Source organism: Homo sapiens, chromosome 6 (genome assembly GCF_000001405.40).
Source record: "Homo sapiens chromosome 6, GRCh38.p14 Primary Assembly".
Taxonomy (NCBI): Eukaryota; Metazoa; Chordata; class Mammalia; order Primates; family Hominidae; genus Homo; species Homo sapiens.
The window spans coordinates 123,716-245,611 of record NC_000006.12 but is presented as its reverse complement, the minus strand read 5'-3'; the positions used below and the strand labels follow the sequence as shown (position 1 = coordinate 245,611).

Below are 121,896 nucleotides of genomic sequence, written 5' to 3'. Positions count from 1 at the left end.
CTCAAGAGTAGTGATGAAATGTGTTAAAGGGTGATTGGCAGACTCTTATGCAAATATAAAATGAACACATGTCAAAGATGTTATTTCACTCATTAATTAAATGTTACAGTGGGTTCAATAGAGAATTCTGAGAACCATACATTTATATACAAGGAATAAGGAATTATAAAATGAATTTACAAATAGCCATAAAACTGCTCTTCCATAGGGCAATGGCCAATTGCATCCCAATGGGGACACAATTAATTTGCATTTATATGAACAAGAGCAATTCACATTATTATCCATTTTCTACAACTTATAGAGTTTTAAAAGAATAGTGAGGATAACGTCAGTGGGTGAGATGTACAGATATAGATGTACAGTTGATCCTCGAGTAATGCAAGGGTCAGGGTGCAGATCCCTGTGCAGTGAAAAATCTGCCTATAACTTCTGACTCCCTCAAAATATTTTGTTTGTTTTTTTAATTTTTAATTTTTGTGGGTACATAATAGGTGTATGTATTTACAGAGTACATGAGATATTTTGATGCAGGCATGCAATGTGTAACAATCACATCAGGGTAGATAGGGCATCCATCTCCTCAAGCATTTATCATATCTTTGTGTTACAAACAATCCAATTATAATCTTTTAGTTATTAACAATATATAAATTATTGCTGACTATAGTCACCCTGTTATGCTATCAAATACTAGATCTTATTTATTCTAACTATAGATTTGTACCCATTAACCATTCCTCCTACTCCCCTCACCCCCTATTACCCTTCCCAGCCTCTGGGAACCATCCTTCTACTCTCTATCTCCATGAGTTCAATTTTTTTAATTTTTGGTTCTCACAAATAAGTGAGAATATACAAACTTTGTCTTTCTGTGCCTGGCTTATTTCACTTTCCATAATGACCCCCAGTCCCACCCACATTGTTGCAAATTGCAGAATCTCATTCTTTTTTATGACTGAACAGTACTCCACTGTGTATACGTACCACATCTTCTTTATCTGTCCATCTATTGATGGACACTTTGGTTGCTTCCAAATCTTGGCTATTGTGAGTAGTGCTGAAATAAACATGGGAGTGCAGACATCTCCTCAGTATAGTGATTTCCTTTCTTTTGGATATATATTTAGCAGTGGGATTGGATTGCTGGATCCTATGGCACTCTATTATTAGTGTTTTGAGGAACCTCCAGATGGTTCTCCATAGTGGTTGTTCTAATTTACATTCCTACCAACTGTGTATGAGGGTTCCCTTTTCTCCACATCCTCACCAGCATTCGTTATTACCTGTCTTTTGGATAAAAGCTATTCTAACCGGGGTGAGAGGATATCTCATTGTAGTTTTGATTTGCATTTATCTGATGATCAGTGATGTTCAGGACCTTTTCATATACCTGTATGTCATTTAAATGTCTTTTTTTGAGAAGCATCTATTCAGATTTTTGCCCATTTTTAAAGTTAGATTATTAGATTTTTTTCCTGTAGAGTTGTTTGAGCTCCTTATGTATTCTGGTTATTAGTCCTTCTCAGATGGATAGTTTCAAATATTTTATCCCATTCTGTGGGTTGTCTCTTCACTTTGTTGATTGTTTCCTTTGCTGTGCAAAAGCTTTTTAACTTGATGTAATCTTCTTTGTCCATTTTTGCTTTGATTGCCTGTACTTGTGGGGTATTACTCGAGAAATCTTTGTCCAGACCAATGTCCTGGAGAGTTCCCCAATGTTTTCTTTTACTAGTTTCATAGTTTGAAATCTTAGATTTAAGTATTAAATTCAGTTTGAGTTTTGTATATGGCAAGAGATGGGGTATAGTTTCATTCTTCTGCATATGGATATCTAGTTTTCCCAGCACCATTTATTGAAGAGACTATCCTTTCCCCAATGTATGTTCTTGGCAACTTTGTTGAAAATGAGTTCACTTTAGATGTATGGATTTGTTTCTGGGTTCTCTATTCTATTCCATTGGTCTATGTGTCTGTTTTTATGCCAGTACCATGCTGTTTTGGTTCCTATAGCTTTGTAGCGTAATTTGAAGTCAGTTAATGTGGTTCCTCAAGTTTTGTTCTTTTTGTTTAGGATAGCTTTGGCTATTCTGGGTCTTTTGTGATTACACATAAATTTTATAATTAGTTTTTCTGTTTTTGTGAAGAATGTAATTGGTATTTTGATAGGTATTACATCAAATCTGTAGATTGCTTTAGGCAATATGGACATTTTAACAATATTAATTCTTCCAGTCCATGAACATGGAATATCTTTCCATTGTTTTGTGTCCTCTTCAGTTTATTTCATCAATGTATTATAGTTTTCATTGTAGTGGTCTTTTACCTCTTTGGTTGGGTTAATTTCTTGGTATTTTATTTTATTCATAGCTATTGTAAATGAGATTAGTATCTTGATTTCTTTTCCAAATTGTTCAATGATGGCATATAGAAATGCTGCTAATTTTTGTATGTTGATTTTGTATCCTGCAACTTTACTCAATTTGTTTATTAGTTCTAATAGTTTTATGGTGAAGGTTTTAGGTTTATCCAAATATAAGATCATATCATCTGGAAACAAGGATAATTTGACTTCTTCCTTTCCAATTTGGATGACCTTTATTTCATTCTCTTGTCTGATTGTTCTAGCTAAGACTTCCAGTACTGTGTTGAATAACAGTGGTGAAAGTGGGCATCCTTGTCATGTTCCAGATCTTAGAGGAAAGGCTTTCAGTTTTCCCCCATTTAGTATGATACTAGCTGTGGGTCTGTCATATATGGCTTTTATTGTGTTGAGGTATGTTCCTTCTATACCCAGTTTTTTGAGGATTTTTATCTGTGAAAGGATGTTGAGTTTTATCAAATGCTATTTCAGGATCAGATGAAATGATCATATGGTTTTTGTCCTTCTTTCAGTTGATAAGAGGGATCACATTGATTGATTTGTTTATGTTGAATCATCTTTGCATCCCTGGGGTAAACCCCACATGATCATGATGAATGGTCCTTTCAATGTGTTGTTGAATTCAGTTTGCTGATACTTTGTTGAGGGTTTTTGCATCAATGCTTATCAGGGATATTGGCCTGCAGTTTTCTTTTTTTGATGTCTTTGTCTGGTTTTGTTATCAGGGTAATATTGGCCTCATAGAATGATTTTGGAAGTATTCCCTCCTCCTCTGTTTTTCAAAATAGTTTGAGTAGGATTGGTATTACTTTTTCTTTAAATGTTTGGTAAAATTCAACATCCCTCAAAACTTTACTAATCCCCTACTGTTGACTGGAAGTGTTACCAACAACATAAACAGTTGATTAAAAAATATTTTTATGTTATATGTATTATGTACTGTATTCTTAGCAAAAAGTAAGCTGGAGAAAAGAAAACGTTACTAAGAAAATCATAAGGAAGAGAAAAAATACATTTACTATTCATGAAGTGGAAGTGGATCATCATGAAGGTCTTCATCCTCATCATCTTCACATTGTCTAAGGAGGAGGAGGAAAAGGTGGGGTTGCTCTTGCTGTCTCAGGAGTAGCAGAGGCAGAAGAGGTAGACGAGGTGGAAGAGAAGGCAAGAGAGTCAGGCACAGTCAGCGTAACTTTCACTGAAAAAAATTCATGTATAAGTGGAACTGCATAGTTCAAATCCATGTTGTTCAAGGGTCAACTGTAGATATATAGATTTATAGGCATCACTCACATTTTCTTTCACGTTTCAAAATCCTTCACAATTTTTCATGACAAGTGAGTAAAGCAGGTCCCAGATACTATAGGATGCATCAGTCTTGGTCGTTTTACTATTAATTGAAACATATATTCCTCCTCCATTGCTCAGGGATGAGATAGCACTTTCCTTTAGAGCATTTTTTAAAAGATGCCCAAGGTGGATTATTCTAGCTGGGCGGTAGCTTGAGTGTGTGCAACAGTGGGGGCACTGTGAGGCTATTTGGAGGGAGTGGCGGTCACCAGAGAGAAGTTTCAGTGCAGCTGTGCACATGTCGACCAGAGCAGAGGGAGTGCTGTGCAGAGAGAGAAAAGTTAGCTGAGAAGGAGGAAAACTGATCTTGCTAATGACTGTGCCCTTAACCCGTGGCTTGTCTCCAATTTCAGAAGCAACAAATCCAAGAGTTTGTGCAGACAAGAAATGCTGCAGACTAGTCTCCCATGAAAAGGTGGGAGGTGAGGGAGGGATGAGAGGATGCTCTCTTTTATATATGTGATCTCTGCCCATCCTCACAGTAGCCCTGGGCAATCCTTATTCTAGAGAGAAGGAAACAGAGGTTCTGGGAACTCAGGATGCCACGAAGAGGCAGGATGTGCCCGCAGCTCATCTGGTTCTGATGCAAGCCGACTTTGCCCTCTGGCACAGGAAGCACAGGGTGCCTGGGACCCAGGCTGCATTCGGAAGCCTCAGAAATGCTTAATCTTGGCCGGGTGCAGTGGCTCAAGCCTGTAAATCTCAGCACTTTGAGAGGCCAAGGCGGGCGGATCACCTGAGGTCGGGAGTTAGAGACCAGCCTGACCAACATGGAGAAACCCCGACTCTATTAAAAATACAAAATTAGCCGGGCGCGGTGGTACACGCTTGTAATCCCAGCTACTCAGGAGGCTGAGGCAGGAGAATCGCTTGAACCTGGGAGGCAGAGGTTGCAGTGAGCTGAGATCGCACCACTGCACTCCAGCCTGGGCAACAAGAGCGAAACTCCGTCCCAAAAAAGAAAAAAAAAAAAAAAAGCTTAATCTTTATTCCTTTTAAAATCAGAAGAAAAATATACATAATAATCATGAATATATAATAATGAATCCCATCTCAATTACATCTGTCATTTTATCAGCGCAGCAGTAAAATACTTTTAAATATTTTTTATAGAGGAAGTTGCCCACAGGAGCGATGGTACCTCGGCTGCATCTCAGAGGTTCCGCCTGCCTATTCTGGAGCGCATGCCCTGGACCTGGTACCAGCCCCAGGTTTCCAGGAGTGGGAAACTGCTCGTCTACTCTACTCAGGTCATATTGATTTTCCTTGATTCCCTGCTCTGGAAAACACAGCTCCTGGAACTTGGTCCAAGAATAGGAATAGTTGGTCTGTCTTTAATGTTACTATTTTTTAACTCCTAGTCAAGTGCCACAGGGAAACAAGAAAAATGGGGCTATGGGATTGACTAAGGGAGTTTAACAAATGGCCTTTAAAATGACAAAGTGAGCTGGGCTCTGGAATGACAACAGTGGTAAGTTGGGAAGGCATCCCGCTGAGGCTCCTTGGCTCCCCAGCACCTGCCTGCTCCCTGGCTCAGTCTGCCTCACTCTCTGCTCTGGGCAAGGGTACCAGCCGAGCACCTCAAGAGCCTAGACCACGTGGAGGCTACATAGAGGTCCCAGGGAGAGGACATTATGTCACTCTTCTGAGATGTGAGCTCAAGAGGATGTTGGAGGCCAGAAGTTCTTGACTGGAGAGGAGGAGACTTAGATTCCTGCCTTGGCTCCCACACTAACTAGTTGTTTAATCCTTCAGTCCAGGCCAATTCATTTCTCTAAGCTTCCGTTTTCTCATCATAAAATGAGAGAGTGGATCATTCCAGCTCTAAGGTTATATGATTCTCAGGAGAAAAATGTGAAAGACAGCAACAGGTTAAAAAATATTTAAATGAGTTCGACGTTTGCCCCAATTTACCAATTGCCAACCACGTCTTCTCCCAAGGATGGCCCTATCAATCAACCCAATTCCAAAAACTGTCATGAGATTTTCCATGAAACTCTGTGTAACTGGGAGAGAATAAAGCACGTGCTAAACACGAATGCAGTGAAAATGGCGTGAGGCCAGGGAGGAACTGGGAAAGTCCAGTGGAATTCCCTGAGGATATGGGCAGGTGCCCGCCAGCGTTGCTGGAAGGGCTGTTTCTGAGGATAGAGGGTTAGTGAGCTGTAGCAGTTTCCAAGGCCAGGAGAGGGAGATTTTATTCAGCAGAAATAAAAGTGCTGGGAGGTGTACAATGACTTTCTTAACTTCATGGAAAGTACCATGGGAGTTCTATGACAGAAGCCAGGCTGTGGCCCTCGTCAAGGGTGGACTCAGAAGGAGGGAAACGATCGATGGCATTGTCAACAGCGTTCATTCTGAAGGCCCTTCATTTAAATTCTGGTAGCCATCAGCTCCTGACACCCAGTGATAACAATACCCTGCACTGGCCCATTGTCTGATTTTGATCTTTCAACAATCCCGAGGCAACTCTGAGATCTTGTAATTTTTGTCCCTCTGGAAGATGAGGGCCCACGTCCCACAGTGGTCAAAGATACACCTATAACCTCGTTCTCCAGCACTAGACCAGCAAGCCGAGTGAGGCGGTTACTTCTCTTCGTAGTTCCACAGTAAGGAGCTATTTCAACTTCATCTAATGAACTGCAGTCTTAGGGATGGACAAAAACCAGCCCTAGAATGACTAACAGGGCTGTGCCTCTGGTGCGTCTTCACTGCCACTCACAGTGGTAACTGCAGCGTATGGACAAGCATCTGCCTCTGACTGAGGAGACATTTATTCATAAAATAAGAGTGTGCCTTTGTGTCTTTTCTTTTCTTTTTTTTTGAGACAGAGTCTAACTCTGTCTCCCAGTGACACGATCTCAGCTCACTGCAACCTCCGCCTCCTGGGTTCAAGCAATTCTCCTGCCTCAGCCTCCCAAGTAGCCGGGACTATAGGTGCACACCACTACGCCAGGCTAATTTTTTTGTATTTTTAGTAGAGATGGGGTTTCACCATGTTGGCCAGGCTGGTCTTGAACTCCCAATCTCAAATGATCCGCCTGCCTCGGCTTCCCCAAGTGCTGGGTATCTTTCCATTTAATAAGTTCTAATGTTTGATAACAGAGCAGTGTGGCTATAGTTAACACAATGTATTATGTATTTCAGAATAGCTACAAGAGAGGACTTGATGTGTACCCAACACGTGGAAATGATCAATATCTTGACTAGATCATCACACATTCTGTGCATGTACCCCACAAATATGTACTAATATAGCGTATCCAAAAAAATTAAAGTCAGCATATTGAAATATCATAAATAAACCAAAGTGAAACTAACTCCCCAAGTTAAATAAATGGATTCTCTTTTGTGTCTCAATTTCTTCAACATCAAACCTTTTTTCATTTTAGTGAAGTATATTCTTCCAGAAATTAATATTGATTAACGTTAATATGTTAATATAATGTATATAGTAAGAACTCCCTCTCCCCTTACTAAGAAACTTCCCAACTACAATTTTCTCTTCAAGATTCTTCATGGTGCACATATCGTTTTAACATGCCACTTCCGTGTGTGTTCAAATCCTTTGTGGGACGATTTTCTTGTCCTTTTCAATTCTCCCTTCCCAGATTTGGTCTCAGGCTTCAACAGCTCCTGTGTTCTTGGATTTCAATGTCGCCAGTGATCATTAAGATCTGTTTGGCTCATGTGCTTGTGGGCCAAGTGATCCATTTTATAGGAAGAACAATGAGGAGGAGCGAGACAGTCAGCAAGAAAGTGGATTTACTGAAACAACACATGGGGCGTGGTGGATCTTTTGTTTGTTTTGGAAGGTTTTGCTTTGTTTTTTGGTGAACTCATTTCGAATTCAGCAAGAGGTATAATCTTTAACTTTCAGCTACAAACAAAACACCTGTCTCATTACCAGCCTGGGTAGGTGTGGAACACAAATGGTTTTTCATTTCTGTGAAGTATTCTTCGAGCTTGTATAGCCAAGAAGGCTTAACACTGTGCTGTTTTCTATTGGGCTTTCTGTGGGAGAAAAAAATTTGATGAAAAGAAAAGAATAGGCCGGGCGCAGTGGCTCACCCCTGTAATCCCAGCACTTTGGGAGGCCGAGGAGGATGGATCACTTGAGGTCAAGAGTTGGGGACCAGCCTGACCAACATGGTGAAACCCCGTCTCTACTAAAAATACAAAAATTAGCTGGACGTGGTGGCAGGTGCCTGTAATCCCAGCTACTCGGGAGGCTGAAGCAGGAGAATCGCTTGAACCCGGGAGGCGGAGCTTGCAGTGAGCCAAGATCGTGCCACTACACTCCAGCCTGGGTAACAAAGCGAGACTCCGTCTCAAAAAAAAAAATTGCATTTTGCACTTAGCAATATATCATTGATTTTTTAATATGGTGAAATATCATGTACAGCAAACTTTCATGGCTGCATGTTTCCTCCATTTTATGGAAGTACCCTAATACATTCAGCCAATCCCCTATTTGGGGACTTTCAGATTGTGTTGAATTATTAACTAATATTTAAGCAATACTTAAATAAATATTCTCTACATATATTTTAGGTGCATATGCAATTTTTTGCACAGGATTATAATTCTTCCAAGCAGAAGTGATAAGTGCTCAAAAGTTTTAAGATTTGTGACACCAATCACCAAGTTACCCACCACAAGATCTGATTATCATTTACATTTCTCCCATTAGTGACTGAGAAAATCCACGGTCCCCCAGCATGTCCAACAGGGACAACAGGGGTGTGCATTTGCGTTTATTAATATTTGGGCAAAAATGCCATTTCACTTTTGTTCTGTGCCAAGATCCTGGTTTTTGCTTGATCTTTCAGAGTCCTGAAGTCATGTGAAAGCAGACAAAAGTTAAACAGGCTGCAGCCACTAAGGAGCTCTCCTCCTCCTTTAGGATCAGAGTGATGCGGGCTCAGGGCTTCTGCCTTTTCTGTTGTTAGCAGACTTTCTCTGAAGCCCCAGGGGACTCGAGGTACAGTAGTAATGGGGGGATGGCTACAGGGTAAAGAAATTACCAGGAAAGAAAAAATGGAAATAGTAATTTGGGAAGATGGGCCAAGACTGGGCATGAGGTTTCTGGGTACCCAGCATGGCTCCAGCAAGAGAGGGAGCGGGGGGTGCTGGAGACTGTGGACAGAGCAATCCGGCCTTTGAGTCAGCAAAGTCCTGGGTGGGGAGGGCTAGAGAGCCTGATGTGGCTAAAAACAAGCTTCTGCCAACAGGTGAAATGGGCACTAAAGGAGAAATAAATTTCAGTTATTGAATATCAAAAGGGTTCCAGTTATTGTCCACACAGATTTGAGGTCCGAAATACAAAACTCCTACGTGATGGTAACCGTTCTTTTTAGAACCTCCTTCTCTCCATTACTGCCCCAGATAAAACTCCCCCTAGACATGAGCTTCCAGGGCCATGGAGAGAAGGCAGTAGGGTTGGGAAGGACGCAGGTTGTGGAACATTCCATGAGGATGTTCTTTCCATATTTATTTTTACTGCTTGGCCTTCTAGACCCAAATTCTCTAATTTTATCTTGTCAGTCTCTGTGAGTAAAAAATTCCACCTCTTCTCTCTCTGCTCTCCCCAGAGAGAAGTTTCTCTCTGTGAAAGAATTAACCACCCTGCCCCCAACAGTCATCAGTGTGTGGGTGACACCTCGTCCTGGATGAATCTTTTCAAGATAAGTTTCTTTTCTGCTTCATGGTATGTGAAAAAGTGGAAAATGAGGTGGAGAGAGAGAGACAGAGAGAGCAAGAACAAAAGAGAAAGTGAAAGAGAGACGGGGAGAGAGCAAGCACAAGAACAAAAGCAAGAGTGAGAGACAGATGGGGGGAGGGAAGAGGCAGAGGGAGAGGGAGAGGAAGAGGGAGAGGGAGCAGGACAGCTAGAGGGAAGTCAGCTCATCCTAGGAAGTTTCCAAACTTTTTCCTTTCTCTCCCTCCCCTCTGTTTTCCTTTTAGTTTGTCCCTTTACCTCCCCCTCCCCTTCCCTCCTCTCCCTCTCTCTCTTCTTTCTTCTCTTTCTCTCCTTCTTCCTTCCTTCCTTCCTTCCTTCCTTTCTTTCTTTCTTTCTTTCTTTCTTTTTCTTTCTCTCTCTCTCTCTCTTTCTTTCTTCCTCTCCTTTCTCTTCTTCTTTTCTTACTTTTCATTTTGATTGGGAAAATATTTACTTCACTCATCAAAACTTTCATCCTTTTGGAAGAAATCCTGACTCACAGTTCTAGGCCTATCTGGGCTCACTGAGGAAAGGACTGGGGGCATGGGATGAAATAGAGACTTCTTATGAAGAGGATTTCTGAGGAGGGATTTGAGTACAACTCACTGAACTTGGGAAAGGATAAAGATCACCCTCAAGGCTGGGCTCGGTGGCTCTTGCCTGTAATCCCAGCACTTCGGGAGGCCAAGGTGGGCGGATCACCTGAGGTTGGGAGTTTGAGACCAGCCTGGCCAACATGGTGAAACCCCATCTCCACTAAAAATACAAAAATTAGCTGGGTGTGGTGGTATGTGCCTGTAATTCCAGCTACTTGGGAGGCTAAGGCAGGAGAATTACTTGAACCCGGGTGGCAGAGGTTGCAGTGAGCTGAGATCTCACCACTGCACTCCAGCCTAGGTGACAGAGCGAGACTCCATCTTAATTAAAATAAAAAGAGAGAGAGAGAAAAAGAAAAAGATTGCCCTAGATGATTGACAGCCCCTCAGGAGGCCTCTTTCATCTCACAAGTTTCCCTCCACCCAAGGCACTTTCCCCTCTCACCTGCTTCTATCCAGGCATCATCCAGGGAAGTGACTTCAGCTTCAGAGGAACAGGAAGGGCAGGGGAGAGGAGATGACTACGGTGCTTGGTTCCAAGCAGCAAACCCCAGGCATCTGGAAGGGAGGCTGTTGTGGAGGGGCTGTTCTTGTTTACCAGCAGAGGGAGAGGTACCACCTTCACCCCCATGCACCTTTGCTTCCCTCAGTCTCTACACATCTCTCTGTCCCTGCAACCTAGAGGCCCCATAGGCAACCCTCCAATTTGTCACAGGCTCTTTCTCCTGATCACAGTAGTTAATAAAGATTCCTGGGCCAAAAGTCAGAAAGAACAAAGGCATCTTCTCCAAAGCTGATAGTGAGACCTCAGGAGAACCAGCCCAGCAGTGACCTATTTATTGCACCTAGTAAAGCTTGTATCCTGAGCTCAGCCCTTCCCAGGACTTTCTGTTAGGGCAGCACAAGGCATGGACTCAATCCTATAGGTCAGCATCCAGATCCCCAGTCCTCTGCTGTGCGTCTTTGGAAAGTTTCTTACCCTCTGAGCCTCAGACCCTGCATATGAGAAAGCCTGGCAAGGAGCAGCATTTGCTCAGGCTCAGTGACATTCGCCGTGACTGTCTCAAAAAGTGACAATTCCGAGACGGAATTTTGCTCTGTCACTCAGGCTGGAGTGCAGTGGCGTGATCTCCACGCACTGCAACCTCTGCCTCCTGGGTTCAAGCAATTCTCCTGCCTCAGCCTCCCAAGTAGCTGGGATTACAGGCACACGCCACCGCACCCAGCTAATTTTTGTATTTTTTTAGTAGAGATGGGGTTTCACCATGTTGGCTAGGCTGGTCTCGAATTCCTGACCTCATGATCTGCCCACCTCGGCCTCCCAAGGTGCTGGGATTACAGGCATGAGCCACCTCACCTGGCCAAAGTGACAACTCTTAAAACAAGACAATGTTTTCGGCCTGGTGTGGTGGCTCACGCCTGTCATCCCAGCACTTTGGAGGCTGATGTGGGCAGATCACGAGGTTAGGTGTTCAAGACCAGCATGGCCAATATAGTGAAACCCCTTGTCTACTAAAAATACAAAAATTAGCCAGGCATGGTGGCATGCACCTGTAATCCCAGCTACTCAGGAGGCTGAGGCAGCAGAATTGCTTGAACCCGGGAGGGAGAGGTTGCAGTAAGCCGAGATTACAATACTGCACTCCAGCCTGGGCGACAGAGCAAGACTCTGTCTCAAAAAAAAAAAAAAAAAAAAAAAGAAGCTGTTTGCAAAGCACACTTGGAAGGGTTATTCTGATATTATTTGATATTATTATTATTACTAATATTATTTTTAAGCCTTGTCTCACTCACTTTGTATTCCTAAGATAGAGATTTCTTGGCTATACATTGGAGCTGTGGTTATGCTTTGTGATAATTATTGCTTTGGGCCAGGCTGCCTGCACAGCTGCCAAGCTCAGCAAAGGAAGGGCGCTCTCCTAGGCTCTCTCCTCCCTCTGCCTCTCTCTGTTTTCTTCCCTGGGGTAGCAGTGGTTGGCCTTGCCATCAAGTGTCTCCCCTGGTCATCTGGGATGAGATGGGCCATGTGGAGTAGAGAAGAAACGCAATTCTTTTGGAACCAGGAAGACCTCCATTTGAGCCCTGGCTGAACCTGCCTGTTGGCTGAGTGGCTCTGGGCATGTCTTCTACTTTACGAGCTTCAGCATCTGAATCTGTTTCCCATGGTCGTCCTCAACAAACTGCCACACACTGGGTGCTTAAAGCAACAGATGTGTATTATTTCCCAGTCCTGGAGGCCGGCAGCCCCAGACCACGGTGCTGGCAGAGTCGTCCTCTCACTGCGCTTGTGGTGGTGGCTGGCAACCCTCGGTGCTCCCACCTTGCAGACGCGTCACTGCATCTCTGCCTGTGTCATCACATGGACTTCCCTCTGTGGGTCTGTGTCCTCTCCTTAGAAGGACACCAGCCCTACGGAGTGAGGCCCACTCTCCTCCAGCATGACCTCATCTTAGCTTCACTAACTACATCAGCAATGACCCTATTTCCAGATAAGGTCACATTCTGAGGTATTGGGGTAAGGACTTCCCTTTTTAGAGGACACGGCACAACCCATACAATATCCTCATCACAGAATGGAGTGAACAATCCCTCCTTTGCAGCATTGTTGTGAGAATTAGAAGCAACAGAGCTCCTGCCCAGCACACGTCGTAGTTGCTCAGTGATCGGCAGCCTTTGTTACCACTGTGGGATCCTGTCCTGGGACAGGAGTATGGCAAGTGCCAAACAGGCCCTGAGCAGCTGTGTAGCTGGAACTGAGGGGGCAGGTCCACAGCTCCTCCAAAAAGCTCTATGACTCCACATTAATGGAGACTCCTTCTCAAGGGAACTAGGATATTTACTTCACTGTAGACCAGGCATCCCCAACCCCCAGGGCATGGATGGTAGCTAGCGGTCTATGGCCTGTTAGGAACCAGGCTGCACAGCAGGAGGTGAGCGGTGGGTGAGTGGGTGAAGCTTCATATGTATTTACAGCCACTCCCCATCACTCACATTTTACTGCCTTAGTTCCTGTCAGATCAGCATCAGCATCAGAGTCTCATAGGAGCACAAACCCTACTGTGAACTGTGCATGCAAGGGATCTAAGTTGCACGCTCCTTATGAGAATCTAATGCCTGATGATCTGTCACTGTCTCCCATCACCCCCAGATGGGACCATCTAGTTGCAGGAAAACAAGCTCGGGGCTCCCACTGATTCTACATTATGGTGAGTTGTATAATTATTTCATTATATATTACAATATGATAATAACAATAGAAATAAAGTGCACGATAAATGGAATGCACTTGAATCACCCGGAAACCATCCCCCTCCCCTGCCCCAGTCCGTGGAAAAATTGTCTTCCATGAAACTGGTCCCTGGTGCCAAAAAGGTTGAGGACCGCTGCTATAGACTACAGGTTTCTAAACATACTTAAAGCAGAGTGTTAGTTTATACAAGAGGAGGAACGTGGTAGAATAGGGAACACCCTACTGAAAATGGGAGGGCCTGGGCTTTCACGGGAGCTTGTTCACTACTTTACTGAGTGACCCTGATCAAGGATCCAGGCCTTTGTTTCATGTGAATAGAGAAAAGGTGTCAGACCAAATGATCTCTGTAGGGTCCCTGATCAGTTCATGATTCTGCATAGGGTATCTCTCATGTTCTCACCCTCCCACACTGGTTTCAAAATCAGTAAACCCAGGGATCTTTCCTGGTTGCTCAACAAAAGTTGAATTTTCACACTATCGTTATTTGATCTTTTCCCACATCCATCGTTTTTGAACATGTAAAATTATTAAGTGTTCATTACATAAGAATGGAAATTATAGAAAAGTAAATAAAAAGTAATGTAGTATCTGGTGTGATTGAGGAGATAAATGTTCCCATCACAGTGATCTTTATCTTGACTTGAAACATTCTCAAAAGAAACGACAAATTATCAATGAAAACAGAAACAGAAGGCTGGGCCCAGGGCATCAGAGAAGAATCTGTTTGGCAGACACTGCCCCCAATATCTTTAAAACTTTTCACAGAAATTTTCTCAGCAGACTTTACAACACTCCTCCAAAGTATTTCAGTGAAAGGAGTATTACCCCAATTAAACAAGAAGGCAAGGACACTGCAGTTGAATAAGAGAAATTATAGGTATAAATAGGACTGCAACAGCCCAGGAATCTTTCATAATAAAAAATAAGGAAACAGCCAGGCGCGGTGGCTCACGCCTGTAGTCCCAACACTTTGGGAGGCTGAGGCGGGCGGATCACGAGGTCAGGAGATCAAGACCATCCTGGCTAACACGGTGAAACCCCATCTCCACTAAAAAATACAAAAAAATTAGCCGGGCATGGTGGCGGGCGCCTGTAGGCCCAGCTACTTTGGAGGCTGAGGCAGGAGAATGCTGTGAACCCGGGAGGCGGAGCTTGCAGTGAGCCGAGATCGCGCCACCGCACTCCAGCCTGGGCGACAGAGCGAGACTCCGTCTCAAAAAAAAAATAAAAATAAGAAATAAGGAAACAGTATTTCTTGCCATGAATGTTTATGTAATTATCTAACGGGCTTTCAGCTTCCACAGTCAAATACCGATGTCACGATGACACGATAATGCCGCTGGACTTTGTCGGCCTTGGTAAACGGCACTGAGGACCCGAGTTCCTCTTGCAACTGCCAAGCGTTTCACGGGAACGTCATCTGGGGAGTCAACGGCTTCAGGATTAGCAACCACCATCTTTCAAAAGCGGTGTCATATGTTAAAAGGAGCTGGAATCATGAGGGCTAAAAAAAGATGAGTGATTGAAAAAATAGTCATGATGAAAGAGGCCAGGAATGCCAGAAGTAATAACATTTATTACCAAATTTCACAAAAAGCCTAACCTTTTACATATAAAATACAGAAAACCAAAAGAGAAACAATATACTTAGGAAAGTTTTGCAAGGCAGGTGACCAACCATAGGTGTCTTTGCTTATTGTAAAGAGAGCTTTGTCATATCAGTAAAGAAAAGGGGAAATATTCTATTGAAAAATAGAGACTCTCAAAAGCCAGTTCTTGACCATCAAACATGAGACAGATTTCTCAGTTACACTCCTGATTAAGGAAATGGAAAGCAAAATACTAGTGCTGTATAACTGGCTATTTACATAGCATTGGCAATAAATGAAGCTTAATAAAACCCAGCATTGGTGAGGTTTACCAGTCTCCTGCACCACTGGTGAGAGGCTGAGTTGGACAACAATTTTGGCGGGCAATAGGTAATTCCTGTGAAAATACACTTATCCTTTTTCAGGCAACTCACTCTACAGATATTTGTTTTTAAGTACATATAAAAATAGATACATAGAGATACATAGATATCTTTCTACATATCTCTATCTATCTATCTGTCTGTCTGTCTGTCTGTCTGTCTATCTATCTATCTATCTATCTATCAACATTAATTGCATCATTAACAAGGCCAAAAAAATGAGGGGTGGGTGGGGGGCTGAGCCCTCGTATCAACAAATAGAAGAGACTGGATCGAGGTTTTGCAGCTATTAAATAGAATAAAGTGATATGAACTAAATATGCAGGTGGAAGGTTCTGCAAGTCATGTTATTAAATGAAAAAGCGTGATTCAATATCATATACATACATGCAAACATATAGACATGTGTGCACATATGTATGTATATATTTTTCTGTATTTGTATATATTACATATGTATATTTATAGTTTTATTTGGGCATCACATTGAAGGATTTGCTTTACCTCTGGATACTGGAAATAGGTTAAGGGGACAGGGTTTGAAGTGAATGAAGTTTGTCTGGATTTCCTTCTAAATCTGCACGAAGCACAAAGACTGACGTGTCAGCTTGAGGCTCCAAGGGGACAGAGTTTGAAGTGAATGAAGTTTGTCTGAAGTTCCTTCTAAATCTACACGAAGCACAAGGACTGACATGTCAGCTCGAGGCTCCAAGGGGACAGAGTTTGAAGTGAATGAAGTTTGTCTGAAGTTCCTTCTAAATGTGCACGAAGCACAAGGACTGACGTGTCAGCTCGAGGCTCCAGGGTTTGCTGCTTGGGAAGGTGGGTCCTGCTGGGCTGTGGGAAGTCCACAGGTTTCAGTTCACATGATTCGAAGCACACATTACTATAAGGGTCAGCTCTTATAGGATACCAGTTCGGGGAGTTTCAATTTGACTTAGGAGAGGGTCTAAATCTGAAGAACAAAGCCAAATAACACACACCCAGGTGAGTTTCATTGTCAAAACCATTGAAACTGGCTGAGACCCACACACCCCCACCCACTGCCTGGCTGAGCCCGGCTCCACTTTTAGACATTGCGGGGAGGGGTGCAATCCCGCCACTTAGTCCTGCCCTCCCGCCAGCCCAGGCATAGTGGAAGGAAGGCGGTCAATCTGGGCTTTCTAGAACGATGCTGAGACTCCCTGACTCTGCCGAGCACTTGTGTAATGACTGCACGCGTTGAGGACTGAGAGAAGTTACTCCTTTGACAAAATTGCATTTCCAGGAGTACATTATTTAACTTTGTTCTGGCCCCTGTCAATCTCCAAAGAAAGTACTTCTCTTCATTCTAGAAAGATGAGGAACATTTTTCCCAAGAGCAAATGAAGGCTTAGACAAAGCATGTGGTATAAGTCACTTCTGGGTGGAAAATGGATTGCCTTTGTTTTATATTGACCTATCAAATGATAAAAAAAAAACACACACACACACACACCAAAAAACCAATGTTTTTTTTTTTTTAATATAAAATTTGCTTGCTTCAAAAAGATTGAAAACTGCCAGTCGCGGTGGCTCACGCTTGTAATCCCAGCACTTTGGGAGGCCGAGGAGAGTGGATCACCTGAGGTCAGGAGTTGGAGACCAGCCTGACCAATGTAGTGAAACCCCATCTCTACTCAAAATGCAAAAATTAGCCAGGCGTGGTGGTGGGCGCCTGTAGTCCCAGCTACTCAGGAGGCTGAGACAGGAGAATTGCTTGAACCCAGGAGGCGGAGGTTGCAGTGAGCCAAGATTGTGCCACTGCACTCCAGAGCAAGACCCTGTCTCAAAAAAACAAAAAGTTTTGAAAACTACTAAGCTACTACAGCATATAATGAAGTCATGATAAATGAACATGAATCTGACATAGGGTTTAGTTGTAAAGTACATTCCATCTTAAAAAGTACCTACACGCTAGGACCTGGTGTTCCTGCCTGATTTAAATCTTTCTTTCTTGTTTCCTTTGCTCCTCATTCCCACCATTGCCTGTTTCTTCCTTCCCTCCCTCCCTCCTCGTGCTCTGATGCCTCTCTGTTGTTTTAGAACACATTCTACAACCTCGCAGTGTCAAAGGCTCACCAGCCATTCCCACCACCATCCTGCGGGGCAGCCTGATTATGTTCAGGGAACAATACAGTCGCTCTGAGGAATGGCCCAAACAGAGGCACCCACACACTCCCCTTGCCAGGGGAGAATGCCAGGAGAGACCCTGTCATCCAGTAGGATGTCTGCTGGGGCTGCCCAGAAATATTTCCCCCCCATAAGGGAGAGAGGTGCAAGAGCAGAAAGTCCTTCTCTTGCGAACCTGGAACCCCGTTGTGAAAACACATGGTGCTTTCCCAGGCAGCTGCCGCCTATGTCCATGTTAAACAGTGACTGCTCGGTAGACAGCCCAACTCTCTAGGGATGACAGAACAGAAATAACCTGGTTCTCAGTGGCCTGAGTGGCCGAAATACCTTGGGACCAGCTATCTCTGGACTTAAGTAAACTAGAAATGTCCTTGTGCTTTAAGCCAGGTTTTTGTTACTTGTAAGCAAAATATCACTTTAATCGAATGGAGAAAAGGACTGTATTGAGAAGAAAAGTTACAATTATGTCATGATAATTATGATTACAGAAGCCTGTCGAATGCTGTTTACACCAAAGATCGAATGACAGCCATGCTCCAGGGAGCTGGTGAGAATTTCCCTGAGGAGGACAGCGAGCACCGGCCTTGCAGAAAAAGCCCCACGTTAGGCAACGAGGGATGAGGCCAGTGGATGGCAGGCTTCGCATGAAATGCTAAGGAGCTGTGGTTTTTGTCTCTAGAGAACAGAGGCATGTGCCTGTGTGAGCAAGACCGCTCACACTCACGACACCCACACTCCTCCTGTGTGATGAGGACTCATGCTGGCCTTTGTCTCCATCTTCTGGGAGAGGCTCTCTAAAGCCTTACAATTTCCCAAGTGATGGGAGTGTCTCTGCTATTCATGGTGGGCCCTGATAATTTATGCTAACAGGTCACTCACGGTGGGGGCCTGCGTGGTTTCAGGACGGGTGACGGTCTTACAGGAAAGACCCACGTGTCACCAGAGGATCAGGGCTCTGAGCCTGACCTCTAGGGAAGGGAGGTGGCTGGAGATGAAGTTCAACCATCAGGCCAGTGATTCAATCAATCACGAGTATGTCATGAAACCCAAGTGGAAGCTCTGGCCCCAAAGCTTGGTGGAGCTTCCAGGTGGTGAACGCATGGATGTAGTGGGAGGGTGACCGGTCTTGAGCACATGGAAGCTCTGCCTTCCAGGCCCTCCTGGACTGTGTCCTGCTGTCTCTTCCTTTGGCTGGTCCTGAGCTGTGTCCTTTGTAATAACACTGTCATCATACATGTAGCACTTTCCGGAGTTCTGAGAGTCATTCTGGTGAATTATTGACTCTGAAGGGGTCAGGGGAACCCCTGACTTGGTCAGAAGTGCAGGTGGCCTGGGGACCCTGGAGTTTGCAGCTGGCATCTGAAGTGAGAGCATTCTTGCTGGGGATGGTGCCCTTCACCTAAAACTTTTGGCCCCAACTCAGGGCCTCAGTGTCAGAAGTCCCTGCCCTCACCTTCCATGAAAAGTCTGCATGGCCCAGGCCAGAGCTTCGGAGGCCCTGGGTCTCCAGACCCAGGAAATGGAGGGGCTTCGCTTCACCCCCAGTCCACAGACTAACTACTCTGTGAAGAATGCTAACCTTTGGTCACAAGGGAGCTGAGGATTGGGGGTGATGAGATCTGAGAAAATGGGGAGAGCTAAATCATCCTGAGTGCGGCGGCTCATTGATACTGTTGTGGTGCCTTACACAGCCAGACTGCAAATGTTCTGGCCTAAATCCACTCTTTCAGAGTAAATAGTAACACAGGCAAATAGAATCATAGCTACCATCGACTGAACTATAATGGGAAAGATGCCAAGTGAGATTTATTTTTGTTTTGCTTTTTACCTAGTGTTCCTAATGTCCTTTTCTACCAGTGACGCGCAGCTTGGTAAAGGCCTGAGTCTGGCATCTCGCTGTGAAGCGGCCCCAGGTGTCCCCAGCTCTGTCTGTTGGCTCTGCCCCACAAGCTCGCGCCCGAAGCCACAGAGACACAGGGTGGGTGGGGGTGGAAAAGTGACGCCCAGGAATCGCTGGGGCTTTGCAATGTGGATGGTAGGAGGGTGGGTTGCGCCATGTGCTCCCCCCGCCTCCCTCACCAGGTTGGTCTGTTGCGAGGCACTTTCCCCAGTTGGCTCTGTCCAGGCCCCAGGCCGCCAGCATGGTGGGGAGCCCCTCTCTCGGCCTTGCCGTGGCTGCAGTGTGGACACACGTGCGTATTCAATCACTCTCTGCTGCCCCTAGACTCTGATAAGAAGCTGGGCGTTCAGGGTGAAGGCGTGGAATGATGAGCAGCACACAGACGGCATTTTGCTGAGCATCAGCAGGCGCTCCTCCGTCGGTTGCTTTTGCATAATAAATGTGGGGAAGATTTTTCAACCCCGTTTTCCTATGAGAAAGCTGAGCTCAAAGGCTGAGCTGCTTTGCTGAGGTCACTCAGAAACTCAGAAACTCACAAAGCAGGGGTGAGACCTCTGCTCGACAGCAAAGGCAGGCAGCGTCCCTCATCCCTGCACCACGAGGGCGTCACAGCCCCTTCCCGGGTGGCCACAGCCACAGGGCACCCTGCGCCCTCTCCGGGCCTCGCCTTCCTCTTCTGAAACAGGACGGTGATCTCATCCCCCTCACAGGCTGATGCAGAGACCTAAGGAGCACACTGGCTGTACACGGAGGAAAGCACCTCGGTTTCCTGAAGCAGTGTGGCATTCGAGTCTGATTTCCAGCAACTCCACTGCCCCCGCAGCCAGACTTTGCATGAGCAGAGTTCGCAAACCTTCTAGAATCTGGCGAGGAACAGAGGAAATCAGCTAAAGGGCGTAACAGGAAGTGGGGCCTGGACCGGGAACCTGGTTCCTCCGCTCTTTCCCTATAGGTACAGAAGGAACAGGCCCAGGAATGAGTAAGAATGTTTTTCTCTACAAATAACTCACACCCAAGCCTCAAGCAGGGTTAGGGAGTGAGGCATTGTGTCATCACCTACCACAGGAAGCCCAGAGCCAGGGCAGACTCCAGACACGGCACGCAGGGTTGTGACTCTACACACCTGGCGCCTGGGGCACTGGTGTCTTCCAGGCAGCTCTGCCAGGTGTCACATCTGGACAAGACAGAGAGGTACTATCTTCCCCTTAGGAGTGATGAACTCCTTTCCAGAAGCTTCCTGCAGGCTTCTCCTCATGCCTCACGTCTAGAATAGAGTGATCTGCATGTTCCAAGAACAGTCACTGGTTGGAGAGTTGGTATCACCGTGACTGGGTGAGCCTGATGGCTCTAAACTCTGGCTGTACATCAGAAGCACACACTGAGCTTCTGAAAAGGAGAGGCCTGGGCCCCACTTCCAGAGATTCAGTTCAATGGATCTCCTGTAGTACCTGAGCATCAGAACTTCGTAGCCCCCGAAGGTGCATGCTACGGCCAGAAAGAAACTCAGGGAAAAATGGATGTTGCAGAGACGTCGCCACAAATGAAACCCACAGCGACAGGAGAAAGCGGCTCGCGTCCCGTTGAAGAAGATGCTTCCCTGGATTACTGTGCAGAGTTGAAGCTTTACCTTTCACCTGGAGAACGCGTGGTTCTGTGACCAAAACAGTGGCAGCTCCTCCACCAGCCCCTGCTGCTCCCATCCCTTCCAGGGAAGAAACTTTTGTTTCTGTGATGCCAGCGCAGGCATTCAGAGCAAAGCCACTTCCAGGAAATTCTAAGAATGAGGTGCGGGCACCACTGGGCTGGCGCATGAGAGTCATGTGCCTCAGACTCCACGCCCCCTGCTGACCGTGCCCACAGGCTCCCAGGTTATCTGTGGCGGAGGTCAGGGTCTGCTGGGCAGGGTCAGGGATGTCTGGTTGGGCTGAAGCAGATGCAGGGGTCCTGCGGTCACCACTGCCTCCGATGAAGCTCTGAATGGTCTTCTCTGTTCTTCCATACGGTCATGTGCCACACAACAACATTTCCAACCACAGACAGCGTATACTATGGTTGTCCTGTAAGAGTATAAGGGAGCTGAAAAATTCCTATCATGTGATGACATTGTAGCCACCTCAACGTCTTAGCACAATTATATATATATACACACACACATATATATACTTTATATGTAGAGAGAGAGAGTGTGGCCTACGTGTGCAGTGTTTATAAAGTCTGCAGTAGTCATAGTGATGTCCTAGGTCTTCACATTCACTCCCGACTCACCCACTGACTCACAAGAGCAGCTGCCAGTCCTGCAAGCTCCACTCATGGTAAGTGCCTTGCACAGGTACTGTTGTTCATCTTTCGTATTGTTCTTTCACGGCACCTTTTCTCTGTTTAGATACACACACGCCACTGTGTCATAATTGCCGACAGCACTCAGCGCAGTGACATGCAGGTCTCAGCCTGGCACGACAGGCTGTCTCATATCGCCAGGTGTAAAGCAGCTCATAGCACGCGGGTGTGTGGAAGTTCACTCTGCGATGCTCACACAACAGCAAATTGCCTGAGGACCCATTTCTCAGAAGGTATCCTTGTCCTTAAGCAACACATGACTGACATTTGTAAAAGGGGCAAGAGACAGCTTGTGCTTCTCAGAAAAGGTGCCCATTTTCAACTGGTTTAGGAAATTTAGAAAGAGGGAGGAGGAGTATTAAAGTGGCTAAGAGTGTTTCTTTCCAGTTGGTTGATTCTGCACCTCACACACCTAAGGAGTCTGGGAAACATCCTGGGTAGCAGTGGTGGAGAGTGGTCGTAATTTACATTGAAATGGGGATCACCACTGCATATACAGATGGCCTTGCTAGGTGCTGAGGAAGCTCTGATGCCCCCGCGAGGATCAAACATGAGTCGTGGAGACAGGACATGGTGACATGTAGGAGAACACAGTTGAATGCCAGGTAAGCCCCACGTGGGCCTCATGGGTTCAGAGGCTTTTTTCAGAATTACTTCCAGTAGAACGGTTGCCCGTCACAGGGAGCATATCCAAGAGGGCGTGTGTGTGAAGCTGGAAAAGTGGCTTGTACTGGGAATGGGGTGTCTCATATCTCTATAGAGAGACCGCAGGGAGCTGAGGACTGAAGGAGAGGTTAGAGCAGCTCAGGCTCAAGCCCTCTTCCCCAGAATCACCAGGAACTTGCCAGGGAGGCTTTTGTTGCTGTTGTTGCAAAATCCAATTGCAATTACAACAATAAGTGAGGAATTAAACTACAAGTATGAATAGCATGGGCAGCTTAATTCTTAATAAGAAAGCCTAAGGTGCTTTCAACTAAACCACTTTCTGAAGTTTTTTTTTTACCAAAAATAAATTATATCCCAAAATTTATAAGAAAAGGTACAAGATAAAAAAGTGCCCCCTTTTAGAGCTAAAGTTGTCAAGCTGCAGATATTTGATTGATTTGTCCGTGAGAGGGTGGGAGGGAAGAAGCCTCCTTATGTGAAGCCGTCTCAGAATTTCTACTCCCAGACCCACATGCGGATGTGGAAAGCCAAACATGTGATTTCAGGCAAATACATTAAAGAGTAAGAGATAGAAAAGTATGTAATTGGATGTATCATTATGATATTTTCCACTGTCAGCAAAAGGAAAAAGATATTGATTGTTCACACGCGCAAAGAGAATCTCACAAACACACTCTTCCTGCAGCCAATGTCCATTTAATCATTGTGATAATGCAGCTACCTAGATTTTTACTCTCCACAGATCCATTAGGTTTAAAAGCTCTTAAAACTTTGATTCTCTACTGAAAAATGGAATGCTTTCTTTCTGGCCATTATAAAATATACTTTGCAGTAGTTTGTGCTGATTCCAACCGTCCATCTTTACAGTTGTTAAATCAGGTTTAGACTAAGCTGCCTCCTTACATATTTTAAGTTTAGCCTGAAGGTTTTTCGGTATATCATGAACTATAACAAGCGGAGGTGTAAATGAACTGTATACTGCTCTTGCGCCAATCACTCAGTTTGGGCCAATAAAACGCAGCCAACTGTTTGAATCATGTTCAAATAACGCAAACGATGTTCAAATACCACAAACGCCGAGCTGTACCCCATCCAGCTGTTTCTGCACCTCACTTCCATTTTCTATACGTCACTTTCCTTTTTCTATCCATAAATCTTCCTCCATGTGGCTGCGCTGGAGTCTCTGAGCCTACTCTGGCTCAGAAGGCTGGCTGATTCATGAATCGTTCATTGATCAATTAAAGTCCCTTTCATTTAATTTGGCTGAAGTTTTTCTTTTATCTCACTTGCATTTTTTTCTTTTGAGACAAAGAAAAACAATTATTAACAAGCCAGAATAGAAGTTTCGCATTGTCAAAGTGCATGTGCAGTCCATTCATTTTTTCTTGTTATTGTTAGTCATCTTATAAATACAGAACCACAAACTTCACTTCCTTTCGTAGAATATACCTCTTTCGGCTCTGGGAATTACAAACCCTTTACAATTTTACCAGTTTCGGAAAAAAACCAATAGGTTTCTTATCAGAAACTGTGTTCTCTCCCCAGATGCCACTCTTTGCATTTAAATAACTGAAATTGAGGACTTTGATACCACAAACATCAAAGCTCTCTGTTGACTGCAGGGTCCACTCTCAAATGCACCTTAATCCCATTTGAGCACCCCAATTCTTAAAGGCAGGGTATTGTGGTTTCTGAATTCACCATGGCTGTCTTTTTATGGAAGTTCACAGACAGGAGTAATCTTTGAATAGCAGTAATCTAGAGGTGGCGACATATGACTTCTTCATGTCTTTGGCAACTTTGTTTAATTTTTTTAAAGTTGCTAGTCTCTTTTTCTTAATGAACGGTCCTTGTTTCATGTTCGTGGCCATTTTCATGGTCAGCCGTCTGGGCAAGCTGCTTTTTCTCTTCTTGTGGTATCACTCCTCCTCTCCTTACTGCTCAGCTGTAGTTTCACACAACGAGCTAAGTGGAGCTCGTGGGGTCACTTACAGGAAACAAGGAGCATGACTCGCACCCATGAAGTTAGAAATGGCACACGGGGAGGGGAGATAGAGCAGATCCGTGCACAGCACTCATGTGTAAAATATGCCTGCACCACTGTCTGCTTTGCGTTTGAGTTCAAAACAAAAGGCTTCCGTGAAATATAATAAGCTATATATATTTTTCAGAGTGACAAGAATTGTCTCGCTTCCCTTCAGTTCCCAGACTTCTCCAAAGTTAGTCTAATGTCATGACATTGCCTGGGGAGGCCAGAGGCTGGCCTCAGAGACGAGAAAGCAGGTAGCTTGGCTTGGGCTTGTTTCTTAAGGGTCTAGGTGCCTACAGCGTAGAAATTCAGCATTTGCAGAGCACCGAGGTGAGGGGCTGGGGGACGGCAGAGCCTAGGACTTGCAATAATGCAAACTCAAGACTGCTGATTCAAGTCAAGCAGGCTAGAGAAGGGGAAGGCTGAATTTCTTCAGCAACTGGAACTGAGCTACGTGCATTCAGTTTCTCTCAACACATTCTGCTCTGAATCAAACTGTATTTTAAACTTCAACACATTCTGCTCTGAATCAAACTATATTTAAAACTATTTTAAACTATATATTAAAGCCGTTTTAAACTATATTTTAAAACTTACGTTAAAGTTCCTGGGTGTGATTATAATATTGTGGTTTTGTAGGAGAATGTCCTTGTTGTTAGGAAACATCCAGAAATTTTTAAATATGGCCTGTGCAACTTACTTTCAAGTGGTTTCTAAAACAAAGAGAGAGGGGCAGAGAGAGTGCAAATACGGCCAATGTTAATAATTCATCAATCTACAGTGAAGGTCAAACAGCGGTTCTTTGTACTATTCTTTTATCTTTTTTGTGAGTTTGAAATATTTAAAAAAATTGGGGAAAATACTTAGGAATAACTGTAACAAAAATACAGGACCTATATGAATCAATGTACAATATAATATTTAAGGATATAAAATGCAACCCAAATTCATGAAAAGATTATATATGATTAGAGAAGTGCAGATATGTGAGATAATTTTTTCTGGTGTTCATATTTTTAAAATCTCACACACTTTTATATATTAGGACATTAAATTGTAGCAAAGAAAATACAGACCATTTACTCATTCATTCTGCCTCTCTCCGTTTGCTCAATGAACGCTGACTCATCACTCGGGCTCACACAGCGGCTCAGCCCCTGGCCCCGGCTCCAGTTCCCCATTCTGTGTGGGCAGGACAGAAGCGGGAAGCGGGAAGCGAGCGGGGGTGCAGGCGGGGGGACATGAATCGGAACAACCGTGGCTGTCAAAGATGCCGGTGCATCCATCTCACTACTCCAGGCTAAGAAGGGACAGACTCAGAAGCTGGGGAGAGGGTTGTGAGGGCCGTGACTCTGGAGATAACCATATCTGCAGGGCTGCTCGGGGTCCACACAGGAGCTCCTCACTTCCTGCTGGTGCTGTGCTGCACTGTTCCCAAAGTGATGGAGCAAGAGAATTTGGCCTGGTCCTACTGTGTGCTGTTGCTGTGTGACCCTAGGCATGTTGCTTCACGTCTCTGGGGCTCAGTCTCCACCTGCAAAATGAGGTGGGTAGGACCAACTACCTCTCCAAGGTGCCTCCAGCGCTGGTGTTCTATGATGGGCTGCCCTGTTTCTTCCAGTCTGGTCATTTCTTGCAGATTAAACCTGCTGGGATATAACTGGGTGCTACGGTGGGGATATTAAGCCCCTTCAATGCTAAGTGTTGATGTCACACATTAACTATATCTGAAGCCAACAGATCAGTACCAAATTTTGGGCCCACCCTGCCAAGGAGAAGCCGTGGCCTCTCCAGGCCCTTTGCAGCTCCTCCCTCCAGCATGCAAGCTGGTGCTGGAGGGGCCCTTTCCCTCAGGAGATCCGGTGCCCCTGCCTGGGAGCCCACACACCTACTGTGCATGGTGGGATCTAGAAGTCCCTGCACAGCTCCCTTGGCTCCAGCTCTGCTTCTGTGATGTGAATTCCAGCCTTAATTAGACAGCAGGAGCCTTTCGTACCCATTTCTGCTCTTTCTCCAAAGTACAGGTGGCTGGGCAACAGCTATGTGGAGAGATTTTTTTTCAGGTCTTTGCTCTGTTCCTCTTTTCAGAAGGGAGAAAAAACAGTGGGGGGAAAAGATGTTTTCTCACTTAATAGAAGCTGGTGAGAGGCAGTCTATTAGTAAGGAATTTGGGGCTTTTTAGATTTGAATTTTGGGTCATTCTTCCTTCTGATCATGTCAATTGGTGAGTTCATTTCTTCTGCGAAAACAGATTAGCCTTCGAGCTTCCTGAGAACTGAGACAACGAGGTCCCCTCCATCTTTGAGTCAGCCTGGCCTCGGGGACAGAGGATGGATTTTGGAGTCGGACAAGCCCCGGCTGAGGCTCCCTTCAGGTGTTCACTTGGGCAACAACACGGTGGCTGTGGGATGACTTGGCTTGTGCGGGACTCTGAGTAGCACGGCCCAGCCGTGACCTCTTGCTGTCCCTCCAGTCCACAGGGACCTGAATGCAGGTGGTCACCAGCCTCCTCTGGAGCATATCACTTCCAGTAGTTGGTATCTGCATTAATAGCCCTTGGGAGGACAGGGGCCCTGAGGGGGGTTTCCTGTAACCAAAGAGGTAATGTAATATGGTGGAGTTCCTAAGGGATTCAAGATTAGGCTAATCCTGCCCTTCAAACATTTCCCCTGAAACCTCTCAGTCATGACCTTCCAAGACGAGAAGCTTCACGGCAGGCAATGAACAGAGACGGCGTCATCTCCAAGGCTCAGTGGAGCGAGTCACGTCACCCTCACTTAGCTGCATGGGTAAGTAAGCCCAGGCCTAGGGAGCTAGCGAGGGGCGGGGCCTGAATTTGAACTCCAGCGGGCTGGCTGCAGGCCCTGCTGCCTCAGGACCCCCACCACAGGGAAGCTCACAGCCTCTCAGCATCTAGCCCAACCAGGCCAGTCAAGAGGTTGGCAAATTCTAAAAACCCCCGATCACCAGCTGGTCTGGTCCCTCAGGCCTGGCTGTTCTCAGTCTGCCCCCTGGCTGTCCCCGGGGCCTCCCCAGCAGGGCCTCCAAAGGCACCCCTCCCACGCTTCACACCTGCCTGGGGTGCCTCTTTTCTCCTTGAATTTAACTACATCCAACATCTCCTGAGCTGTTTGTGTGTGCTGGGCAGTGCACTAGGCTCTACAAAGATAAGTTAGAAACAGTCCCTGTGGCAGGGAACTCACAACTTAGTCTTGGAGAACACAATCTTGAACCCAGAGAAAGCATGGCAAATGTCTGCAAACACATTCAGGGGGTCCGAGGGACTGACGAGGTAAGCACAGCCCGTGGGTTCCATGCTTCAGAGCCTGGGGAGCACTGCCGCTGTGGAGGCGTCTGCACCACACGCTCGACATTTCATTCCAACCCTCACAACCGTCCTCCAAGAGAGCCATTATCGCTCCCACTTTTTGCAGATGAGAAAATCAAATTACAGCCTGGTGACTTTGACCATGGCCATGCAGCTAGCCATGGGCAGTGCCAAATTTCAAATACATGTTCATCTGGATCCATGTCAGCCTGATTCCCACCATTCCAGATCCTCCCCTCAGTGCAGCCCAACCCTCTTTCAGAGCTGACGTCTCTGTAACCACCCAGCTCCTAAGTGGAGGGTTCAGGTTCAGGCTCAGGTGCCCCGTCCCCAAGCCTGCTCTTAGACCTGGCACAGAGCTGTTTAAGAGTAACTGGCCAAGGCTCTGGTGAATGTGAGCCTCTGGGAGGTCCTGAAGAGGACAAATGAAGGGTGTTTATGTGGAAAGGAAGGAGAGAACTTCATGGGCTGCGGTGAGGACAGGAAGACTCAGGCTTGCCTGGGAAACAGCATCTGGCCCACGTGGCTGGGAGAAGACGTGGGGTAGGTTAGAGGCATTCTGTGGATGAGCCCTACCTGTTCAGGGGAAGGGCGTGACCAGAGCGGTGAAGGGCATGTAGGTGGAGGGAGGCTGGCGCCCAGGCAGGCGCCATCAGCACAGGCCATTGGCCGAGCCCCCTGGTGGTGGTGGGAGGGATGGGAAGGATGGTTGCTGGTAGCAGAGCTCGAACAAGGATGAAACCACAGGGTGGAACCAAGGGACCTTCCAAAGACAGGATCTACATCATTCAACAACTACCTGGACATGGAGAGCACAGCTGAAGGGAGAACCCCAGATGACGGGAGTTTTCCAGTTTGGGTGTTGGAGAAAATGGTGCAGACACGGACTAAAACAGAGAAGTCAGAAGACGGCCTGGTTAGGATAAGACAAGACAAGTTTGATTTTCAGGTTTTGCCAAGAGCCAGAGGAATAGCTAGGCGAAGACATTGTCAAACTACGCGGATAATGAGTCTATCTCAGGGAAAAAAAGTACCAAAAATATATAAATATATATGTAATATATATCTATATAAAATATACATTTAAGCATATAGCATGTCTGAAAGTATTTTAAAATGTAGAGCTCAGGAAACAGAACAGAGACTTCTGGGGCATCCATACAAGGTAGTTGAAGCCGGCAGCATGAAGACGCCCCCAGGGCAGTGGCTCTCAGACTTTTACGTGCTTCAGAATGACCAGGGAGGCCCAGCACAGTTCCCCAGCAGTAGAACATATTTAATAAGCACAGTTTCCTTCCCTAGCAGGTAACATTTGCATAGAGTCTTCAGATCTTAATCTAAAGAAATGAGCTGGCTGGGCGTGGTGGCTTATGACTATAATCCCAACACTTTGGGAGGCCGAGACAGGCAGATCACCTGAGGTCAGGAGTTCAAGACCAGCCTGGTCAACATGGTGAAACCCCGTCTCTACTAAAAATACAAAATTAGTCGGGCATGGTGGCGGGCACCTCTAATCCCAGCTACTTGCAAGGCTGAGGCAGGAGAATCGCTTCAACCCCGGAGGCAGAGGTTGCAGTGAGCCAAGATCACGCCACTGCACTCCAGCCTGGGCGACAAGAGCGAGACTCTGTCTCAAAAAAAAAGAAAAGAAATGAGCTATACAGGAGTTTCAGAAAATATGGACTGTATTTTAGTAGTTGTTGCTTGTTTGTTTTAAATAAACAGACATTAGCTGCCTTTCAAATCATACCAGATGGGCCCTTATTTAATCTATTAACTACGATATTGATCCTAACACTACATTATGTGGGCTGAGAGCTGTTCATTCTCCATTGTCCAGCTGTTAAGAATGGGGACTTGGGAGCCACAAGTTTGGGTTTGCACGTTAGCTGCTACCTAGAAACTGTGGTCTCGGGCCATTTACCCAGTGGCACTCCGGGCTCCTCCTGCAGAGCGAGGGTATAATAAGTGCACACACTTCACAGGGCTCTCGTGATGATGAAATAACACCTTGGCACCTAGTAGTTGCCTGACACCTAGTACACGTTTAACAACTGTTGGTTGTGATCTTTATCATGGGTTAGCTCTTGGGGAGGGGGACTCGTTGTACAGAGAAGCAGCAGGAAGAGGTGCCGGTGAGTCAGAAGGTCGTCATGGTTCCTTGAGTCAGTACAGGAGCAGCCTGCCAGCCTGTGCCACAGCAGAAGCTCATAGTGAGATCTAAGCTGGCTGCCACAGGCTGGCAAGCAAAGGTGCCTTTCACACCTTCTGGCTACTTGACCAAGTTTGCACTTTGGGGAATTGCAATGATTGCTGGGAGGATCCTTCTTTCATGGCAGCCCGCCAGTAAACCAGGCACTGGTCATCACTTCTTATTCCCACTGTTGGCCAAGATTGGTCTTGGCAGAGGGGACACTGCATGCTCTTCCTGATGCTACAACAATCTCCCGAGACCAGTGGTCTGCCAAACCTGCCACTGCAGACTAAAAAACTGAGAAGTCAAGCGAACAGCCAGGCTTCTTTCTGATCTACATAATTTAAATAACTGCCTGGGCTGACCTGTGTCCCCTTGTTTGGCCAATCAGTTGTTTTCCTAATTTGACTAATTGTTCATCTTCTCCGGCAGCGCATACCATGAGTCTTGACCATCACCCGTGGCTTCATAAAAACTGACCTTTATTCAGTGAGACCTTCCTGAGTGTCCGTGCTGCGTTTAACTCTTTGAAACATAATCTCATTTAGTCCTCACAGCATCACCCAGGAGGGAGATACTATCTTCATTCCCGTTTTGCAGGTGAGCAAACTGACACTTGGACCAGTGGGGTCCTTTTCCCAAGGCCACGTTGCTACTGGTGTATGTGTTTGGAGGTGGCTTGAGGACTTAAAATTATTGAAGATGGTTTGGATCTCTCTCCTGAGCACTTTAAGAGATGTTGGGGCCACAGAGGTGAATCAGTCCACCTGAGACCCCATCCCTAGGCCTGCAGTGGGTCTTCGCATGTCTTCTGGCAGTTCCTATCCCGTGTCCTGGCCCTGGCTGCCAGCCTTCCCCCATATTGCCATGGTGCCCAGTAGGCCTTGTTCCTCACCTTTCCCTTTGTTCCTTCGGCACAGCTCAAATTAAGTCCGCATGATTAATGCACCTCTTCAGGCTGGAGGGCATCATGCGAGGATTGCAGTGTGAAAAGAGGATGTCAACCCTCACTACTCCATGAGTCCCACTGCCCAGTCCTTCCATGGACCTTCCTATTCACCTTCTCCCTTCTTGGCCCCTAGCCAACCTTCCTCAAGACTGAGTCCCTCTCCACCTCTCTCCCCAGAGTCCCCCTCAGCACAGGTGAGCTGAGGACAATGAGGATGGCCAAGAGGCCGGTGCATCTGAGGCACTTGCACGTGGGCTGCTCTGCCACTGAGGACTTCCATGAGGACTCTGGAGGAAACCTGTTGATTTGACTTATTTTGCTAGATGATGTTGAAACAGGAGAGTTCCCTGAGACCCCTTGCAGGACAAGCAAAAGCGGTGTGGCTTGTCTGTTCATGCGGCACCTGCTCAAAAGCCTTATGGGAGGGGGAGCACGCAGATGGGCTGGTGCAAGAGCTGGGGTGAACACCCCTGGGCTCCAGTCCCATGGAAGCATCCAGGAGTGTGTGCCTGAGGCTCCTGAAGCCCAAGTGGGCGTGTGTTACAGTGCACTCTTTTAGCTTTGCCATCCACAGACGGCTTAAGTGTTAACCAGCTCAGTGCCCCCTTAATACCCAGGTCCTTGTCCCATGTCCAGGAAGAATCAGGTCACACACGGACTTGAAGGATGAATGCAGGGATTTTATTGGGTGGTAGAGGCGGCTTTCACTGGGATGGATGGGGAGCTGGAAGGAGGAGGGAGTGGGAAGATTATCTTACCCTGGAATTTGGCCATCATCGGCTGATCTCCTCTCTTACTATCCCCAGTCGAACACCCCTCGACATTCAGATGCCCCTTGTCTTCTTTCTGCTGAGCCATTCTGCTGATCTTCTGCTCTTCAGTTCATCTCCTTGACTGCTAGTGGAACTTGTGGGTTGGGGTTTATATGGGTACAGGATGGGGGCCATGGTGGGCCAGAAGGCAACTTTTGGGCATGAAAACGAGAATGCTCATTCTCGTGTAAGGCTGCAGGTTTCCAGGTTTGAGGCTGGGGCCTTTGCCAGGGAACCGCCCGCTTCTACCCAGTATTTCCCTGTCTTCTGTCTATATCTGTTTATGACAGTCTACTTGGTCAGAATAAAGTGAATCCAGAAGAAACAAATATAATTGGCCTGTAAGTGCTATTATTGCTAAGTTACTCTGAAATAATGTGTGAGAAAACTAAAAAGACTCTGACAAGTAGGAAGTGTGTGCAAGGTGTGTGCAGGACGGGAGTGAGAGAGGGCTTTGCTCATCTGATGCCTGTGTGGAAGTGTGTGCAAGGCGTGTGCAGGACGGGAGTGAGAGAGGGCTTTGCTCATCTGATGCCTGAGCATAAGATGCCATATTCTCTGTGAAGACACAAGCTCAGAGAGGCTAAGTAATGTGGGTACGACATGACAGAGACACAATTTTTTTCTTATATTCTTTTCCCCATAGGAAGCTGCTTCTCATGTTTGTAGATAGCTTAGTTCAAGCAGAGATTGGTGGGTGACATGAGATGAAACACTTGAGATTTTTAGGGGAAACATACTATGAAAACATTAAGTGTCATTATTAAATGAATTTGCAATCCTCTCCACACATATTGTTCTTTTGAGAAAATTGTGGGGCTGGATGCGATGGCTCAAGCCTGTAATCTCAGCACTTTGGGAGGCCAAGGTGGGTGGATCACCCGAGGTCAGGAGTTCAAGATCAGCTTGGCCAACATGGTGAAACCCCATCTCTACTAAAAATACAAAAAATTAGCCAAGCGTGGTAGCAGGCGCCTGTAATCCCAGCTACCTACCTGGGAGGCTGAGGCAGGAGAATCACTTGAACCTGGGAGGCAGAGGTTGCAGTGAGCCAAGATCGCGCCATTGCACTCCAGCCTGGGCAACAAGAGTGAAACTGTCTCAAAAAAAAAATTGTGGTAAAATACACGACATAAAATTTACCATTTTAACCATTTTTATCAATTCGGTGGCATTAATTACATTCACCTGATTGTGTAGCCATCGCCACCATCCATCTCTGGAATGTTTTCCTCTTCCCACACTGAAACTCTGTCCCCATGAAGTACCGACTCCCCACTCCCCAATCCACCCAGCCCCTGGAAATCTTCAGTTTTCTTTCTGTCTCTCTGGATTTGAGTCCTCTAGGAACCTCATATAGAAATGATACAGTGTTTGCTCTTTGGTGACTGGTTTATTTCACTGAGCAAATGTCCTCCAGGTTCATCGACGTGTAAGGATGTCCCCATCCTGAAGGCTGAATGATGGCCGTTGTGTGCACAGACCACGTAATGTTGATCCATTCGTCTGTTGGTGGGTGCTCGGCTGCTTCCGCCTCTCGGCTATTGTGAACAGAGCTGCCGTGAAGACAGGAGTGCAAGTATCTCTCTGAGACTGTGCTTCCCATTCTTTGTGTGATGCCCAGAAGTGGAACTGCTGGACCCTACAGTCATTCTGTTTCCTTTTTTGAGGAACTGCCATACTCTTCACCACAGTGGCTGCACCATTTTACATTATCTTATTCACCCATTCTTTAAATCACTGTTTTTTGGAAGGCAGAAAACTGTAGCTCACTGGGAAACCAGCCACATCATTGGTGCTCAGAGCATTGAAGGTCTGTCTCTTGGGAACCCAGAGATTTAGGGAGTCCCAGCTCTCTGTCCAGCCACACAGACAATGAGTGCTGCCTGCCTAGAGCTGCCCGAATGGGGAGGGGCATGTAGCTTGGCACGAAGATGGACTCCTGTGCCAAAAACAGCCGCACACAAAGCCCTCTGGTGTGAAATGGTATTGGAGTTAGTTATGCAGGAGAATGTCCTTGTTTGGGAAGTATGTGCAGAAGTGTTTAGGGGTAAAGCAGCGGCACTGCCATGCAGGAGAGGCAGCACAGGACCCTCCTGTTGGAGTGCTGCCCCCCAGCCCCCTGCCCACTAACAGGGTTCCTGAAGAGCTAAGAGCCTTTCGATCTGCTAGACTGTCTGGCGAGGGTTTCCCTGACTATTCTCCACGGGGAGTTCACCCAGCTGGAAACAATAACTGCCCCTGCACCCGATTCCTGAACCCCCCCGCACCCCACTGTAGTCTGCAAAACTCCCATCACCTGAACAACAGACCAGAGGAGGAAAGATTCACAGCACTCCACTGACCAGCTAATACTTACTGAACACCAGGGACGCTGAGAACTGGGGCAGAAGGAGGCTCCAAGGGCTTCCCCTTCTAATCCCGGCATCATGAGTTCATTCACTGGTGCAACTCAGTAAACATTTCCTGGGCACCTACTCCAGAAATGAAAGGCATGGATGGGGCAGCCACCTAACAAGAGGCAAACACTATCGCCTGGTCTTTTTTTACTAATTAGAGCAGAACGCTTTTGTATCAAAATAACTGAATTATGAAACCAGCTGTGCAAAAATCCTAAGTGAGACACAAAGATTTTTCAGACTCATCAGTTGCTGTCACCATTCAAGAAAGCCATTGCCTTAGGGACCTTGCAGATTTCACCATGAAATAGGTAAATATGAACTCATCTCCACGTCTTTCCCACTGACGCAGTAGCCCGCGCTCCTGGCCCTAGAATGAAATACGACCCACGGATGCTGAGTGCCCCTGTCTGTGTACAGCCTGAGCGGAGCCACAAATACACTCTGTCTTCAGCAATCCATCTGAAATCAAGGAGAGAGGACCAAGATGTGGGAAATAATTAAACAAAGTGCAAAGAAAATAAACAGCAGGAGCAGCTTGGGCTAGCTGCGGGTGGTCATTCCAGAGGGCGTGCAGCCCTGGAGCTGGCAGAATGGGATTCAGAAGGATGGAGAAGGGCAGGAGGACTACACCATGGTGGAATGGCCAGGGCTGCTGAGGGGAGAGGGCCGCAGCTGAGGGAACAATGCCTTTGGCCTCCGCGTGGTGTGAAGGTGAGCATGGCCATGCAAGTGCTGCAACAGCAACAAATCCTGTGTCACTGCATTATTAAATAGTACTCATTTTCACTAACGGAGGAAAGAGGAACACACTGGTTAATTCCCTATGTTGTGTTCCAGGGAGCTGGGCACAGCTGGCATCATATCATCAGGAGACTCTCCACACATTCCAGGCACTTAGAGAAATGGGAAACGGCGCAGGGTGGGTGGAGAAAAGGAGAAACGAACATGTTCAAAGGATCCGCTCACTTTTCTATATCGCTAACAGGTCAAGCCATTTGTTTGAGCAGAGGCATTTTGGGGTCTATGATAAGCAGAGTGAGGGCCCGAGTTGAAGACAGTGGGAGACTGAGGGAGGAGAGGAAGGGCATCTTAAGGCAGGGGGCCCCCGGGCCAGGGCCCCCCAGGGAAAGCCTGGGCAGTGTGTGACTCGGCCTCTGAGCCGTCCACTGCGAGAGCCTCTCAGCTGAATCCTTGATATTTTGCAACACACGTAATATCATGGCCAATGGTCTGAGGGTGTGGGATTCACTCAAGCTGGGGGTGACTTCCACATTTGGGTGTGTGTAGAGGATGAGGACAGACTGGGAGCCAAGACCCCAGGAAGTCTGTCATGCAGGGAGCACAGGTGTGGGCACCTCGGCCCCTGAGGGTCCCTCCCGACATCTGGAGTATAAGGAACCCAGCATGAAACAAACCTCAGGAACCAGGGAGACCTTGGCCGCACTTGGGCCTTCAATACATGAATGTGGAAGAGCCTCGTACCATTCAATTATTACTCACATGAAGCAACTGCTGCGCTGTCGTTGCTGTTTTTGCTTGTACCTGTCCCGCCCCTCCCCCAGCAAAGTCAGTTAGAAGCAGACGCTGCTCAGTAACCAGTGGTACTTTCATTATTGATGGCTTGGTTTCATGCTATCTGTGATCTCCTTCCCTTTCTCTTTTTACTGATCTCACCGGTATTTGAAAATTGGTACACGATGTAGCTGACTACACCGTAGTCAATTTTTTGATTTCCCCATCCACCAAGAAACGCTCCCTTACGGGTCAAAAAGCAATTCCCCGGCTCTCTTCCCTTTTCCTGCGCACCGGCAGGCAGCCTTTCCTGCTGGTCCCAGTGCTTCTCGGAGGGCACCATCACGCGCCGCCCTGGCCTCGCCCACGCAGGGCTCTGGAACGGCCCTGTGGCTGAGGCCAAGGGCACCCCTCCAATGCCCACTGCCCTGCTGATATCCCCGACACCGCCCACCTCTCCACCTTCCACGCTGCTCCGCCCTCCTCCGCCACACACACTCCAAACCTGCAGTATTCTGAGAAACGCTGATTCACGTGTCAATGGGGGGTATAGGAAGAGAGATGAAGATAGTCAAGTTTCCATTCTCAAAATTCTCAAAATTCAAAGGAAAACACCATTGAGGTAGCTTATGATTATTGGCACCTTACAGACTGGGAAACTGAGGCTCCTTCTGCCAAGGACGAGGGGCAGGAGGAACCAAAGGTCTGCAGAGAAGACAGAAAGCTGCCAGCGCCTCTCCAGGGCCTTGATGGGGAGCTGGTGCTCGGCCCCAGCAGCCCTGGGGCAATCTCTAAAGCAGAGAAAGAGAGGTGCTTCATGAAGAGGTCTTGGGCTTTCTTTAGAATTCAGCCCTTCCCCTTTCTTCTTCCTAGGGGACTCCCAGCATAGTTTACCCTGGGAGCCCTGACTGTGTTGCAACGGGCTCAGGGTAGAGACCCGGTGACATGGAACCAGCCAGGCAGCAACCTATGCCTGCAAGTGAGTGTGGAGAAGAAGGAGGTGCAGGATCTGCCGCAAGGAGGGGCGCTCAGCATCAGTCTTGTGAAGTCATCAGTGTGCTCCGCTGTCCATGTAGCAGCAGTTACACCAGCCAAAGAGAGAAACAAAGTCAGGGCATGTGTACGTGCCCCGGTGCCCTTTTGGTTTCCGTTAGGCACCTTGCTCAATTTCCTGATAAACAAAACAGAGCCATCTGTGACTCTTCCAGCACACCTCCACTTTTAGGGAATTTTTAGGGATTTTAGGTCCCAGAGAGGAGAAACAGAACAGGGGAAGAAGTGCCCGATCGGTGTTAGGGGCCATGGTTCGAGGTCCTGCTTGTGTGACCTTCAGCAAGTTACCTTCCCTGTTTGCTTCCATTTCCACACCTGTGCAACAGGGCTGCGCTCTGTCTGAGAGACTAGAGGGTCACGTCGGATCATGAATAGCGTTTGGAACTGCTAAACACGCATTCAGTAATCTCATTTGTCAAGGATGGGAGCTCAGACCACAGGGCCTGTCTGAGACACAGCTGGGAAGTTTTTTTCTAGTTTCCCTTTTCTGAAAATCTGCTCCCACTCGGTGGTTTCTCCTGCCTACCACTGGCACCCAGCGTCTGGATATGTTGCCTACTGCACTGCCTACCAAGAACGCGTCAACGTTATCCCCATGTTGTGTGAGAGCAGGAAAAGAGGGTCTCCATCTTCGAGCTGAAGAGTCTTTCCCAGAGTGGATGTGCAGCCACCACCTGCCCAGGGGGTATTTTCCCAGAGCATCATTTCTACTCTACAAAGAATTTTAAATTTTGTGGGGTTTATTTTGTTTGTTTGTTTGTTTGTTTTTTGAGATGAAGTCTTGTTCTGTTGCCCAGGCTGGAGTGCAGTGGTGTGATCTCGGCTCACTGCAACCTCCGCCTACTGGGTTCAAGTGATTCTCCTGCCTCAGCCTCCCGAGTAGCTGGGATTAAAAGCATGGGCCATCAGGCCTGGCTAATTTTTGTATTTTCAGTAGAGACGGGGTTTCACCATGTTGCCCAGGCTGGTCTCGAACTCCTGGCCTCAGGTGATCTGCCTACCTTAGCCTCACAAAGTGCTGAGATTACAAGCATGAGCCACTGCACCTGGCCAAATTTTGTTTTTATATTTAAAAATACCTGGACATATGGCCAGGAGCAGTGGCTCATGCCTGTAATCCCAGCACTTTGGGATGCTGAGGCGGGTAGATCATTTGAGGTCAGGAGTTCAAGACCAGCCTGGGCAACATGGTGAAACCCCATCTCTACTGAAAATACAAAAATTAGCTGACTGTGATGGTGGGTGCCTGTAATCTCAGGTACTCAGGAGGCTGAGGCAGGAGAATCACTTAATCCGGGAGGTGGAGGTTGCAGTGAGCCAAAATCATGCCACTGCGTGATCTGTCCAGCCTGAGCGACAGAACAAAACTCTGTCTAAAAACAAAAACAAAAAACCTGGACATACCAGAAAATAAAATGCAGAGGTCATTAACATTTTTAGCTTTTCTTTTCTTTTTTTTTTTTAAGGAACCTTAAAGAAATGCTTGTGTTTAAGACAAACAGGCACTCCACATGATTCCCCTAAGCTCTGACGATGTTTATTTGGGTACAGCCTCCTCAGTTTATTTGCCTGGGGAGGAAACTAAGGCCCAGAGAAGTGAAGAGACTCTCCCTCCTCATGGCTCTGTCCTCTGCGAGGAAGAAGCATGGACGTTGCTGTCACTTTGTCTCCAACGCACCCTCAGTGCCTAGAACAGTGACTGGTACCACTCCCTGGCATCACTCACTAAGTGCAGGTTGAGTGTCCCTTATTTGAAATACTTGGAACCAGAAGTGTTTCAGATTTCAAATTTTTTTTGATTTTGGAATATTTGCAGAATTCATTCTGGCTGAGCATCCCTAATCTGATATCCAACATCCAAAACGCTCCAGTGAGTGCCTTCTTTAAGGGTCGTTTTGGTACTAAAACAGTTTTGGAGCATTTTGTATTTTTGGATTAGGGATGCTTAACCTGTATTTACTGAATAACTCAATTAATTTTAAGAGGCGAAAGGACCCATAAAGCCTCTGAGTTGCCTAGGAAGTGGCCACATTAACTCCAAGGATGAGGCGGACACCTTCTCGGGGCAGGATCGAACTGTTTCTGATCTTCAGCATCTGGCCCCATAAAATGAGAAGGGTTTTGCCTTGGGGTGAAACTGACCCTGGCATCTCCCTGGAGATGAAAAGCTCCTTATTTCCTAAAGATTCTTCTCAGAGCCAGAGGAAGTATGCTGAAATAGTCACAGTGATCATTTCTCATGAAGAGATATGAGTTTTACCCTCTTTTTAACTTTCTTCCTAATTTTTAAATAATAAGGTTGTATCACTCACAAAATAAGAATAACTTTATAGCACTCTGTATACATACATATATATGTGTATATATGTGTGTGTGTATGTATATATATATGTGTGTGTGTGTAAAGTCAGCAACAACAAGCCTTCCCCAAAGCGGCACACTGTCTGCATTTCTTCAGTGCCAACGTGAGGCACTTATGGGCATCCCCAGGGACTTGTGCGCCAGGCAGCTCCCATCGGCCCCGACGGCCAGTCCTGCCCACATGTGTGACATATATGGTGCTCCCAGACCTCCAAGGTTTGGTAAGAAAGAAAAACACTTGGACAACACACAGCCAGGCCGTGAACGTCACTTAGAAACGGGACCCATAAGAGCGACCTTCCCTGCTTCTCACGAGCCAGTGCATGCCCACACCAGTCCAGGCCTTTTCTTCTTCTACTGAGTGCTGCTTCCCGTCTCAGCTGATAGCACCACCACTCGTAGGTGAGTCCCTGTTCAACAGAACTCAGAGCTTTGCATCCATGGAGTGCCATGAACAAAAGTCACCGGTGTTTCTTAGGGAGAGAACTGCTTTTGCTCAGGGTCAGGATGCCCCACCTGCTTGGGGTGGGGAAGTTGAAGCTGGAGGAAGAGCTGGCTGCTCTGCAGAAGTTCAGAGGAATTGGAAGATGGGGCCAGGGAGGATGTGAGGAAGGGGAGGAAGGCAGAGACGGTGCAGGTGACTCAGCAGGAGGCTGGAGTCTAGAGGGAGAAGCTCCTTGACTGGGGTTGCTGAAGGGGTTTTAGAAATGAGGCTGTCAAAAAACATCACAGCTGCCTACTGCTTAATTTCTAGCTGACTCTGTGTTTCTAACCGTCTGTAGAGACTCCACACAGATAAAGCCCCTGTGCCACGGATTCTAGGGGGACGGGGCAAGAAGCCCAGTGCCAGGGTAGGAAGGAGGCCTTGGGAGGGGAGGCTGAAGAGTGAAAACTCAGGAGCAGATGCCGGGAGGCAGAAGTGACATCTGAACACACAGCCTCCGAGACAGTCCCTGGGTGGGAGACACTGAGGTTTCTGTTGTGCGCTGGATACGGCTTAAGCCTAATTTTACCTCAAATTTCAAAGGCCAGGGCGATCCAAGCTGATATTTGAGTTCCATTACCAGGCATATTCCTTACAACAAGAAGAATGTAAATTCTGTGGAAATTCTAGAACTTCTTTTTTACATTTAAACACAATTCCTTTGTTCCCATATCCTGAAATCAGTAAATTTAAGCAATTTTATTTTTCATTCTGTGCTTCAGGGATCTATGAGGGTCAACACATATTTATCACACGCTGACCTTGTGCTCAGGCCTATAGGAAAATGAACCTCCCTGCCCGCAATGACCTTAGAACCTAACTAAGGATATGGTTAAAACAAGCGCAGGATTGGGTGAGACCTGCTCAAGGGTCAGGCGCTGGTTTGTCGGGGAGAAATGTTGCCCAGGAAGGACAGGTGTGAAAGAAAGAGAAGATCCTGCAAGACCGGAGGGCCCAGGAAAGTCTGGGGGACTCAAAGGAGAGTTTCAGGATTGACCATGGGTGGACAGGGCTCTGCAGACCAGGATCTTTTCTATGCACACTTGGGGCCAGAAAGTTCTTTGTGGTGGGGGCTGTCCTGTACAATGCAGGAAGCTCAGCAGCATCCCTGGCCTCCACCCACTCAATGCCAGTGGCACTCCCTCCCTAGTTGTAAATGTGTGCAGACATTAGTACTTGTCACCTGCAGGGAAGAATCACCCCACTGAGAACCACATGCTGAGTCAAGGCAACAGCATAGGAATTGGAGCACGCAAGAGAGCTGGTCAACACAGGTGAGCTCTTGTGTGGGCCTCTCTATGGGCCTCCAGCCAGTCCCCAGACAACTCTGCTCTGGGCACCAGTGGCCACGTTCTCAGGGCAGGCACTACTGGTGATCATTCTACTCACACCTCTCTCTGGCATCAATGGCCTGATTACACACTGGGGATAGTAGGTAGTAGGTATATTTAGAGGGGCACAAAAATAACCGTGGCTGCCAAGCCAAAAAATTCAGAATTGCTCTCCTTAGTACAGGTTTAATATCGCTAATCTGACTTCAGAGTTTTGGATTAGGGATGCCAAACTGGTAAGTATAATGCAAAGATTCCAAAATCCAAAAAATCTGAAATACAAAACACTTCTGGTGGCAAGCATTTGGGACAACAAAGTGTGGTATATTTCTGATGAGATTTTGTCGTGTTTCAGAAAAATTAATTTGATAGTGATGTGCCCAATTGAATGCAAGGAAGGAGCAGGGTTTTCTGACCTGGTGATTGTGGATACGCCTCAGGAGGCTGATGACAATGAAACTGCGCCATCATTGTGTGGGTTCATTTGCTTTTCTGAGGAGGGATTCCATAGATTTCATCCGACACTCCACAGGTTGAGAGCTCTTGGATTCAACTGGTGCCCAAACACAAGACAGGACCACCAGTGCATATTTGAATAGGACAATCCTTCTGCCCATCCATCTGGTCCCTGCTTCCACTTCCCACAAGCAAACATCCAGTCCACAAAACTCATTGAGCAGCTGCAGTGAGCTGTGTGCCAAGCATGTGCCAGGGACTGGAGCTGCAAAGAGAGATGGAGGCCACAGGGAAGAGGCCACGAGATAGTCAGTTGTCTCATGAAGTAGAATACAGGTGAAGCCAGATTATCACAAGCCATGAAAACCTTCTGGAGGTGACGTCTGAGCTTTGTCTTGCCAGTTGATCTCGCTAGAATACATACGAAGTAAAGAGGGGCCTGGAATTGCTGGTGGCTGAGGAAATGGGAGAGGAAAAAGCATGCCGGACAGTCACGGTGCAGGAAGCCCTCATCACTACTAAGACTTACTGACTAATCGCACACGGGGGAAGGAAGCTTGGGTGGCCGTGAGTCAAGGATCCAAGCCTGGAAGCCTGCAGACAATACTGACTGGGGTTGGCAGCAGAAAGGGGAGGACGTTTTGAGTGGGAAGACAATGAGTTTTGGTTTTAGATATCTTGAGTTGAAGGCAATGAGAGGATACCCAGAGACTATTCAGAACATCTTGAGAGGAACTGGGAATACAGGACTGCTGCTGGGGACATGTCAGGGAAAGAGGTGGGCAGAGAGGAAATGGGTCTGTTTTCTCAGGGGCAGTGAGGGGCACCGTCGAGCCAGCCTTCCACAGCTCTGGTTTCTCTGGGCACTTTCTTTCATGGGCTTCTTTGTGGGTCACAGACATGTTCGGTGGGGAGAAAAATCTCAGTAGAGCAACCTTCATTAAAGTTTCGGGTTCCAGGTTTGAATGAGTAGTTGGGTGTTGAGCAGGATCCTTCCCCGGAGTGATGAGGGGGAAGGGATGTTCAAGCACTGGGTGGAGGGTAGGCACATTCTATGTTTTGATAGAACCTCCTAGTCACATTCACCCCCATTGTGATGCCAGCCAGTGGTCCTCAAAACGTAGTGTCCATGAGAACCACTGAGAGCTTGTTAGGAAAAGCCATCAGCTCAGCCCCACCTCCCTAGAGATTGTGATGTTTAGGTCTGAGGTGGACTCATATGGGTTGTGTTTGTTTGTTTACTTTTTACACAGTAAATTTGGCTTTGTGGAGGTCAGTGGTGGAGTGTGCGGGTTTTATGAATTCTAGCACAGGGAGTGGATTTGTGTAACCACCACAATGCATGCAGAAAAGTTCCACCAGCCCAACAAGCTCCCTTAGCTACCGATTTCTACTCACACCTGACCCCACCTCACTCCCTTGGTAAACACAGGGCTTTTCTCTGTCACTATTGGTTTTTTATTTTCAAGTCTGGAATTATACAGTGTGTAACATTCAAGCCTGGCTTCATTCACTTAGAATAATGCCTATGAGATTCATCTGAGTTATTGTCTGTATCAATGGTTTGTTCCTTTTTAGTGCTGAGTAGTGTTCCATGGTATGGATGGACCACAGTTTGTCAGTTACCCAGTTGAAGGACATCTGGGTCCTTCAAGGTTTTGGCAATTGGAATCTGCCTTTAAACAAGCCCACTAGATGATTCTGATGCAAATGGTCCCAGATCACACAGTGCCCTAGGTTGTGCACAAATGCGAATACTTTTAACTTTGGCTGATCTGATCAGTGGGAGTATCTTATTATCAGATTTGCATATTTCTGATCGTCAGGAGGGTTGAGAATTTTTTAAAATCCTTATTGGCCATTTATGATTCTTCTTTGAATTGCCTACTCTTATGGTAGCTACACCAGGCCAATCTGGTTCGACTTTTATGTAACAAAGTTGTGAGTTGTTGTTCAGTTGCCATGGACCCTCAGTTCACATAGCCTGAGCACACCCAGGTAAACAAAGTGTGCAGCCACAGGGCAAACCTAAGTGCTCAGACTGAGAGCCAGGGACTGAATTAAGAAGAGGACACTGCATGCCTGGATTCAGGATCCAGGATCCAATCGGATGGAGCTTTGGCCTCACCCCATGGCAAGATCCAGTCAGGTTGTGCCACCAGGCATCACCTCATTGCAATATCCAATCAGATCACATGTCATTACCCTTTGCTTATAAAACCTGACCTGGCCCTTGGCTTGGGCAGGTGCTGATTTGGGAGCTATCGCTGGTCTCCTTGCAAGTAGTAAAATTTCCCTGCTAAATCCTCTGCGGGTGGTTGTCCTCCACCAAGTGACCAAGCCCACCCATTGTGTGGATAACGATATCTTTTGCCTTGTATTTTTTTTTTTTTTTTTGGTAGCCAAATTGTTTTGTTTTTCATGGTGTCTTTTAGGAGCTCTTTTATGTTAAGGATCTTAACCCTTTGTTGTAAGTATTTTTTCACAGTCTGCTGTTTTTCTACTGTTTCTTGACCTGTTGAAAAATAACAAGCACGGCCCACTCTGACCAAAATTCCTAGAACCACAGCCTGCAGATGAGAGTCCAACAAAGGCTTAAGAATAGCATGATCTGTTTGGATGACTAAATTTTTGCCTGCTTGTTCAACAAGGTGTTCAATATAAACTCAACCTTAAAGGCACAGTCTGCTTTCAGCTGTATTCACTTTGGTTCTGTGAATCACAGGGTCCTTTACTTTTTATTGTTCCAGCTGTTTTCCTGTTTTGGGCAGAGCTGAAGATTGTTTTGATTGTTTATGAACCTAAAATTCAGAGAAATTTCAAACCCTTCACAGGCATGTTCTGACAGTAGATGGGAGGACTTTTCCTAATGTGAAGTCTCACTTTTTTTTTCCTAATCAGCTGTTAAAATAACCTTCAGTCAGCTGGGCATGGTGGCTCACACCTGTAATCCCAGCACTTTGGGAGGCCAAGGTGGGTGGATATGAGGTCAAGAGATAGAAACCATCCTGGTCAACATGGTGAAACCCCACCTCTACTAAAAATACAAAAATTAGCTGGGTGTGGTGGTGGGCACCTGTAGTCTCAGCTACTCAGGAGGCTGAGGTAGGAGAATCACTTGAATCCAGGAGACAGAGGTTGCAGTGAGCCCAGAACACACCACTGCACTCCATCTGCCTGGCAACAGAGCGAGACTCTGTCTCAAAAAAATAAAAATAAAAAAATAATAATAATTTCTCAACCTGGAAGACATAATATCTCATTTACCCAGCACATAAGTGCGTTTTTTAATTAAGAGACATGACTTGAGAAACAATGCATTCTTTTAAAAATTTGACTCATGGCTGGGAGTAGTGGTTCATATCTGTAATCCCAGCACTTTGGGAGGCCAAGATGGGCAGATCACTTGAGGCCAGGAGTTTGAGACCAGCCTGGCCAACATGGCAAAACGACATCTCTACTAAAATTAGCCAGGCATGATGGTGCATGCCTGTAATCCCAGCTACTCAGGAGATGGAGGCAAAAGAATCGCTTGAACACAGGAGACAGGTTTAGTGATAGTGCCAGTGCACTCCAGCCTGGGTGACAGAGGGAGACTCTGTCTCAAAAAAAAAAAAAAAGAAATTTAATTTATTTTGATGGTATTCTTTCTAAAGTGCTTTAACTACTTTTATGTGTCTCAGAAGATACTAAGCACAGTTTAATCCTTTCTTCAAAGGTTTGAGATATTTTTCAGTGGAAACATTCATTTTAACTGGGCACTGACCAAAGTGTGCTCACCTCTGGCTGCCAGTTCATCCTCTATGCACCCTGCCACCACCAGTGGGCCCCGAGTGTCCTCGATGCTTCTCCTCATGGGAATAAGTTACCTCTTTTCTCTCTTCTCCTTCCTCTTCCTCATCAGCTGTTGCTTCCTCAGAATTTCCTGCTGCATGGGGTGCTGTGGCTTCTGATGGCTCACAGTTGCTGTTCCGTGGCTGGCTCTGTGACCTCCAGCCCCACATCTCAGCAATCCCAGGAGCAGTCGGTAGTGATGCTCCATCCCTACCCCTAGGCTTGGCGCTGTGTCAGTGGCTGCCTCTCTTTAGGAAAGGATATCATTGTCCATTCCTTGTTTCATTTGATCAAAATCATGTATCATCTACCAATCCCAGGCAGTAGGTGTCGGGATACAGGGGTCAGACCTTGCCCTCAGTGGCCTAGTCAAGAATAGATGCCCTAACTTAACAAGAATGCCCTTGACCCTGTCTAGGTACAAATCATATCTCTTCTGGTCTCACCGAGGCAAGTGCTAGCCCTCCATCCTTTCCCACGAAGCATTCCCAGCCTGTGTTTCTCCCTGTGTCCAGACTGCCATCATCTGCATAGGAAACCAGGCAAAGGCAGTGGTCCTAAGGGAGAGTCAGTCTCCACCTGTGTGCATGGGCTCTGGACCAGACAGCAGCTCAGGGAACACCGTCAGCTGTGGGCCTATCTCATTAGAATTGCCATATGGCTTTCATATGTTTAAAAGGACACCGTGGTTCCAGAATTGTTTTCTGAAACTTATAAATAGTGCAGTTGTATTATAGAGGTCAATGGCTCTTATGTGCTGATCTGAAAACAAAACCATTACTTCTATTATTATATCTAAGAGAAAATTATGGAGAATTACAAGTACCTAGCTTATAAGTTACATATAGAATGCCTCATATTAGGAAATTGGGTAATGTTTGAAGTGTACTGTATTTTAATGACATAGGGGCCAGGAAGGTATAGGATCAGCTGTGTGAATAGTTCATAGTTCATCGCCTTAGACTGTTCAGTCTTTTGAGGTTTTTTTTGAGACAGTCTTGCTCTGTCGCCCAGGCTGAAGTGCAGTGGCACGATCTTGGCTCACTGCTGCATCCTCCACCTCCTGGGTTCAAGTTATTCTCCTGTCTCAGCCTCCTGAGTAGCTGGGATTACAGGCACGCACCACCATGCCCAGCTAATTTTTGTATTTTTAGTAGAGACAGGGTCTTACCATGTTGGCCAGGCTGGTCTTGAACTCCTGACCTCAGATGATCCACCCACCTCGGCCTCCCAAAGTGCTGGGATTACAGGCATGAGCCACCACGCCTGGCCACTTTTTTAGTTCTTATGCCTAATCTTTAAAAATTGTTTTTATGTAGGTCCTCACTTTCAGCTGCCTCCTTTTTCCCCCTAAATTCAGCATTTGCATCTCTAGCAGCCTTCTTTTTAATTATCTTCCACTGGCGTTTGGCTAGTCAGCAGGAATCTTGAGCTTGCTAGAACCGTGCACACAGTAAATAGATTCTGAGTGAAGGCAGGACTGGCTGAGGAGCAGTGTCCACACTTTGTTCCATCTATTTTTCTTTTTTCTTTTCCTTTTTTCTTTTTGAGACAGTCTTGCTCTGTTACCAGGTTGGAGGGCAGTGGTGGGATCTCGGTTCACTGCAACATCCACCTCCTGGGTTCAAGCAATTCTGCCTCAGCCTCCTGAGTAGCTGGGACTACAGGCACGCGCCACCACACCCAGCTAATTTTTGTATTTTTAGTAGAGACGGAGTTTCACCATGTTGGCTAGGATGGCCTCAATCTCTTGACCTCGTGATCCACCCACCTCAGCCTCCCAAAGTGCTGGGATTACAGGCATGAGCCACCACACCGGGCCCTGTTGCATCTATTTTTCTATTCAAAGCTCTTTTACTCCTGAATTTGTAACTGAGTTTCAAATACTTGAAATTGCCACTTAACATCCTCCCTGAAATTTTTTTTTTGTAGGCCATTCCAATTCATTATATTAACAATTTCTGACACATGTTTGTGAGTTCTGTGTGATACCATTACCTTTTCCATGTTTTGAACTTCCCCCTTTCTAGAGAGATGAGCTTCAGGGGCTGCTGGATGTACTCCACCTGGAAGCAGAGGCCGAGGACCCCTCCTCCTGGACTAGGGCTCACCTCGCCTCCTGACTGTATTCTGCCTGTGTTCTCCTCCAGTCCCACCCTTATTTCTCTTTGTCTAAATGGCAAACTCCCTTTAAGCAAGAATTCATGGCGTCTCCACATTCGGCCCTCAAGAAACTTTTATTGAGTTGAACTAAAACCAGGCATGTCTTAAGTGTTCATGGCTGATAATGCGGGATCCTTCAACGCTGGAAACGCCCAGATGGTAACGAGAGTTCTGATAGTGCCGGATCCTTCGACGCTGGAAACGCCCAGATGGTAACGAGAGTTCTGCATGGTCTCAACTTTCTTTCTTTTTTCTTTTTTGTTTTTGAGACACAGTTTTGTTCTTGTTGCCCAGGCTGGAGTGCAATAGTGCAATCTCGGCTCACTACAACCTCCACCTCCCCGGTTCAAGTGATTCTCCTGCCTCAGCCTCCTGAGTAGCTGAGATTACAGGCACCTGCCACCATGCCTGGCTAAGTGTTATATTTTTAGTAGACACAGGGTTTCACCATGTTGGCCAGGCTGGTCTTAAATTCCTGACCTCAGGTAATCCACCCGCCTTGGCCTCTCAAAGTGCTGGGATTACAAGCATGAGCCAATGTATCTGCCCTTCAACTTTCTAAAAAGCTCAAAAGGAGCCCTATCTCATTTATCATGAAATGACCCTACAGCTTACTTTCTTTGGCTTTCATTCTTTATATATTTTTCTCTATGTGAGAAAAAGAGCAAACCCGCAGCTATGCAAGGGGACAGGCCCACAGGCTCGTTTGTGAGGAAGAAGGCTGCTCACTAGGCCCCTGGGGTAAATGGGTGCTGGAGCCTTGCAGGGGGGATGGAATCACATCCTGTCGGGGCTCAAATGTGGGAGGCCCATGCCAGACCCTGGCCCAAGGACATTTATGTGTGACCCTGATGGACAAATGCAGATTGCTTGGTAGATGAATCCCACCAAGATGGAGGCCCCTGCAGGGTTTTTTGAGTATGTTTTTGGGTTTTCTTTTTGTTGTTGTTGTTGTTAATGAGCAACTTTGGGGGTTTTACAAAGAATAAAGATAAATAAGAGGAGGGCCCATTACCTGGTTCTTCTCATGACTAAGATCAAACATCGTCTAAACAGAAGCCTGATGTGTGGAATGTGTGAGAAAAAAACCTGAGTTCATCGCTTCAATAAAACACCAAGGCCAGGCACAGTCGTTCATGCTTGTAATCCCAGCACTTTGGGAAGCTGAGGCAGGCAGATCACCTTTGGTCAGGAGCTCGAGACCAGTCTGGCCAACATGGTGAAACCCCGTCTCTGTTAAAAATACAAAAATTAGCCAGGTGTGGTGGTAGGCACCTGTAGTCCCAGCTACTCAAGAGGCTGAGACAGGAGAATCACTGGAACCTGGGAGATGGAGTTTGCAGTGAGTTGAGATCGTGCCACTGCACTCTAACCTGGGCAACAGAGCGGGACTCCGTCTCAAAAAAAAAAAAGCACCCTAATTGAACTAATTGAACTACAGAACCAACAAAAAGTCATACCATCTCATCTCATCTTATCCATCCTCACATCCATCCACCCATCCAATCATCCGTCCATCTACCCATTCACCCATCCACCCTTCCATCTATCCATCCATCCATTTGTCCATCAATCCATGTATTCATCCATCTATCCTCCCATGCATCCATCCATCCATGCATTCATCCATGTATTCATCCATCTATCCTCCCATGCATCCATCCATCCATCCATGCATTCATCCATCCATTCTCCCATCCATCCACCGATCTTATTCATCCATATATCATATCCATCCATCCATCCATCCATCCATCCATCCATCCATCCAACCATCCACCAATCCATTCATCCACCCACCAATCTACCTATTCACCCTTCCATTTTATCCATCCATCTATCCATACATTATTCATTCATTCACTGACATTCAATACATTTTTATTTCATGCCTGTGGGATGCCAGGCATTGTGCTTGATATTTGGAATACAGAAGAAAATGAAAATGAAACAGATGTGGCCCAGCTCCTGCCCTCTTGGAGTAAATCTTACATTCAGGATAAACTGAGACAGGAAATATAGATCAAGTGATGTCCTAGGACACACAGAGGAGTAGAACTGGTCTGACTTAACCTTGGCAGCCCATGCTTATGAGAGGCTAAATATATCTCAGTGCTCCCTGGACTCCGGTCAAAGCACTCCCTCCCTCTCAGGCCTCTCCTCCAGAAGGAAGTCAGATGACCATTTCCTATCATGAATTCAGCAGTGTCAGCCCACTTACATCCAGGGCATGATTTTTTATGTCATAATAAGCCTAAAGGGTGGAATTCAAAATACTTTTGTTTATCACAATTCATGTGGTTTGGGGTTTTCTTAAATAAGACAGTGACAGGCACAGATACAGACATCGCAGGGTGTTGTGGTTCTGGAAAACACGTGCAATGGGGCCAAGGGAAAAGACAGCTCCTCTTGAAGTCAGAGGTGACTCATGAAGCACAGCTCTCTTTTTGTTTTCAGGATTCTGTGAGGTCCATGACTTTCCAACAGTTCTGAGTTTTGTCACTGCAGAAGGGCCCATGCTCTTTATCCCAAGGCCACCCCATGGGAGAGATGGGCTGGACTGCCAAGTGTGTTTCTGGATTCCTACTCATGGAGGCCAGGTTCTTTATGCAGCCTCTGCCTTACAGCGCTCCTCTAGATCAGAGCTCAGAGGATGGCCTGGCACAGTCAGCATCAGTGAAGGGGCAGGAGGAACATTAACGACCTGGAAAAATGCAATGCTAAGTGGCAAAAAGCTGGTTACAGACACAACTTATACAGCATGACATGATTTGATATGAATGGAACACTACAAAGACAAATACCCATTCCTAACAGCTGCGATGTTTTCTTCTCCAGCTCTGTAGTTTATATTGTATCTTTAGGTCTGTAATCCAGCTTGAATTATCTTTGGTATCAGGTATGAGGTACCTGCTGAGTTCATCTCCTTTTGCATGTGGATCTACAATTGCCCAGCACCATCTGCTGAACAGACTCCCCTTTCTCCATCAAATTGTTTATGCACCTGCGCTAAAAGTCAATACACCATATTGGTATGGGCTGTTTCTGGACTCTTTTCTAACCCACTGATCTATTTGTCTATGTTTAGGTGAATACCACATGGTCTTTTTTACTGTAGCTTTATAGTCATCCTTGAAATCAGGCAGCATGCGTCCTCCAACTTTATTCTTCTAATCTATTTATTTCAGTTTTGCTAAAATATTTCAGACATCCGGTATTTGCAGATAGTATGACATTTCCTAATTGTCCCTAACAACATTGACATTCATTCCTTCTTGTCCTCTAATTCTCGGCCCCTCTTCGTGTTTCTAGGAACGATTATCTCTCTAACGTTCCTTGTTCCTCTTTCCCATTGAGACCCTGACCGCCCTTATAGAAGGAAGCAATACACAAAACAAAGCACCATCAACCATTATCCAGGGCCAGTGGATCGCTTCTCCTCCCACGCCAGCCATCCGAGAAAGGCTCAGCTATGCATCTGCCCCACACATCACAGAGCAAGAGTGTGGTTCTGGTAATCTGTGGGTGTTTTTTTTTTTTTTTGAGACAGAGTCTCGCTCTGTCACCCAGGCGGGAGTGCAGTGGCACGATCTCAGTTCACTGCAACCTCTGCCTCCCAGGTTCAAGCAATTCTCCTGCCTCAGCCTCCCGAGTAGCTGGGATTACATGTGTGCGTCACCACGCCTGGCTAATTTTTATATTTTTAGTAGAGATGGGGTTTCGCCATATTGATTAGGCTGGTCTTAAACTCCTGACCTCATGTGATCCACCTGCCTCGGCCTCCCAAAGTGCTGGGATTACAGGCATGAGCCATCGCGCCCGACCATCTGTGGGTTTTAATTTCACTACAACAAAGTCGCTGGGCAGTTGTGTATTTGCTGGTATTTTGTTCTTTTGTGAAATTAAGTACGTTAGAATTTAGGAAATCAAATCTCAATTTTATCTCTGAGTTGCTTTCTGATCTTGAACATCTTCTCTCAGTATCCAACTCACTGTTCTTATGAGAGTTATACATCCTCTGAATCCTGGCTTTTAGATAATAAGGTGCAACATAGTACCCCAAAAATATCTGATAAATGACACATACCCGGTAATATGACTGTGGCTTTAGAAAAAAAAAAAAAGCACAACACTGTAGTTAATCACAGGGTCTATTTCCGGTGTCACAGTGAGTCTCACAGGACAAACACATCAAACTAGGTCCCTAAAAATGTCAAGAAAACCCACATATCAGCCTAAGAGGATGATCAGAAGTATGCTGAATCATGTTGCAGCTAAAAAGGACCGGGGGAATTTTCTCAGCCTTGTTAATCTGCTCAAGAGGCTTAAAGTAAGATGAGAAAAATGAAACAGAGAAGAGCTGGAGGAAGGAAAACCCAGCAGATGTGTATTCAGGAAGTTACCTTTTGAAACGTGCGAGGTGCTCCTCTGAGTGGCCAAGGATCTGGAAGACTGATTATAACGTTCTAGGGAAATGGACTCTGTGCGTGGGAGTCCCTTGTCAGTGGGAATGCCCCAAGGTGCACACTTAACACTCAAAAGGTAGCAATTACCAGCACAGTTGTGTAATCCTTCCACCCCCAGAGCTCTCAGACAGTCATGTGTCTCAGGATTCAGGTCCTGCAGTAACTACGGCTTAACAAATCATCATTGGTGATATCTCTGGAGTATTTAGTACATTCCAGGCACCAAAGCACATGTATTAATTCATTTAATCCTCACACACAACCCTAAAATATGGCTATTACTACTATTCCCATATTACAGATGAAGAAACCAAGGCCCAGAATTTTGCCAAGGTCACCCAGCTAGAAAATGACTATGCTCAGACTTGAGTTAAGCAGCCTGGCTCTAAAACCAGAGCAAACAACCCTGATGCCATCCTGCCACCATCTCTCCTAGTCTTCAGCCATCCTTCATTATAAAAGCATCAGATTCTGTACACACACACACGACACACACATACACACATGACACACATACACACACGACACACACGTGACACACATACACACGACACATACACACAACACACACATACACATGACACACACGTGACACACACATACACACACACAGTAGTGTTCCTTGGCTACACAGTTCATTGGTTCATTTGGTCAGCACTGTCTCCCAGTGATTGTCGAGTTCCCCCCCATTCTATGTGACCACCACCATCCCACCCTACCGAGAACAGTGAGATTGATGCTCACCTTGAGTCCTTGGGTCCTGAGGTCTGTCTTTTCTTCCTCCTAGCAAACTCACTTCCCCTGTCTTTCTCTGAATCCTACTTCCTTGTGTTCAGCTGCGGACCTGTGCTCATTGGGCCACTTTTTTTTTTTTATTTTCCCTGACAGAGTCTTGCTGTCACGCAGGCTGGAGTGCAGTGGCACGATCTTGGATCACTGCAACCTCCGACTCCCTGCTTCAAGCTATTCTTCTGCCTCAGCCTCCCAAGTAGCTGGGATTACAGGCATGTGCCACCATGCCCAGCTAATTTTTGTATTTTTAGTAGAGACGGGGTTTCACCATGTTGGCCAGGATGGTCTTGATCTCCTGACCTCGTTATCCGCCTGCCTTGGCCTCCCAGAGTGCTGGGATTACAGGCGTGAGCCATGGCACCCGGCCTGGGCCACTTTTCTCCCAGCCCCTGTCCTGGCCTCAAAGCGCTGGCTCCCAACCCCACATGACTCTCACTTACTTAGCTGCAGGAGACGTCACTTGTTTCAAGCAGGAGGTGAGCTCTGGAGTTCAAGTTTCTTCCCAAGAACATTTTTATTGTTCCATATAACACAAATACAGAGCCCATTTGCCAAATGCTCACTCGATAGGTTATTCTAAGGGAACATCCCAGGCCCCTTTCCAGAGGAAGGCAGGGCGCTTCCGGGAGGAAGGGTGTTGTGGGAATCCCACTGGAAGAGGCTGCGGGAAAGCCCGGGTGTGACTGGGCCTCCCTCAGCAGACGGTTTAGGTTGAGCAGTGAGTTCCTCCACATGTGGGGTCTGGGGCTGGCTTCGTGGGGTGACACCCAGGCTGTCCCTGCACTCAGAAGGGCCCACGCTTGCTCTGCTGTCACTGGATTGACATTCTTAGTCATTTTTGAACCATGGATCCCTCATTTTCATCTTGCAATGGGGCCTGCAAATCCTGTAGCTGGTCCTGGCCAGGCGTGTCTCCTGGAGCTGACTGGCTGGAGGCTGGTCCTCCACCCATGCTGGTCTTTGAGCTGGCCGATGCTGGTGATGTGGACCTTCAATACTTGTATGAACCATCCGTCACACAAGTACAGGTCTCGGTGAGTTCCTCATGCAGGGACAGCCCTGTACCTTCCTGCTGCCCTCTGCCCAGGCCCCAGCGGCAACAGCTCCTGTGGCTTCTCCAGCCCCAGCACGCAATCCGGGGCTTCATTATGAGCCAAGTGAGGCCAGCACCCCTCTGTCTTCTGGGGACTTCAAATCGCTTTGCATTTTCACTTCAAGGCAGCATCTCTGGGCCACCAAGGGCTGCAGGTGTCCAAGCAGAAATGGCCTCTGTCTGAGGCTGCTGCAGACGGTACTTGTACAGACAACAACCTCTGACCTTGAGGTCACCCTTTGGCCAATGACCTTCCATTGCTAAAGGAAATCAGGAAGCTCATAGGTTATGGTGCTCCTGAGCCAGTTTTCACACCACACTGCACTCTGGCTGGGGCTAAGTCCTTGCCCTCCCGCGGCACTTTGAGACAATGAATCATTCCCTTGTTGGGTGGGGAGGCACAGGTGGGTCCCTATCCAGGGATCATGACCAAACACACCCAGGCACCTGATGGCTGCCCCCAGCCCTCCCTGAAGAGCTCAATCACTCCTGTGGAGGTGGAGCTCAACAACACAACACTTCTCTGAAAAGAACTTTGGGCCTCAGGGCATGAGGGGGGTGTGTGATGTCATGGGGGCTTCTGGGCCCCTTTTCTGTTCTAGTGAACCAGAGAAGGTGATTGTGGCATCTCAGACCCCCAAGGAAGGGGGAGGCAGGGTGCAGCCACACAAACAAACAGTGAGCAAGTTCCCTGCGGGTTCAGAGCCCTGGCCTTGGCACCATCATTCACTCTGTAATCATTGAGTTGGTCCCCAGATCTTCCGCTGATTCAACGCTCATGTATTAACCTCCTGTCCATCTCAGTCGTGTGCTGGGCGAGGACCAGGACACAGGGAAGCCCAGTCACAGCCCCGAGGCACGAGACAGCAAAATCACTAAGCACAGAGCTATCAGGCCTCTGTTGCAGCGCTGGTAAAGCTCTAAGAAAGCACAGTTAAGCATCAGGAGGGTGTCACTGAAGAAGGGAGACTTAGGTTGAACTCCAGCTGGGACTCAGATGTGAGCAGTTGCCATGAGGCTCCTGAGAACTGTCTAGCTCCTGAGTGTGGTTCCCTCCCAGGTAGGACGGGAGGGGTTCAGGGGAGGCAGAGGCTTCTGACTTGCCTTCCACAGTGCTAGGGAGCCAATGTCTGTCCTTGAGCAACCATAGCAATGTAACAAAACTGGTTCTTTATGGTTTGGGGACTGCAGCACTTTGCAGAGGATTGGCTGGGGAAAGACAGGTCAGTAGACAGAGGCCCCCTGGAGGTGAAGGTGCAGGCTGGGGAGTGGGCGTGGGAGATACAGGGAGGCTTGGCTAAGGCTGGCATTAGGGAGCAGGAAGACACAAAGCTCTGTCTCAGGCTTCTTGCTTGGGTGTTGTTCTGGGTTGAATCCTGATTCTCTTTTCCTCGAAAAAGAAAGTTTCTATGTTGAAGTTCAAAGCAGTTCTTGAAAATGTGACCTTATTTGGAGACAGTGTCTTTACAGAAGTAATCAAGTAAAAATGAAGCGTTAGGGTGGGCCTTAATCCAATATGACTGGTGTCCTTACGGAAAGGAGAAATTTGGAGACATGGACACACACGGAGAACATGTGAAGATGAAGGCAGAGATGGCAAACACAAAGATGGCTAGCAAACCACTAGAAGCCCTCAGAGGCTCCAACTCCGCCAGCACCTTGCTCGCAAACTTCTTGCCTCCAGAACCGTGAAAGTATAAAGTTTCCGAGATCTTAGGCCCCCTGGTTTGTGGTTCTTTACAGCTCTGACAAACACACACAGATGCCTATGAAAGGGTGATGGCCTCAGAGGGCTAGGGGCTGGGGAAGCCAGCCGGTTTGAAGAAGAGAGCTTGTGTGGGGTGGGACCTGCTGAGGAGGGGTCCAGCTTGGAATGTGGGAGTTGTCAGGAACCCCTGATTGGAGCCAAGGAACCTCCTGGCACAAAGCAGTGAGTTACCAGTCTCAGGGGACACTTAAAATTGGAGCTGGCAAGGGGAAGGATTAACAAAGGTGGCAGAAAACAGTCACAGAGGTAGGACAGGGCAGAAAAAAAAACAAAAAAAACAGTCACAGAAGCAACGAGAAGAAACTGTTGAGAGGGTTGAAACCCTGGGGACAAAGCAAGTGGGAGCAGGCCGCCCCGTTGCTGTTGAACGCCCCGGGAGTTCCAGTCCAACCGGGAGGTTTGCCTCCCCACTCCGAAGGAGAGGGGGCTGCCCAGGGGGAAAGGACTGGCCTTCAGAGTGAAAGGAGATTTTCAGCTATTTGTTATTTTGGCCATTGTCCTAGGGCAGGGGCCGTTTCTGAAGTTTTATGTGGAGACTGAATTTAAATCCAGCCACTGAGCTGAAGAGAACAAGATGTACTTTTTTGCTTTCTCTCTTTTACTCTTAGAAACTTCATGATGATCAACCACACCTCACATTTGCTTCATTCAGTCTATGGACCAGGAAGAATTTTCTGTGACACATTCAGGTTCTTACTCATTTACAGAGTCACAGATCTGTCAGCCTGGGAACCGGCCCCCAAATGGAAGACCTAGGCAGTTCTGATGGGTCCATCTGCAAGGTATGTTTTGCAAAGGGCCCCTTTACGTTGAATTCCCTTTCCCTGAAACATGGCAGGGGAGGAAGAAGACACACACAAAAACCCTGTGTTCTGAAATAACAGGAATTCAGTGACAGGCCTCAGAGGCTTGTTGTGTCCTTCAAAAGTCATCCTCAGAGGTAGGGCCATGTCAATGTGAGAATCTGTATTCAAATGAGGAAGCCACCTTACCCATGAGGGCCCTTGTGCTGAATTTTATGGAAAGATCTGGAAGTGTTGCCCACACTCAGGTACTATTAGCAAGTGTGGGGTTCATCCGTACATCAAATAAGGGAAGCTGATGTAGAGATGAACCCGTGCCTGCTGATTGGTAGGATTCGGATCTGCAGGATTATATGTGTGACGCTTAGGAGTTGGGTACAACTTTGTTAAAACAGAAACATTTTCTCACCACACCAAAGAGGCTGTGGCAAGGCCTGCTTCTCCCACAATCATCTGGCTCCCTCTAGCGGGTCCCTGGCCACTGGACAGTGAGGTGGAGACTATGGTCTCGCCCACGCTAGCTGACCGACCCATCTGTCAACTCCAGCCCAGAGCTGTGGGGAAAGGAGTCGGGGAACCACCTGGAGGCTGAAATTCGGATGGAGCCCTCAGCTCTCAGGCACCCTCCTTCGTGAAGCCTTCCCAAGTCTCCCTGTGGTTTATCACACGCTTATGTGTGTTGATGTATCAGGCACATATTGCCTAAGAATTCACGTACGTCTGTCTTTTTCTCTAGACCATGAATAACTTGAGTATATATTTTTTCTGTGTTCATTTTTGTTTTCTTGGCACCTAGTACAGTGCCTGGGACAATAGTGTTAAAAAATAAGTGTTTAGGCCCAGCGCGGTGGCTCACGCCTGTAATCCCAGCACTTTGGGAGGCCGAGGCGGGCGGATCATGAGGTCAGGAGTTCAAGAGCATCCTGGCTAATATGGTGAAACCCCATCTCTACTAAAAAAAACATACAAAAAAAAGTAGCCGGGCGCAGTGGCAGGTGCCTGTAGTCCCAGCTACTCGGGAGGCTGAGGCAGGAGAATGGCGTGAACCCAGGAGGCGGAGCTTGCAGTGAGCCGAGATCGCACCACTGCACTCCAGCCTGGGCGACAGAGTGAGACCCCGTCTCAAAAAAAAAAAAGTGTTTATTGACTTAGTAAGGAAATAAAATGCCAGCTAATTCAGGCTCCTGTGCTCCATATACAAATAAAGGGCTGGCACTGCCAAAGTTAATCTATACAACAGTGGCTAAGCTCTTATTTCTAAGGATGCAGATATTGGGGGATATGAACCTTTCATAATGCACATATTTTGACAGAGTTAAAGCCTTAAGTTTTCTGGAAGAAATAAAATGTTAACTGGATCACTACACTTTTAACTTCCATAATCAAAATATAAAATCCTATAAACACATGGCAGGAAGGTTTTGATGTGTGACTTACTGGGAAAGCCCAGGGGTCTAGGGTGGCCAAGGGCAAGGGGAAGAAATTCGGGGCAAGGAAGCACTGACTGTCCATGTCTGATGGGGACTGAACATGCTCTTGTCTTTCAAGGGGAGTCACAGAAGTGTGTGATGAGGAGAGGAAGAGATACAACAGATGTCTTATGAGAAGCAGAGGGAGGACCTCAAGAGACTGCCTGGCCCAGTCCCTCACTAGGCGTAAGAAACAAACTCACCCATCCAAACCCGAAGAATGGACTCAGAGACCCAGAGAACAGCGAAAGTGAGATTTTTAATAAACAGTCAGTCTTGCAAAATCGGGTGTCTGACGGACAGGCACACCCAGCAGTTTCAACAAGCAATTTGTCCACTAGTGTGCAGGCTCCTCCCCCAGTTTCCCACAGGCTGAGTACTATGGGGTCACAACCTTCCTGGACGTCACCTATTGATTGTTAGGCAGGGGCTTTAGGTGTTTTTGTTTGTTTGTTTGTTTTTAGGGTTGTCTTGCTGCATTTTGTCACAGCCCACAATGCATTGCAATCCTAGTCAGCTCAGGGGCTCTTCAAGTATTTCACTTACGACCTAAGTAGCTGGGCTGGCTGATAAGAACAGACAAAGGGAGCTATTTTGCAGGCTAGTAGTAAGCTTTCATTTTAGACTAAACTTCTTCGGTTCTGGTGAAGGCAACTAATGGGGGGTAAGCGGGGAAAGGGGGAGGCCTACAAGCAGGCATCAGCTATCCAAGCAGGGGCCTCGAATATCCTGTTTCTTCTGTAGTCTGCTGACCTAAGCCAATTTAAGGCACTTTGTCTTGGAAATGCAACACTGTATACATTATGTCCTTCACTGGTGAAAATGAGAGGGGCTGTGACTGACTCAGTCCCATAGTCACAGGCACCGGAACAGTCCCCAGCCTGCCCCTTGACTCAGAGCCCCCATCTCCAAACTGTGCCTCAGATTTGGGAGCACTAACGCGATAACTTTGACTTCTTTTGTGCTGTAGTGACCAGCCTTCTGAAAGTGCCCAGAAATTCTCTCTGAAGTGTGTTTGAGGCCATGGGACGGAGGGAAGTGGCCTTTTAGCAGTACTGGGCAGGCAGAATTGGCAAGAGTAATTGGAAAGCTAAGGTACCTCAGCAGCAAGAGGTCTGGGACCACAGAAGCAGGTCAGGAAGCTGTTTTGGGGCCACTACGACCTTTGGATGTGGACTTTGCTTTCAGGCTTACACAGTGCCCGTAAGTGAGCTGCACTGCAGCCCTAGCCCTGCCACTTGTGAGTGAGCTGATCTCAGCAGGGTGGTATGCTCCCTGCTCCGTGCTCCCCTGCTTTGCAACACCACAGCCTGCGTGGTTAATATCCCGGATGACAGTTGCTTGTTTTTATTCCAACATGACCAGTTAGAAGCAGGGCAACCGTGGACAAGGTGGTGAACCCCTTTGTACTTCTGTGTTTTCAGTTGAAAAATGGAGACGTCAAGTTCCCTAGTCACAGAGCAGCTGTGATGGGACCCACGTAAACAGCCCTGATCAGTAGTGAAGAGCAACATGTGGCACACAGGGCCTCCTGCACAAGCAACAGTCGCTGCTTGCTGTTACTGTGGGCTCCACGTTGGGATCAGACACACCTGTCTTCAGTGGCTTGCAGTTGCAGCAAGGACCGAATGTGAGTGAAAGCACTTTGTGCCTGGAAATGGACAGAACATTGAAATATGATGCCCCGAAAATCGTCCAGAAGACAGGTGTGGCCTGTGGGTGCTTGATACATGGTGGTGGCTTTGTTACTGAATAACAGGGAGGTATGATTGCAAAGGTCACTGTTGCCTTCAAACTCTACATTTTGGTTTGAATTCCTTCTGAAACTTGCTTCTTGCACATCTCTGCTCCTGTAGTCCATCCACAAAGGGCCATCTGAGGAAACTTGCTCTGCACCACGCTCCCCCATGGTGCCAGGAACACAGCAGTGCACAAGACAGACATGAGTCTGCTGGGAAAGAAACATTAGGCAAATACAGTCATCCCTGGGAATCTGTAGGAAATTGCTTCCAGGGCCATGGGTAAGACATGAAAATCTGCACATACTCAAGTCCCATAGTGAGTCCTGGGGACCGAAGGTTATGAAAAGCCAGGCTTCCGTACGGGCAGATTTAAATCCTGAGAATACTATATTTTCTATCTGTGTTTGGTTGTGGATACAAAACCCACGGACTGTATTTTTTGGAAAAAAAAATCCATCTCTAAGTGGACCCTCGCAGTTCAAACCGGTGTTTAAGAGTCAACTGTAATTTCAAATTGGTATCGCAACCTTATTAAGACTGTCATCTGGGATTTGATTTTATCCTTCTTAGAAGCTATTCAGTCAACCTGCTACTGTTTCCTGGATGTTATGTCCAGCCGCACTTCTGTGTCAGTTCCCCTCAGTCCCAGTTCCCTCACAGGTGACACAGCAGGCTCAGATGAATGCCGTGTGTGCAGCGTGAAGCGTGGAGCTTGGAGAAGGCGCTGTGCTTACAGCAAGCCAGAAGCCAGCCTGCTGTTTGCCTGGAGGATCATGGGGAGGGGTCAATGTTACCTCACCTCTCAGAGTTATCAGCTGGACCTGAGAAATGGGCCAGCTAAGGGACACTCAGGGCCTTGCAGTTGTGGCATGCTCAGCAAGGGACAGGGTGCAAGGATGGCCTCTTCCAACAAAGACATCAAAGGCTATCTATATACATCCATGATGCTATCACTTTAATACAACATTTTCTTCTGGTTTTATTCTTCCAGAATTTGCCTATGTACATACATATTTTTGGAATTGTAACCATGGCATATATAACACTTAACATGCTGCTTTATTCACTTAACTGTGTATCCTAAGCAGTTCCCCATACTTCCGCACAATTTTCACAATTATCTTGCACATTCCACTGTGTTCATGGACCATCATGGTTGGACATTTAGGTGGCTCCCACTTTTGTTCTTGGCCTGTCTTTCTGAAAACATACGGTGAGCACAGTAAAGACAAGACACTGGAGCTGGGCAGAGCAGATTCTGCCTGCCCGTGTGCTTTCTGGGCCCGCCTTCCATCCCACTGCTCCCTTCAGCATCCTCGGCCCAGGAGGATGAGACTTTCGGGAGCCTCAGGAGCTTATGCCCAGAGAAGAAAACACCTGGTTCTCAGCATCCCACGTAGTAATGATGTCGAATGCTCTTTCATCTACACACAGGGTCTATTCTAAAAGAAAACATTACAGGCAGGCAGTACCAGACCACTGTGCTTGCAGCCCTCATGAGAAGGCTCAGAAGACACAGGAGCTGCCCTGGGTGTGAATTTCGTGTCCATGCTGGCTTCTCGCAGTGGCCCTTGGCATAGGTTGGGATCTTGCAGCAAGATTCTTCATCGGTTTCTCCATCTCTGAAGACTTCTTGCCAACAGCTGTACACGTGAATATATTATTTTCTCTTATGCAGCTGTCTGTTTTACATGAGTAGAATGGATGTGTGCTTCAGGGTCCCAGGAGAAAACACATGCTGTGCCCAGACAAGACAGGAGCTGGGCTTAGAAAGGGCCCTGTTTACTCGAGGTGTGGCGGGGGGTTTAGCACCACAAAGGAAAGGGAAGTTGACTCCTACCCATGTGACAGGGAAGCTTGTACCACTCTTACCTACACGGAGAGCCCAGTATGAGAGGAGAGGTAGGTAGAATGGTCTGCATGGAGAGAGCTGGGGCATCTGGGCCCAGGTAGCTCCAGGACAACTGTGCCAGCAGCTGCTCTACAGTCTCCTCCAGGATCTCCATCTACTGAGCCCACCTGGAAGCTGCAGGGTGGAGCTCTAGTGTCCAACCAGGTCCATCTCCCAGAGTGCTCGGCAGGGCAGAGGAGCATGGGCAGCAGTCTGGAAGAGCAAAAGAAATCGGGCACAAAATTCCTAAGGAGACAGTAAGTTTGCCAAAGGGCACAGACACGTCCTAAATTCATAGCTTGCTAGAGTTAAGAGCATTAACAACAATAAAAATGCTCCTTGCCTGTAAATGGGATAATCATAGAATGACTAAATGAGGTCAAGTCACTCCAGGACCATGAAAACAGAAAAGAGCACTAGAAGAGGTTGAACTTCATGGGTGGGTGGCAGACAGTGCATGGGCTACACCGAGGTACTTTCCCCACTGGTACTGTCCCTAATTCACCTTGCCTGATGGCCTAGACTCAATGTTAGCAGCTGCCATGCTGGCCCACCTGGGGAAGGCCACAGAGGGTTCGTGAAGCAGCCTGCTGTGCTCTACTTAATCCTCCCATGACCTTTACCTGTTCCTCTTATCTTGCAGTTTTTGGAAGCATCTTTTTCTCTGGGGCTTTGTGATGGCCAATAAGGAGGCCTGAGTCTCCCCAGAAGTTGCCCAGCACCTACTTGCCCAGCCCGCACTCCAGCTGTGGGTCAACTGGGAAGGAACAAAAACAAGACAAGGGGCTCCCTTCTGCTCCCACTCCCAGAGAATGAATCCCCCAGCTGCCTGCCCGCTCCTCTTTAACTGAGTCTTCAGATGAGGTGAAGCGGTGGGGTCTTCAGATTATCCTGTCCTGGGAGCAGAAAGTTGAGTTGCAGAAGGAGGCCTCGTGTTTGAGGAGCTGGGGAACATTTCCTCCTTCATTGATAGGTTCCTCCTGTCTCAGGCCTGAAGCACATCTGAACGCAGAGGCAGGAGAACGGGCAAGGGAGAAATAGGTATGGCTCCGGGTGGGAGGAGGGCCCGGCATCAAAGGATCAAAGCCCCCACTTAGCATCACAGTTTGCCTGTGCACGTTTCTGTGAATTAGGCAAGCAAGAGATATATTATTACAGCATTCCCTAAACTCCATTTCAATCATACCCAATTTCAAAAGGTGACTAACAGGTGAGGTGGGATGGCAGAAAGATCCCCGAGTCACAAGCACCTGGAATCCCCAGGCTGGCGCTTTCTGAATCATTTAGTTGGATGAGATCTTAGAAAACCTTGCCTCACCCTTTCTGGAAGGCCATCATCACTTCCAGTGAAGCAAACCTGTTGCCTTCCAAAGCATCAACAGCTCTTATTGTTAGAAAATGCCACCTGAAATTTAGCTGAAACAGTCTAATGGAGTGCTCAATTCCAAATGAACTTCTCTACCTCATTAAGTAGAATAAGAAAATTGTAAGCCTCAGACATCTTGAATTTAGTCTTTGTCAAAATTACGGTGAGGCTTGATCCCTCAAACTTCAGTAGCAGGAGACTTAGAGGGCCCAGTTGCTGCTGACATTGTTAAGCACTGAACTGATATTAGCATTTGCTTAGAAAGACAAGAGAATACCCACATATCCAATACGTTTTAAGTAAAAATCTATACTTCTTTTGTATGTTGTCATTTAAAATAATGAATTTATCAGCTTAATTAGATAGAGCAAAAGTTTTTATGTAATTTGGAAAGTTTGGGTTAATTGTCCCACCTCGAGAACGTGGATGTTTATCACAGGAAATATTTGTCAGAGTGTTTGTTGTAGAAATCCGTGATGCTCACTTCAAGCTATAATCTGTGTTTGCCACAGAGGTTTGTTCTAATTCCCCAACCTTGCCACGACTGACCTGGGTCATCACCATGTGCTTATTGAAGAGCCTTGGAATACTGTATAGACCCGTACAGAGTTGTTCAAATAGGTAAGCACTTTCCTTCTGGTGAATTTTTTTTTTTTTTTTTTTTTGAGATGGAGTTTCACTCTTGTTGCCCAGGCTGGAGTGCAATGGTGAGATCTTGGCTCACTGCAACCTCCGCCTCCCAGGTTCAAGCGATTCTCTTGCCTCAGCCTCCGGAGTAGCTGGGATTACAGGCACCTGCCTCCACGCCCGGCTAATTTTGTATTTTTAGTAGAGATGGGGTTTTCTCCATGTTGGTCAGGCTGGTCTTGAACTCCCAACCTCAGGTGATCTGCCTGCCTCGGCCTCACAAAGTGCTGGGATTACAGGTGTGAGCCAACGCGCCAGGCCGAAAATATTTTATAATAAAGTGACTGTTGTAGATCAACTTTATAATACAATGCGGATTCTCAATTCTTATAACAAAGACTAATGTACATAAATTTCAGTATGTTTTAAAATTAGCCAGTACTTAGTAGAAAGCCCATATAGTTTACTGTAGCACTTCTGCACTTATAGTTTAGGTCTATCTAGATGTATGACTTCTCAGATGCTGCCGAATATTGACCTTTTGCATGGTATTCAGTCTTTGAATTTTTATTTCATAATATGCTGGAACCACGATATTCTATCTGATCAGCAACTGGTCTGGTATCTGGGGCTCATAATTTTCTTTTTCCGCTTCATATTTCAGACAATTGAGGACGACTATAATAGTTTCTCATTAGAAATACATGCTAATAAACATCATGTCTTTGGTATTAAGTGGCAATTAGATGAAACAACCTGAAATTCTGTCTGATACCAAGATTGAACTTTGCTGAGATTACTGTTTCACTCACCGAAAATATCAGAATACTCAAGGGAGTTATTTTTTTTCTTAATGTAACTTTCATAAAGGAAATGAAAGAAATGTGGAGACTGAAAACAGTTGTCTGGTGTCTCAATACTGCATGCAGGTTCAACTACATTCTAAGCAAGTTGACTGTTATAATACATTTCACATTTTCTGTGATTTTGTTTGTGCTGAGACCTTATGCAATTACAAAGCAGATTTTTTACACTAACCTACACTGAGAAAAGAAAACCACCGTTCCCCTTTTAAACAGGAGAGTGCCTCAAGTACACTCGGGATCCCTCTCACCAAGCACAGCAAGGCTTGTGACTTCAAGCACACCAAGCTTGTGACTTTTTCTCCTACAAGGTGCACCTCGTTTTTTCTTACTGACAAATTGGCTTTAAAGTAAAGTTAGTTCCCTATCACACTGGCCCCCAAGACTCCAACTCCTGCTTCTCTTGGGATCTCTGCCCAGAGTCCAATCTCCCCTAAGGCGTGGTGCAGTGCTGTGCCCACACCTAGGCTCTGGGGGTGGGCACCCTTTGACTTTCCTCATATCATTCCACCCTCGACACATCCAAATGTGAACACATCTTCTCCACAAAGTGCCCCTTCACCACGCCAGTTCCCAGACACTTTATTTCTTCCCTTGCCTAGAGTGCTGCCCCCAAAACCAGCCCCCCATCATTGGCCATGTCCTTGCAGAGGCTGAACCATCCCACAATCTGTCAAGGATATCAGGGAAGAGCATGAGCTGGATAGACTTCAGGCTCTGCCAGCAGCTACATTCTAGGGGTGCCCGGACGTCCTGGTCTCTTGAGATGAGATGGTCTTGTGTCTGGAATTGGTCTCACTGACTAAAAGAATAAAGCCGCAGACCTTCACAGTGAGTGTGACAGTTTTTAAAGATGGTGTGTCTGGAGCTAGTTCCTTCAGATGTTTGGACGTGTTCAGTTTCTTTCTGCTGGTGGGTTTGTGGTCTCGCTTGCTTCAGGAGTGGCTGCAGACCTTTGTAGTGAGTGTCACGAGCTCTTAAGGTGGTGCGCCTGGAGTTTCTCATTCCTCCCAGTGGGTTTGCCATCTCACTGCCTTTAAGGAGGGAAGCTGCAAAGCTTCGCGCAGTACGACAGTTTCCAAACATGATGCAAGCACAGCTTACCACGGTTGCCTCCGCAGCCCGCTTTTATTCCCTTATCTGACCCCACCCACATCCTGCTGATTGGCCCATTTTACAGAGAGCTGATTGGTCCGTTTTGACAGGGTGCTGATTGGTGCATTTAGGAATCTTGAGCTAGACACAGAGTGCTGATTGGTGCATTTACAATCCTTTAGCTAGACACAAAAGTTCTCCAAGTCCCCACTAGATTAGACACAGAGCACTGATTGGTGCGTTTACAAACCTTTAGCTAGACACAGAGTGCTGATTGGTGTTATAATCCTGTAGCTAGACATAAAAGTTCTCCAAGTCCCCACCAGACTCAGGAGCCCAGCTGGCTTTGCCTAGTGGATCCTGCGCTGGGGCCGTGGGCAGAGTTGCCCGCCAGTCCCACACTGCACACCCACACCACGCACCAGCACTCCTCAGCCCTTAAGCATCGATAGGACTGTGTGCTGTGGAGCAGGGGGCGGCACCCCTTGGGCAGGCTCAGGCTGCTCAGAAACCCACGGCGGCTGGGGGGAGGCTCAGGCATGGTGGGCTGCAGGTCCCGAGCCCTGCCCCGTGGGGAGGCAGCTAAGGCCCAGTGAGAAATTGAGCGCAGCACCGGTGGGCCGGCACTGCTCGGGGAGCCAGAGCACCCTCCACAGCTGCTGGCCCGGGTGCTAAGCCCCTCACTGTCTGGGGCTGGTGGGGCCGGCCAGCCAGCTCTGAGTGTGGGGCCCACCAAGCCCACGCCCACCCGCCAAGCCCACGCCCACCCGGAACTCTAGCTAGATCACAAGTGCCATGCGCAGCCCCAGTTCCTGCCCCTGCCTCTCCCTCCACACCTCCCCGCAAGCTGAGGGAGCCGGCTCCTGCCTCGGCCAGCCCAGAGAAGGGCTCCCACGGTGCAGCGCTGGGCTGACGGGCTGCTCAAGCACAGCCAGAATGGGCGCCGAGGCCGAGGAGGCACCGAGAGCGAGTGAGGGCTGCCAGCACTCTGTCACCTCTCACTACCGCACTCTGTCCTACCCTCCCATGCCCCTCCAGCACCCTGATCCTACCTGCACCCCGCTCCTACTGAGAGGTGAAGCCCGGCTGGGCTTCTGGGTTGGGTGGGGACTTGGAGAACTTTTCCCTCTAGCCAAATGTTTGTAAATGCACCAATCAGCAGACTGTAAAAACGCACCAATCAGCACTCTGTGTCTAGCTAAAGGTTTGTAAGTGCACCAATCAGCACTCTGTAAAAATGCACCAATCAGTGCTCTGTGTCTAGCTAAAGGTTTGTAAATGCACCAATCAGCACTCTGTAAAAACGCACCAATCAGCTCTCTGTAAAATGGACCAATCAGCAGGACATGGGCAGGGCCAAATAAGGGAAAAGCTGGCCATGCGAGCCAGCAGTGGCAACCTGCTTGGGTACCCCTCGATGCTGCAGAGGCTTTGTTCTTTCACTCTTCACAGTGAATCTTGCTGCTGCTCACTTTTTGGGTCCGCACCACCTTGAAGAACTGTAACACTCACTGCGAAGGTCTGCGGCTTCTATTCTGAAGTCAGCCAGACCATGAACCCACCAGGAGGAACAAACAACTCTGGACGCCCCACCTTGATAGAGCTGTTAACACTCACTGCGAAGGTCTGCAGCTTTACTCCTGTGAAGTCAGCAAGATCACGAACCCACCAGAAGGAAAAGACTCTGGACACATCTGAACATCTGACGGAACAAACTCCAGACACACCATCTTTAAGAACAGTAACACTAACCGCGAGGGTCTGCGGCTTCATTCTTGAAGTCTGCGAGACCAAGAACCCACCAAAAAGAACCAATTCCGGACACACTACCTGCTTTCGACCTCACAGCACCTAGCTCCTACCTGGACCTTTCTCCTACCTGTGCTTGTCCCAGCAGCACCCGGCTGCTATCCGCCCTGCAGCACCCTATCCTACCCATGCTTGCCCCACTAGAACCCCAATCTTACCCACACTCTGCTCCTTTCAGTGCCCTGCCCTGCCAGCACCCCATCCTACACATGCCTGGCCCAGCAGTCACCCTACTCCACCTGAGCCCCGCCCCTACTCGCACCCCGCTCCTATCCATGGCTCACCACTGCAGCACCAGCCACTACCCAAACCTCGCTCCTACCCACGCCCAGCCCTGCCAGCACCCCATGCTACCCACGGCCCACTCCAACAGCACCTCAATATTACGCATACCCTGATCCTACCCACACCTCACTTCTACCCGTGCCCTGCCCCACCAGCACCCCACTCCTAGTGTGTCCGGAATTGGTTCCTTTTGGTGCGTTCTTGGTCTCGCTGACTTCAAGAATGAAGCTATTGACCCTTGCGGTGAGTGTTACAGTTCTTAAAGATGGTGTGTCCAGAGTTTATTCCTTCAGATGTTCAGATGTGTCCAGAGTCTCTTCCTTCCAGTGGGTTTATGGTCTTGCTGACTTCAGGAGTGAAGCCGCAGACCTTCGCAGTGAGTGTTACAGCTCTTAAAGGTGGAGTGTCTGGAGTTGTTTGTTCCTCCTGGTGGTTTCGTGGTCTCGCTGACTTCAGGAATGAAGCCACAGACCCTCGCAGTGACAGCTCTTAAAGGTGGTGCGCGTCTGGAGTTTTTGTTCCTCCTGGTGGGTTTAATTTAATTTTTAAAATTGCTCTTATATGGCTGGGTGATGTGGCTCACGCCTGCAATCCCAGCACTTGGGGAGGCTGAGACGGGTGGATCACTTGAGGCCAGGAGTTCGAGACCAGCCTGGCCAACATGGTGAAACCTTGTCTCTACTAAAAATACAAAAATTAGCCGGGCGTGGTGGTGGGTGCCTGTAATCCCAGCTACTTGGGAGGCTGAGGCAGGAGAATCACTTGAGCCTGGGAGGCGAAAGTTGTGGTGGGCCGAGCTGCAACCACTGCACTCCATTATAGGTGACAGAGTGAGACTCTTTTTCAAAACAAAAAAAAAAGGACAAAAAATTGTAGTTCTAGAATAAATAGGTGAGTTAAAAAGGTGTTATCTGTGTTACTTAAAAACGAGGCTTCCTTTTTTTTTTTTTTTTTTTTTGAGACGAAGTCTTGCTCTGTCGCCCAGGCTGGAGTGCAGTGGCCCGATCTTGGCTCACTGCAACCTCTGCCTCCCAGGTTCCAGTGATTCTCCTGCCTCAGCCTCCTGAGTAGATGGGACTACAGGTGCACGCCATCATGCCTGGCTAATTTTTGTATTTTTAGTAGAGATGGGGTTTCACCATATTGGCCAGGCTGGTCTCGAACTCCCGACCTTGTGATCTGCCTGCCTTGGCTACCCAAAGTGCTGAGATTACAGGTGTGAGCCACTGTGCCCGGCCGACTTCCTTATATTTTAACCCACTAAACAATGAGGAGGAATTGTTCTCATTAAGTACAAGGGCACTGGATCCTCAGGACCCTGACTTCATAAGAGAAACAGCAGCATATCCTGAAAGTTTCTGACACTTCCTGCTCACAGGCACCAAAGCTATATGTGTAAACTTATCCACTTCTTGCCAAAGGAACCCTCCCCTGGGAAGATGAAGCTTCTTGGACGTGACCACCTCCAGGAACCAACGGGCGGGCAACCTTTATGCATGTGTGACCAGACCTCCAACTATAAGCATGGTGTGCAGTACAGAAGAGCCTGCTATGAAACTGAAATTGATGGGACATTTTATAGGAATTGATAGAGATGTTGGTCCTCAAAAGCTTTAAATCTGTGATCTGCAAAATAAAATGTGTTGGAAACCTCTGAACAAAATTTTTTTCTACTATATTTGGAATATTTTTCTTCCATTGTTAAGTACACATGTGTATACAAAATGTCCAGGAAAATGCCATATAATAATGAATAGTGAGATATACACATTTATTTATTTGAGACGAAGTTACACATTTATTTAGTTATTTATTTGAGATGAAGTTTCACCCTTGTTGCCTCGGCCAGAGTGCAGTGGTGCAATCTCAGCTCACTGCAACCTCCGCCTCCCAGGTTCATGCGATTCTCCTGCCTCAGCCTCTCAAGTAGCTGGGGTTACATATGCCAGCCACCACACCTGGCTAATATTTTGCATTTTTAGAAGAGATGGGGTTTCTTCATGTTGACCAGGCTGGTCTTGAACTCCTGACCTCAGGTGATCCACCCGCCTCGGCCTCCCAAAGTGCTGGGATTACAGGTATGAGCCATTGCTCCTGGCCGAGATATACACATTTAAAGTTGTTACCAAACTTCAAGGATCAAAGAAAAATTTCTAAAATGGGGACATCTGAGGAAAGGAAAAGTTCTGTTCAAAAGTAAATTTTTCTCAGAGTTTTTCATAGTGATGTTTAATGCTAGAAGAAATGGAATAATATAACACGTGTATGTATACTGTATATGTAACTAAAGACATAAAAAATGGTCTTGAATTATAATGCACAAAGCCAATAGCATTAGTTACTTCTGAAAAATGTACTGGGATTGAAAAAAAGACTCTGGTCTTCTTTAAAATTTTAATTTTTTAAATATTATTAAATAACATTAAATAATTATTAAATAATTTATTATTTAAATAAATTATTATTAAATAATATTAATAATAACCACCCCAACAACAATAACAATGCTGAAGCAACCTCTATCAAGTTATCAGGACAAGACAATGTGATCCAAACAGGTATGTTCAAATTTTTAAGTAGATAGAAGCAAGCATCAATTTCAAATATACGAGGACTAACCCATCTCATGAAATAATTTTGGTAAGCAAGAAATGACAGGAGAAGCCATGACTTTTAAAAAAATTAATAGTAAGCAACCAATCCATTATAAAATTGTTAGACAATTTTGAAAATGGTTATAGAATTACATGGTTTACAGAATTACATGCTGCAAACTATGAAAAGATAGGAGAAATGAGAAACCAGCCTTTTTTCACTGAACTGGACTCAAGGAGGAATATGGTAGGTGAAGTTTTTTGTGTTTTTTTTTTTGTTTTTTTGACAGAGTTTCACTCTTGTTGCCCAGGCTGGAGTGCAATGGTGCAGTCTCGGCTGTTGTTGCCCAGGCTGGAGTAAAATGGCGCAATCTCAGCTCACTGCAACCTCCGCCTCCCAAGTTCAAGAGATTCTCCTGCCTCAGCCTCCTGAGTAGCTGGGATTACAGGCATGCACCACTATACCTGGCTAATTTTGTATTTTTAGTAGAGATGGGGTTTCTCCATGTTAGTCAGGCTGGTCTCGAACTCCCAGCCTCAGGTGATCTGCCCACCTCGGCCTTCCAAAGTGCTGGGATTACAGGCGTGAGCCACTGCGCATGGCTGGTGAGTTCTTATATATGTAACACTGATAAATGTGAATGATGTCAGAGAATTTAAATTATGCCAAAAGAAGAAGTGTGTTTTTGATGGTGTTCTCAGATTAGGGTCTTCCAGAAAGGTTGGAGGATCTTCCAGAAAGATTCCAACATTAAACAAACCAGATAATAAGGTAACCGAGAGCCATTGTAGGTTCATGGATGGTATGGTAGATTATATTACTCTTAAGATTTTTCCCCTCCCCCACCTGCATATACTACCCCATTTCATTAATGTAGGACTTGACCAACCACTTTCTTTGCTCAATGTAGAATTAGCACACTTGCACAATCAGGGCCTTCCAATGTGATTACAAGATTGGGTGCATTCTCTCTTGGTTCTGCCATTACTGTTACAACAATAACAGAAAGTTGACCATTCCTCTTCTTTAGTTCCAAAAGTAAAAATAAAATGGATGTTAAGAGACAGAAAACAAGCCACAGACTCATTTGTTGATGGACATGTAGGTTGATTCTATACCTTAGCTGTTGTGAATAGTGCTACAATAAACATATAAGTACAAGTATCCTTTTGATATATAGTTTTCTTTTCTATCGGTTGACTAACCAGTAGTGTGATTGCTGTGTCCCTTGGCAGCTGTATTTTTAGTTTCTTGAGAAAACTCCATGTCATTTTCTATAATGGCTGCACCAATTTACATTCCTACCAACAGCATATGAGTTCTCTGCAAACTCACTGGCATTTGTTATTTTTTGTCTTTTCAATGATAACCATTTATTTGAACTGGAGTGCGATTATATCTTATTGTGGGTTTTATTTGCATTTCCCTGACAATTAGTGACATTGATCTTTTTTATATATTTCATCATCATTTGTATGTCTTTTTTAAAAGTCTATTTAGATCTTTTACCCTTTTTTTTTTTACTGTCACATTGAGTTCCTTGTACATTCTGGATATTAGTGGTCTATTATTTGCTTTTTGCCTTTGCTTTTGATGTCTTACACATAAAATCTTGGTGCAGACTAATGTCCTGAGGCATTCTCCTATGTTTTCTTCTAGTAGTTTGATAGTTTGGGGCCTTACATTTAAGACCTTAATCCATTGTGAGTTTATTTTGGTATATGGTGTCTGGTTTTATTCTTCTCCATTGGCTATCCAGTTTTTCCAGTGCCATTTATTGAAGAGGGTGTCCTTTCCCCAACGTATGTTATTGGCACCTTTGTCCAAAATCAGTTGCCTGTAAATACGTGGATTTATTTCTGGGTTCTGTTTTCTATGGCCTTGACCCAAAGAATCATTACTTCTTGAAATGCAATTCAAATTAGCATAAAACATTTGAAGTTTAGGGAAAAGCTAATGGCATTAGAATCCTCATAATCTGTATTAGTCCATTTTCATACTGCTGATAAAGTCATACCTGAGACTGGGTAACTGATAAAGAAGAGAAGGTTTAATGAACTCACAGTTCCATGTGGCTGGGGAGGCCTCACAATCATGGCAGAAGGTGAAAGGCATGTCTTATGTGGCAGCAGACAAGAGAGAAAGGAGCGCCAAGTGAAAGGGAAAACCCCTTATAAACTCATCAGATTTCATGAAACTTACTGACACAAGAATAGTATGGGGAAAGCCACCCCCATGATTCAATTATCTCCCACGGGGTTCCTCCCACAACATGTGGGAATTATGGGAGCTACAATTCAAGATAAGATTTGGGTGGGGACAAAGCCAAACCATATCATTCTGCCCCATCCTCTTCCAAATCTCATATCCCCACATTTCAAAACCAATCATGCATTCCCAACAGTCCCCCAAAATCTTAACTCATTTCAGCATTAACTCAAAAGTCCACAGTTTGTGGACTCATCTGAGACAAGGCAAGTCCCTTCTGCCTGTGAGCCTGTAAAATCAAAGGCAAGTTTGTTACTTCCTAAATACATTGGGGGTACAGGCGTTGGATGAATACATTCATTCCAAATGGGAGAAATTGGCCAAAATGAAAGGACTAAAGGCCCCATGCAAGTCCAAAATCCAGCTTAACAGGCAAATCTTAAAGCTCCAAAATGATTGTCTTTGACTCCATGTCTCACATCCAGGTTATGCTGATGCAAGAGGTGGATTCTCATGGTCTTGGGCAGCTCTGCCCCTGTGGCTTTGCAGTGTACAGCCTCCCTCCTGGCTGCTTTTATGGGCTGGTGTTGAGTGTCTGTGGCTTTTCCAGGTGCATGGTGTAAGCTGTTGGTGGATCTAGCATTTTGGGGTCTGGAGGATGGTGGCCCTCTTCTCACAGCTCCACTAGGCAGTGCCCCAGGTGGGGACTCAGTGTGGGGGCTTAAACCTCACAGTTCCCTTCCACACTGCCTTAGCTGAGGTTCTCCATGAGGGCCCTGCCTCTGCAGCAAACTTTTGCCTGGACATCCAGGCATTTTTATACATCCTCCGAAATCTAGGTGAAGGTTCCCAAACCTCAATTCTTAACTTCTGTGCAACCACAGGCTCACCACCATGTGGAGGCTGCCAAGCCTTGGGGCTTGTAACCTCTGAAGCCACAGCCTGAACTGTACCTTGGCCCCTGTTAACCATATCTAGAGTGGCTGGGATGCAGGGCACCAAGTCCTTGGGCTGCACACAGCAGTGGGGGCCTGGATACCTACAAAACCATTTTTTCCTTCCAGGCCTTCAGGGCTGTGATGGGAAGGGGCTGCCCAAAGTTCTCTTACATGCCCTGGAGACATTTTTCCCATTGTCTTGGTGATTAATATTTGGCCCCTTGTTATGTATGAATATTTCTGCAGCAGGCTTGACTTTCTCCTCAGAAAAAAATCTTTTCTATCACATTATCGGGGTGCAAATTTTCTGAACTTTTATGTTCTGTTTCCCTTTTAAAACTGAATGCTTTTAACAGCACCCAAGTCACCTCTTGAATGCTTTGCTGCTTAGAAATTTCTTCCACTAAATACCCTAAGTCATCTCCCTCAAGTTCAAAGTTCTACATATCTCTAGGGCAGGGGCGAAATGCCACCACTCTCTTTGCTAAAACATAGCAAGAATCACTTTTACAGTAGTTCCCAATGAGTTCCTCATCTCTATCTGAGACCATCTCAGCCTGAATTTTATTGTCCATATCATTATCAGCAGTTTGGTCAAAGGCATTCAACAAGTCCCTAGGAAGTTCCAAACTTTCCCACATTTTTCTGTCTTCTTCTGAGCCCTCCAAACTGTCTCAACTGCTGCCTATTACCCAGTTCCACATTTTTGGGTATCTTTACGGCAGCACACCACCCTACTGGTACCAACTTACTGTGTTAGTCCATTTTCATGCTGCTGATAAAGACATACCTGAGACTGGGTAATTGATAAAGAAAAAGAGGTTTAATGAACTCACAGTTCCACATGGCTGGGGAGGCCTCAGAGTCATGGCAGAAGGGGAAAGGCATGTCTTACATGGTGGCGGACAAGAGAGAAAGGAGTGCCAAGTGAAAGGGGAAACCCCTTGTAAAATCATCAGATCTTGTGAGATATATTCACTACCACAAGCCCAGTACGGGGGAAACCACTCCCTGGATTCAATTATGTCCCACCAGGTCCCTCCCACAACATGTGGGAATTATGGGAGATACAATTCATAATGGGATTTGAGTTGGGATACAGCCAAACCATATCATACTCCTTATTTACAGGACGCATTAATTTGTCTTTTTTTGAGATATGATCTTTCTCTGTCAGTCAGGAAGGAGTGCAGTGGTGTGGTCATGGCTCACTGCAGCCTTGAACTCTGGGTTCAAGCCATCCTCCTGCCTCAGTCTCCCAACCAGCTGAAACTACAGGAATGCGCCACCATGTCTGGCTAATTGTTTTTAACTTTTTGTCATTGTTTTTAACTAATTGTAATTGTTTTTAACTAATTGCTTTTAACTTTTTGTAAAGATGGGGGTCTCACTATGTTGCTCTGGCTGGTCACAAACTCCTGGCCTCAAGTGATCGTTCTGCTGCAGCCTCCCAAAGTGCTGGGATTGCAGGCATGAGCCACCACACCTGGCCTAGATTATTATTTTCAGAGTCTTATTCTGAGAGCCATTTATTGACCTTGGCCTAAATAACTCAATATGATGTCCCTAAAACTTCTTTAGAAATTATTGGGCATGATCATGAAGGAAGGAGATTAGAAACTTTCTACTAAGAAATAACTTAGAGTCATTTAGGGAGGAACAAAAATAAGCAATCAGAAAAATAAAAGTGTAAGATCAAGTGCAAAAGTTCTGTGGCAAAGATGATAAAAGTAACTAATATATCTTTTTGACTCTTGGTGGCTTTAACTTTGTTCTTGATTTTCTGAGTAATTTAAGCGTTCACGTTGGAAGAATCTACCGCATTATAGATAACATTTTATTGCAAGTAAATGTATTTCAAAATTTGTTACTGGTTTTATAATAAAATAGTGTCAGCCTACTTCATTATCAAGCTGTACTATTTTATTTATGCAGTTTGATGAACTTACAGCAGAGCTGGAAACTATATCTTCAAAAATGTCTATATTTGGCTAAAAAGAATCAAGTTATTCAACAGGAGTTATTATCTATGAAAGAAGTACAACAGAAATGTAAAAAACTTGAGGAGGTTAACAAAATTTTGGAACAAGAAGTAGTGAATCTTAAGACACATGAAAAAAATATGGTAGAATTTGGTGACGTAGAAGAATGTAAATTGCAGTTGGAAGAAAGAGCAGGACAGGAAATAGAAAAATTAGAAGAAATCAATTTACAGGTTAGTTTTTTTAATCAGGTAGGTTTATCTGTAATGTGCTTTCATTTATTTCACTGCAAATTATAATATAGACATACAGTGTTTTGTCTGCCTCTCTTATAGGAATTTGCTTTGTAGAGTTTTAGAAAAAAAGGTGGCACCTGTTTCTTATTTTAAATATTTAAATTTCCATCATGATTATAACTAAGTTGATCTTTCAGAGTAGTGAGTTTCACTATACAGTCATTTGGTTATTAAAACCAGTTAGCATAAGACTATTAGAAAAAGAAAACTCTGATTTAAAATTATATGGTACTTTTGAATTGGTCTTACGCTACATTGTTCAGTTTTTAACATTTCCAATGGATTCTATTATTTTTAAATGATTAGATTACATGAACACTAACAAGAATGATTTCAAATTTTTATAATTCATATTTAATTCTGAATTCTGTTATCAATTTAGATGAAATTGCTAATAGATGTTTTAAACTTCAGCCCCTTTTTAAAACACATATTTAAAATTGCTTTCTGAATCACTGACTCAAAATGAAAGGCAACAAATAGAGACTAATTAGGTTATAATTGTTTTAAAAGTATGATTTTTTATTTGTTTTAGAAACAAGCAGAATATGAAAAACACAGCAGTTAAAAGAGAATAATATGGCTTTGATGAATAAAAGAGAACTCTGACTGAAAGACGTGGAATGTCAATTCTCCAAAATGAAAACCGCTTATGAAGAGCTTACTACGGAATTAGAAGAATATAAGGAAGTCTTTGCAATAACATTAAAAGCTAACAAATCCATGTCAAAAAATTTAAAGAAATAAGTCAAAACATACACTTGTAGAAAATCAATCAAGTTCATTAATTTGCCATGAAAGCATAATTTTTAGTGAGACAACTTCATGAGATTAGTAGGAAGTGAAAGCTATCCTGATAGTATAATTTTTGAAAATAATGCTAGTAAATAAACTTACATTTAAAATGTTAGTCAAGGACAGTTTCTGTCTCTTCCCTCATTTTTTTTTTAACTTTTGTATGGCCTTTTCCCCTGAAAAATCTTACGTAGTTAACCTAGTCTATTAGTCTTTTAGCATTTTTGAAGCTTTATGGTCAATAAAGTGATCTTGCTGTAAAATTACTTTTCAGAATTCTTCTAAATGGAAATATTAATGAATTTAATTTGTTTTTTAGTAGGTCACAATCTAAACTCAAAGTGCCCAAACTACTACTATTCTGGGCACGTCCTGGCATTTAGTAACTTAACTTTCCTGATTGTGATTTTTAGTATTATCACTAGAGGGCGCTTTGAGACAAACTTTTCTGTATAGTTTTTTCAGTCTACAGGAAGACATGCTTGTGAAATAGGGAATGATTATCCTAGGGATGAAAGAAAGTGTAATTTACAAAGTTGTTTAAAAATAACACCTTGGTCAGCCTGAAGGGGTGTGTGGAAGACAGAAAGGGCAAGCCCCACCTCCAGTGCCTTGGTCACAATGCTAAGGGCTGATTGCCTTCAGAGATGCTTTAGTTCTTTTTGATCACCAATCCAACCATCTAGTTCTCTCCTAGGAGTTCTTGCTCTGAATTATTTCTCAGTGTGAAATGCTTATTTTTTCCTAGATAATGGGTGAAATGTACAAGGGTGGTGAAAACAAATGTTTGAAAATATATTTAGGAGTGATTTCTAAAATCCTGAAACTGGTTTCTAAATACAAGTATTTCTAGCTTCTGTTTTTGTTTGTTTTTGTTTTTGTTTTAGTTTTCTTAATTGTATATTATTTAAGGCATACAACACGTTACTATATGTTTATTCATAGTGAAGTTGTTCTTATAGTCAAGCAAATTAACATATCATCTCACATAGTTACCTTTAAATACAAGTATTTCTTTTTTTTTTTTTAATTTTCCCGAGATGGAGTCTTGCTTTGTTGCCCAGGCTGGCGTGCAGTGGCGCAATCTCAGCTCACTGCAACCTCCGCCTCCCAGGTTCAAGCAATTCTTCTGCCTCAGCCTCCCAAGTAGCTAGGATTACAGGCGCCCACCACTGCACCTGGCTAATTTTTGTATTTTTAGTAGAGGCAGGTTCTCACCATGTTGGCCAGGCTGGTCTCGAACTCCTGACCCGGTGATCTGCCCGCCTCAGCCTCCCAAAGTGCTGGGATTACAGATATGAGCCACTGTGCCCAGCCTGAATACAAGTATTTCTAATGGCATCCTCAGAATCTTATAAGTACAGCCTTCTAGAAGGTAGCAAGCATTACCTATTGAGCCGTACATCGATAGCCATTTCTCTCTCCTTCCTACTTTGTTTGAATTACTTATTCACTAGAAATCTTCTTAGAAACATATGTGATTTTTTAAGAACGATTTTAAAATTATACTTGCTTATAACAGGTATGCTCTCACACATTTGGTGTTAAAACAGTTTAGTGGGTAATTTTGTTTGCTGTCAGGGCAATTTTTTAAAAATTGCAAATCATTTAGGAATCATTTAAGGAAAAATAAAATACTAGGCATTTGTTTTTTGCTATCTGTACAGATCAAATGAGATAATAGCAATGGTCAGCAGCAAGCTCCATATAGAGAAAGAGCAAATGAAATCTGTTCCCACCACTCTGCCTATGAGGCCAGACCCAGAGCCACCCTGGGTTGGAAATCTTAATAGTATAGGTCACAACAGAAAATATATTCCAAAACACCCATAAGGATCCCTACTTCAAGCCCATAGACTTCGAATAACAGCATGAACTGCTTGACTGAGGTTAGTTATATTACCTTTTCCCTTTTGGGTTTTGTTTTTCTAATATACTTCTTGTTTTTAATTTGGTGAAATACTGAGTCGTTCAATTGACTTATGCTTGTTAAGTGAAGGTCATAATTAGCTAATGCAGAAAGCAAATGGGAACTTTACGGTTTTTATAAGTCCTGGGAGCTCTCATTTTCAAGAGATACTTATTTGTTAACTTGATTCAATAAATGTAACTAAACTGACACATTTTAAATTGATTGAAAAACTGCATTTAAGTTAGGTTTTAGAAATTGCATGTTATTGCCTAATAACTAAAGGTAAGCTTTTTTTTTTTTTTTTGAGACAGAGTCTCACTCTGTCGCCCAGGCTGGAGTGTGGTGATGCAACCTCGGCTCACAGTGGTGCGATCTCGGCTCACTGCAACCTCTGCCTGCTGCATTCAAGCAATTCTCCTGCGTCAGCCTCCCAAGTAGCTGAGACTACAGGTGTGTGCCACCATGCTCGGCTAATTTTTTGTATTTTTAGTAGAGACGAAGTTTCACCATGCTGGTCAGGCTGGTCGCGAACTCCTGACCTCGTGATCCCCCTGCTTCAGCCTCCCAAAGTGCTGGGATTACAGGAATGAGCCACCGCGCTCAGCCACTTTGGCTTACTTTCTGATTGATTGTAGTTTTGGCTGCGGTTCATACCACTTTTAAAGTTTCTTTGCACTATCTCAAGTTTTCCATCCCTAATCACAGGGAAGCGGTGGGCATCCAAGCACTTAACCACATACGGATGTTTATTATTTAATGGAATCCAAAATAAACATCAAACACTAAAATATTTCTTTCCATTTTTATGTTAAAAGCTTTGTGGTTTTCTTTCTTTTTTTTTTTTTTTTTTGAGATGGAGTCTCCCTCTGTTGCCCAGGCTGGAGTGCAGTGAAGTGATCTTGGCTCACTGCAAGCTCCGCCTCCTGGGTTCACGCTATTCTCCTGCTGCAGCCTCCGGAGTAGCTGGGACTACAGGTGCCTGCCACCATGCCCGGCTAACTTTTTTGTATTTTTAGTAGAGACGGGGTTTCACCGTGTTAGCCAGTATGGTCTCAACCTCCTGACCTCGTGATCCTCCTGTCTTGGCCTCCCAAAGTGCTGGGATTACAGGTGTGAGCCACCTCGCCCGGCCCAAGCTTTGTGGTTTTCTTACATAAGAATACATTCTTTATTGCTATCAGACTTAACAGCACTTTTATTTCAACTTTTGTAGAATGTGTCTATTGCTGAGCAATTTTACAAGTTTTTAAATTATTAAATCAAGCACTATTTGCATTTTTAAAATGAAATTCACTTATGTCTCTACCTTGCCATCACTTGTGTGATTACTAAGGTGGCAGTGATATCAAGTCTTTTAATAGCAGCTGCAGCCCAGCAGAAGCAATTATATTAATCCAATTCAGAAGTTAATGCAGAGCCACACAGCATATTTCCATCTCCCCTGGGCTTGTAATAGAAAGCTTCCAATCCAACCATGTGATTTCACTCATAGTAAGAATCCATTTCTGGGAATCCCAAAATGAATCCAACAATAACAAGCTGTGTCAGATAAGGAAAAAATATATAGTTCAACTATGTTTGACCAAGTTGAAGATATTTGTCTCATGTTTAACTGTTTTTTGACTAAGAAAAAAATTTAAGAACCAGGTCCTGTGGCCCACACCTGTAGTCCCAGCTACTCAGGAGGCTGAGGCAGGAGGATGGCTTGAGCCCAGGAGTCCAGGGCTGTAGTGCCTCATGACTGTGCCTGTGAATAGCCACTGCACTCCAGCCCAGGCAACACAGTGAAACTGTCTCTTAAAGAAAAAAATTACAAACACCATAAAACAATGGTTTGAACAAAAATAAATAAATAGCAACCAGTTTTGCATATCATTGATATTAAAATATTCATTTCAATCAATACACATTCATTTACAATTTCCTTGGTGATTTCATAATCTCCTTAATGCAGAGAAAGGTAGCAAGTGGATGGGGCCAGCCTAAGGCACAGTGGAGGAAAAGGTGGTAAACTGCTGAGAGGTGTAGCAACTGTGAAATGGTAGCACAAGTCAGGCTTCTTGACCCAAACCTGGCTGGACCTGGGGAAGAAGTCAGACTGTTTGAGTTTGATCAGTCATACTGACGCATCCTTAATCAAACATAATTTCTGCAGCAAAATATATGGATATTTATAGTAACAGAATTAGATGTTATGAAGAGCCTTAGGTCAGTCCAGGTTTTGCTGCCAAAGAGTTTGTTGCAAAGTTTTAAAAGAAAGTTCAGTTTTTAAACCATATTTGGCTTTTGGAATTGCAGGTGAGGGGTTGTGGACCTGAAATTATAGTTAACACTTGGGAATCCAGGCCTGTTGTGTCTGCTTTACACACATTGGCTCTTACTGTTTTCACAATGCAATGAGGGTAGGTACCATGATGATCCCATTTTACAGGTGAAAGACAAGGGCACCAGGAAGTCTCTTTGGTAAGTGACTTTACAAAATCACACAGCTCGTCACTGGTGGCTCCATATTACACATTTTTCCTGGGCTACAGACTTGTGAAAGGGGGTCGGGAGAGATTGAGGGGCTGAGGTCTTTCTTGCACACCTCACGCACCTGGCATCTGCCTGCAGCGAGCCTGCCTTAGTGCCAAAAAGGTCAGAGCAGAAGGGGAGCTGGAGCCCCGCAGACATCACAATCACACTCTTGGATTTACTGAAGGCCCATGGGGACTCATGTCTGTGATTACTGGAGCTTATGATCTAATCAGGTGATAAGCTTCTCTCACAAGCCATAGAGGAATTTAAGTGTGATGTCCCGTGGACCAGAGGTGGTCAGAGACCCTGTGTATGGATAAGTTGGGATGCGGGCTGGCTGGGCCTTGAAGAAATTCAGGTAAACAACTTTATAAGGATTTTATAAAGAGATTCTTTATAAGGGACAAAGACTGTTACATGTGGAGATGACCTAATTTTATTCTTTTAGCTGTGCAAGATGTGTGTGTTCTGGAACATCACAGGTGAACATCCTTTGCTTGCGACTCCCTCATCACTGCAGAGCAGCATTCCCATCAGGCTCTGACTGGGTCAGCTGGAGAGTGTTCAGGTGTTTCTCTGCCAGTGTCCCTGTGCCTGTGTGCATTTGTGTGAGTGTGTAAAATATACATACCAAAATATATAAAATGCACAGGAACAGTTTAAAGAATAATGAACAACTCAGTTTAAGAAATTGAACCTTATGAAAACTTTATTTTTTATTTCCATGTTTTTGGGGAATAGGTGGTATTTGGTTACATGATTGTTTTTTGTTTTTTTTTTTTTGAGACAGAGTCTCTCTGTGTTGCCCAGGCTGGAGTGCAGTGGCCACTGCAAGCTCCGCCTCCCAGGTTCACACCATTCTCCTGCCTCAGCCTCCCCAGTAGCTGGGACTACAGGCACCTGCCACCATGCCCAGCTAATTTTTTGTATTTTTAGTAGAGATCCATGTTACTCAGGATGGTCTAGATCTCCTGACCTCATGATCCACCCGCCTCGGCCTCCCAAAGTGCTGGGATTTCAGGCATGAACCACCACACCCGGCCATGAGTAAGTTTTTTAGTGGTGATTTGTGAGGTTTTGGTGCACCCATCAACCAAGCGGTATATACTGAACCCAATTTATAGCCATGGCCTTCTCATCCTTTCCCCTGGAGTCACCAACATCCATTGTATCATTCTTTACCTTTGCATCCTCATAGCTTAGCTCCCACTTATGAGTGAGAACATACGATGTTTGGTTTTCCATTCCTGAGTTACTTCACTTAGAATAATGGTTTTCAATTCCATCCAGGTTGCTGTGAATGCCATTAATTCATTCCTTTCTATGGCTGAGTAGTATTCTGTCTTATGTATATACCATAGTTTCTTTAGTCACTCATTGATTGATTGGCATTTAGGCTGGTTTCATATTTTTGAATTGTGCTGCTATAAACATGCATGTGCAAGTATCTTTTCTCATATAATGACTTCTTTTCCTCTGAGTAGATACCCAGTAGTGGGATTGCCAGATCAAATGGTAGTTCTACTTTTAGTTCTTTAAGGAATCTCCACCCTGTATTCCATAGTGGTTGTACTAGTTTACATCCCCACCAGCAGTGTAGAAGTGTTCCCTTTTCATTGCCTCCTGGCCAACATCTGTTATTTTTTTATTTTTTTGTTTATGGCCATTCTTGTTGGAGGAAGACGGTATCGCATTGTGGTTTTGATTTGCATTTCCCCGATCATTAGTGATGTTGAGCATGTTTTCCATATGTTTGTTGGCCATTTGTATAAATTCTTTTGAGAATTGTCCTTAGCCCACTTTTTGAGGGGATTTTTTTTTCTTGCTAATTTGTTTGAGTTCATTGTAGATTCCGGATAGTAGTCTTTTTTATTCTATATATTTTGAACTTATTAGGTGCACACAACTTAAAAATTACTATATTTTCCTGATTAGGCAAATCTTCTCTCACTGTAAAGTGACCCTCTTTCTCTGATTTTTTTGTTTTTATTTTATTTTACTTCATTTTTATATTTTTAATTGTAAAAAACATACAGTTTACCATTTTAACCATTGAAGTGTACAGTTTAGTAGTACTAAGGATAATTACATTATTGTGCAGCCAATCTCCAGAACTTTTTTGTCTTGCAAAACTGAAACTATACCCATTAAACATTGACTCCCATTTCTCCTCCACAGCTTCTGTTAATCTGTTAATTAAAGGGACTACTTTAATTACCTCATGTAAGTGGAATTAAACACCGTTTCTCTTTTTGTAGTTGGCTTATTTCACTTAGTATAATGTCCTCAAGGTTTATTTATGTTGTAGTCTGTAACAGGATTTCCTTTGTTTTAAGGCTGAATAATATTCCATTGCATCTATCAATTCCATTCATTCATCAGTTGACACTTGAGTTGCTTCTGTCTCTTGGCTATTGTGAATAGTGCTGCTTTGAAAATGCACTGTAGGCCAGACGCAGTGACTCACACCTGTAATCGCATCACTTTGGGAGGCCCGAGGCAGGCAGATCACGAAATCAGGAGATCAAGACGATCCTGGCTAAAACGGTGAAACTCCGTCTCTACTAAAAATACAAAAAATTAGCCGGGTGTGGTGGCGGGCGCCTGTAGTCCCAGCTACTCAGGAGGCTGAGGCAGGAGAATTGCTTGAACCTGGGAGGCAGAGGTTGCAGTGAGCTGAGATCGAACCACTGCACTCCAGCCTGGGCAACAGAGACTCCATCTCAAAAAAAAAAAAGAAAATGCGCTATAGACATATATTTCTGAGTTCCTGCTTTCAGTTCATTGGTTCAACATAGTATTGGAAGTCTTAGCCAGAGCAATTACTGAGAAAAGTAGAAGCCATCCAAATTGGAAAGCAGTAAGTACAACTATCTGTGTTTGCAGATGACATGATCTCATATGTAGGAAACTCTAAAGATTCCACAATTGCAGAATTGCAGCAATTTGTATTTGCAGCAAAATTACAGCAAACCCATCAACCCGTCACCTACATTAGGTATTTCTTCTAATGCTATCCCTCCCCTAGTCCCCACCCCCTGCAGGTCCTGGTGTGAGGTTCCCCTCCCTATGTCCATGTGTTCTCATTGTTCAGCTCCCACTTATGAGTGAGAACTTGTGGTGTTTGGTTTTCTGTTCTTGTGATAGTTTGTTGAGAATGATGGTTTCCAGATTCATCCATGTCCCTGCAAAGGACATGAACGCATCCTTTTTTATGGCTGCATAGTATTCCATGGTGTATATATGCCACATTTTCTTTATCTAGTCTATTATTGATGGACATTTGGGTTGGTTCCAAGTCTTTGTTATTGTGAATAGTGCTGCAATAAACATACGTGTGCATGTGTCTTTGTAGTAGAATGATTTATAATCCTTTGGGTATATATGGGATTGCTGGGTCAAATGGTATTTCCAGTTCTAGATTCTTAAGGAATCGCCACACTGTCTTCCACAATGGTTGAACTAATTTACACTCCCACCAACAGTGTAAAAGCGTCCCTATTTCTCCACATCCTCTCCAGCATCTGTTGTTTCCTGACTTGTTAATGATCCCCATTCTAACTGGCATGAGATAGTATCTCATTGTGGTTTTGATTTGCATTTATCTAATGACCAGTGATGATGAGCATTTTTTCATATGTCTGTTGGTTGCATAAATGTCTTCTTTTGAGAAGTGTCTGTTCATATCCTTTACTTTTTGATGGGGTTTTTTCTTTTCTTGTAAATTTGTTTAAGTTCTTTGTAGATTCTGGATATTAGCCCTTTGTCAGATGAGTAGATTGCAAAAATTGTCTCCCATTCTGTAGGTTGCCTATTCACTCTGATGATAGTTTCTTTTGCTGTGCAGAAGCTCTTTAGTTTAATTAGATCCCATTTGTCAATTTTGGCTTTTGTTGCCATTGCTTTTGGTGTTTTAGACATGAAGTCTTTGCCCATGCCTATGGCCTGAATGGTATTGCCCAGGTTTTCTTCAAGGATTTTTATGGTTCTAGGTCTTACGTTTAAGTCTTTGATCCGTCTTGAGTTGATTTTTGTATAAGGTGTAAGGAAGGGGTGCAGTTTCAGTTTTCTGCATATGGCTAGCCAGTTTTCCCAACACGATTTATTAAATAGGGAATCTTTTCACTGTTGCTTGTTTTTGTCAGGTTTGTCAAAGATCAGATGCTAGTAGATGTGGATGTTGTTTCTGAGGTCTCTATTCTGTTCCACTGTCTGTAGATCTGTTTTGGTACCAGTACCATGCTGTTTTGGTTACTGTAGCCTTGTAGTAGAGTTTGAAGTCAGGTAGCATGATGCCTCCAGTTTTGCCCTTTTTCCCCAGAATTGTCTTGGCTATGTGTGCTCTTTTTTAGTTCCATATGAAATTTAAAGTAGTTTTTTCCAATTCTGTGAAGAAAGTCAGTGTTATCTTGATGTGGATTGCACTGAATCTATAAATTACTTTGGGCAGTGTGGCCATTTCCACGATATTAATTCTTCCTATCCATGAGCATGGAATGTTTTTCCATTTGTTTGTGTCCTCTTTTATTTCCTTGAGCAGTGATTTGTAGTTCTCCTTGAAGAGGTCCTACACATCCCTTGTAAATTGTATTCCTAGGTATGTTGTTCTCTTTGTAGCAACCGTGAATGGGAGTTCACTCATGATTTGGCTCTCTGCTTGTCTGTTATTGGTGTATAGGAATGCTTGTGATTTTTGCACCTTGAGTTTCTATCCTGAGACTTTGCTGATGTTGCTTATTAGCTTAAGGAGATTTTAGACGGAGACGATGGGGTTTTCTTTTCTTTTTTTTTTTTTTTTTGAGACGGAGTCTCACTCTGTCACCCAGGCTGGAGTGCAGTGGCGCGATCTCGGCTCACTGCAAGCTCTGCCTCCTGGGTTCATGCCATTCTCCTGCCTCAGTCTCCGGAGTAGCTGGCACCACAGGCTCCCGCCACCGCGACCAGCTAATTTTTTGTATTTTTAGTAGAGATGGGGTTTCACCGTGTTAGCCAAGATGGTCTCCAACTCCTGACCTTGTGATCCACCCGCCTCGGCCTCCCAAAGTGCTGGGATTACAGGCATGAGCCACCGTGCCCAGCTGAGACAATGAGGTTTTCTAAATATACAATCATGTCCTCTGCAAGCAGAGACAATTTGACTTCCTCTTTCCATATTCGAATTCAATTTATTTCTTTCTCTTGCCTCATTGCCCTGGCCAGAACTTCCAATACTATGTTGAATAGGAGTGGTAAGAGAGGGCATCCTTGTCTTGTGCTGGTTTTCAAAGGGAATGCTTCCAGTTTTTGCCCATTCAGTATGATATTGGCTATGAGTTTGTCATAAATAGCTCTTGTTATTTTGAGATACATTCCATCAATACCTAGTTTATTGAGAGGTTTCAGCATGAAGGGCTGTTGAATTTTGTCGAAGGCCTTTTCTGCATCTATTGAGAAAATCATGTGGTTTTTGTCTTTGGTTCTGTTTATGTGATGGATTACATTTATTGATTTGCATATGTTGAACCAGCCTTGCATCCCAGGGATGAAGCTGACTTGATCATGGTGGATAAGCTTTCTGATGTGCTGCTGGACTCAGTTTGCCAGTATTTTGTTGAGGATTTTTGCATCGATGTTCATCAGAGATATTGGCCTGAAATTTTATTTCTTTGTTGTGTCTCTGCCAGGTTTTGGTATCAGGATGATGCTGGCCTCATAAAATGAGTTAGGGAGGATTCCCTCTTTTTCTATTTTTTGGAATAGTTTCAGAAGGAGTGGTACCAGCTCCTCTTTGTACCTCTGGTAGAATTTGGCTGTGAATCCATCTGGTCCTGGACTTTTTTTGGTTGGTAGGCTATTAATTGTAGCCTCAATTTCACAACTTGTTATTGGTTTATTCAGGGATTTGACTTCCTCCTGGTTTAGACTTGGGAGGGTGTATGTGTCCAGTAATTTATCTGTTTCTTCTAGATTTTCTAGTTTATTTGCATACATGTGTTTATAGTATTCTCTGATGATAGTTTGTATTTCTGTGGGATCAGTGGTGATATCGCCTATATCCTTTTTTATTGCATCTATTTGATTCTTCTCTCTTTTCTTCTTTATTAGTCTGGCTATCAGTCTATTTTGTTGATCTTTTCAAAAAACCAGCTCCTGCATTCATTGATTTTTTTTTGAAGGGTTTTTTGTGTCTCTATCACCTTCAGTTCTGCTCTGATCTTGCCACCAGCCCACCTCGCATCATCGTTTACATGGAAATGTTGGGACTGAGGTGACCTCATGCCTCTCAGTTCCCAGCCAGCTTTCTCTCCCTCTGGCTCTTAGCCAGCCTGTTAAACAGAAAATAATCAGACAAATAAAAAACACCCTAGTGTTCTAGCAAGTTACACATAATTGCTTGCTTACCAATTGTCTACCTCAGAACTTTCTTTTCCTCATAGGGTCAATATAATCATCTATTTTAAATTTGGCTTTTGCCATTTTACAGTCCAAGATGCAGGACTTTGCATAGGGCACAGATGGATTTCCATAGTCAGCATGAGGATGGGAGGAGGACAGGGCAGATCCAGACCCACTCAGTGAGAGCTCTGGCTGGAGTTACTTGGCTGGACCTCACTCCCGAGAGAGGAGACCTTCCTCTGGACCAGCTACCAAGACAGCTCCTAGTTGGAAAATGTTTTCTTCTAAGGTGAGATGCAGCCCCCACTGGACAGGAAAACACCAGACAGTTTTAAAAAGGAAAAACCAAGGTAAGCCGTGGAGCTTCTTGACGGGGGACACAGCAGAGTCCACCCAGCTGGGGTGAATCTCCACGGTTCCCCAGTGGGACGGCGTGCAGGAGTCCCAAGTCACTGACCCCTGCAGCGTGGGAGCAGCATGAGCCATCTGCAGTGACATTGTCTCCTCCGGCAGCAGCCTCCATCCAGAAATCCATCTCAGGGTCTGTCCTCACAGGAACCTGATGCCAGAGCTGTGCACTGAAAGGATTTGGACACAGGTATTTTGTGGAACTGAGCATTTTCCAGGTCTTGCTGGAGGTCATTCTGTGTGAACTTGATGGAGATCTTTCTCATGCGCTGTTTTCCTAAGTGTGGGAGAGCATGGCCTGCATGACTGCTGGCTTCCAGCACGTGGCGTGCAAACCCATGCCAGAGTGTGTAATTCACTGTAGCCCTTGACAGAATAGCAGGGGATAAAGCTTGTTTTTTAATCTTCTGTTTATTACCCTCAGCCAATTAACTTCTATCTATAGTAGAAGATATTTTGCCAAATTTTTTTTTTCAAAATGGAGAAATACCTTGCTCTTAAGGCTTTTAGAAGCACAGACTTCTCAATTTCATTACATTAAAATCACTAAAAGATAGAAAAAAGTGAAATTCACATATCAAAAGAAATTCTCTTTTGTCATAATACTCTATTTTCATTTGAAATGTTTGTGAATTTTCCATGCATGTGTCCAGATGCATAGGGAGTTTATTCAGTCAATTAAGTTAAAACATTAGATAACATGGTAAATTCAAAAAGTAGTGAAGACACATTTTGTTTCTGTCTCTTTAACTGAGAAAACTGGTTGATGCCTCCTGTGTGCGAGCACCGTGTAGCTGATGCAGATACAGAAACCGAGGTTTTCTTACTTGCTGCCACTGGCCCTGGCACTGGAGGTTGGCTCTGGGAGGGCAGGGTATCTGTTTTTATTACCACTCAGCAAGTGCCACACAAATATACACGGGTGTCTCTGCCCTCTAGTGGATCCTGGCAGGCACTGGGAGCAAATGTGACTAAAAAAAGTGAAAGATTTAAAAAATACCCATTATCTCCAGAGGGGATTTAATTCTAACAGGGGACTTTTTTTTTTTTCTTTTTCAAATGGGCTGATGGGTAAAAATAATGCAAGACTGGAGATGTTGGAAAAAAGCACACTGCATTTGCCTTTCAGCATCTGTGATGACTGAGTCCTTCCTCAGCGCTGCCACAGGGAGCACATTCACATGTGTGTCACACACATACCAGGGTTAGGTCAGAAGACCAAGTGTTACCTGGAGGAAGCCACAAAGGCTATGAGACCAAGCCTTCACCTGGAAGACACTTGATAGTTCAGAAGCCGAGATCCTGCGAGGTGTCTCAGAGAGCTCAGCTGTGACCCTGCACTGTATGGAAGGGCAGGCAGTGGGGCCCAGGCAGGTGAAGAGGATTGTCCACTGTTGAGCATCATCAGCCTAAAACCCACATGCAATGCTATTGCTGCAAAACCGCTGACTGTTGAAGCCACAAACCACAGAAACAGACTACCTTTATGGTCCTCACTGTGCAACTGGTGACTTTTCAGAAGATGAAGATTAAACATATTAATCATAAATTCAAAGCATCAGAAGAAATACTAGGAGGTTTTCTAACCTCTGCTACCATGACTTTTCTTTTTGGCAAGATTTGTGAATTATTGTAAATAAGCTCACAGAGGCCAAAGTGCTCCCCTGAGTCATCCAGAAAGAGGCAGGCTGCTAATCCCCACATCTGAGACATCTGTGTTTTCTTAGGATAATAAAAAATTAAAGATAAGGGAAAGAGAGAAGGACAGAAAGAGACAGAGAGACAGAGAGACAGAGAATTGGAGCTAAGAGGAAACATTTTCAGGTTTTGCCCCCCAGAATTCCCAGTGAACAGTCCCATTGCCAGCGGGTGAAATCCCATGCCCTGGCTCCAGGATCCTGCTCTTTCGTTTGGTGACTCCTGTGCAGATTTGGCACTGAAACAATATGGAACTTGTTACACTTCTCTGGACAAGTCATTTTGCTTTCGGCTCACAGGCTCCACTTCCCTGGACACCCCTTCACCCTAAGCTTCAAGTAATTCAGCTTCACCCTTCAGAGAAGAGCTCAGGTGTCACTTCCTCTAAGGACCTCCCCAGCTGCCTCTCCAGCAGAAGGGCCCCCACCTTGCCCTTTGCACATCTGTCCCTCAAGGTGCTGCTGTCCTCTGTGGAGGGTGGGATCCCGGGAACTAGAGCCCCTCTCCTGCTGGAGACACTCGGCACTCAGAAAGTGTGTGCTGAGCGGATACAAGTGTGGCAAGCTTGCACAGTCTTACAATGTGTAATCTCATGTCTGAAATAGATCCCCATTTTCATTCTTGGTAAAATGAGTAAGTGGGGCTGGGTGACCCATACTCTCTTTTCAACTCAGAAGTCCACATTGAGCCTGACATCAAATAGCTTCCCAGCCAGTGCCAGGCCAGGACCTAGTTTGTTCAATGTGCCTGTGTCCCCTACAGAGTTGGAAAAGCATGGAGAAATGGGACCAGCTCTGCTGCCTGCTGCCCAGTGCCAACCAGCAACTCCAGGCTCACAAACCCAAGGCAAAGGCACCTGCAGGAGATCTTGGTTATTCATTAGCTGTGATTGGGCTGGGAGGGGAGTGTGTTCACTTCTAATTTTCCAGGGACTAGCATGAGACAGTAAAGTTTGAAATGTGGAGTTTTTTTGTCTTGGCCAAAAAAAAAAAAAAAAAAAAAAAAGACCTTTTTACCTTCTCATCCTTGGAGCCACTGGCATTAGCTATGGGCCTGATAGTTTAAGAAAACTTGAAAGTGAACTATGTGAACCAGTATTCTCCAAAGTAATATTTTGATAAATAGTGTAATTCTTTATTACAGCAAAGCCATTGCTTAAGTGGGCAAAACTCTAGAGGATAGGAAAACACACTCTTGAAAAAAGGTGGTGATGCCCTGAAATTCAGCAAACTGCAGGGACACGTGTTGTTCTACCCCAGGTCAGAATGTGTCAGTCATCACTCGATGCCACTCACAGACCACCAACTTCAGAATATCTAGGTGTAAATTTCTGTACAAAAGTCTTAACATAACAATGTAAATAATTTCACATTATGATTAATAAATTAGTATTTGTATTACACTATTACATAATATAAAAGCTATTAAAACATATTTGTCCTCAAAGAATGGCCTTGGTTTCTTTGGGCAGTGTCTCCTCATGGAAAGGTAGTGCATTCCTGCTAAGTCATGGACAAAACTGGCCTCCAGGAGCTGCAAGCTGCAGCAGCAGCTTCTCATCTACGTCCGTCACTACATGATACTGTTGTTGACTTTGAAAGCTTCTTTCAGTCTAGTTTTATCAACAGAGCTAGTATTTCATGAGGATCTACTACATACCAGGTTCCAGAAAGCTAAATGCCTTTTGCTTGTTATTACTCACTAAATACAAACCACAACTCTCTTCTCATTACTCACACAACAAAATTTAGCTGAGGGAGATTGAGTGACTTTCCCAGGGTCGCACAGTTACTAAGAGCAGAGCCGTGTTTAGATTCATGTGGGAATACTGAACGCTGAAATGAACGAGCAGAAATATCCTACGTTCCAAAAGCCTACTCAAGCCATTTGTTCTTAAGGAAAATCTTTATGCTAATTTTAAGCTCCAAATACTTATGAATGGCAGAGATCTACAGATTTCATTCTGATGTAAGAGATGATGCTCACCAGCTGGTTACTGCTACCACCCCACAACCCCGAGCATACTGGACAAATCTCTAAGCCTCGTTGTTAGTGCAGACAATGCTGGTGGAGTCTGAAGTTGTCATGCAGTGACTCACTCAAGCTTAGGCAGATTTGATGATATATGACACAGAGATGCAAAGAAATGCTGTAGCTGACACACAGAGGCTGGCTCTGGGAGATGCAGAAGGAGCATGTCACCCAAAATAAAGCCAGACAGACATCCTTAAGGAAGGAGCAAAGGGGCTGCATCTTAAAGAATGAAGAAGAGATTTGTCATGAGAGATGGGACAGGAAGTTCTTGAGAGGCAGAGGGAGAGCATGAGAATGTCGGGAAGGGAGGAGAGATTCTTGCACATCTGGGAAGCTGACAATCCATCGGCATTGTCAGAAGGAAAATAAGGAGGAGGAGTGGAAATAATAAAAGCAGGGCTGTGTGTTGATTGTGGTAAAGAGTTGTGATTCTATCCAGAAGGCAATAGGTAGCATTCTAAAGAGAGATCTTCTAAAACAAGAGTCAGCAAATATTTTCTGCAAAGGGCTAAATGTTAAATATTTCAAGTTTTCCAAGCCATGTTGTCCCTCTCTCAATGACTCAGCTCTTCCATTATACCATGAAAGTAGCCAGAGACATTGTATAACACATGTATGTGGCTGTGTCCCATTACAACTTTACTTACAAACGCAGACTGTGTCAGACCTGGCCCATGCATGGTAGTTTGCCACACCCTGTTTTAGAAAGCTCAGGTTTATGATGTGATGGAGAATGCCTACAAGAGCTCTTGTTTTAAATGGTAGAGTGAACATACACTGGAATTCTATCCTGCTTGACCCAAGCTCTTGATAGCGAAAGGTAGAAAAGATAGATGGTAAATAGATAGATAGATGATAGATAAAGAAAATACATAGCTGTTCCAGAAAACAGAAATGGATAACTTCATGAACCAAAAGCAGAGTAATATACTTTAGAAAGGGAGCAGGCTGGAAAACTCACAGTTGCAAAGCAAATAGAATTTCCAACTGCCTCTTGTAGCCCCTTCCTGGAAGTAGTCACAACCCAGGGTGTTTCGACTTCTTCCCCTGTTTTTTGTTTGTTTGCTGTTTGCTTTTTTGTGGGTTTTTGTTGTTGTTGTTTGCTTTTTTAAAAAAAATTCCCTTTCCCTGCTTTTTTGTCACAGCAGTCTTTGTCACTTCAAACACCACAAGTTTTCTTTTTCAAAAAATTATATCAACCTTTCAATTAAAATGCAACATGTCTGAAACTTGATATCTAGAGAGGTGATATGGACAAAGGAGCCCTTGTTACTGCACGTTTCTGTTCTCCAGACTTCACCTTGCACACAAGAACAGACAATGCACAAAACCACTTCCTTATGGACTGAAATTCTGAAATCCTTTTATGACTGGCGTTTCCTAACCCTTCAACTTCCCCTCTCCCATGCTGTGAATGATTGTATTGGACATTTTTGTTTTAATCTCAGTGACAGGGGAACACAGGTAGCTCTAATATAGCTGTGACCCAGATGCTTCTGTTTCTACCATGTATTTATTTTGTAGCAAACATTTACATCCATCGTTTTTCACTGTCTTTTGAAAATAATTAGGGAATATCTCATCTGAGGTAGGATGTTTCTAGTGGTTGTGTTCTGAAGGAGGAAAAACTAATCTGTTCTCTTTCCACTGCATTCCAGGAACAGTGAGAGGACCTTGTGCATGAATAATTTGTTTCCACACTACAGAGTGGGTAATAAGCAGATTAGTAAAAACAATTCTGCTTCACTTCAATAACAGCCTCCTCCAACTCATTTTTTCTCAACAAACTTATTTTTCCAGCAGAATAATCCCAGACTTCTTAAGAGAACCCAGTGACTTTTCGCACCTTAAATCTGTGAAATCCTGTTTTCTTACGCCATATGCATAGTTCAAACATACAAAGATGATGCAAAGCCAGACGCATTCCTGAAGGAGCCTAAGAAATTCCTCTCTTTCTGTCTCTGGAATGAAATGAATTCTCTAGACCATCAGTTCTAACCTTCAGAAACCAAACCTGTTTGTGAGATCTCCTTCAAATGCTACTGTAGACTCCAGTGTTTATTCATTAAATTTTTAAAGTATTTGTTTTATTTGGAATCAGTTTATTTGTAATTTTAGTATTTGTATTAATACAAGGGAGAAATGTTTAAGTCTGTCTATGCCATATATGCCTCTGGCTTATTGCCCAATTAATTGTAGCCTCAGGCTAAACTTTGGTTTCTGTTTTTATTTTTTTCAGGACAAATATAACTGATCTCAAAACATCTGCTTTTATTGTAGGGGCTTGTGCTGCCATCTCCATTCCTCTCTCTTTTCTTGCAATCTGGGTGGAAGTTCTTTAATATGAACATTTCAACCACCTTCATTCTACCATGTCCACTATCAGCACATTCAAGCTTATCCAGCCAAGGCTGTCATCTTAGGCCAGGGATTTTTTAGGAATCTATTTTGCTGTGATGCAGCTGGTACCCCTTTGATTCACTTTATCACTCCAGGGTTTTTTTTCATTTTAGGAGCCCAAGAAGGCAGAAAAAGAAGTAGGTGAGCAATTAAACCCTCTGAGTAGGAGCGTCTCCCCTTGCGTTAAACAATGTTGTAGAACATCGTATTTAGTAAGCTCCTAGCAGATGAGCCACGTGGCTGCTGTGCACACACGCCTGCTTGCTGCTGTGAGCTCAGACACCATCATTAGTCTTTTGCATCTCTGGAGGGAATTATAAGGACCACTTAATAACCTGTGAATCATAGAGAGTTAAAGGTGTTTCCCCAAAACACTGATGACAGAATGAAAGGTGAGGAGTGTTAGCCACAGGTCAAAAGTGCAAGAAAGTCTCTCAATGTGGGTTGTTGAAGAAATGCAGGTCTTTTTTCTTTTGGAAGTCTCCCTAGAATGGGGTCAAGGACTCTGCCCATTCTAGGATGAAAAACTGGGATATTAGACACCCTCAGTTATTTATTCCAAGCCTTCATTTTGGGCTCTTAATTAGTTTATTCAACCATCACAATCTCAAATGCTAGCAAAGCTGAGAACTCAGTTTTGAAATTTACTCTTGGGTCCCCTCAGCCAAGAGTGGGTCTGTTCAGTCAGTTGGGAGCTTAGGATTTCATTTTCATTTATCATTGCTAATGGGAAAGAGTACGCTGTCTTCATGGCAGCTGAATTTGCAAGAAACTCCTTGGATGGGGTTAATGGCAGCTGTATTTTTCTGGGAGCTCTGCTTTAACTGGATAAAGTAAGTTCTGCTAAGATTTCTTCCTTTATCTTCAGTATCTCAAATGCTTTCATTTAAATAATCTTTATAACAACTTTTGATGTCTGAGTGGATTCCCACACAGTCATCTATTGTAAGACTTTCTGATTCCTTTTTTTTCCTTTGTTCATTATGAATAAGGCTTCTGTAAATAATTGCATGGTAGCTTTTGTTTGGAAATAGCATCAAAGTAGTTGTCAAAATACTTAGGAATGTGATTTTTGGATTGTAAGGTGAAACTTGTTTAGCTTTGGAAAAAAGTGCCCAACTTGTAATAGGGGAGGAAAAATAATTTTCTATGTTTTTGGAATTCTGAGATGGGACCCTCTGTAAAAACTGACAGATTAAAATGAGAAAAACAGAAAAGTTTAAAAACATGTATACCTTATGGATACATGGGAGATACTCAGGGCAAAATGAGTAAATCTCCAACAGGTGGCTTTCAATTCAAGCATAAATACTATGTTGAACTTAAAGAAAGAAGATTTGAGGTGCAGTAGTGGGGAGTTAGCCAGCAAAAGCACAGTAGACAAGGGTAAGGTTTGTTATACAGACTTAAGTCCATGCAGTCTCCATTGATAAGACTCTTTAGTGATTTAGTTATCCTTCTCTTCTTGGTGTTGAGAGAGGTAGCTTTTGAATGGGGATTTCCTTTATAGATGTAAATTTCCCTTACACAAGGGTAACTTCTACTCTGTTTTCAGAACTTCCTTTGTTAGCATTTTTTTTTTTCAAAATAATCAGCTTGGAATAATTCTTAAGCAAAAGGGACATATTTTGGGGTGGCATATTCTGGTTTCCTACCATTATATTTTGGGGTGGCATATTTTGGTCTTATACACTGTGTTCCACCGGCAATGAAAAGAGTTCTTGTTTTTCCTCCAGCAATTTGTCATTTTTTAAAGAGTTTAGCAGTTCTAAGAGATGCAGACCAGCTGTGCTATCTCATTGTGGTTTTCAGTTCTCTAGCATGTTGAGCATGTTTTTGTATGTTTACCTGCCATCTGTAGATCTTCCTTGGTAAGATGTCTGTTGAGATCTGTGTGCCTTTTTAATTGGGCTGTTTAACTTATTGTTTAGTTTTAAGAATTTTTAAATATATTTTGAATACAAATTCTCAGATCTGTATTTTGCAAATATTTTCTTCAATATGTGGCTTGTCTTTTTGTTATCTTAACAAGGTCTTCTCCAGAGTATAAACTTTAAATATTAAGAAATCCACATTGTCATTTCTTCTGTGTATATCAACCTTTTGTGTCATTTGTTAAAATTCATTACCAAACCCAAAGGCACATAGCTTTTCTTCTATAGATTCTTCTAGAAATGGTATAGTTTTGCATTTTTAGTGTAAGGATGATTTTGAGTGATTATTTGTGTAAGTTGTAAAGTTTTCATCTACATGCATATCATTTCCTATGGTTTCCAATTAATCCTTCCATCACTATTTTTGGGAAACACACAGGATAGTGGGCTCTGTTAGAGGAGATAGATAGCTAGACATGAACAGGAGGGGGAGCTCCTGGAAAAGGGAAAGTCTGAGAAGGCTCACCTGGAGGGACCACCAAAAATGCACATATTAGTAGCATCTCTAGTGCTGGAGTGGATGGGCACTTGTCAGTTGTGGGTAGGAGTGCGAAGAGGTACCTATGCAGAAAGAAAAACCCTAGAACTCTCTTTAAGATGCCCCAACCATCATTCACTCTGCAATAAAAATGTCAGAATATTGGTAGCTACATGCTGATAAGAAGGACAAAGGGGACATTCTTAAGAGAAACCTGGCACCCTAAGTGCAGATTAGGGCAAAGAAGGACATTCAAAAGAGATAGGCAGGCACACTGGGTACAAACGTGACCGCTGTCAGCCTGCCTGGGATGGCGGGAAGGAGGCTGGTGCCAGAGTGGATTCGGATTGATCACCACACATGTACCTCAACCAACAGTGAGGAGGTCCCACAAGCCTAAGTGTGGCAAGTCGGGGACCTAAGGCAGTAGCAGGAAAACCAGACAAAGAGAACAGGTGGAGACTTGAGACAGAGGCAGGAATGTGAAGAAGTCCAAAATAAAATTCCCTGCACAGGACTCCTAGGATGTTTTCATGCACGATCAGCCCACTCCTCCCTATTTTTCTACAATGAGCTCTTTACACTGTATTTCTTTTCAATGAAGTTGTCTCCCATTTTTGTACTGCCTCTTGGTGAAAATCTTTCTTCCAAGTTAGACAAGAACTGGGACATCAGCTCTCCCTAGTACTAGCTCCGTTTCAGTTGAATTTACAGAACTGATGGGGCTTAAAAACTGATGCTCTGACTTTAAGTGGTGCAGGAGGCAGCCAGTAGGGGACGCCAACCGTCACACTGGGAGCAAGAGAGCCCTGCCTAGTCCCCATCTGCCTGCAGGTGGCGTGCTGCCTCGACACTGCCACCAAGAGGGCCAGGCAGTGTCTCCAGCTGCCAGCAGGTGGCGTACGACGACTACACTGTGAGCAACAGGGCCCTGCAGTGTCCTTAGCTGCCAGCAGGTGTCATACGGGCACCACACCATGAGCAAGAGGACCCCGCAGTGCCCTGGTTGCCAACAGGGGGCGTGCTGCCACTACACTGTGAGCGAGAGGTTCCTGTAGTGCCCCCAGGGGCCAGAAGAGGGCGTGCCCCCACTGCACTGCAAGCAAGAGGGCCCGGCAGTGTCCCCAGCTGCCAGCAGGGGGGTGTGCTGCCACCACACTGTGAGCAAGAGGACCCTGCAATGTCCCTAGCTGCCACCAGGCGGCGTGCAGCCGCTATACTGTGAGCAAGAGGGCCCTGCATTGCCCCGGCGCCAGCAGGGGGCGCTGGCCACCACTATAAGCAACAGAGCCCTGCAGCTGCCCTAGTCGCCAGCAGGGGGCGCACTGGCACAGCACCGTGACCAAGCGGGTCCTGTAGTGCCCAGCTGCAAGCAGGGGGCGGTCGAGCCCGGCTTTTCGAATTACTGAGGTTCCACCCGTCTCCGCGCCTGCACCGCGCCCCACCCCCAGCACAGGGGCGTGCGACTGTGCTCCTGCACCACGCCACCCCAACCCCCGCCCGGCGGCGTGCTCTCTGCGCATCCACCGCGCCTCCCGCGCGCACGTCGCGTCAGTCTGTGCGTGCCCGCGCCGGCGCGGGGTGCCTTTGCGGGGGCAGAGCTGCGTTCTGCTTAACACAGACCCGGGGGACACCAAAAACGCGGAGCAGCTTTCTCAGCACACACCTTGGGGGCACGGCCTCGCTTTGGGACAACTCAGGGCAGCATCGACGGTGAACAAAATCCTTTCTGTTTGCAGCCCTGAATAATCAGGGTTAGGGTTAGGGTTAGGGGTTAGGGTAGGGTTAGGGTTAGGATTAGGGGTTAGGGTTAGGGTTAGGGTTAGGGTTTAGGGTTAGGGTTAGGGTTAGGGTTAGGGTTAGGGTTATTGGTTAGGGTTAGGGTTAGGGGTTAGGGTTAGGAGTTAGGGTTAGGGGTTAGGGTTAGGGTTCAGGTTCGGGGTTCGGGTTGGGGTTGGGTTTGGGGTTAGGGTTAGGGTTAGGTTTTGGGGTTAGGGTTAGGGTTTGGAGTTAGGGGTTAGGGTTAGGGGTTACCGTTAGGGTTAGTGTAGGGGTTAGGGGTTAGGCTTAGTGGTTAGGGTTAGGGTTAGGCTTAGGGTTAGATTACAATTTCTAACCTGTTTTATTTTGTTTTTTTTCTGAGACAGGGTCTCCCTCTTTTGTCCAAGGCTGGAGTGTGGTAGTGCTATCACAGCTGACTGCAGCCTCAACCTTCCAGGCTGAAGCGATCCTCCCATCTCAATCTCCTACGTGGCTGAGACTACAGGTGCTTGCCACTATGCCCAACTAACATTTGGAATTTTCGTATACGTGGATTCTAGAGGGGTGACAGCGAAACGTGAGTAAGCATGGATTTTGGTATATGCAGAGATGGGGGGCTGGAACTAATTCTGTATACTGAGGGATGACGACTGTATATGTTTTTACAATTACGCTGTAGGATACATACTGTTGCATAGCCTTGAAAATAATAATTTTTAATTGAGTGGAATAATAATAATATTGATAAAAGTAGCAGCTGGCCAGGTGTGGTGGCTCACACTGGTAATCGCAACACTTTGGGAGGCTGAGGCAGGAGGATGGCTTGAGGCCAAGAGTTTGCGATAGGCCTTGGAAACAAAGGGAGTCACCATCCCTATAGAAAAATACATGAATTAGCCTAGTGTGGTGGCATGTTCCTGTAGTCCCAGCTACTTGGGAGGCTGAGGTGGGAGGATCACTTGAGCCCAGGGAGGCTGAGACTGCAGTGAGTCATGATCAGGCCTCTGCACTCCAGCCTGGGTGACAGAGTGAGACCCTGTCTCTAAACAACAAAAAAGTAGCAGCTAACATCAACTGACCTTTTACCGGGTGCCTATGGATACCATAGTTTAATTTCTTATAACTGTTTCTTATTTTACTTACCAACTCTGTCTTCAGTTACTCCCAGATTTTTACTGTGTGTGTACAGATGACCTTTTGGAGGAGCCTCAACAGGCACAGCTCCTCCCTCATAGTGGCCCATTTAGGCCCAACTCATGACTGTCGGGCTATTTCCAGGCCTAGTGTCTGCCTCGTGGCTGACTGTTGAAGCCCAAAACTTCCTCAAATCAGCCTTTTGCCCAACTTCTGTCTACTGTCGGACTCTACAGGCCAGCCTCTGCCTCACAGTGGACCCTCCAGACCCAGATGGTGTCTCACTGTGGCATCCTCAGGCGAAGCTCCTGCCTTTTGGCAGCCTCTCCGGGCCCAGCTCCTCCTGCCTCCCAGTGGCCTCTTTCGGCCCAGCCCAGCTCATGGCTCTCGGCGGCCTTCCCAGGCCCCGCTTTTGACTTTTGGCAGCCTCTTCAGGCGCAGAACTTGATCTCCAGTCGGCCTTTGCAGGCCCGGCCTCCTGCCTCTCGAAGGCCTGCACGGGCCTGGCCTCGGCCTTGGCCTCACAGCGGACTCTCCACGCCCAGCTAGCTCTCGCCTCACTGAGGCCTCCCCAGTCCAAAGCTCCTGCCTTTCGGCCACTTCGGCAGGTCCAGCTCCTGCCTGCCAGTGGCCTCTTTAGGCCCAGCTCATTCCTCACGTCGGCCATTCCAGGCCCCGTTTTTCCCTTCCGGCAGCCTCTTGGCCTCTAATTTGTTTATCTTTTGTGTATAAATCCCAAAATATTGAATTTTGGAATATTTCCACCATTATATATTTTGGTAGGTAATTTATTTGGAGTGAGTTTCTGCCCATGCCCGAATTTTTTATTTTATTTTCCTTATTATTTGGTGTTAAACAGGTTTAATGACGGTCATGGCAACTTTTTGGCACAATGAAAAATATCGCCCATGATCAACGTGTTCTGTTCTGGGGAAGGGGGCAAAGGCAGGGTGAATCACTTTCTTAAAAAGTATAGCTCAAGTTGGGAGTGCAGAGGGAATGGGGAGAAAACCCTCCCGCTGCCTGTGTCGAAGTGCAGGAGCCCCCACCCCCATACTCACCTGAGTCCAGCCCCTCTGGGGAAAGAAGGGGTGCATGAACTCCCCCTAGTCCACAGGCGCCTCCCTGTGGCCCAAGGCCCTCTTCACACTCCATCTTGTAGCCCCAGCAGGAGCTATTTTCCGAAAAGTGAAAAGCTCTGAAGGTCCCACAATTCATGGTATGTACAGGGGCTCGGAGGAGGGAAATTGCCCAGCTTTCCCCCGGCACAGCTGCAGGGTTAGGGGGTATAGATAAGAGGAGCAGGCCTTGGCCAGGCGTGGTGGCTCACGCCTGTAATCCCAGCACTTTGGGAGGGGGAGGCAGGCAGATCACGACGTCAGGAGATCGAAATCAGCCTGGCCAAGATGATGAAGCCCCGTCTGTACTAAAAATACAAAAATTAGCCGGACGTGGTAGCGTCTACCTGTAATCCTAGCTACCCGGAAGGCTGAGGCAGGAGAATGGCGTGAACCCGGCGGGAAGAGGTTGCAGTGAGCCAAGATCGCACCACTGCACTCCAGCCTGGGCGACAGAGCAAGACTCGGTCTCAAAAAAAAAAAAAAAAAAAAAAAGAGGAAGGCCTTACTCCGTCCCAAACTGAAAGGATTAAATGGCTTCACCTGGGAGAAGATAACCATCCTGCCCTCCATTGCTACCCCCACATACTGTCCATGTTCTCAGGGGGTACTGTGAGTCCTGGGATCTTTGGGGTTGCCCACCTGCCTGTGGTAGTTATGGAGACCCCCAGGTGTTGAGGCAGGGCTGGGGTGTCCCCTTCCAACCAGGCTGTCAAGGCCCCAACTCTGGGGCAGAGGCAGTGGCAGGGCAGCCAGGTTTGTGCCAGAGCCTGAGCAGGTTGAGGTGGGGTCAGGCAGGGCTGGGAGTCAGGGCAGGGGCAGCAGCAGTGGACCCGCTATGCACACATCTTCTTCTCCAAGGTTTGTGTGCAGAACATCCTGCCCATGCTGACCCAGCAGCTTCAGTTGGCACCTGCCCCAGTCCAGCCTCTGGGAACCATGCAGCAGCTCCCAGCGGCCCTGCACCCACCACCAGCATCCGTTTCACCTGCAGTTGAAGATCCGTGAGGTGCCCAGAAGATCATGCAGTCATCAGTCCCACGGAGCAGCCCGCGAGGCTGAGGCTCCTCCCACTGGACCGCCCCCCAACTGGCACCACTGCTGCCCCTGCCCCTACTCTCAGCCTCACGTGACTCTCGGGCAGAGGCAGTGGTGGGGCAGCCAGGGCAGCGTCAAGAGTCTGAGCCAGGTGAGGTGCGGTCAGGACCCCCACAGGGCTGGGAGTCAGGGCAGGGGCAGAACAAACCTTGGAGGGGAAGATGTGTGCATAGTGGGCCTGGAGGGCGGCTGTGGCCTAGTGGACAGGAAGAAGCAGTGGGCCTGGAAGAGCTGCATGATCAGGGCCGGCACTGGTCCAGGGCACGTGCAGTGAAGAGGACAGCTCCTTCTCGGTCTCCGGTTCCCTGAGCCTGTCCTCGGCTTCTCCACCTGTACAGGCAAAGGGGAAGCTGTCCCCATCACACATGGCACACTTGGGGGTGTTGGGCTTTGGACTGCAGCTGGAACATCTTCTCATCTTGCATTTGGGCGTGGTGGGGTCCTCCAGTGTGGGATCCATGTCCGTGGGGTTCCCTCTGCCCCGACCCCTAAAGCCCAGTCAGTTTCTCTTCAGGCTCTGCTCCCCGGGTGGCTCAGCCCAGCTCCTGCCTAGGAAAGCCTTAGTGTTGGGAGGGACCCTGATGACTGAGGAGCCTGGTAGCTCCAGGTCGCCCACACTTTCAGGTCTCTTGCACCAGAAGGTGGCAGGATCCATTGGGAGGAAACAGGCCACCTTGGAAGGCGTCCCTGGGCCCCCATCCCCAGGGGTTGGGGCCGTAGGGGGCCCGCTCTGCTGCGTTGACCAGACTCCTGGGCTTTGAAGGCTCCTGGGCCCAGTAAGAAGGAGGTGGGCGCCAAGGTTGAGGAGGAAGCATCCGAGTATGTGTAGGAGGAGGACAGGGTGTGACCATAGACTGCCAAAAGCTGCAGGTGGATCGGGGGACGCTGGGGGCTCAGGATCCAGCAAGGGGCGGCAGGAGTAAAGGAGGAAGGAATGACAGGTGCAAATACCTTCCCACCAAAGCCCTTGTTGCCCTCTGGCTCCTCCCCAGAGCTGTCCCCACTCTCAGTCGGTCACCCACTCCTTGAACTTGAGATCGGTGTCGGTGGTGCTAAAGCCATCATCAGCAATGACATCATCACCCCCTCCTCCTCATGGATGACCGTGTGCTCCTCGTCACTCGCTGTGTCCTCACTGGCCATGTGCTGGGAATGAGCAGCTCAGGTGGGCAGCAGCAGGGCTGCCCACGGGTCACCTCCCTCACCAGGGGCTGCAAAGTGGCCTGGAGCTCCATGCTGAGTAGAAGGCTTTGGGCCAGAGTATGATGCAGTGCCAGACACCACCTGTGTCAGTTCCCGTAGTGCCTGACGGTCTATTTCCCTGCCGTCCAGGCTGTGTACCCCGCTGTGGGAGAAGGCTTGGGCCAGGCTGAGCCAGGTTCCCTGACTGTGTGCAGCCGTTCTGCCCCACAGAAGCTGCTCCTTGGCATCCGAGCTCTGGAGTGTTTGGGCTGCAACTGACAGGAGTTCAGAGGACGCCCCAGGGGCAGTGGCAGTGCCCGTCTCTGATATGCTCCGCTCCCACGAGCCCTTGTTACACTGCTGCTAGCCCCTGGCTTGTGGGCTTGGCCTCTGAGCTGGACTTCTTTCGGTCCTTGTTGCAAGTGGGCCACCTTCACCTGGAAGGCCAGGTCGTATTTCTGCATCTCACTGGGCCCCAGGGTGTACCACCGCTCGCTCAGCATCTGGCTGACGGTCCGGTTATCCTGGTTGGGGTGACCCTGGTGCGCCCCGCCAGGGCCTGGTGCCGCTTGCTGAAGATCATGAGCGCCACTCATGGGCCACCAGATGTGGTCCTTGTCCCATTTGTTGGGGCTGCGTCCATCCTTCTCAGAAGATGAGTCCTGTTCCTTGCGCAGGGCACTGAGGGACTGGGCCTGACATCATCTGAGTGGTAGAGGCAACTGGGTGTCAGGAGACATGATGGAGAGGAAAGCATCATCATGGTCATTCTCTGTCTCACTGTCCAGCAGGGACTCCCCTGAGGGGCCCAGGGCTCCTCCTCCATGGTGGGAGGTGAGCTTTTACCAGGTTCCACCACCCCCAAAGTGTGTGGGGTTGCGGGCCCTGGGCTTTCAGGGCAGGTGGCTCCAGGGGGCCGCCCAGGGTCAACACTCCCTGTCCCACCTGGTGGACGCTCATGAGCAACAGCTGGCAACTTGGCAGGTTGTTTTCTCTGGTTGCAGGCCACTGAGTGACTGGCAGGTTGCTGGGCCTCGTGTGGCTGCAGGGAGGGGTCAGGAAGGGGATGGAGTACCAGGGGAACACAGCCGCAGAGTGACCTTCCACATTCCTCCACACGAACATGCTGACGCCACGGGAGGCCTCACTGAACGCAGGCCTGGGGGCCGAGTACTTGGTCCGGGCAGGGGGTTCCTGGCAGGGGCTCACACCTCCTCGCCCCCTCCTCAGCCAAGGTGGCTTGGGCCCAGAGAAGGGGAGGTTGGAGAGGAGCAGAAGGCCAGGCCTCAAGTTTTGTTTTTTTTGTTTGTTTTGTTTTTTGTTTTTGAAATGTAGTTTGACTCTTGTCACCCAGGCTGGAGTGCAGTGGCACGATCTCAGTGGCCTTCATACCTGGCTAATTTTTTGTATTTTTACTGGAGGTGGGGTTTTGCCATGTTGGCCAGGCTGGTCTTGACCTCCCGACCTCAGGTGATCCACCCACCTCAGCCTCCCAAAATGGGATTACAGGCATGAGCCACCGCTCCCAACTTCATTCCTTTTTACTTGAAAAACTCCGTTAAGCATTTTTTTAAGGTAGACCTAGTGGTCCTGAATGCCCTCAGCTTTGTTTGTCGAGGAAACACGTTATTTCTTTTTTCTTTCTGAAGGACAGCTTTGTCAGACATAGTATTAGTTGCTGGCAGTTTTTTTCTTTCAGCACTTTGAATGTATTATTCGATTCTGTCCTGACCTGCAAAGTTTCTTTAACTTTTGACTATTTGATTATATTGTGACTTGGTGAGTATCTATTTGGTTTGAACCTCTTTAGGAATCTTTAAGCTTCATGGATTTAGATGTCTAAATCTTTCCCATGATTTAGGCAGTTTTCAGCCATTCTTTAAATAAGCTTTCTTCTCCTTTCTCTACTTTCCTTCTCAAACTCCCATAACCTGACAATGGTTTGCCTAATGGTGTCTTGTTGGCTTTCTTTTCTCTGTCTCTTTTTTTTTTTTTTTTTTTTTTTGAGACAGAGTCATGCTCTGTCACCCAGGCTGGAGTGCAATGTGTGGTCTCGGCTCACATTGCACTCCAACCTCCGCCTCCTGGGTTCAAGTGATTCTCCTGCCTCAGCCTCCCAAGTAGCTGGGACTACAGGTGTGTGCCACCACACCCGGCTAATTTTTGTATTTTTAGTAGAGATGGGGTTTTGTCATGTTGGCCAGGCTGGTCTTGAACTTCTGACCTCTTAATCTGCCTGCCTCGGCCTCCCAAAGTGTTGGGATTACAGGCTTGAGCCACCACGCCCAGCCTTCTTTTCTCTTTTTTATTCTTTTTTTCTTTGTCCTCTGACTGGATAATTTCAGAAGATCTATATTCAAGTTTACAGATTCTCTCTCCTGTTGAAGTTTACTATTGTGTTATATCACCCAGTCTGGTCTTGAACTCCTGGGCTCAAGCGATCCTCCCACCTTGGCCTCCCAAAGTGCTGAGTTTACAAGCATGAGCCACTGCATCCAGTCAGTCCCAGCACTTTGGGAAGCTGAGGTGGGAGGATCACTTGAGCTCAGGAGTTTGAGACCAGCCTGGGCAACATACTGAGAACTTGTCTGTATATTAAAAAAAAAAAAAAAGTCTTTGGGAGGCCAAAGCGGGAGGATCACCTGAGGTCAGGAGTTCGAGACCAGCCTGGCCAACATGGCAAAACCGCATCTCTACTAAAAATACAAAAATTAGCCAGGTGTGGTGGCACACACCTGTAGTGGTGGTGCATGCCTGTAGTCCCAGCTACTCAAGAGGCTGAGGCAGGAGAATCACTTGAACTGGGAGATGGAGGTTGCAGCGAGCTGAGATTGCACCAGTGCACTCCAGCCTGGGCAACAGAGTGAGACTCCATCTTATAAAAGGAAAAAAGAAAGAAAAGAAAAATTCCATATCTGAGTGTTTACTCCTGAGTTTTTGAGATTGTTATTAAGATCGTGCTCTACTGTGATGATTTGGGTTTGTTTGATAATCAGAAAAAAGCATATTCTTTTGGGTGTTCAGCCACACTGCTTTGGTGTCACAACTGCACATTGGTTTCACAGCTGCAGGACAAATTCGAGCATCTTAAAATGATTCAACAGGAGGAGATAAGGAAGCTTGAGGAAGAGAAAAAACAACTGGAAGGAGAAATCATAGATTTTTATAAAATGAAAGCTGCCTCTGAAGCACTGCAGACTCAGCTGAGCACTGATACAAAGAAAGACAAACATCGTAAGAAGCAATAGTTTCTCTTACTATTCTGAGAGCCTTATCATTCTACATCCCATCTTCCTGTGAGATTGTCTTTGTAGCATTTAACTCTAATTGCAGTTCTCTTTTTAAAAATTGGCTTGCTTATTGTATATTTTCCCCAACTAAAGCGTGAACTCCTAGCAGGGCGTGGTGGCTCATGCCTGTAATCTCAGCACTGTGGGAGGCCGAGGTGGGTCGACTACCTGAGGTCAGGAGTTCGAGACCAGCCTGACCAAGATGATGAAACGCTATCTCTACTAAAAATACAAAAATTAGCTAGGCGTGGTGGCTGGGACCTGTAATCCCAGCTACTTGGGAGGCTGAGGCAGGAGAATCACTTGAACCCTGGAGGTGGAGGTTGCAGTGAGCCGAGATCTCACCATTACACTCCAGCCTGGGTGACAAGAGCAAAACTCCATCTCAAAAAAAAAAAAAAAAAAAAAAAAAGGTGAACTTGAAGGCAGGTCCTGTGTCCATCTTTTCAGATTCTGTATCCCAGCACTTAGGACATAGACAAACAAGAAGATGACAATCAATATTTGCCAAAATGAAAAAACAAAAGAAACATGTAACATCATGTAAAAGAAGCTGGTTAGGTGGAGAAATTTATTTACCATAGTCTTGCTTGTGGATCCAGTAGTGACTTTTACATTTTATATCTAAATAGACGCTGGAGGCTTTGTTGGGTACTCATAGGCATAAAATATTATGTTATTTATTATAGAGTTAAATGCTACAAAGACAAATCTAATTAATAGGCCTATTTTCCTGTTTAAGTTCTACTCATAATTTCTTCATAATTTTTATGATAAAAGGTTGGATTTTGATTAGAACTCCCATGCTTTTGTGTCAGAATTAAAACTGGTATTAGAATAAATAATTCAAAAGCTAGAGAAAGAGTACAATGAGAAGCCATGAGTTGCATTTGAATTATAATATTATGTCTTACAGATTTGGGGTATATGCTAAAGTTACCAAAGTTGTAGAAAATAAGGCCGGGCATTGTGGCTCACATCTGTAATTCCAGCACTTTGGGAGGCCGAGGTAGATGGATCATTTGAGGTCAGGAGTTCGAGACCAGCCTGGCCAACATGGTGAAACTCCGTCTGTACTAATAGTACAAAAATTAGCCAGGCGTGATGGTGTGCACCTGTAGTCCTTGCTACTCAGAAAGCTGAGGCAGGAGAATCGCTTGTACCCAGGAGGCAGAGGTTGCAGTGAGCAGAGATTGTGCCACTGCACTCCAGCCTGGGTGACAGAGTGCTATGAGTCACCACACCTGGTATGAGCCACCGTGCCTGGCCCACAATGACTTTTACACATGTTGTTAAATCATCTTACAGATTTTATAATTTGGGGGAAGAAAAGTTTTACTAAATTGTCTTTTAATGGAAACTCTACAAGAACCAGAATCTTTGCTTTGTTCACTTGTGTATCCATTCCTAGGCCTAGAAAAATGTCTGACACATAGCGGCAATTATTCATTGAATAAATGGACCCAGCGATAGTACATTAGCTATGCTATATGCATACATTAAAGATGTAGATTATCGACTTTCAAAAGATAATTAATGTAACTTCTTACTGCTTCTGAACATGTTTGTGAGTTATATTGCTGAGGGACCTTTATCTTCTCATTCTTTCATCTTAACCCAGTGTTATAAAATTGAAATCACCAATATTATTCCATATCTAAAATTAATATCTACCTTGTAAAAAATATCACTCTGCTGCATTTGAGAATAGACTTTTTAGGTAATAATGATGCAATCCATAGGGCTTTTTGGGGGCACAGAGGGATTCATGCTAACAGAACATTTTATTTTCTATTTTCCCAGAGCTGTAAAACATGAAATTACGGTAGTATAAGGCATATTTTTACTCTTTTTATAATTTTTTCTAAAAAAAATTAGTGTTTGTTCCCTATATAACTTTTAACTTTATAGGTAAATATTTGTCTCTTTCAGCTCCAGTTTTATGTGAAATAGAGTTTTCAGATGTATGTAGCATGGAAAGTTTTAATACGTCAGAGTTACTGATTTTTGCCATTTTCTCAATTATTTCTTTTTTATCTTTAGTTGATTTTTTTGTAGTGACACATTTTGTTTCTAGTCTCATTTCCTTTTGTTTATATTCTATGTATATTTCGTTTTTGGTTACTATGAGAATTACATATAACATCCTAGATTTATAACATTTTAATTTGAATTTATTTCAACTTAAGTTCAATCACATACCAAAATTCTACTGCTATACATATAGCTCTACTCTTTTTATGTTATTGATGTAACAAATTATATCTTTATTCATTGTATACCAGCTAACAGATTTACAATTACATTTTACGCATTTGCCTTTTAAATTATGTAGAAAATAAAAAGCAGAGTTAGAAACCAAATTACAATAGGACTGTTTTTATGTTTGTTTATGTATTTACCTTTACCAGAGAGCTTTGTATATTCATACACCTTGCTTATTTACTTATATAGTTATTGCCTAGAGTTCATTTATTTCAACCTGAAGGACTTAACACTTCTTGAATGGCAAATTCAGGAATAAATGGATTTTTTTTCAGTTTTAAAAAAAAATCCGGAAATGTCTTAATTTCTCCCTCATTTTTGAAGGATAAGTTTTCCAGCTATAGATTTCTCAATTGACAGGTTTCTTAATTATTTTAAATATATAATCCACTGCCTACTGGCCTTCAAGGTTTCTGCCGAGAAATCAGCTGCTAATGTTATCTGGATCCCTATCTGTGAGAGTTGCTCTTCTCTCTGAGTTTTCAACATTCTCCCATTATCTTTTGTTTGTTTGTTTTTGAGACAAATAATTGTACATATTCATGGGATACAGAGTGATATTTTGATACATGTATACAATGTCCAATGATCAAATAAGGATAATTAGCATATCCATCACCTCAAATATTTGTCATTTATTTGTATTGTGAACAGTCAACATTCTTTCTTCCAGTTTTTTAAATTTATAAACATTTAAATTTTATTACAGAAATTTAAATTTTTTGATTCTGAAAAAGTTATATACATATGCAACATCGTTTTATCATTTATTTATATATTTATGCATCTTTCCTTTTAGTTTTGACAGAGATTTTCTATTTAATCATTATTTCAAAAGAACTCTTACCTGTATTTATTTATCAATTATATTTCCCTTGTTTTTTCCTAGTATATTAATTTATTTACTTATCTTCTAAAAATCCTCCATATAATCTGTTTGTTTCCTTTCTATAATTTCTTCAATAATTAGTTCTGTTCTATTTTCCATTAAAATATTTAAATCTTGTATGAATTTTTATCAGATTAGAAATTTAGGGCGTTTCTTAATTTCTCTATACTCTAGCTTTTGACTTTTTTTTTTCTGACCTAAGAGGTATTTAGAGCACATTTTAGATTTTTTATTTTGACTAATCATTTAAAATGTATACTAATCTTCAATTTAAATAAAAAACTGGTCTATAGTGACAAAAATTACAAATGAGCCTAACTAATAAATTATCAGCTGTGTTTATATGTATAGGCATGCACAGATTTTGGTAAATATGTACATAGTATATTGGTGAGCTTATTTTTGTCGTTCTTAACTCATTGTGTAGTCTAAACGTTGGGGAAAAAATAAAATACAATAATCAGATGGCGTGAATAAGAAAATTGTTCTAATGTTTGTAAACCAAGCAACGGTTTTAACTGCTCCCCTCTTCCTGATTGACTTCCAAAAGGGATTAATCCATATTAGGTCCTGTCGTATATGTCACGGTATAACATCTCCAGCTATAAAATGGAAATTTGAGAATAACTTTGCTGCTACTCAGATACATTTTATTTCAAAAACATACACTAAGGTGTTGCTGTTGGATCTTTCCAAAAACATATTCACACAGAACTTTCAATCACACTGAGCCATATTTGAACAATCTTTCAAGGTGAGCTCTGGCATAAGCTAACATTATACCATTTAACTCGGAAATTTCTGTAGTATTTGATTAATGGGTTTATGTTTGATATGTAATGTAATTTTCTAATGCTAAATCAAGTGGTAATTTTGTTAGTCAAGTTGATTTAGTGGCTTGGGAAGAAAGCTTTTAATGTTCCCCTAATTTTTCTTACCTTTGACATGATCCTTCACATGTCTTATTTTGCTTAGTGATTTTTCTTTTTTTTTTTTTTTTGAGACAGGGTCTTACTCTACCACCCAGGCTTGAGTGCAGTGGTGCGATCACAGCTCATTGCAGCCTTGACCTCCCAGACTCAAGCTATTCTTCCACCTCAGCCTCCCAAGTAGCTGGTACTACAGGCACATGCCACCAAACTTGGCTAATTTTTGTATTTTTTGTAGAGACAGAGTTTTGCCAAATTTTCAGGCTGGTCTGGAATTTCTGGGCTCAAGTAATCCTGCCTTGGCCTCCCAACATGCTGATATTACAGACATAAGCCACAGTACCCGGCCAGTTTTCTTTTTTTAAAAATCTATTGGTTATTAATTTGAAGCCTTCCTTTTCATAGCTGTGCTCCTTAATTGGGAGCAAACATGAATGGACCACAACTTAGCCAATTTTCTATATACGATCTTTGCCATCCTAATTTAAAGGAATATTAATTCTTTCTTTTCCTCTTTCATTCCACAAACCTGTATTGACTACATCTAAGTTCTAAATGGTGCACTGGATGTTGAAAAAGTTGATGATGAGCAAGAACAAAATTCCACCTTTCAGGAGACTTACAGTTCAATATGGGAAATATAATTTGTTAAAATATAAAAGTGCAATTGTGTTACATGCTGTACGAAGTACATGTTGACATGTGAGCATATAATAAATGGGCTGGAGGCCAGAGGATTGCCAAAGAGAATGGGCCTCCTGCTGAGATGAAAAGTTGAGCAGGGATTAGTTGGCGAAAGTGGAGGGACGACCCTTTCTAGGCAGGAGGAAGAACATGTACAGAATCTCTGAGGTGTGATGCGACAAAGTCTATATGAAAAACTGAAGAAAGGTCTAATGTGGCTTAAATACAGAAGCCAGTAGGAGAGGAGTCGAAAAGAGGCTGGAGAAGTAGAAAGTGTCTGCATTCTGCAGGAACTTATATTGTATAAAAAGAATTTCTCTTTATTCTAAGTGCAATGTGAAGCCAATGAAGTGCCTTAAACAGGTGATGTGATTTGATTGAATTTATTACTTCACTTAACAAATATTCATTACATGCCCACTGTTTGTCAGATATTGCTGTAGCCCCTGGTGATACAGTAGGGAATAAAACAGGCAAAAATCCCTGTCCTCTTGCAGCTTATAATGGACTGCAATGTTTAATATGTCAGAGGAGGTCCACGGAGGAGTGACTTCTAAGCAAGAATCTGAAAAAAATGAGGATATCTAAGGAGGGAACAAATGGTTCAAAAGCCCTATAATTGCAAGCAGGCATGATGAAGCAATTGTAGTTGTCCTGACTCTCAACACCGTGGAACTCAAAGGAGATGGAAAGATTCTTTCTCTCCCTCATATATTTTCTCTCTGTCTATATATATAGAATATGAGACATTTCCCTAATCATTATGTGTAATTACAATTACATATATATATGTATGTAATATATAAACATATATATGTAATTGTAATTACACATAATGATTAGGGAAATGTCTCATATTCTACTCAAAAATAAGCAATATAGCAATTACTGTTTTTTACATTTTACAGTTACAGTTTCAGAGAAAGTTTGATATTTATCTAAAATTTTTCAATGTATGAACTTTTTCATTTGGCAAACCATAATTGTACATATTCTTGGGATACAGAGTGATATTTCTTTACATGTATAGAATGTGTAGTGATCAAATCAGGGTAATTTCCACTAATTTAAAATGCCACCTTTATGTTATTGTAATTTATATATATACTATATATATACACACACACATATATATATACATGTCCACATACAGTGTGTGTGTGCACATGTACACACATGCATATGTGTATATAATGCCCAGTATAAGCAATGTGCACAAATAAAATTAGCTAACAGAGATAGTATAGAGTGAGAGGAGAGGCAGATTAATCTTTGAGGAAAAGCACAATTTTATAGCTGAATGGAGAAAGCTGAGGTGGTTTCTAAGATGGAGAATAAGACGAAAAATGTAAGTACGTTGTTTGACTGAATTCAAGAAAGAAGGGTAAAAGAGAAGAAAGTAGTGGTCTTATCATTAAATGCCACAGAGAGGTAAAGATAAAGACAACATATTGTTTTGGGTTTAGTAATTTAAGGGTTACCAAATTCCGTTTTGGAGGAGGAACAGATTCCATGTCCACTAGAATGGAATGAACAAGAAATGGAGGAGGAAAATAGGTACTTTTTCAAAAGTTTTCAAAAATATGAAAAGAAGAAATGAAGTGGTACTTGGAAGAGATTGTTGAAATGGGAGAGACTATGGTGGCTTGTTTAGAAGCAGTTGAGATAGATCCAATTGAGATAGAGATATTGACTATATAAACACAAGAATGACAAATTAATAGTGTAATGGATAACTTGACTTTGGCAAATATTGTGAATTTTTGTGAAAGTACAACTAAAGGGCAATGTCACTCCAATAATCACCAGAGTAATCAATTTGCTTATTGCTGTCCCTTTAAATATAGTTCTCTGGTATCAACTAACATGTTTTTAACTAATGATGCTTCTTAAAGAAAAGGGAAAAGACCTTTTTCTTTCTTTCAGTCTTCAATGATTCACTGCTTCATCTCGCTCCACCAAAGATAAATGAAATCTACATCTCTTATACATTAACAATGCATGACAATTTACAAATAGCTAAATTTTTGGAGCTAACTTTAAGTACCTGAATGGAATTTAATCAACCCACTAATCTCCTTCTCACTTCTCAGTTATTTATCAAGTTTATGTCAAGGGACAAGGAAAAATTATCCAAACATTGTTTAAAACAATCATCATTAATTAGTAACACTTATCCAGGGGGGTTTTTAACCTTTCCCCCACTCAAGGATTATTCTAATGTCAGAGTAGAATAAAAAATAAGTGCAGCGATGCTGACTCTTCCAAGCTTAACATTTCTCACAAGTCAATTAGCTTTGTACTGGGAGGAGGGCGTGAAGGGCTGCTTGCGGTAGTTGTGTAGCAGCAGCACAATGGCCGCAGACAAGGAAAACAGTTTCTAGGAATTCCTCGTATATAATTTTATATTTTTGACAAGATTAATGACCCATGCTCCCTTCCTCTCCATTTCTTTTTTTGGAATTCTGTTGGTATGTAGTTACTATATTTTATTAAAGGAAATTAGCCTTATCTCTTATTATATTTTATTAAAGAAAATTATTATATTATTCCTTTATATTTTTATTAAAGGATTTTATTATTATTAAAGGAAATTAGCCTTATCTCTTATTATATTTTTTATGACCTTCAAAGTAGTGTCTCTGCTTAAAAGTGTACCCTGGCCGGGCGTGGTGGCTCACACCTGTAATTCCAGCACTTTGGGAGGCCGAGGCGGGTGGATCACGAGGTCAGGAGATCGAGACCATCCTGGCTAACACGGTGAAACCCCGTCTGTACTAAAAATACAAAAAATTAGCAGGGCATAGTGGCGGGCACCTGTAGTCCCAGCTACTCAGGAGGCTCAGGCAGGAGAATGGCGTGAACCCGGGAGACGGAGCTTGCGGTGAGCTGAGATCGCACCGCTGCACTCCAGCCTGGGCGACAGAGCAAGACTCCGTCTCAAAAAAAAAAAAAAAGTGTACCCTGAAGCACACATCAAGCGACATGTAGAGTTCATAAATTCTGGCCAAATGGTCATACCTCAAACCTCATCAGCAGTAAGGCTCTTTACTTGCACTGACAAATATGAACGCTGGGGAATTTGGAAATGATATATAATATAAAATATTATATATATAATAGATATATAATATATAATATATATAATACATATATATTATATATGTAATAGATATACAATATATAATATATAATAGATATATAATATTATATATAATAGATATATAATATATAACTTTCCATGTGATTTTCCTCTTAATTTTTTTCTAGCTGATCCATATGAATTCCTCTTATTAAGAAAAATAAAGCATCCAGGATTCAATGAAGAACTGACTATCACCTTGTTAATCATTCAGAAACATGTTGCACGCTTAAGCCATTTTTGATATAGATACTGAAACAATTACTTGCTAAGAGCAATCTTGAAGGTATGGATAAGGCCCTGAGTCATCTTCCTGAGCTGAATGATAGTTAAGCTGAATGTACGTATAAAATATGATTTTCTAACCACTTGCTCGCCAACAAGGAAAACTTTTAAGTAGAGCAGAACCTGAATAGACAAGACATTTCTTTCTTTTGGTAGAAAATGATTTACCATCACTGTGTAGTTAATTGTAGACTAGGTAATTTTAACTTTGTGATTTATTGCCGGAGACATTTTCTTCTGTACTGTAAAGTGTGTGTCAAAAAAAAATAGCGATTTTGGAGGATTAGGGGACTTTGATAAATTGCCTGCAATTCTGGCAGTATGAACTGCATATTAATTTCTCTCTGTCAAGAACATTTTTATTTATTAATTCCTTACAAAAACTCCCTAAACTTTGGAACAGCTCTCAATTGCCTGTATTCTTTTTTTTCTTATTATGGTACTCTTCTAGAGATTTGGCTTGCATCTGTGAATAAGCCAGGACATCTTCAGAAATTGTCTGATTAAAAACACCACCAATGGAGTTTCATTAAATTTGTATTGCTCTGACTAGTGAAACACACACATCTATGTTGCTGAGGATATTTTACTGCAGTTCGAGTTGTAATAATAGCTCTGTTTAAGATCCGTCAGTCACTTGAATCTTCTCTAAGGCTTTGTATGTTAGAAGTTAATTTGCTTTCTTACAAGGCCACATTCTATCTTGTAACTAAACAACTGAATTTTATGTCTTAGCGTAGATGGTTTATTACTTTCTGGTTTTTCTTTAGTAAGAATCCTATAAAAACACTAGTATTTTTCTCTGAGTTTAAAATTCAATACATGCCTACTGATATGGTTAGGCTTTGTATCCCCACCTGAATCTCGTCTTGAATTGTAATCCCCATAGCCCCCATAATCCCCACAGGTCAAGGGAGAGACCAGGTGGAGGTAATTGAATCATGGGGGCAGTTTCCCCTGTGCTGTTCTTGTGATAGTGAGTTCTCACGAGATTTGATGGTTTTATAAGGGATTCTTTCCCCTTTGCTCGGCACTTCTTCATGCTGCCTTGCGAAGAAGCTGGCTTGCTTCCTCTTTGTCTTCCGCCATGATTGTAGATTTCCTGAGGCCTCCCAAGCTGTGCTGAACTGTGAGCCAATTAAACTTCTTTCCTTTATAAATTACCCAGTCTTGGGCATTTCTTTATAGCAGTATGAAAACAGAAAAATACACCTACTATGTAAAACTTAAAATACAAAAAAAAAAACATTATCTCACTAACATAGGAGCTAATATTTTGGTGTACTTTGTTTAGTATTTTATATTAAAAATATGTACATATATATTTATATATAATTAAGAACATGTATGTACAATCGTGCATACATCATGTATATACATCTACTTAAGAAAATAGCTATGTAATATACCATTACTCAACTAGATTATAATTTTTTCTCCATTTCTTTATTGTAATTTATCATTTTCTACTTTTTTGTTTTCTCATTTTTATTGCATAATATTTAATTATGCAAAAAATACATTAAATACATTGAAAATATATAGTGTAGCTATAAGAATAAAGAACGATGGTAAAACAAATGCTAATACCCACTACCTGACTTAAAGAATATGATATTATTTTTTTCCAATTGAAATTCCCTCAACTACTCAGAATTACTGCTATCCCTCTTATCCTTTCATTAATTTTCTTCTAGTTTTCTCACATGTGAATCTATTTCTAAATACATTTCTTTATTTTGCAAGTTTTTGGACTTCATATAAATGTAACCATATTGTATATATTCTTCTTCAGCTTCTTAGTTTTTCACTAAACAATATGTTTTGCTGATACTTACATTCATATGTACAGTAATAGTTGATTTATTTTAATGGCTATATATTATTCCATTGTTAGAATACACCAGGATTTATTTTTACTTATTTTTTTTGCTGGAAAATTGGGTGTCTTTTTTATTTTTTGATATAACAAACAATGTTGTAATCATTTTGTGTTTACTTCCTAGTCCACTCCTGTAAGTTTCTCTTGAGTACATACTAGCAATGAATATGCTGAGTCACTGCATATACATACTCACAACTTTATTCTATAATGTAATATTCTATAAAGTAGCTGTATCAGTTTATACTTTAACCAGTAATGGACAAGATTTTCTGTTACTTCCCATCTTTGTTAATTATTACTTTTAGACTCTAACTTTTATCAGGCTCATGGATGTAAAAAGCATCTCAGGGTGGTTTTAATTTGCATTTATCTGCTCATCTATGAAGATGAGTTTCTTTTCATATAATTATGAGTCATTATTTTTGTTTTGCCTTCTTTTGTTTATGCATTTTGCTTGTTCTATGTCTTATTTTTCCTGTTGATTTTTGGGAATTCATATATATTCTAAATGTATATTTATTCACTCATATATATGTTGTAAATATTACAGTTTATGATTTGTCACCTTATGATATCATCCAAATAGAGAAGCTTTATATTTTGATGTAGTCATATGTTCATTTTTCCTCCTTAATGTTTGTTTTTCTTGGTTCTATGACCTACCAAAAGTAACAAAAATTCTCATTTATTTTTAATCTAAATGTTTTAAGTATTTTCCTGGAATTCACCTTGAATTGATTTCTATTGGAGATAGGTATCCAATCTAATTTGCCTCATATGGATAACCACTTGTTCTATTACTGCTGTAACAAATTTCTACAAACTAAGTGACCTAAAATAACACAAACTTGTCATCTTACAGTGTACACAAGTCAGAAATCAGGCATGAATTTTAGTGAACTAAAATCAAGTTGTTGACAGGCATGTTTCTTTATGGTGGCTAGGGTAGAATCCATATCCTGGCCTTTTCTATCTTCTAGAGAACATCAGCATTCCTTTTCTCATTGCCTCTCCTCTCTCTTTTTAAAGCTGGCAATGTCACATTTCTCTGACCATTCTTTCATTGTCACATCTCTCTCTGGACTCAGCTAAGAAAGGTTCTCCATTTTTAAGAACTCATGTGATTAGACTGGGCCCATCTGGGTAACCCAGGAAGATCTCTCCATCTCGGTTTGCATCCTTAATCACATCTGATAAGCCTTTATTGCATTCAGTGTAACATATTCACAGGTTCCAGGGTTAGGCATGGGCATCTTTGCGGGCCATTATTCTCCCTACCACATTATTTGCCTAGCATCTTTCATTACATTGTCCATCTATTTACTTACTGATTTCTAATGACATCCAAATCAGTTACAACATTTTATGTAAGCATTGTTTTTATTTTTATGTTATTCCACTAGTCTGTTTTTCTACTCATGAATTATGGCACATGAGTTTATTTTTGCAACTTTAAGCTCAATAACATGTTTTAAGATTTCCTCAACTTTCTTTTTCCACTTCTTCAGAAGTTGACTCTTTTGGCCCTTTGGTCTTCTATACACATTTTAGAAATGCTTTGTTGAGGACTAAGAGGAATGCTAAGATTTTGATAGGAATTTCATTGAATTTTGAGTATATTGGCATGCTACAATGGTTAGTGCTTTATACATGAAAATAATATATCCCTTCCTCTTTTCCTAGTATCATGAGATGTTTGTTAGGCAGACATGAATGTTGAGTTGTATCAAATGTGTTTTTCTGCATTATTGTGGTGGTGATGTGATTTAGCTCCTTTAATTAGTTAATGTAATGAATTACATTTGTAGATTGCTCTAACTATTGAAACAAGCTTGAATTTCTGGAATAAGCCCAATGTGATATTTATTCAACAAATATTCATTGAGTATACCTAGTATGTAACATGCTTTAAGAATACACCAGTGAACCAAACAGAAATATCTGACATTACAGAACTTAACATTCCAGTATTTGGAGACAGACGATAAAAAAGTGAACATGTGTATTTACAGTTTGTCAAGGAATGATAAATGAAGACTCTTAAAGTAGATGGGGAATTGGGAGTGAAGTCTGTAATTTAAATAGGGTGGGCAGGAAAGCTTCACAGAGAATGGGACATTTAAGAATAGACTTGAAGGACAGGCAAGAGCAATCTCTATGTTTATATGGGAGAAAAGGTTCCAGGCAGATGCAGTAACAATGGCAAATATCCTGAAGTAGGATCATGCTGGAGTTTTTGTGGAGCAGCAAGGAGGCTAGTGTGACTGCCACAGAATCACCCAAGGGAAGATGAGAAGATCAGACCAGACCAGCACTTGGGCATCTAATGGGAAAAGTTTCTCAAGCCATCATAAAAATTTCACTTTTACTATAAATACTATGAGAAACCATGGGATGTTTTACAGTAAGAAAGGTGGCATAATATGTTACATGTTTTAAACAAACTCTATAGCTTCTGAGTTGAAATAGATTGTAGGGGCTCCTGGCAGAAGCAGAGGGAACATTTAGGAGACTACTGTAAAGAATATCATGAAAAGAACAAACAACGCTATGTAACATGCTTAAATGGACTGAAGAAGATGTATAAAATCAAAATGATGTTACCTTCACACCTTGAATCAGTACGATAAACCCCCCTCCCCAATCACAAAAGAAAAACTAAACACAAAAACCAGGCTTTGGTTGCTCAGACAATTTTACAGGTGAGTTCTAGCAAACATGCAAAGAACGTTTAATTGCACTGTTACAGAAATTCTTCTGGAGACAAGAAAATACGACACATCACCCAACCAATTTCATGATAACAATGTCAATGTATAATAACAGAAAAAGTGGATCTCTGAAGAAATAAATTTATTTGGAAATAAACAAGTTTTATAATCTGAGATATTTGTGCTATGATCAATCATAGGTGCATCCCAAGAGGTTGAGGTAAGGAAAATATGTAAAGACAAAAAGAAGTCTATGCAAGCTGTTTTGAAACAAACATCATTGGTCACAGGGTCTGATGCAGGAGCTGGTGTTAACTTACTGGCAGAAACAGCCATTGCTAGGCAAGTGTTCTTGTGAGGGTGGCTTATCTGAAATGCTGCAGTCTTGAGGAATTTTTTATGATAGATCCTATTATAGAGACACCTACAGGATGAGCTGGACAAACAGAGTGTGCTGGGTGGGCAGAAATTTCTTGTGAGTTTATAGAAAGTCCTTGTGATAGTGCTTATCGTGGACACACACACAAGATCCCCTTTTTCATGACCCGGCTCCACTTTGCTTTGGGTCTGATGTAAGTGACTTTGCCTTGTCATTGGCAACTTTCACTGTAGTATAATCTGCACATTAAAGTTATCTAACAATAGTACAAAGAAAAAAATTAAAGGTATATCTCTTTCAAAAATATAAACCCCAAAATTGTTAGGAAATTGTAGTGAGTATAAAAGATAATTCATTATAATAGACATCTCAAGCTTCACAGAATTCTGACCTTTGCTACACTCTCATCCACAATCTTTTCTCCTAGTAAATGGCAGCTCCTTCTGTTAAGTTGCTGAGGCTTCTTATTGCTTTTTTCTTCAAATAACAGTCAGAACTGAACAACTGTAATCATCCTAGTCCATACAATTGTTATATTTTCATTTAAAGAAGATCAATGTGTGATTCTTTTTTTATATATTTCTGGACAATTCTTTATATTTTAATAGTAGTCAGAATTTGATCAGGAAAACAGAAGACATCCTATGTATTATAATGATAAAAGTTTAATATTAATTAGGGCCTTATGCTATTATTGGAAGAGCTTGGTGAATAGATATTAGAAAAGCAGCTAGACAAAATCAGAAGAGGTCTGTTTTATATCAGAGATCTTAGCCTGACAGTCTAGAGTGTGGGCACAGAACCCAAGCTTATAGGAATTTCTGAAAGGTCTGTAAATCTTATCCAGATGGACAGTGGGAGCTCATAAAGGATTCTGCAAGCCATCACATCTGTCAAACCTGCTATGTCTAATCCTTAAGCCTGCTTTATGTGAAGACCTCCTCTTCACTCCTCACTTCCAGCTCTCATGAGTTTCTTTCATAGGCAAACCCAAACCTGGAACAATGTGCCTGAAGACTTCGCGTGACACAGTACCCAGACTTAAATAGGAGGGGAGCCATGGTGGAAGTGGCCATCCAGCACAGTTTTCTTGGTCTTTACTCATAGTTTTGATTCCTTAAAAAAATTAACCACATTAAAATATGTGTTTCATAATCTACATCTAATAATACAAATATTTAAAGTCTTTTCAAGTTTGAATATGCTACCCATGTTGCTGCTACCCCCATTTTGTGTGTGTGATTTTTTTGTGTGTGTTAGAAGCTCATGACCTTTGAAACCTGCTCTTATGAGCTTGCTTTGATGATTTATTTGTCCAGAGAGGATTTTTTTTCCTACCTAGCATTTTGGACTGCTATCAACCTGAGACCACTTTGAATTAAATTCTCAGCTTGCAAATTTGGAAGCCACACAGATTGTGTGAGTTCAGGCTGAAACCTGTTTGAGAGCTGGATTCTGGCTATAAACTCCACAGGGAACATTTTCTCTCTCCACTCAGAGCTGAGACCATAGGGAAATTTATTTGCTAGCTCTCTTTGAAGGTTTATTGTATTTATTTTTTAAATTTCTAGTACATGTGCTCACTGAAGGTGTAATACTTATGTGAGAATCTCAAAATCAGTTGTGTTCTTTGTATGACCCTGGTTTTGTTTCCTCCTGCTCTCTTACTTTCAGTGTGTCTCAGTATGTCTGCTCAATATGTCATCTTAAATTTCAACTGAGGGTGGATCTTCTTCCCAGCTCACTCACATGGTTCTTAGCTAGATTCAGTTTCTCTCCATTTGTAGGACTGAGGACCTCAGTTCTTCACTTAGGGTTGGCTACAGGTAATCATCAATTTCTTGTAACAGGACTTACACTGGGCCACTGACAGCATGCCAGTTGGCTTCATTCAAATGAGAGGGCAAGAGAAAGAGAGAGAGGGAGAGGGCACAAGATGAAATTCACAGTATCTTATAATCTAATCTCAGAAGTGGCATCTCATTTCTTTTGTTCTATTCTATTCAATAGAAACAAGTACCTGGGACCAGCTTATACTATAGGAAAGAGATTATATAAGGGTATAAATACCAAGAGGTAGAGATCATCAAGAGCCATTCTGGTAGCAGCCACAATATCTTATCCAGAATATTTCTTATTCAGGCCTTCAAATGTGCTGTCTTTTCTGGTCTAATGGAAATGAACCTTCCTTCCATACAATTTCTTCTCCTAAACTGTACTCTGGCTCTCTTATCACATACAAACGTCTATGTTAGGTATTTGTGTCTGTCTTGATTCTTGGTAGGCTTTTAAACTCTGTGAATGTTGGACTGTGATGTAGACATCATTTCACCGCACACTCTGTAACCACCAAACCTTAGCAGCTTATTCAGTAAGCACATACTTGGCTCTTAATGAGTATTGCTTAAATTGATGAATTGAATTAGTACTTTACCTTCTCTGTTGCTTAGCTAAGCAGAAGAATTTGTCATTTTTTTAATGTAGTGACTGGTTCTATTAAAAGTTACCTTTGTCTATATCATTTTGTTATACTAAAGCACAAATGTATAAGGTCAAAAAACATTCTCAAGATTTTGTTTAAACCACAGCCCTCAGCTGTGTATATTTATCTCTTGTTTTCATATGCAAGATTTCTCCTGAAATGGGCAACAATTACAAGAGTTTTTTTCCTCTTCTGAACTAAGAAAATAAATATTTAATTCACAAGTTTAGAAAAGTGAACCTGAAAAATCACAGGGCTAGGTGGGTTATGAGGCCCACTGGTACATGATAGTGTTGAATGTGGATTAGAATGAACTCCGTGGATTAGAATCTCAGACCATAGGCAAACATTTACTTGTTTTAGAATAAGCACATTTGAGTCTGCAATAAGTATTACTATTTTTAAGTTGAAAATGTAATTGGTTTCTAATAATAACCATATTGGCTAGCATTATTTCTCATGTTTAATGTTTTCCAATGTCATTTCATGTCAGATATCTCTCTTGATTCTTAGTAACAATTTGGACAAGACAGCAAATGCTATTGTCCAAGTTTTCTAAAGAAGAATCTGAAATGAAATGACATCAAGAGACCTATCAAGACCTGTATCCAGGAAAAGGTAAATCTGAGCTGAAACTGTAGCCCTTGTAAATTACCTATGTGACATACCAGATAGTGTTCATGATCCATTCAGTACTCTGTTCTAAAAATGAGACAATATCCATTTATTCACTTGTTCATTTATTTAGTGTTTGTTCAGCCCTTACTGCATATTCCAGGCACTATTCT

The 121,896-nt window shown here is 44.3% G+C and overlaps 3 long non-coding RNA genes and 3 pseudogenes across 7 annotated transcripts, besides 18 other annotated features; 3 read left to right on the top strand and 3 right to left on the bottom strand.

Moving 5' to 3' along the window:
- Positions 1 to 8,477: 8,477 nt before the first annotated feature.
- On the bottom strand, positions 8,478 to 14,682 carry LOC105374870 (uncharacterized). 2 transcript variants are annotated; one of them, XR_926357.3, is made up of 3 exons: positions 14,614 to 14,682; positions 10,497 to 10,609; positions 8,478 to 8,979 (listed from the first exon to the last, which is right to left on the bottom strand). It is a non-coding gene; the product is annotated as an uncharacterized LOC105374870 (long non-coding RNA). The 2 variants fall into 2 exon arrangements; XR_926356.3 differs by having other exon boundaries at positions 10,497 to 10,621; positions 14,614 to 14,669.
- Positions 9,489 to 9,578: an enhancer, noted in NCBI's record as "active region_23813". NCBI's record gives its function as "activates an Ori minimal core promoter by ATAC-STARR-seq in GM12878 lymphoblastoid cells {active_cell/tissue: GM12878}" and the evidence as "EXISTENCE:reporter gene assay evidence [ECO:0000049][PMID:35858748]".
- Positions 17,663 to 17,722: an enhancer, noted in NCBI's record as "active region_23812". NCBI's record gives its function as "activates an Ori minimal core promoter by ATAC-STARR-seq in GM12878 lymphoblastoid cells {active_cell/tissue: GM12878}" and the evidence as "EXISTENCE:reporter gene assay evidence [ECO:0000049][PMID:35858748]".
- Positions 17,733 to 17,852: an enhancer, noted in NCBI's record as "active region_23811". NCBI's record gives its function as "activates an Ori minimal core promoter by ATAC-STARR-seq in GM12878 lymphoblastoid cells {active_cell/tissue: GM12878}" and the evidence as "EXISTENCE:reporter gene assay evidence [ECO:0000049][PMID:35858748]".
- Positions 17,863 to 17,992: an enhancer, noted in NCBI's record as "active region_23810". NCBI's record gives its function as "activates an Ori minimal core promoter by ATAC-STARR-seq in GM12878 lymphoblastoid cells {active_cell/tissue: GM12878}" and the evidence as "EXISTENCE:reporter gene assay evidence [ECO:0000049][PMID:35858748]".
- Positions 18,553 to 18,612: an enhancer, noted in NCBI's record as "active region_23809". NCBI's record gives its function as "activates an Ori minimal core promoter by ATAC-STARR-seq in GM12878 lymphoblastoid cells {active_cell/tissue: GM12878}" and the evidence as "EXISTENCE:reporter gene assay evidence [ECO:0000049][PMID:35858748]".
- Positions 19,908 to 19,957: an enhancer, noted in NCBI's record as "active region_23808". NCBI's record gives its function as "activates an Ori minimal core promoter by ATAC-STARR-seq in GM12878 lymphoblastoid cells {active_cell/tissue: GM12878}" and the evidence as "EXISTENCE:reporter gene assay evidence [ECO:0000049][PMID:35858748]".
- Positions 20,018 to 20,177: an enhancer, noted in NCBI's record as "active region_23807". NCBI's record gives its function as "activates an Ori minimal core promoter by ATAC-STARR-seq in GM12878 lymphoblastoid cells {active_cell/tissue: GM12878}" and the evidence as "EXISTENCE:reporter gene assay evidence [ECO:0000049][PMID:35858748]".
- Positions 24,733 to 24,812: an enhancer, noted in NCBI's record as "active region_23806". NCBI's record gives its function as "activates an Ori minimal core promoter by ATAC-STARR-seq in GM12878 lymphoblastoid cells {active_cell/tissue: GM12878}" and the evidence as "EXISTENCE:reporter gene assay evidence [ECO:0000049][PMID:35858748]".
- Positions 26,624 to 26,673: an enhancer, noted in NCBI's record as "active region_23805". NCBI's record gives its function as "activates an Ori minimal core promoter by ATAC-STARR-seq in GM12878 lymphoblastoid cells {active_cell/tissue: GM12878}" and the evidence as "EXISTENCE:reporter gene assay evidence [ECO:0000049][PMID:35858748]".
- Positions 27,494 to 27,543: an enhancer, noted in NCBI's record as "active region_23804". NCBI's record gives its function as "activates an Ori minimal core promoter by ATAC-STARR-seq in GM12878 lymphoblastoid cells {active_cell/tissue: GM12878}" and the evidence as "EXISTENCE:reporter gene assay evidence [ECO:0000049][PMID:35858748]".
- Positions 28,414 to 28,653: an enhancer, noted in NCBI's record as "active region_23803". NCBI's record gives its function as "activates an Ori minimal core promoter by ATAC-STARR-seq in GM12878 lymphoblastoid cells {active_cell/tissue: GM12878}" and the evidence as "EXISTENCE:reporter gene assay evidence [ECO:0000049][PMID:35858748]".
- Positions 29,726 to 29,885: an enhancer, noted in NCBI's record as "active region_23802". NCBI's record gives its function as "activates an Ori minimal core promoter by ATAC-STARR-seq in GM12878 lymphoblastoid cells {active_cell/tissue: GM12878}" and the evidence as "EXISTENCE:reporter gene assay evidence [ECO:0000049][PMID:35858748]".
- Positions 35,341 to 35,540: an enhancer, noted in NCBI's record as "active region_23801". NCBI's record gives its function as "activates an Ori minimal core promoter by ATAC-STARR-seq in GM12878 lymphoblastoid cells {active_cell/tissue: GM12878}" and the evidence as "EXISTENCE:reporter gene assay evidence [ECO:0000049][PMID:35858748]".
- Positions 36,352 to 36,401: an enhancer, noted in NCBI's record as "active region_23800". NCBI's record gives its function as "activates an Ori minimal core promoter by ATAC-STARR-seq in GM12878 lymphoblastoid cells {active_cell/tissue: GM12878}" and the evidence as "EXISTENCE:reporter gene assay evidence [ECO:0000049][PMID:35858748]".
- Positions 40,128 to 64,146, top strand: LINC03066 (long intergenic non-protein coding RNA 3066). Its single transcript, NR_126020.1, has 8 exons — positions 40,128 to 40,725; positions 47,103 to 47,447; positions 55,963 to 56,136; positions 57,706 to 57,876; positions 59,051 to 59,256; positions 60,803 to 61,019; positions 63,138 to 63,246; positions 63,917 to 64,146. It is a non-coding gene; the product is annotated as a long intergenic non-protein coding RNA 3066 (long non-coding RNA).
- Positions 51,578 to 51,647: an enhancer, noted in NCBI's record as "active region_23799". NCBI's record gives its function as "activates an Ori minimal core promoter by ATAC-STARR-seq in GM12878 lymphoblastoid cells {active_cell/tissue: GM12878}" and the evidence as "EXISTENCE:reporter gene assay evidence [ECO:0000049][PMID:35858748]".
- Positions 56,244 to 56,303: an enhancer, noted in NCBI's record as "active region_23798". NCBI's record gives its function as "activates an Ori minimal core promoter by ATAC-STARR-seq in GM12878 lymphoblastoid cells {active_cell/tissue: GM12878}" and the evidence as "EXISTENCE:reporter gene assay evidence [ECO:0000049][PMID:35858748]".
- On the bottom strand, positions 57,866 to 65,217 carry LIRIL2R (lincRNA regulator of IL2RA). 3 transcript variants are annotated; one of them, XR_926349.3, is made up of 2 exons: positions 61,241 to 65,217; positions 57,866 to 61,106 (listed from the first exon to the last, which is right to left on the bottom strand). It is a non-coding gene; the product is annotated as a lincRNA regulator of IL2RA (long non-coding RNA). The 3 variants fall into 3 exon arrangements; XR_007059907.1 differs by having other exon boundaries at positions 57,866 to 61,011; XR_007059908.1 differs by having other exon boundaries at positions 57,866 to 60,568.
- On the top strand, positions 74,981 to 78,005 carry ANKRD18FP (ankyrin repeat domain 18F, pseudogene; annotated as a pseudogene).
- Positions 89,250 to 89,339: an enhancer, noted in NCBI's record as "active region_23797". NCBI's record gives its function as "activates an Ori minimal core promoter by ATAC-STARR-seq in GM12878 lymphoblastoid cells {active_cell/tissue: GM12878}" and the evidence as "EXISTENCE:reporter gene assay evidence [ECO:0000049][PMID:35858748]".
- Positions 89,380 to 89,469: an enhancer, noted in NCBI's record as "active region_23796". NCBI's record gives its function as "activates an Ori minimal core promoter by ATAC-STARR-seq in GM12878 lymphoblastoid cells {active_cell/tissue: GM12878}" and the evidence as "EXISTENCE:reporter gene assay evidence [ECO:0000049][PMID:35858748]".
- SEPTIN14P6 (septin 14 pseudogene 6) lies at positions 97,453 to 105,348 on the top strand (annotated as a pseudogene). The gene is made up of 3 exons (NR_109817.1): positions 97,453 to 97,587; positions 98,022 to 98,212; positions 105,233 to 105,348. The product of NR_109817.1 is annotated as a septin 14 pseudogene 6 (transcript).
- Positions 99,618 to 103,382, bottom strand: CICP18 (capicua transcriptional repressor pseudogene 18; annotated as a pseudogene).
- Positions 105,349 to 121,896: the final 16,548 nt, after the last annotated feature.